The sequence below is a fragment of the Papaver somniferum genome, unplaced genomic scaffold (assembly GCF_003573695.1).
Source record: "Papaver somniferum cultivar HN1 unplaced genomic scaffold, ASM357369v1 unplaced-scaffold_117, whole genome shotgun sequence".
Lineage (NCBI taxonomy): Eukaryota > Viridiplantae > Streptophyta > Magnoliopsida > Ranunculales > Papaveraceae > Papaver > Papaver somniferum.
Window position 1 is genome coordinate 3,458,518 of NW_020620714.1, and position 142,935 is coordinate 3,601,452.

Below are 142,935 nucleotides of genomic sequence, written 5' to 3' on the forward strand. Positions count from 1 at the left end.
TACGACTATATAAAATGATAAACCTCTAACGATTATTGTGTATTATAAATATTTAATTTTTTTTCTCACAAACAACTATTTGTATGTGGTTGTTCCTAACCATAGAAGTGTTTAAGGTAGGAATTTGTATCCTCAAGCTAGTCGTAAGCAACCCTATAATTGCAAAAGAATTACAAGTATTTTCACGACAAACTCTTAATGTTAGAAACCTAACAGTATTATAACCTATAACTAAAGTATTATTTGTTATAACCTATATCTAGAGTGTTATTTATCATAACCTACAATTAGGAATGACCATTTAAAGGAGTTTCATCCAGCGAAATTTCTTCCCGGTGGTGATCAACGCTCGTGGAAGAATGTGGTATGTTGTTTCGTTTGCAACTAAAATTAATCATGCAAATTTCTACATAAACCTTCCTTACCCTTTTATTCATATTTTACCACCAAGTGAGGCGTTTTCATGTTGTTTTTTTCCCTGACTTGACCAAATATGATTTATCTGAGGTTGTATCACTACATTTAATTATGTCACACTAGATCTGAGAAAAATATTATTAAATAATGAAATTAACGAAAACTTTTGAGTCTAGTTAGATATAAATGCTCAAAGAGTAGGGAATAAAAAAATGTAAATGCATACGGCATGACATCTTCCATGAGTCTAATCGGTTATACTTCCAACTCAAGCATAGAAAAAAATAAAAAATGATTTGACATTTTCGTTTGCATATTGAAAAGATCAGAGCAGCGCTAAATAAAATGAAACAGTCTAGAATTACACCAGGACTGTAAATTGAGGGGAAAGAAGTGGTATGAACAACAAAACTATCTAGAGTTGCACTAAGGCTGTAGATTGAGGGGATTAAAGCATCACTATTTGCGGCAAAAAAATCTAGAGTCACATCACAGCAGGTTGAGGGAAAGGTAATGGAGTTTCAAAAACAATAAAATGAAACATGGAACTTGAAACCCCATTAGTAAATATAATTAGTCGTGCATCCGATGTGGTTATATTTTGGGAATTTTGATAAATTTTCCCCGTTTTGAATATAGCAAAAAAAAAACTGTCCCCGTTTTCTTCCAACTTTTCAAAAGTGCTCATTTTTTTTCAAAAAAGGGGTAACGACTAGTTATGGGGATTAAGCGCCAGCTGACACCCTACAAATGACATATACACCCCTCGCACGTGAATCTCACACACACAACAGTAACATGGGATGGAAATTCTTACTCGGCTGAGTGATCTAGGCCAGAACAGTTGCCAACGCCAAATCAATATTGAACCATGATGGCCCTGCAGAACCACAACTTCAACCATGCTAGCACTCTTCTGTAACCCTTTTTTCGTCTCAACTCCAAACACAACTGACTGCATAACACAACCGCAAGACATCGCAGCTGTTATCTGTTGGAAAAAATACAGTTTTATGTGAATAAAAATTACTAATAAAAAGGTTTTTCCAAAAAAATAAAAACACCTTCCAAATTTATCTCTTAGTTTTTTACCGGATAAGTTTACTATATATTTTTTGGATTTGGGTTAGGGTTTTATATATGAATAACCTCTTTTTATTGCTGTTATATATAGAAAAACCTCTCATATATCCCCGTGTGTTTTTGAGTACTTCTTCTTCGTTTTTCGATGTTTGATACGAGGGTTTTAAGTGCTAACGATTCGTGAGTTTTTCCGCTGCCAAGTTCTAGAAGGACAAGTTTGAATGTGCTATTCAAGCTTGTTAAGATTGTTGTATCTTGGAGGCAGATGTACCCGTAGAGCTATATCATCATCTTTTCAGAGTGTAGCCGGGCATTCTTGTCTTAAGGACAGTATGTTGAACATGCGCCTCAATCTACCATTACCGTTTCCTTGTTTCCATGGTGTTTAACAGGATGTTCAAGACATTAACAGTTGACTAAGGAGAACACACAAAAAACAGATAAGTGCCTCTTATATTATTAGTTGATTGATTAATTTTTAATTGTTATTAACTCAACAATCTTAAGACAAGAAATTTTTTTTTAATAACAATTTTTCTCTGTCAGTTTCAATATCTAAAGATCATCATGGCCCCTAACGAAGCAAAAAGTCCGAGAGTTTCAAAGTCGGAGATTTCTTCATCGCAGTTATTTTATGAGACTGTGCAAGGTTCTCATGAGTTTAAGATAAACGGATATTCTCATGCAAAGGAATGGGAGTTGGTAAATACAAGTCTAGTGGAAAATTCGCAGTTGGTGGTTATGATTGGAAGATACGTTTTTTTTTTTTTTCCAGACGGCTGTGATCATGCTAGCGAGGAGTACGTATCCTTTTTCATTGAGCTAGCTAGCCCTGGAGAAGTTAAGGGCATCAGTTGAAATCAAACTACTGGACCAACGCCAAGAAGACAATTTCATTCGGGCGCACTTAGACCGAGGCTTCAAAGCTATTATTCCCACCATTGTGATCCAATCTCTTACGCAATACGTGGGCAATGTCGTCAAACTTTTTATTTCTGAAGATGGTACAGCTGAGAACTTTAAGGCTGCAACAAGCTTGGATCTACTTGGTCCATCGGTTTTCCGTATTTGGAATCCGATTACAAACGAGCAAGTACTTCTTGCTCCTAGAAGATATACTCCTGTCCGTGTCTGTGGTTTTTACTTCCATCCGCTTAAGAAGGAATACGAAGTGGTTTGTGTACGTACGTCGCGTACTAAACCAAGATGGGACACTTTCAGATATATCAGTCGGTGCTTGAGAAAGAAAGGAGGGGAGATTATCTCGGAAAGACTGTTCATAAAACAAAGCCTACACAACATAGTGTACGAGAATTGCGAGCACTGGGATTGAAACTTTTTGAACTTTAAAGTGAAGCGTTGGTCTTGATTTTTCATGAGTTAAATTTTTTGAACCCTAATAAGAAAGGATCCTTACGGATGAATGTCAGTAATGGAGTCTTGGAAAGATCTCGAGTAAGAAAACAGAGAAGATGAAGAGTCGTTAGTTTGTGATGACACGGCAGGGTGGTGCTGCCAATACTGATGGCATATAATGAAACTCGAGAGAAAAGAGTCATGGTTTCTGTTTGATACTGGTTAGATTAAAGATGGAGATTGACCGGTGACTAATGAAGTAGAACATGGAGAAATAGGAGCTCGTGATGAAGAGCTATGCCAGTAATTGAGATGTTGGTTCATCAGGGATGCTGTTCATGATGGCAGTAATGTTGGTATACTTCCGGTGATTGCTGGAGTTGATCGTGGTGATGACGATATCGAGATGAAGTCAGGGAGGCCGAGTCACGATGGAAAGATGAGAATCCCTTGCTTTGTTCCCAGTTGGTGTTCGGTTCATTGATTATCAGAAAGCTACGACATGTCTGGTACCTTCAGAGGTGTATCAACATTTGAACTTGATATTTGGGCTACACCAATTGAGAAACTAAGAGTAGTTGCTGATGCTATGACTGCTGAGATGCACGCTGGTCTTGCTTCTGAAGGGAAATTTGGTTGAGCAGGCGGCTGCTTATACAGGAGAGGATTTTGTGCAGGGGAATTTGGCTGAGCAGGCGGCTGGTTGTACAGGAGAGGATTTAGATCGACACGATAATTTGCATTACTTAAGGAAGTCGATGTGGTTTGAGCTTACTTCTGGAGAGAGTTATTACCTCCTACCAAAATTCGAGACTTCTAGTAGAAGGTTCTTTGCTGTGGAGAAGCTCTACGCAATGACTGAAGACCTATTCGACGTCCGTTCCTATCCTTCTTAAAAATTGACTCTCCAGGCCTATATTGAATTGTTGAGGGTTCCGGACCTGCTGGTTGTACAAAAATATTATTGTAAAGCAATTGCCGGAGCCATCAGGTGCTATATAGCATTGGCAGGTAGGTTGAGAGAGGCCCAAGTCAGTAAAGCTGTTGGAGCATGTGTTTATTGTCTGTTTTGAAGCGTCCTCGGCTTACAGAATCATTTGATGGTCATGGACTGTCCTAGATGCAACCTTAAACACCGACTTGTATGAGAGTGATATACTGCCTTTTAGTGGGAATGCAATACGAGTTGAGGACGAAAAATTTTGTGAGGTTGAATGTACTTAAGGGGTACAATTCTGTTTCAGTTTCTCATAATTGAATACCTTGCGAATTTACTTCAAAGGAAAATTATAGTATTGCTGATTCTAGTCTCTCACGCAAATAAGTGAAATGTTGCTCCAATACATCGGAAATAGTATTCTCAATTTGGAAGGGGTAGGAGGGTGGAGAATGTATCTTCACCCATCACAGCAAACATATTCTCCAGACGGTGCAGCACCAGCTGTTTTTGATGATGAGTACACGCAGCAACCACCTCATGTTTACGCTCAGCAAGGCGCCCTGTCTGGTTATAGTCAACCTACTGCTCATGAAGCACCTGGATATGCTCAAGGTGGTCAGGTTGGTGGTCATGTGCCATATGGGACTACTCAAGCAGGTTACGGTGAGCATCCAGTTCCCAGTAGTAGTGCGGGCTACCGGTATCCTGGGACTGTTGAAGCTGGAAACAACAATTATCCTTATGAATTGTTTGATGATTTTTCAGCTTAATTAACAATTAATCTCTGTGTTGAATCCCTGACTTGTGCTTGTATAAGCTATGCTAGGTGCCACACAGGAAACCACATAAGATCTTGTTAGTCAGGTAAATAAATTGCGTGCAAAGATGAGGCGATGGATGCGGGAACTGGAACACTAGATTGTGTCAATGAAAGTGAGTCCTCCATCATGCAAAAACATACCTGGCAGAACGAGTAAGTTAATTTACAATGCATCTCCTCATGCAAAGGTGCTATGGAAATCACGTTAGGCTTAACAATCATGTGACTATCTTTAAGAAGTTACTTAAGTTTGTACACCTTTAAAGTGATGTTTTGTGCTGAGAATTTCAACGAAAAGAGATGAGGATCATTTTGTGATGATTAGTTGTTGTACCCATTGCTGCTATGCACTAGCTCAAAGCAAGAGGTAAGCCTTAACTAATTTTAAATCATCTAAATGTGGGGGGCTGTCTGTCATAGGAATGCTTAACGTGTTCAAGGCCTTTTGGCCAGTTTGTTTGCAAACGCACATATAAAATTTGCTGGATATTAATGCATATATTTCGGTATTCCATTGTTATATATTTTACAACCACTAACAAATCTTAGATGTTGAAGATTTGGCAGGAAACTAATGTGTTTTAACGTGGTCTAAAGGATCAGTAAGTAATCAAAAGAAATTTTGAGGACATAGTTTCTGTCTAACGTGTTTATGTGTTGTAAAACAGATGTGCATATCCGCGTTTACCCTGGGAAATCACCAGGATGCTCTGATTAGAGGTCGAGAGATTGGAATGCATGAGGTACATGTTTAATTACAAATATGTGATATATATTGCACTAACCTTAATTTTGAGGTAGCTATAAAGAATGTACTAGTGAATAGTACATATGATATTTACGATTTGACTGAAAGACCAAGTTGATTGATATGATCTAAAGGATCTAAGTGAACCAGAAGATATTCTGAAGGAAATTAGTCTTTGTCAAACTCGATGCGGTTAATGTGTGTTGTAAATGTGCAGTATAGCAGGTGTATACAAACACACTAGTATCTCAAAAGAATTACTGGGATAATCTGATCAGAGACTTGTGATATGACTTGTCATACTTGAGGTACATCTTAAATTGTGTATGTAATACATATTGTACTGACCTTAAGAGATGTTGTTGTTTCAGGCGATGAAAAAATCTTAGCCTATGTGTGTATCCTCTTAAGGAGTGTTTGTCTAAGGAAGTCCTTAAAACAGACAAGATGAACTTGTATATTGAAGAAATCAAAGTTCGTGTGCTTTAATTCAAGCATAAGAGGAAGACGAATGATTACTAAGATGCTTCTTAGAAGATATTCCTCTGTGACCGAAGCCTGTGGCCATCATTGCAGAAAATCAATTGACTATGTGAATCTAAAGTAAATGAGCAATGACAAAGTCTAGACATACTTGAAGAAGGCTAATTCGGTAAGACAACTATACTCTTTAATGAAGTAATTTTAGTTGATTCGTGAAGTCAAAAAGAGGTCTCAGTAGACATGTAAAGTCAAAAGAGAACCTCACAGACTTAGGGAAGTCAACAGAAAAATTAGTGGTCCTTTGACGAAAGGATTTTCTAAAGAGATAGTTCGTAATTATACATCGAGGGGGAATGGGACTTAAGCTCATATAAAATAAACTTGCCATGAAGGATACTCAACCTTGCTGACTGGAGATCCCAAGATCAAGGTTTCGAATGAGACAACTAATTTATGGTAGGTAAAGGTAAACACTATCAGAGAATTATATTCTCTCTGTCCCTTCCCTATGGTGTAGATGTGATAGTGTGACTGCATGTGAAGGGTGACTTATAATAAGTCTTAATGAGTTCCATAGTTTCAATTTAAGATTGAAGTGGGGTGTAGCAGTGAACACTCTTAATGGAACTCACCTATCTGAATGAGGAAGTGGGTCGCTTTCTATGAGAATATGAGCTGATTATCTAGAGCATTCTGAGAAACAAGACGTCCAGGGCCAAAATGGACACAACGGCGGAGCTTGGCAGAAACCTTGGAGATATCATGTGTGGTTGTTATCGCGAGTTACACCAAATGTTAGACAGTTCAAGACCTAATGGACACTGGCTAATAAGTAGTTCAGGTAACCTCTCACTAAGCAAAGGTTCAAGACCTTATGGACATCTATGCCTATTCGTGATATTTCTTGTTTTCCGTGTTTTATCGTATTTTTATTCATGTGGGGGATTGTTGGAAAAAATACAGTTTTATGTGAATAAAAATTACTAATAAAAAGGTTTTTCCAAAAAAAATAAAAACACCTTCCAAATTTATCTCTTAGTTTTTTACCGGATAAGTTTACTATATATTTTTTGGATTTGGGTTAGGGTTTTATATATGAATAACCTCTTTTTATTGCTGTTATATATAGAAAAACCTCTCATATATCCCCGTGTGTTTTTGAGTACTTCTTCTTCGTTTTTCGATGTTTGATACGAGGGTTTTAAGTGCTAACGATTCGTGAGTTTTTCCGCTGCCAAGTTCTAGAAGGACAAGTTTGAATGTGTGATGAGTGCCAAATAATGTATATATCTATCCCTTTTTGTTGGCATTTAACTCATCTTTTGTGCAGTAATTCTACATTTTATCCCATATTCTGTATTTTCATTGTTTTCAAGAATAAATATTTTTCTTACTTAATTTTGCATTTTTAGGTAATAAATAAAGTCTGGATGACTTGCGGAGCGGAAAAGAGCTGAAGAGTAGTGAAAAGCCGGGAGGAATTACGCAAGGAAGCCGCGAAGAATGGTGCGCATAAGCCCAAAAGACTAGATATGGGCTCAAGAAGGAAGAATTGCTCTTAAAGAAGATATGGACTTGGCATACCCAAGGCCCAAAACCTACCCAAACCCATTTTCTATAACCAAAACCGCCTCCATCTTCAGCCGTCGGATTGGATCCATCTCATCATCCGATGGTCGCTCCTTCATCGCGCATCAAAATCTGAAGATCCTATCAAACACCATAGTGCCTAAATTCCAAGCCATCAGATTAGATTGCAGTTGAATCCTACGGTCGCTTCTTTGCCAGATCATCAAACTCGATACGCCCGCTTAACACCATAGTACCAGAAACATATAACCCAAAAAAACTACCCCTTCTTCTTTCTTCCATCGAGCTCTCCTTCACCACCATACCCTGTTTGCAGAACCACCACCACCTACTCTGCCGTACCAGTTCCATCGCCACTTCCTTCTCCATCAACAACTCCCCATAACAACCACAATCCATCATATCCCTCAATACCCCCATCACCTATTAATCTATTTCAACAACTCCACCATCCTCATCACTGTTAGGGTTGGATTTGGTGAATTAGGTTGATAGATGAAGCAATTGGCGCGTGGGAATGGAGCAGGAAGAGATTACAAGGTATGGGTCGACATCAATTGGAAGAAATTGCATCAATTTAGGTGAGGTTCAACAACCCTAATTTCAACTGTCCAAATTAGGTTTTTGGGGATTTTTATAGAAAACCCTAATTTCTGTTAGGGAAAGCCTGGAGACGAATAGAGAGAAACATGGGTTCAAATTGTACTATCAAATTAGGTAGAATCAAATACCTAATTTCTGTGTTGTTTGATTTTGGGATTTAGGTGAAGAACCCTAATTTTGTATTTTGGGGAAATGGGGTCTGTGGGTATAAATTGGGACTGTGGGTGTGATGTAAAGACTCATGCTGGAATAGCCAGTGTCCAGAACTTGGTTCTGTTAAATGTTCATTTTGCTGTTCACTGTTTATCCATTTTAATGTTTTGATTTTCTCCATTTTATGTCACTGTGATGTTGTTATGTGTTGTTCCTGTTATGAACTCCACTGTTGTGTTATGTTTGTTCTTTGCTGTCACTCCCATATTCCTGTTATGTTATGTTTCTGTAATGTTTGTATCATGTTCTGTAATGTTCTTGTTATGTATGTTCTAAACCTCAAATGCTAGGACTAGATGAAACCATGAATCAATAAGATAGTCTTCATCATGTGCAGCTCATGTCCAATGTTGTTAAGCCCTTAGACTAGTTGTACTTTAATCAGACAATTAGTACTTTGGTAACTGTTTTAGCTGTGAGTAGAATATCCCCTAGGTTAATGGTGGATTCAACATCCTAGTGTTCTTTCATCACTCATGTTTACTGTTTTGTGTGAATGTTAGGCTAAAGCCTTTAGAGCATTGTGTTGATTGAGCAGTGGGGAGAAACTAGTGCTCACTAGTGACTGTGAGCAAACTAGTTCTCTTCCCACTCTAGTAGTATGCCTAGAGCCACTGCCTTGGCCTTGCATTGTCACCACTGTTAGCTTCTCATCTTCACTGCCCTTGGCTTAGGTATGTAACTGTTTCCAGTCACTGTCATCACCTAGTAGTTTCTTTGATATTTTTTTAGTTTACTTGTTCATTGTCTCACATTTTGTCACTTTCATTGTCACCTTAACTTTTACTTTGTTCCACTCTGTTTTGCTTTTGTTTTCTGTTTAGTCTCATTGTTTAGTTTCACTTCCATTCTGTTTAGTTTCATTGTTTTGCTTTTGTTTAATTTCACTTTGTTCCATTCTGTTTAGTTTCATTGATCTGTTTACTTTTGTTCTGTTTAGTTCATTTTGTTCATAGTTACTGTTTACTTTTGATTCTGTTCACTGTCCAAATTCAATTCTATTTTCTGTCACAAAAGCCCACTGTAAATTCTTAAGGTTATAGCCAAAGGCTAAAAGCCCAAGTCACTTCAGGCCCAGTCCAGTTCATTGTTTGAGCCTGAGCCCAAGTTCACAGTTAACCAAAGCCCATAGCCCATTGTTATCACCTTAACTCAAAAGCCCAATAGCAATTTAGAACCCAAAAATAGCTAGAAAACTCCAAAACACACCCAGTCTCTGTGGATCGACCCGTACTTGCACGAGCTACAACTGACGACCGTGCACTTGCGGTATTACTGTAGGCCCGCGTTTCATTTCGCTTCAAATTTATACGCTTCCCCGGGCCCATCAAGTTTTTGGGTTGATCCTCAACTCTTTAGACTTTTGGTGTATGGTGAATTTTTTGTATATAATCCAGTAAAATTTCTTAAAAACCCTTTTGTTCCTTTTGTATATATTTTGCTAAATCCAATATGATCTCGGCTGACATATGTTGGATTCTTGCCGTGAATAACGGAGTTTTAATTCTGCTTTCGCCGAAATCGGGTATTCTCTCTCCTTTTACTCTACTCAGCATGTTCCTCTTCATATATTGTTTTATAATTCTTTCCATATTTTGAAACATTGAGGACAATGTTTAGTTTAGGTTTGGGGGTATAGAGTAGATACTTTGATAATTTGCCATAATTGAAAACGAACTCCTCCTTCTTTTTGAAAAAAATTGAAAAATCAAAATTGAAAAAAAAAAAAAAAAAAAAAAATGAAAAATCATAAAAATGGAGCTCATTTACCTTGAAATGTTGACTCTTGTGCAAATATGTATTTTTATTAGGAGTCTTAGTCTAGATATTTAGGCACCCTGATTCTAGCACAATTCACATAGTGATAAGAAATTTGCACGCGCACGATCTACCAATACATGTATGTCCTCGATCTTCAAGGTGTTTGATAGGAAGTTACGATTGCCAATCACTTTAGAATACTGAACGAAACTTGACTAGCTTGTTCTTTGGTTGGTTGGGAAAGAAGGTGGAGGTTACATTAAGAAAGACAACCATCGAATTTAACTGGGTGCATCAAAAAGGGCTACCTCTTGCAAAGTGTCATGTAATTTTTGTTTCCTTTTGTATATGTATCAAAAGTGTTTCTTTGTTAAAAAAAAAAAAAAAAAAAAAAAAAAGAGAGAAAAAGAGAGAAAAAAAATATCAGAAAAATACAAAAAATCAAGTATTTATCAATTCCATCATCTCTTGTTCCAAAAATAAAAGAGAGTAGTCAATGTAAATAAGAGTCATGTAAATAGTCATCTTTTGTGTTTTATTGTAATAAGCAAGAAGGGTGTATGCCATTGATGTACAACGCGAGTAATTGTGAAATACCTCCAACTCATTCACAATTCTCGTAAAGTCCGGACAGCTAGCTAGATTTCGACCTCAGTTCTTAGCCTGAGAAACTATCTCTTGGTGATTAGTAGTCATAACTTCAGATCTTTCTTTACACATGTGTAGATACACTTTACACTCTTATCACATGTCTTTTTTTGTTATCAGTGCTAGGATTGTGCCTTCGATAGCTAGACTGACATCTCCATTTTGCTGTGAGCTTAACTGTTTTGCACATGTCACATTTGATGGAATCTGAGCTTATATTTTGACCTAGAACTTTGTAGGTACGTTCTAAGCAAACCTTCACGAGACTTCAACTCGTCCACTAGGGACACTTAGTGGTTTAAAAGGCTTAGTGCATACGCTAAATGCATTCGAGAGACCAGCGACAGTGGTATAGTTAGGATTTCCTTAGCTTTGTTTTACTTGAGGACAAGTAAAATTCAGGTTTGGGGGTATTTGATGAGTGCCAAATAATGTATATATCTATCCCTTTTTGTTGGCATTTAACTCATTTTTTGTGCAGTAATTCTACATTTTATCCCATATTCTGTATTTTCATTGTTTTCAAGAATAAATATTTTTCTTACTTAATTTTGCATTTTTAGGTAATAAAAAAAGTCTGGATGACTTGCGGAGCGGAAAAGAGCTGAAGAGTAGTGAAAAGCCGGGAGGAATTACGCAAGGAAGCCGCGAAAAATGGTGCGCATAAGCCCAAAAGACTAGATATGGGCTCAAGAAGGAAGAATTGCTCTTAAAGAAGATATGGGCTTGGCATACCCAAGGCCCAAAACCCATACCCAAACCCATTTTCTATAACCAAAACCGCCTCCATCTTCAGCCGTCGGATTGGATCCATCTCATCATCCGATGGTCGCTCCTTCATCGCGCATCAAAATCTGAAGATCCTATCAAACACCATAGTGCCTAAATTCCAAGCCATCAGATTAGATTGCAGTTGAATCCTACGGTCGCTTCTTTGCCAGATCATCAAACTCGATACGCCCGCTTAACACCATAGTACCAGAAACATATAACCCAAACAAACTACCCCTTCTTCTTTCTTCCATCGAGCTCTCCTTCACCACCATACCCTGTTTGCAGAACCACCACCACCTACTCTGCCGTACCAGTTCCATCGCCACTTCCTTCTCCATCAACAACTCCCCATAACAACCACAATCCATCATATCCCTCAATACCCCCATCACCTATTAATCTATTTCAACAACTCCACCATCCTCATCACTGTTAGGGTTGGATTTGGTGAATTAGGTTGATAGATGAAGCAATTGGCGCGTGGGAATGGAGCAGGAAGAGATTACAAGGTATGGGTCGACATCAATTGGAAGAAATTGCATCAATTTAGGTGAGGTTCAACAACCCTAATTTCAACTGTCCAAATTAGGTTTTTGGGGATTTTTATAGAAAACCCTAATTTCTGTTAGGGAAAGCCTGGAGACGAATAGAGAGAAACATGGGTTCAAATTGTACTATCAAATTAGGTAGAATCAAATACCTAATTTCTGTGTTGTTTGATTTTGGGATTTAGGTGAAGAACCCTAATTTTGTATTTTGGGGAAATGGGGTCTGTGGGTATAAATTGGGACTGTGGGTGTGATGTAAAGACTCATGCTGGAATAGCCAGTGTCCAGAACTTGGTTCTGTTAAATGTTCATTTTGCTGTTCACTGTTTATCCATTTTAATGTTTTGATTTTCTCCATTTTATGTCACTGTGATGTTGTTATGTGTTGTTCCTGTTATGAACTCCACTGTTGTGTTATTTTGTTTGCTGTCACTCCCATATTCCTGTTATGTTATGTTTCTGTAATGTTTGTATCATGTTCTGTAATGTTCTTGTTATGTATGTTCTAAACCTCAAATGCTAGGACTAGATGAAACCATGAATCAATAAGATAGTCTTCATCATGTGCAGCTCATGTCCAATGTTGTTAAGCCCTTAGACTAGTTGTACTTTAATCAGACAATTAGTACTTTGGTAACTGTTTTAGCTGTGAGTAGAATATCCCCTAGGTTAATGGTGGATTCAACATCCTAGTGTTCTTTCATCACTCATGTTTACTGTTTTGTGTGAATGTTAGGCTAAAGCCTTTAGAGCATTGTGTTGATTGAGCAGTGGGGAGAAACTAGTGCTCACTAGTGACTGTGAGCAAACTAGTTCTCTTCCCACTCTAGTAGTATGCCTAGAGCCACTGCCTTGGCCTTGCATTGTCACCACTGTTAGCTTCTCATCTTCACTGCCCTTGGCTTAGGTATGTAACTGTTTCCAGTCACTGTCATCACCTAGTAGTTTCTTTGATATTTTTTTAGTTTACTTGTTCATTGTCTCACATTTTGTCACTTTCATTGTCACCTTAACTTTTACTTTGTTCCACTCTGTTTTGCTTTTGTTTTCTGTTTAGTCTCATTGTTTAGTTTCACTTCCATTCTGTTTAGTTTCATTGTTTTGCTTTTGTTTAATTTCACTTTGTTCCATTCTGTTTAGTTTCATTGATCTGTTTACTTTTGTTCTGTTTAGTTCATTTTGTTCATAGTTACTGTTTACTTTTGATTCTGTTCACTGTCCAAATTCAATTCTATTTTCTGTCACAAAAGCCCACTGTAAATTCTTAAGGTTATAGCCAAAGGCTAAAAGCCCAAGTCACTTCAGGCCCATTCCAGTTCATTGTTTGAGCCTGAGCCCAAGTTCACAGTTAACCAAAGCCCATAGCCCATTGTTATCACCTTAACTCAAAATCCCAATAGCAATTTAGAACCCAAAAATAGCTAGAAAACTCCAAAACACACCCAGTCTCTGTGGATCGACCCGTACTTGCACGAGCTACAACTGACGACCGTGCACTTGCGGTATTACTGTAGACCCGCGTTTCATTTCGTTTCACTTGCGGTATTACTGTAGACCCGCCTTTTGGCTTTCGCCATTTTCTTCTCCTCTTTCACCAGTTCACAACCTAACTTGTTTTGCGCTGCACCTAAGCTCCCCTCATCCAGTTTACCTTCAGTTTTCTGCCAAGAGTTAACACATGGCTATCCAAGGTTTCTACAAGGGTTAGGAGTCAGGATTATTTAGTGTTTCTGATGATCTGGACTACTTTTTGAAAAACGGTCAATATTACATCTTAAAATCTTACTGTTGAAAACTAAGTAGATCTATTTTATTATTCAGTGTGTTTGCATCTGTACAGTATGAGTGCAAGTCTGCAACCTAACCACATTGGTCGTATACCTCAAAGTTCATGTAATGTTTCTATTATTTCTTCGTAGTTATGTCTTTTCTCATAATTTAGAGGGAAATGTGGCGGAGTAATCAGTTTGTGGTGGAACTATCCTAGGTAATTTGAACTCTATGTATACCACTGTTGGCGGAATGATGTCCACAAATGATTAGTCTCTTTTGCTTGTGCAGCTCCTTTGTCATTCTTTGATGTCACAAGAATCAGAAAACTAGAAGCACCGCATAAGACTTGTTGAAGAAAATCTTATCTGCATTTGTAGAAACTTGAAGTTTGATCTTGCATCAAGTCAGCAACGTAATACTCAAAGCTGAACTTAGGAAGTTTATTCATCTCTATAGACTCTCACACAAAATAACCTGCATCAAAAAATATGATGCAACTGTTTTACATTTTTGCAATGCATTTTTGTTTTACATCAAAAAATATGATAACTCTAACCAGTGAAATTATTTTTTATTTTTTTGAAGCAGTCGCAGGAGGCATTAGGGGCAAAACAATCCACGGTTACACCAGGGTTCAAGATTGATATGAAAGGATTTGAGTCTTAGAAGCACAGTATGGACCATGGAACTGGAAGCTTTATCAGTAAATATTATTAGTCATGCAGCCAATGTGGTTAAATTTTGGAACAAATCAACCAACCTGATTAGCTGGTCTGGCTGTAGCGTTCTACGCAAGATCCTTTTATCTGCTTTTGCTTTTTAGTCTTTATACTCGTGCCAGAAGAACTAAAGACAACACGGTTATTGTAAATTGCTAAGCTTGCTAGGTTATCTAAAAGTAGTGAATTATGATTTAATGGTCATTCTGACTTTCATTAACTCTAAGTGCTATCAATATATTGTTGGCTTTGTCGGTAATTAAGGATTGTTAGGATGATGTTTATGTTAAAAAAAGTTCAAGTCTAGATGTAGTATATAGTGTGAAATGCCATGATGGATGGTGGGGTTCGCAAGCGATAACATACGACTGTTAGACTGAGCTAATTATCCGCGGTCCAATATTCTGTTTAAGCCCACTAATAGGACGTGCCAAGAGGTAGCTTCATTTTGTTGCATTGGCATAGAACAGAATCACGTTCGCTCATGCAATATGTTGAGGCCATTCCATTCTTTACAGTTTCGAAGTTATTAACCGCCAAAATACTCATAAGATTGGGGCACTATCGTCGATGCTGAAGACGTAAGCAACCCACATACCTCGATTTATTAGGTAATCCGTTATAGGGCGGCATTTTAGAGTGGCGGCATTCTAATAGGACAAAAAGGGTCATTACATGATCATTCAAGGTATCCCTTATCAAAAAAATACTAAAAATAACAAATTAACCCTCATTATTGATAACCTAGTTTAGTGATGATAATCAAGTTTCGCGTTCTTGATTAATTTCACTTATATTAATTCTAAATCAAAACCAAAATCAGATTTTAGAGTTAAAAAACAAAAAAAGTTTAGGGCAAAAGAAAAAGAAAAACTTATGTGATATTTGTGAAACTTGTGAAACCCTAGATTTTGATTCACTCAACCAAAATGAGTGATTCCAGTTGCAAATTTGAGATGGGTGAATCTCTATATGATAGAGAAAACAAGTACTACATACCTCTTGATGGAGATCCTGATATAGAGTATTTGTTAGATGGTAGAGATGTTTTAACCCAAGATGAAGGTCAATCTCAACCAATTGAAGAAATTAACCAAGAAAGTGAAGAACCCATCACTGAAAATGATCAGGTATACTTCTAAACTAGTTCCCATTAGCTTTTTGTTGCTCAAAATTATCTAAAGTACTAAAAGAATCAAATTTTTAAAAATTTCAGAAGAACATACGGTTGGAATTGAGCTCGGGACCAATCGTAAGTGCAGGTTACGGTTCGTAATGTATCGATTACCAACCGTAATTGGTTCAATTTTGGGGGAAACCCAGAAATAAACCAATTACGGTTGGTAAAAAAAATTTCTTTACGAACCGTATGTAGCTTACGGTTGATAATTGAGTGCTATGGTTACCAACCGTAACTCTTCATGTGCGTGGCAGTATTTACTGAACATTCTACGGTTCATAAGTTGTAAAAAGATACCAACCGTATGTATGTTACGTTTTGTTAAGGACTTTTCGTGTCCAACCGTAAGATATCATGTGTGTTGAAATTTTATTTTGTTAGATATACGGTTTGTAAGAATAAAGAATTACCAACCGTATGATACATACGGTTGGTATATGATTACAGTTAAGAACCATAATTGTGTTACGGTTTGTGTTTACTCTTTCTTTACCAACTGTATTTGTGTATTTGTTTTCGTTTTGTTGCTTCGTTTAGGCTAATGTTGGTATATTTTTGTCCAGGTCGTTGTTGTACCTCCCCTAATGGATGAAAAACCTTTAGCAAATGAAATTCTCACCCAAGATTCTAGCTGTCATTATTTAACCGAGGAGACATGGGGTGACAAAGAAGATGCAAATAAGTGGGATAGAGAACGAGGCAAGTTGATTAAGTGTATCATAGTTTGTAATAGTACCACTAATGATATTGCCTTTCAAATGGTTTGCGAGTGTGGTGGAAAACATAAAAGTCACGCAAAAAAGGTACGGTGCACCAATCAAAGACAAAGAGGAAGATGACTACTTTTTCTAAGAAGACCGGATGCCTCTTCAAGCTTCAATTTAAAAGGAACGCGGCTAAAAAGTTCTTCTTGGAGAAAGTTGTATGCGGTAGTCATAACCACCCTATACCGGATAGTTTTCTAACACACGCTTATGTTGTACGCCTTACCGAAGAAGAAGAGAAGATCGTAGAGTCATTGACACAAATTCGTATGAAGCCCATTGATATACTCGCTCACTTAAAGGAAAGAAACCCCCAAAATGCTTCTACAACGCAAGAACAAAATTGAAGAATAAGAAATGGAAACAAAGGAACGAAATGCAACAATTAAGACATTTGGGGGAGACGCATAATTACACGGTTTTCCACGATGAAGATGAGAAAGGACATATAAAACATCTTTTATTGGCTCATCGCGATTTTGTAACGTTGGCACGGTGCTCTTATCAAGTGCTTATAATGGATTGCACATACAAAACCAACAAGTTTGAGATGTCGTTGTTCAACATTGTCAGGCAAACTTCTACAAATGCTCCTTTTAGTGTTGGTTTTTGCTTCTTGAAAAATGAGCTCGAAGAGAGCTATGTGTGGGCACTAAACCAAGTGAAGCTATTCTACGTAGAGGGATACACTCCAAAGGTGATTATTACCGACAAAGAACAAGATTTGTTGAATGCAATAAATAGGGTTTTCCCCCGAAGCTCACAACCTTCTTTACACGTTCCACTTGTGGATAGTATTGAAAATAAGTGCATGCGCATTATCCGTCCAACCAAAAAAGGCGAAATGGATAGAATAAAGAAACTACTGGTAGATCAACAAAAGGAAGCCAAAGAGAAATTTAAGAAGGATGACAAGTTGGCGGAACTAAAATGGGAGAGTTTCAAATCGGAGTGGAGAGCCTTGACACATTCTATCACCGTGGATGAATATGAGGATAGACTTCGTATGTTAATGGCTCATTGGAAAAGAAGTTATCCAAGTTTGGTGAAGTATTTGTTGGATAAGTGGTTGGATCCGCATAAAGAGAAGTTTGTAGCAGCGTTCACTAACCAATATAGGCACTTTGACAACCAAGCTACAAGCACGGCGTAGTCATCTCACAACCGGTTGAAGAAGAAATTCATAGTAATAATGGTGGGTTAGTTACGGTATTCGAAGCTATGGATGCGTATTTCCTTCGTGATCACGATCGAGTTACGGAGTCTTTTGAAAAAAGCAAAAGTGAACTACACACCAAATGGTTAGACAATTCGTGGCTAAGAGGAATTACATTTCAAGTTTCGCACCGCGCAATTGATAGGATAATGTATGAAGTACAACATTTTGAATCGGGGGATTATGAAGAAGAGTGTGTTTGTCCAAACATGACAAATTTGGGACTCCCATGTCGGCATGTTATAGCCACATACTAAGACAAAGTGATTCCGCTTCGAGATGTTGATCCCATTTGGAAACAATTATCATTCCGTCAAACAATAATTGATCGAGATTTTGAAGGAACGTTTGGCGATACCGAGATTGGAAAATCTCTAGCCGAGAAATATGTTACACTAAGCCTGGGCCAAAGGAAAATATGGTTGAGTAACTTGAGAGATTTCGTGTATCCACAATTTAGGTTTAACCTCTACGAACCACCAAATGGGAAGGGTAAAGGGAGGCCTCCTACCAAAAGAAAGAGGTACATAGGAAATAAAAAAGCAAGGGAATTGGCAGAAGAATCGAAGAAAAGAGATCCTTCGGGTTATGAACGGTTGAGAAAGGAATATGAAGCGGAGGATGAGATGGAAGAGGATGATCTTCAAGGTAGAAACAAACGAAAAACATGTCAAGTGGATAAAGGAGAACCAAGCCGTAGAAATATACAACAAAAATGTATCGAGATTCCTACTCAAGAAAGTGCAACAAGCAAAGTTGATTTTAAAGGAAAAGGTTCGGGATTTCGCTACAAACAAGAACAAAGAAGTATAGTTGTTGCTAAAGGAAAAGGTTGCAAATAAAGTGGAGAAAAAGATGACGGCGTCAAAGGAAAAGGTTTATATGAATCCGGACCAAACCATAAAGAAGTCAAAGTTGTCGGTTCCACGGTTTCCTCCCAAGCAAGTTCGGTAAAAAGAGTTGGAGTTGGTCGTAACGTCGGTGTTAAACAATTGGCAAGGAAGATTGGAAAGAGTCCGATGGTTGAAAACATTCCATCAAGTGGTGAGAAGGAGACGCTTCGTTTAAAACGAGTGCCTAAATCACCACCTAGAGATGAGAATGGTCGATATATCCGGAACTATCACATTCTCTATGAAAGTTACCTTCTATTTTCCCCCGACTATATTCGTGATTATATCAAGGCCACAGATGATGTTCATGGTGATGGGAATTGTGGTTACCACGTCTTCGTGGATCAACTTGAACCTTTTGAAGACGCGAAAGAGTGGGATTGTGACCAAGTTACTTACATAAGGCAAAAATGCTTAATTGAACTACGTGGTCACCGCAACTTCTATAAGCAAATGATGAGAGTTGAAAGAGATGAAACTGATGAAGTGTTAAATGAGAGATTTGCGGAATGGGAAAGGCGATTAATCGGAAATGTATGTTTGACAAGCGAATATTGGATACGCATGCCTATATGTGGCAAACTCCTCGCGAACGCATTTAATTGCGTCACTCATTTAATCTCCAGAGACATGAACTATACATTTGCACCAACAAGAATATCGTTTGACGAAGATTTGTCAACAACAAAAACAGTTGTCATGGGGCACGTGCATGGAAATCATTATATCGGTCTCCAATTGCAAGAAGGAATCCCATTACCTCCTTTGAGGATGGAATTTGGTTGTGACGGTGAACTCTCCAAGTCTTGGTGCAATCAATTTGAGACTAGGATTGAATTATGGAAGGCCATAATACATTCCTTGCCATCCCAATTCATAGTTATGACCGAGGATGAAGATGCGTAAATGTTGTGAAGGGTGGTGAAAAACATGTTACATTTTGTGTTTTGGTATTTTGACTAAATTTGATGTGATTAAAAGTGACAATATCATATCTATTTGATTCACGTTATGAGTGAAGTATTTTGTTAAATTAAATTTGGGTAGAGTTCAAGTTTCAGTGTAATATACGGTTTGTAAAACAGTTAAGTTACAAACCGTATCTACATAAAGTTGGTAACTATAAGATTGTTACCAACCGTAACTACCTTCTCAAACCTTTTATAACTGCCATTGTAAGTTACGGTTGGTCACGATAATGTATTTACCAACCGTAACTACCTTCACAAACCAATTATAGCTGTCATTGTCATTTAAAATCATTAAACCATCTTCATTACTAAATAAACATTACAACCATTGAACCATTACAAATATAAATGATATTACAACTCATTCATGCGTGCGACTTAAGGATACTAATATCCCGGTCTACGAGTGCGATATAAGTCTTTAAGGATGTGAAAATGAGGTAAGTATTGAAAACTCGACCTTTTCCATCGTCTCCATTCTTGAATAGAGCTCTCTAAAACTTCAGCGTCAGTTTCACCCCTTAATCGTATTTGACACATAATACGAACTAATTCCATAAATTCTTGAATGTTATCCCGAATAGTTGCATATCGAGCATACAACATAATTCCATCGCGGTGATTAGGGTTACCTGTTCCGGAACAAAAGTTTTCAAAAAGAGTTCTCAAATAACTTGTACTCACAAAACCACATTGACGTCGTTCTTATCCTCTTTTTGGATAGCAAAGAACATAGTTGCGGCAAATACATAAATCTTCTTCCAATGTAAATTCAGGGTTTGGAGCCATAATATAGTTTAAGGTAGGAGATGATTCATGTGGAGGTGTAACTTCTAGTAAGGAGGATAAGCATATATATATATATATATATTCTATTTTTATTTTTTTTATGATGTAACGGATCTATATTTTGAAAATAGAGTCGTTGAAGGCTTCAACGGCTATATTTTCAAATGTGACAAAGACAACTCAGTAGATAAGGTAGAGAATATCCATAAAATATATAGTTGTGGTTGGTAGCTAAAATACAATTACAAACCATAAATCTGATCAAAAACCAGTTACAGGTCTACGGGTCACTGTTCAGTTACAATTACCAACCGTAACTCTGCAAAAAAAATTATACCAGAGTTACGGTTGATGATTTTATTCTTTACCAACCATATGTGTGTCCTCTCAAAAACTCAAAAGTTCCAGAATGTTATACGGTTGATAAAGTAAAACAATTACAAACTGTAGGTATTCTACGGTTTGTAAGCTAAAAGAATTAGCAACCGTAAGTTTCATATGTCCAACTTCACCATATTTCAAAAGTTTCAGGGTAATATACGGTTGGTAATGAGTTTCCATTACACACCGTAGGTAACCTACGGTTTGTAATTCAAACAAAATACACACCGTAGGTATTGTACGGTTTGTAATGGTAACTCATTACCAACCTTATATTACCCTGAAACTTGACATTTTCTTTGTAAATCAAGTAGTAACTAAGCACACAGTTCATAAGTAATTCATAAGCTAAAATCCATAACCACACAATTCATAACATGTTTGTGATAATATCCATAAGCTAAAAACTTACAAAAACAAACCACACAAAGCTAAGAAATAAAAATTTGTCTTGCTATCAAATGTCACACAACCATAATTAAGCATTGCGACCACGACCTCTTTTGTTGGTGGTACCACCACCACGAGTGCGAGGACCACCACTACGACCACCACCACTACGACCACTGCCCCTACGACCACCGCGACCACCACTTTGGCTAGTACCCACATCATGCAAATCCTCTTCGCTGCTAGATGACGGCTGATTATGGCTAGTACTCGCACCTCTAGTGGACTTTATGCTCCTCTTCAATCCTCTTTCTTCCGTGAGCAACCCCTCGTACAATTCCTTCCGGTTTGGATCATGCATGTACCTTATTTACTCTTGTAAGGTCCTTTGTTGAGGAGGTTCAATCACACCTCCAGTACGGATGCATGAAGTCAATCTATTAGCCAACTTTTGTCCTCGCTCTTTCTATTCACACATAAAAAAGAGTCTTAAGAGATTATTCCATAGTACATAATATAAATTAGAACAAAATTCCAAGTCATGAGGATAACAAATTTACGTACCGACACGAAATATAGTTTCTTCCAAGTCATACAATATAGTCAATTTGTCTCTTTGCTCGCCTCGGCAGCCAACCTTTTTTCTATTGCCTTTTGAATAAGTGGTTGGGCCTCCAAATCATTATTAATCACATGTGTATGACCAAAATGATAATACCAATTTGTGTAATCATCAACGGCTTCCTTCGTGTTGTTACAAGCCGTTGCCTCTCCAAGTGCGAGTTGGTATTCTTCTTTATGGCGGTTGTTCCAAACATCAACTGTCGGAGTTTGGAGGTAGTTGAGTACAATAGTGGGGACTTTTGTCTCGGATCCCTCCTGACATAATTTGAAGTTTTCCTTAACGACAATTCCTTGAATATGAGCAATTTGACGTAGAGTTCGACGAGGATTGGTCATAACATAACCGGTGGCATGATACAATGGTCCATTGTAGCTTGCGGTCGGTGTGAATTGACGAACATCAACTCCATTTTGAATCCTCAAATAGGGGTCAAAGATAACATCTTCAACGGTGAAAGCGTCTATTTCCTCCCTCCTTTGAATGAGCTTCGCCTATTTGTTCCTCAATTGTCTACAAGTGAACATAAACTTCTTTCCTGTAGGTCCATGATCATTTTCTCCCCATTCAGTAGGAGGTCTCAGGCTCGGAAAGTGGTCATACACCCATGCCTAGAAAAATATAAAACAATTTAACCAATTGAGACATGACTACAGAAGATAAATATAACAAGCAATCATAAAATGATAAAATGTAACCGAAGTTACCATTAGAAGCGCAACATTCCCAGCAATTTCAGTAGCTCCAACCCTCGAGGCCTTTCTTAGACTTTGAAGTAAATATGCAAGCGTGGCGGTGCCCCACGAATAATCTCTGGTCTTGTTCAAATCCTTCAACAACTGTAGGTAATGAACATTCACCCTATTTCCCGAGTTATCGGACATGAATACGGTCCCAATAGAATACAACAAATACGCTGTGACGGTACGTCTATATCTTGTTTCATCTATCACCTCACCTTTCTCTTGCTTTTTGAGGGTGTCTCCAAACTTCGTCCTCAAATTATTCAACAACAGCTTCTTTACCTTGTTAACCTTGTTTGGTTCTGAGGGGTCATAACCACCAGCAAACATAAACTCCATCTCGGTCTCGTCTCTACCCCACCCAAGTGTTTCTTCAACAAGGATATAAAGATCATTCCAAGACATGTTGTTATCGAAATCTTCATATAAACATTTTCCTTCAACTTCCAAGTTAAGAATTTGCTTCACATCGTCTGGTATTATTGTCATCTCACCAAATAGGAGATGAAACATATCGGTTTCTGGCCAAAATCGTTCCCTGAAGGCAGAGACTATAACACTATCATACTCCGATTGGTTATGCTCAATTCCAAGCCCTAATCCTGAAGCTGCCACTAGAGTACGAACATCACCACATTCTTCACCTATTGGCCAATAACCAGTCCTTTGACGCTTGAGCAATTTGTTCGCCCTTGTATGATCCTTAAAAAATACAAACATATTTTGTTAAACTAAGATTAATGAAATATACATAAATACAAACAAAAAAAAATAGAAATAAATTATAACAATGTGTTAAGAGAAACATACCCTAGTCGAACAGACTTTTGCGGCCCAGGAATTGGTATAACCAAATAAGATTGAGGACTTATCTGGTGCCTCGCCCCAGGGACATCTATTCTTCTTCTGTGGCAACATCATATCTTTTCCTGTAGGAATATGTAACCCTTTTGGTGCGGGTTCCTTCTTGTTCCTCCTCTTCACTGGATTCATGAGGAATTACTTCCTCTTCTTCAATTTGTTGATCATTATGCTCACCTCCTTCTAATTCAACCCCAGAGTTACTTACAGATGGTTCTCTTAACCTAATCTCAAACTGATTCTTCTTCTTCACATGGTCACCTCTATGATCTACCCCTAAATGCTTGTCACCGCGAGGGGTGGGTGTATGATCAATCAGAGTTAAGTTATTCCCTCTCTTATTCTTAACCCCATCAGGATTCCTACACAAGCAATACATTTGTAGGATTTATTAAAGGTTGAACAAACAAGATACAAACAAAGAAACTCAAAATATATTGAAACACAAAACATACGGTTGGTAATGAGATGTCCAGAACAATCGTATAAAATATACGGTTCATAATTGTTCAAAGTTACAAACCGTGTAAAAGAAACGGTTAGTAACTTTGGTTTCGTCTCCAACCGTATAACAACTTTGAAATTGGTTTTAGCATCAGGACGACATACAGTTGGATACTAATGATACTTACGTGCCGTAACTATTTTACGGTTCATAATTTATTGTACCGTAGAATGAAATTCCATAGGTCATACAACTCAAAAGTACGGTTGATAATCAACAAACATTAAGTACCGTATAACACATACGGTTGGTTACGAACTCACAGTTACGAACCGACTAGAAAAAATTAACATGCAGGAAGGAATACGGCTCGTAATAGGGTGTCCCATACCAACCGTATCTTCACAAAAAACTCAAACCCTAGAACATACGTTTCGTTATTTTTGATGATTTCAATTGTTACGAACCGTATATGCATCAAACAGTTCAGATACGGTTGGTAATTGAAACAATACCAACCGTAGAAACCTCATTTCCAGAATTCAAATTCTAATTTTGAACCTAAAACCCTAATTTTTGATATAGAATACACTTAAATTGAACAAAATACACAAAATAATAACTGGGTTTTTGATTACATACCTCATATAAGTCATTAATCCTGATTTCTCAACTTGAGGAGTTTGGAATTGGGGTTCTTCACCGGTTGAAGGATTTTGTTGATTTGAAGTCGTTGAATCTTTGTCATTCTTCTTCGTCGTCATTCTCTATTATATACTTCAATCAACGATTAGTACTGTTGGGAATCGCCGATTAATCGAAAAAAATCGATCAAGTTTAATGGTGGAGGTGGTGCTTACAGTTACAATGGAGGAGTAGAGAAGATGAAAGAAAAAAAAATTGATTTTGATTTTTCTCTAACCAGTTATAATCAGGTTTAAATAGTATTGGATGAAGGATAATTTTGTCTTTTCAATTTAAAAAGGAGGGATAAATTAGTCCATTTAAAGAAAAAAGGGTAATCTGGTCAATATACATCTCCTTTTGGACATCCCCTAACCAACTAGAGGGACATTGCTATCACACTGCCGCCCCTCTAATAAACCATGCCGCCCCTATAACAAGATACTTTATTAATTCAATCTAAAGACTTAAAGGCCTAGACAAAGAAAACTCTCACGTTGAAAGGTGAGGAAACCCTCACTCCCTATTGACCAAAATAGGTTTTTTTTGAGTTTTGTGAAACGAGAGTTTTGGTGAGGACACTTGGCAACATATAATTGGTTTAAACCTTGGCTTTGCCCGGCAACTAAGTTTAGAACTCTCTCCCGACAACTAAGTTTGGAAACAATCTACATTTCCTTACGTGACTAAGTTTTGGCGCAAAGAATTTTCGTTTTCTTATGTGATCTAACCGGGTTTCCTATCATGAAATAAATACCAAAGTTAACCGGATTTCTGAATGCAGTTTCGTGCATGTCTATATAAAAGAAATCTTTAAGAGATCCTTTTCCCCTGTGAAGGAATGGTGCTCAAATCTTATCTTGAACCGTGCTCAGTTTCAAAGGTATTTCTAATCTTTTTCAAATTTGGTCTTTTGGAATTTAATTGTTCCTGGTAATAATTTTAGACATTATTTGATGTTTGTGTGGATATTTACAGACAAACTCGCCCCAAATATTGAAAATTCTCATTTTACGATGACTATGCAACCATATCTCTAGGATCAGGCTGAATGTTCGGTGGAGAAACATTTGTCTGAGCATCTGTATTTGGCACGACATGAATGCAGTTACACTTGCACAAACAAGAATATATTGGTGATCGATGAATTCACAGAGAGGCTTAAATATGTTAGTACAACAATGGGCATGATTCAGCAGACGCTACAGCCTACAGCAATCACTTATCTTTGAAGGTTATTAAGACTGAGCAGCCTTAGGTCGCAGTCTTTTCTGACCTTGAATTCCCCACTTTCGAGGTGGAGATAGAAATCAATGGTCATGCTGGAAAGTGGTGGAGACAAAACAGCAAAAAGAGGTAGACCTTACAAAGGGACTACTAAAAACTTAAGACGTTGCAGTAATAATAAGAAAATATTAATTAAATTTCACCTTTGTTTAATATAATTGTTCGATTTCTTTTTTGGCTTAATTATGGTTTCTCTCACTTTCAAGGTTCCAATGGTTCATCTCTATTTCCTCCGCGGTTCAGATGTAATAACCTCTCACTAAAACAAGCTCCCACTGCAGCACACCGATAAACAAGGTTCCAATGGGTGCTACAGGTCCACTGAATGTTCACAAGAGTCAATTTTTGAGGAGAATGTAGACAGGGAAGAAGAAGATGATGATGCCGTTCTTTGATCAAAAGAGGTAATCAGTGTTAGCGCATGTTTTTCATTTTTAGTAATATTCTTACTAAACGCGGGAATGTGCTAAGGATCCGTAGACATAAAGAAAATGGTCGTTTAGGCATTCATAAAAACTTTGGAACGTATTAATTAATGGCCACGTGAATATGACGGCTTTTTGCTATAAAGTCATGGCGGAAAGACAAAGACACACTCAAGTTATATTGTACCTACCAATCAAAAACGGAAAACTTATATTATATATATGGTAGGGGCGTAAGGCTATTATGGTTCTAAACAATTGGAGGAGCATCAGATTTTGGAGAGATCGGAGGGTATAACACATATGATCAAAGGAAAAATATCCAAGATTGTTTAGTTTGAGTTTGAATAAGGATGCTACTGTTGGTGATTTTCGCAATTCTAATAGTTGGCAGCTGCAATTTAGACGAGCACTTGATCCAGTGGAAAACAATGATTTGAGTTGAGACAAAACTTGCAAAGCATTTAGTTTAAACTTCGAGGCTGAAGACGTGTCGGAGGGGTAAGCGTTTAGTCAGGTGTCCTTTAACTAAGGACCTATGTGACAGTAACTTGGATGATGTTTTTAAACAACTCCCTCCTAAAGATTAATGCAAAGAAACTTCTTTCCTCTTTCGACATCAAGTCACAGATTTGTTTCCAAAAAGGTCCATAGGCAATAATATAGCAATTGTGGAAGTATCAACATATATAGTCTGAATTACTGAGTTAGATAGAAACTCGGCGAAGAGGAGTTGATAGTTTTGGTTAAACAAACTCTACTTACTCATATATAGTTTAACCCAAATAGCTTACCCAAACGTCGGGTCAATCTTCTAGACTAGAGTTTTCCGGATCTAACATAATTTTCTAATTAAAAATGTCGGGTCAATCTTCTAGACTAGAGTTTTCCGGATCTAACATAATTTTCTAATTAAAATGTCGGGTCAATCTTCTAGACTAGAGTTTTCCGGGACTAACATAATTTTCTAATTAAAAATGGCTAACTTTAATGCCATTAACGGGCCATGACCGGGGCTGTAAGGCCCCGACCAATTTTGCTCAACCAGCAAAACACCGAGGTTACAGGTGTTAGCAAACTTATAGGTTTAATGTGGGGATTACAATTGTGCCACCGCTATGAACAGGAAAGGGAAATAAAAAAAAACAAATCAAATTCAATTTGGAATTCATGACGTGACAATATTTATGATTGCTTTAAAGATTACAAACTCAAAAGAAAACCCCGTGTTTGGATTTTTATGGAAGTCCAAATTCAATTTGGAAATCGAGTATCTACCATATTAGGACTATTTTTTCCAAATTAATGTAAAGGTGAAAACAATCCACATATTTACACATATTTTCTGCAAAAATAAAAGGAAAAAATAAATAAATATGCACATATTCTCCTCATATTTAATGTATTTTCCACGCCACACCAAATCAAAAATACCACGGGGAGGGGCGAAGCCCCGTGCACACCAAATCAAAAATGCACCATCACGGAGCCTGCGCATACCAAATTGCATGGCCACGGGATGGGGTGAAGCCCCGAGTACACCAAATCAAAAATGCATCGCCACTGAACGGGACACAAAATAAAAAATGCATCGCCACGGGACGGGACAAACCCCGCACGCACCAAATTTAAAAAGAAAGGAAAATACCCGATGCGTAGCACGGGCACAAATCTAGTGCAAATTAAGGTAGAGCAGTTATCTGTCACCCCATCATTATTAGTTCAATGCAAATTGAAAAGTTGTAAGGCTTTAGTCTGGGCCCTGGAAGCTAGAAAAGTTGTAGTCGGTTCGATCAGACATGCAATAGATTCCGAGCCCACCGTCCCTAAGTGGTAGTGTAGCCGTGTAGCCAGACGTTGCTGCAGAGGCTCAAAGCCTGGTTCATTACCTGTGATGAGTTGCTGGCTTGCTGCAGATATAGAAATAAATATCAAAAGTAGCTTGCACTTGCTAGACTGCTACTGGAGAAGTTGTGCGCATGGAGAAATATAGGTGAGATGCGCCAGTGCAACTGCGGAGGAGTGGTAGCTCGCTCTATGGAGTACAAGAGTTGTTGATTTTCTTCACGAGAGGGTGAAGAGCTAAAGCGAAAAGCAATGGTCATAGAGGTCCCCTTGCTGTACCATTTGAGCTGAAGAATGGATAATGTCATTGTAATACAAACGCCAAGGTTTGGCGTAGCAGAATTCCATCACCTGGATATTGTCATTTTTAATTTTTAATTTTAACATTTTTTACTTAGTTTTTTTTTTGTATTTTTTTTTAATATATATAAAGGTCAGAAGAACAGAAGAGTCTTATAAGAAACTGTTGGGAGCCTAGCAACCAGCTAAGCTCCAACACCTTCCGTTTTTAGTTATATATAGAGAGTTTTAACGTTTTAATTTTTTAATTCTTTTATTAGGTGCGGCCCAATTAGGCATTTTCGTTTTCTCCTAACCAAACCTCAATTTGTTATTCGAATGCGAGCTTTTATATATAACACCGATTGTTGTGTTCGGCTAAGTAGAAATTTTTTTCTCTTAACAATACTTTAGTTTGTAAGAAAAAAATGTTGAGTTTGGTCAAGTAGGTTTTTTTTTCTCCTAACTGATATTTCTCTGAAAACCTATGGGTTGGATTCGGTTACTTCGTAAATTTTTTTTCCTAACCGACCTTTTCTACGGAAACATATATATTGAGTTTGGTTACGTCGCAATTTTTTTCCTAACCGAAATTTTCTCTGAAAACCTATATATTGAGTTCGATTACATCGCATTTTTTTTCCTAATCGATCTTTTTTCTAAAAACCTATATATTTAGTTCGGCTACGTCGCAATTTTTTCTCCCAACTGAATTTTTTTCAAATTGCTTTCATTAATCAGTTATAGTCATATATCTTTCAAATTACTCGGCTAAATTTTTTTATTTTCTGGCCTTACCAATTCCAACAATTATCCAGAGATCGATACTCAGATTTTGCTTCACTGTCATGTTTTTGTAATTTTCTAGCTTTCTGTTTCTGAATTTTCCGGTGTTGCATACTCTCTTGTAACAACCCTTTAGTATATTAATAAATATCATACTTAAAAAACATAGTATTAAGAAAATATAGTATTTTTTTGTGAAACAAAAAAGGAGTTGAGACATAGCTCATCATGGCTATATAACAATTGTGTATGAGACAAACTCTTTCTGTTTATTTCTCGATGGGCAAAAGCACCTACTTATAAAGGAGTACAACAGATAAAAGGAAGGAAAATATACAAAGATATATGACTATAACTGATCATACAACACCTAGATAACAAGAATATGTACTCTATAACCGCATATATACACACCAAAGCACATCTTGGCTAAGAATATACTCACCCACCCACCCACCCCCTCCCCCCACCCCTCTGGAAACCAAGAATTGTAGACGAGGTGCAAGATGAACCTTGGTGAAAAGATCAGCAAATTGAAACTCAGACTTCACATGAGGAAGAGTAATTGTGCCATTCTTGAAGTGATGCCTTGTGAAGTGACAGTCAATCTCTGTATGCTAAGTTCTTTCGTGAAAAACATCATTGTCAGTGATCTGTATAGAAGCCTTGTTATCACAAAACATAGGTGTATGGTTATGAAGATGAATTCCCATGTCACTAAGAAGCCACAGTAACCATATGATTTCTGAAGTGGTATGAGCAAGAACTCGATATTCTGCTTCAGCACTAGAACGAGAAACGATAGTTTGTTTCTTACTTCTCCAAGATATAAGAGAATCTCCCAAAAACACAAAATATCCTGTAATTGATTGTCGATTAGTGACATCTCCTGCCCAGTCCGAATCTGAATAAGCTTTTAGGGTGAGATCATACTTAGATGAAAACTGAAGGCCTTGATATAAAGTCCATGTTAGCGTAGAATTCGTAGAACAACATCAAAATGAGTAGAGCGAGGAGCAGACATAAATTGACTTACTACGTACCGCATGACTAATATCATGCCTAGTAATAGTCAAGTAGTTGAGACTTCCTACCAGTTTCCGATAAAATGTTGGATTGGATAGAGTTCCATATGTTGGACTATGTCTCATATTGACTTCAAGAGGAGTATCCACAATATTAGTATCACTGATGCCAGCACGTTGAATAATTTCAGATGCGTACTTAACCTGAGATACAAAGTATCCATTGTTGGATTTGCCTACTTCAATGCCCAGAAAATAACTAAAGGAACCAAGGTCTTTCATCTGAAAATAAGAAATGAGATATATTTTGAGATTATCAATTCCTTCAATATCACTACCAGTAATAACCATGTCATCCACATACAGGGGAGAAGAACTACAATCCCTTTGGTTGATGATCGAGTAAACATTGCAGAGTAGTAAAAGCTTTGTGTAAAACGATATTCAAGAATCGCATTGCTAAACTTCTCAAACCAGGCACGAGGTGCTTGTGAAGTCCATAAAGAGCTTTACGAATTTTACACTTCTGATTTGGAGCGTGAGGTAAACCTGGAGGAGGTTGCATATATACCTGTTCTTGTAATTCTCCAAGAGGAAATGAATTTTTTACGTCCATCTGATGAAGGTTCCACTTTCGAACAGCAGCAACAACAATAAGCGTACGAACAATGACCATACGAGCAACATGATCAAATGTCTCCTCATAGTCAATCCCATATTCCTGAGTATAACCTTGAGCAACCATGAGATTTGCGCCTGTCTATATTGCCATCTGATTTGGTTTTAACTTTGAAAACCCATCTACTGCCTATAAATGATTTTCCAGGTGGGAGATCTACCATGTCCCATATACCAGCTTTATGTGATGTCAATTCCTCTTTCATTGAATCTTGCCATTCAGGTATAGCCGCAACTTCTCTGTAAGTTCTTGGTTCATAAAATAACATAATAGATGACAAAGAACAATGATAATTTAAGTACTTAGCTGATGGTATTTGATTTCTAGGTGGCAAAATATCACCCTCAGGATCTTTTGTCAGGTCTGCGCTGTTGGGCTGAGTCATAGAGTGGTCTTGATCATCAGTATTTGGTGGATCAACAACTAGAGGAGACGGGCTCTCAGGAGTAGATATAGAGGAAGTGTTAGGATTGGGTTCACTAGGAAATGGATCAGAGTAAGTGAAATACTCAAAGGATGATGATTTGCTGCTTGGAAGTGACAAAAATGGGACTTTCTCCCAGAATATGACATGACGAGAAACACGAAGCTTTATATTAACTGGATCATAACAACGATACCCTTTTTGTTCGATACCATAACCAAGAAAGACGCACAAGACATTCATTTGACCAAGTTTATGACGATCACGTTATGGAAGGAGCATAAAACAAGTTGAACCGAAGACTCGAAGCTCGGAATAGTTTGGTTTCTCACCATAGAGACGCTCTTAAGGGAATATACCTCCAATAACGGTAGTTGGGACTCTATTGATAGTGTAGACTGCGGTAAGGACTGACTCTCCCCAAAAATTGAAAGGGACTGAACCAGATATTAACTGAGTTCCAGATATTTCTATAATATGACGGTGTTTACGTTCTGCAACTCCATTTTTTTCTGAAGTTTCAGTACATGAAATTGGAGAATGGTGCCTTAAGTTTTAAGAAATTTTTTGAATGGATTGGAAATGTATTCCCCACCCTGATCAGTATCAAATACTTTGATCACTTTACCAAACTGAGTTTTTATCATGGTTGATAAATCAACATACAACTTAAGAACATCTTCTCTAGAGATGAATAGATATATCCATGTATAATGTGAATAATCATCAATAAAACTGACATAATATAAACCATCTCCCTTTGACATAATTGGAGGTTTACCCAGACATCAGAATGCATAAGAGCAAATGGTTCAATTGAGGTAAAAGTACTAATATTAAAAGAAAGAGCTGGTTGTTTTTCCAGTTTACAAGAGATGTAAGTTGGTTGTTTATCTAACTAAGTACTTCCTAGTAACCCTTATTGATCAAATATGAAAGACGAGAAAAGGAAACATGACCTAATATAGAATGCCAATACATGAACTGAGATGTGGTGGTGTGAGATAAAGTAGTAGTTGCATCAATGACATGGTTTTGGACCTTTGAGGGAATGATTAGAGAGCGGAGTATACATAATCGACCAACTCTACGGCCTATCCCAACTAGCTTCCCTTTTTTGAGATCCTAGATAGCACAACCAATAGGACAGAAAATGATGTTAAATCCTTGATCATATAGTTTTCCAATGGAAATAAGATTCATTGTCATCTTAGGAACAAGTAAAACATCTGGCACACATATGTTATTCGATACTTTTTATCACACCAATATTACTTTCCATAACAACTAACCCATCAACAGTATGTATCTTAGGAGCTATAATAAGATGAAAATTATCAAAGACTTTTTAGTCATAAGTCATGTGATTTGATGCTCCAGATTCTAGATAACAACCAGTTGAGAAAATACCTGATGGAGCTGAGAAAACAAATGCAGCAGCAGAATTGTTACAAATTGAGAGTGCATGATTGATCATTTCCTGTATCTCAACAAGATTTGGAACTAGAGTTGGTGAATCACAGTTTGTATTCGATGTTGGTTGTGTAGTTTGAGTTGATATAGATGGAGCTGGTGTAACATATGAGGCTGGTGCATCAATGAATCTGGTTTGCCCACTAAATCTGTTTGTCCACCATCTGAATTCTGCCTTCTCATGTTCCTTGATGATGGAGAGGTACAATTCCTTATGGAATGTCATAGTTCTTTACAGTAGTTGCATTGAGTTGTAGGTGTATCTTGTGGCACTGCAAATGGTGGAGAAGTACAATTTCTTGCTATGTGACCAAACTTCTTGCAGTTATTATATTGAACCCGTGACAAGTCACGTTGTGTTGGATTATTTGTTGGATTACTTCTCTGGAAGTTAAAAGTTGGTCGGGAAGAAGGCATGGCAAACAATCCTGAAGGCTCTGGCTTGATACGTGTTCGCGTTTCCTCAGCAATAATCTCTGACAATACAGACTCAACAGATGGAATAGGTGAAGGATGAAGAATAGCACCCCTGAATGACTCATAGTCATCTTGTATTGCCATCAAAAGTTGCACCACTCATGTTTCTTCTCTATACTTTTCCCAATTTTAGATCAGTTGTCCATTTTGGCTCCATAAGAGCCAGTTGATTCCAGATTACAAACATTTCAGAATGAAAATGAGAGATAAACTGATCATGTGATTGTTTCATGGAACGAATATCTTGTACAAGTTTATATATTTGAGCAAAGTTTATTTGTGTGTACCTTTTTGAAAGAAAATTCCATGTATCTTTTGCAACTTCAAAACTGGTAAGCTGCATACTGATTGAGGTGATTACAGTGTTGCCGATCCAAGTTAAAATCTTGTGATTGTTGATCTCCTAGGATTCATTGGGATCAACTGTTGATTCCTTTTCTTCATCTTTGCCGGTGGAGTTGCTTGCTTTAGGACATTTTTTTGTACCATCAATGTATTTCCACATACTTTGCCTTTGAGAAAACTCTTCATAAGAAAAGACCAATTAGTATAGTTTGTTCCATCTAATCTCGAAGTGATAGGTTGGAAATATTCTCGAGACATGTAAATAGGTTTGAAGGAGTTGATTTTCTGATTTCAGGGTTTTAGAACTGAAAAGAGGAAAAGACTGAGAACCATATGGATTGGAAGATATCTTTCTCTGAATAACTAAGACAAGGGTTGCTTTAAAGGTTATGCAACAGAAGAATGAATTTTCAGATCGTTGCGCTGGCTCTGATGCCATGATAAACATGAGCATAGAGGCAGATAACAAATGTGTATGAGATAACCTTTTTCTGTGTATTTATCGATGGGAAAAAGCATCCTACTTATAAAGGAGTATAACAGATAAAAGGAAGGCAAATATACAAAGATATATGACCATAACTGATCATAAAAAACCTAGATAACAAGAATATATACTCTATAACTGCATATACACACCAAAGCTGTCAAGATATTATAATATCTTAACCTTGAGAACAACTCCTGCACTTTAAATGAATTCCTTAAAAAGGCAACATCATTCCTACCTCTAGTTGACAAACAAGCTAGTTAAAATCAAATCGAAGATTCAGATTTTGGATCGAGAACAAAAATTCAAAAATAATTCTTTTTTTTTTTTAAAAAGTATCTTTTTGTGAGGTTTTCCCTATTTCCCATCCCATTTATCCTATTTCCTATCCACATAAAAGTCCATTTTCAATAACCCAATGTACCACCCATATAAATTTTTATATATCTTAAATACCATCTCTTGACTTTTCATAGACACCCAACCACTAAAAAAAGAAAATATAATTTACAAGTTATTTCTCCATCTCCACCACCGACCACTACATCTTCTTCTCTACCTCAACCCAATCCCCGCCTTCAATCAACTTTCCTTTTATTTTTGAAAGTTTTTGTATCAACATATGCTTCCAAAACCACCAAACAAAGTAGGGAATAGCAAAATCAAAATTATACAACGTGCATTTATTGAATATAATCATGTTATTTTATGCACATATCTTTAAAAATCTTAATGGGTTTAAATACATGCCATCCAGAATGATGTTGGTATGTACACGACATCCAAAATGACTTCATCTTCTTTCTCTTGACCAAAAATAGTTTCAGTCGATTCAATTTGTTGATGATCGATGGATAATTGTACTAGGAAAAAAAAACCTGACCAATTCTTAAGAAATAAAACAATTACGAAAAAAAATACCTATTGATAAGTGGTTGTTGATCGCATAGCTAAAATAACTTCTTCTTGGGTTTCAATAGAATTACCATTATCTTCTTGGATGCTTGATTCATCTGGGGTTTGGTTTTTTTTTCTCTCTAGAGTTTATTAATGAAATCTTCCATAATAATGATTTACTACCAATTAATCACTGATTAATTCGTATAGTTTATAATGATTGAATAAAAATCTGACCTCAAGTTTCTAACCTGATGGTTTTTTAATAGTTTCGTTTGATAGAAATGGGAGACCAACAAGGAAGAAGAAGACAAATAAAAACGATAATAGTCAATTTGAATTTTGTAGGTGCTACACAAGAAAAATCATAATTGAAAAGCAATTTGATTTTGAGAATTCTGATGGGATGGACAATAGAAAAAATGAGGATAGGAAATAGGGAAACCTTTTATAAAATAATATTTTTCTTTAAAAAATAGCTCATGGCTTTTGAGGATTTCTGCCTGTTAAGAAGTAGATGTACCATTAACTCCTGCTTCTGGTCGCCAAACAGGCTCCTCCAAGAAACAAAGCCAACAGTTGCCCCTGGTGAGCCGATAGTCCACAGGACCACAGCACACACTTGACCCCAAAAAGTAAACAAGCACTAAGATTTACCAACAGAGCCAACTATGGCACGACACGTGAACCCCCGAAAAAAAGTAGAGCTCAGCAACAACAACACTAGAAATGATCAAAACGACAGCGACAGAGAGAGAATTATCATACCATAGTCAATTCTCTTGAATAGTCATGATTTTGTCCGTCTCCTCTACGAAAATTAGGGTTTTAGTTAGTCAATTAGGGTTTCTCATCATCAATTAGGTCTTTAAGCTTCTTTGATTCCATGGAAAATCTCTACAATTATTGAATCAGGAGATACAGCAATGTTGCTCAAGTAGTCTAGATTTTAGGGATTCATTTATTTTCCGAGTCATTTCAAGTGTCTATGGCGTCGGTTTCTTCATCATCTTCTTCGCCATCTGTACGATTTGGTGGTAGTGGTGGTGGTGGTGTTACTACTTCCGCTGTTACTGGTGGTTCTACTACTAGTGGAGAAGCTCTTAGTAAAATACTTGCTAATCTTTCTACCAGAGGAAACCCTAAGGTATCATTTCTTACTTTTTCTTCTTCAATGTTGTAGATTTTAACTTTGGAAAATGTAGTTGGTGTTTAGGTTAATTTGGAAAAGGAAGAACTCAAAATTAACTGATGAAAAAACTCAAAATTAACTGACAATTTTGGATTTAAGAGTTCTGAATTTACTACTGAAACCTCAGAAATGGCAATTTGATACTCTAATGTTCAATACCATCACTTATCTATTAAAAGTGAATTTGGAGTTTATGACCTAGTTTGGGACAGAGTTATGATATTTTGAGGATTGTTGTGTCTGTTCACCATGTTGTATTATTGGATAGTTTGTTACGAATTGAGTTAGTTAACTGAGGTTATATGTGATTATGATGTTTTTGATAGGAAGTCTTTATGGTAAGCAATGCTTGGTATGAATGAATTGAATTATTCGTGAGAAACATATCTCAGGCATTGCCATAATAAGTAAAGTTTTTTTATATGTATCAACTTTATGTTCATGTGTTTTCACGTGTCATTTTGGGTTCTGCTTTCTGATCTATTTAGTAATTTTGTTTCATGGAGCGATAAATTGGCAGGGTCACATCTTTTTAGAGCCAGAGGAGGTTTGGTAGTCAACTTCTAGTAAGTAACATCTAGTTAGTTGGTCTCCCGATCTTCCGGTTTTACTGTGGCTTGGGTGCCTTTATTTTATTTTGATTTTCATTCCAGATGTTTGTTTGGGCTCGATGCTTCTTCTTTTTTGTACCTGTGCTTATCAGATATGAATAAGTAAACAAATAAGTGGGCTCTACCTGCTGTATCCTTCACTTGCCGCTAAAGCACCTTTCGTGTTTGAACTTTTTCAAAGGATGAGTGCATTAACCTTTTGTTAATCATTATTGGCACAGGACGGTGCTGCATTAGCTTTGCGAAAACATGTTGAGGAAGTGGCTCGGGACCTTAGTGGGGAGGCTTTTTCTCGTTTCATGGATCAGTTGTATGATCGTTTCACCAGGTTATTGGAAAGTACTGAGGCTGCTGAGAATTTGGGAGCTTTGAGAGCCATTGATGAATTAATCGATGTGACACTTGGAGAGAGTGCTTCCAAGGTGTCAAAGTTCTCTAACTATATGCGCACCATTCTAGAGGTTAAGCGTGATCCTGAAGTTCTAATCCTCGCCAGTAGGGTGCTTGGCCATCTAGCTAGAGCCGGGGGAGCAATGACTGCAGATGAAGTGGAGTGTCAGGTTAGTTCTTATTTGTCCATTTTTTTGTGGTGTTTTGTTAGCGACAGAACTGTTAATATATTTGCTTCGCCAGGTTAAAATTGCAATGGGTTGGCTTCACAGCGATAGAGTAGAGTATCGTCGATTTGCTGCTGTCTTGATTCTGAAAGTAAGATCCTCTTACTGTTGACGTCAGTAAATTGTATACTTGGTTATTGTACTTTCAACTCCATAAGTTCGGTTCATTAGTTTATTTGGCTTAAACTGTCCTCATTGACCAAGTATTCACATAACCTAGATGTACTGTTGAAGTTGTTGTTAATTGGTTAACTGATTATTGGTCTCATGAAATCCGGTTACTGTTTTACAGACCGTTCTGTACGGCAATTAAAGATTCTCTCTTATGAAGATACTTTTAAATTTCGACATCAGGATACCTTCTGAAACATTTTTACTTCTGTTGTCAGGAAATGGCAGAAAATGCACCGACAGTTTTCAATGTCTATGTGCCCGAGTTTGTAGATGCCATATGGGTTGCCCTCAGGGATCCAACTTTGGCTGTTCGTGAACGGGCAGTTGAAGCCCTACGTGCTTGCCTTCGTGTGATTGAGAAGCGTGAGACTCGTTGGCGTGTGCAATGGTACGTGAGAACCACCAGACATTGTAACTTAAAAATTACATCTTTGAAGCATATATTAACTTATGCCATTTAATGTGTTTGACTGCAGCACGTTAAAATAATTTTCACTCTCTTATCTTTTCATAGGTATTACCGCATGTTCGAAGCTACCCAAGCTGGATTGGGAAAGAATGCTCCAGTTCATAGCATACATGGTTCACTGCTTTCAGTTGGGGAACTTTTAAGGTTGGGGACTCTCCCGCCCTCCCTCCCTCTCTTCCTTCTTTTTCTTCTGCATGTGCATATTGGATCGTTTCTAGTAGTGTATGAGGTGTACCCCAAATCCAAATTCATGCTGCTCTTTTATGAAGTGGATAAATATCTTATGTGGTGCCTTATCAAATAGCATAGTAGTGTTATATTATTAGATCATCAGGCACATTGAAGCTTACTTAAGCTTGATGATTTTTCAGGAATTCTGGTGAATTTATGATGTCAAGGTACAGAGAAGTAGCTGATATTGTTCTTGTATACCTGGAGCACAAGGATAGGCTTGTTCGTCTAAGCATAACATCCTTGCTGCCTCGTATAGCTCACTTCCTACGTGACCGTTTTGTTGCAAACTATTTAAAGGTTTGTACACTTACTTCCTTCCCGCAATGTTATAACTGATCTAATATACAGTGGTTGATATTTTGGCGTATAATCTTCTGTAACAGATTTGCATGGATCATATTCTTGCTGTTCTACGGTTACCAGCTGAACGCGCTAGTGGGTTCATTGCTCTAGGAGAGATGGCTGGTGCTTTAGATGGTGAACTTGTCCACTATTTGCCGACAATAATGTCTCACTTGCGAGATGCAGTATGTGTCGAGCCCTTAACTATTTTTACACTTTAATATCCCTTCTGTTGCTTGTAGTAATGTGACAACTAATGGTCTGTATACTGTATAAATGTTTAGATTTCTCCTCGTAGAGGTAGACCCTTGCTCGAGGCTTTGGCTTGTGTTGGAAACTTTGCAAAGGCCATGGGGCCTGACATGGAACCCCATGTTCGAAGTCTTCTGGATGCAATGTTTTCTACTGGTCTTTCTTCCACCTTGGCTGAAGCTCTTGAGCAAATAATTGTTGGGTATACAGTCAATTACCAATTCATTTCTCCTGCCAAAATGAGTTTATAGTTGTTTATTCATATCTAAGAACTTGTTTTTTTTTACATTGCGTTGGAACATTCCAGCATCCCGTCTCTGTTGCCTACTATCCAAGAGCGCTTGCTTGACAGCATTTCTCTAGCTCTTTCAAGGGCTCCTTTTCCTCATTCAAGGGCAGGTTTTGTAGTCGCTCGTCCAAATGTGATGAATAACCCTCGGCAAGTACCAGAGCTTAGTGGTTCGGCTCTCGTGCAGCTTGCTTTGCAAACACTTGGTCGTTTCAATTTCAAGGTAGGTTCAGTCATTTATTTGTTTATGTACCATGGTGTTAATATTATCCGCTGTGAACCCTCAACCATGAGCTTATTGAGTTTGCGTCTAAATCTGTTTCTTTATTGTCTCAAAAATAAATATACTGCTATAGCAGGAGATCCTGCCCTATGTTTTTTCTCAGTCTTTCCAGTAGATTCACTGTGAAGCTATTTATTGTTGTAGGGTCATGAACTTCTCGAGTTCACTAGAGAATCTGTTGTTATATACCTCGAAGATGAGGATGGAGCTACCAGGAGAGATGCTGCCTTATGCTGTTGCAAGTTAGTTGCTAATTTCTTTTCTGGAGTAGCATGTGCACTGTTTAGTTCAAGTAGGTTGAGTCGAACTGGAGGAAGACGACGACGTCTTGTTGAGGAGGTCAGTGTCACCACTAATTGTTCCTTTTATGCTTCCCTCTGTTGTATTTGATCATTTATGTTCAACTGTCCCTTGCAGCTAGAGCAGTTCCATTATTCATATATTTTTCTTTTTCCTTTTTTACTATACATGCTTCCATTTTGATGCATATTTTGTTCGACATGTAAATGTCATTGTAGTACCAATATAGAGATATGATCTATAGGACCATATGATTCTTCTTACTTATTTCAACTGGTACCTGTTTATGCTACTTCATTACGATGGAGAACCTTGTTGGTCTGTAGTACAACAGTAGCAACATTGTAACAACATATCATATTTCTTCTGGATTTCTTTGACTCTTCCACCTAATCTCTATTGAAATATTAAATCTTTTTATTAAGTGTATTTTGGATTATTATTATATGCTGCTAGCTGTTCATAGGTATTATTTTTTGGTAACAGTTCTACATGGTAGTTTTTAACTTTATAAGTTGCCGATTTATTTTTTTACTAAAACAGTTGGTACGTATTCCCTGCTCCTGTCAATTTAATACATATTACTTGATGCAACTAGTACGTTTATACCTCGGTTTCCTTAGAAAACATCTCTGTCTGTAGTATAAAGGATCTACATGTTTAAACTTATAAGCATGTTTGAAGCTTGGTTTTGTTAATGTTTTCTGCTCAAGAGTTAGTACCTCCTTATTATGTATCAGTTCATGACTTCATGTATTTTTTTGACGGTGTGATAAGAGTTTTAGAACGGGATCATTTTTTTGTTTATGATGTGAATTAAACGTGGTTACATGGGCTGTTCATGCTATATATGCCTGCAGACCTAACTTGTCCTTATTGTAGATTGTCGAAAAGCTCCTGGTTGCAGCTGTTGCAGATGCTGATGTCAATGTCCGGCTGTCGGTCTTCTCTTCTCTACATGGAAATGGTGGGTTCGACGAATTTTTGGCACAGGCCGATAGTTTGACAGCTGTTTTTGTTGCTTTAAATGATGAGGTAAGGTCAAGTTCTATATTTGAATTGATGAAGTGAAAATCTGCATCTGTTAGCATACGGTAGCTAGTGAAAATATGTCATTTTCGTTTCTCTTCATGATAACTCAAGCTTACATGATCTGCCGATTTCATAATCGTCTCAATTCTATGTTTTACCTTGGTATTGCCATTTTCTATTGTTATCAGCATGTTTACTAATGAATTTCTGCTTATTGGACTCAGTTAATTTTCTTGTCAGCTTTTCTGCTTTATTATTTTTATCTACTAATTTATTCCGATCCCGGTTTGGTTTCATATGTAAAGAGATTATTACATCCTCAAACTTACGCACTTGCATTTTAGGCCTGACGATGTGTCAGTTAGAGGTTCCGTGATGCCTATAGTTCCTGATGTTAAATAGGATCCAGACCTCCCACCAGACAGCGGTCCAAAATATGTGTACTCTTTAAATTAGATAAATTTGGACCAATTCGCATGTGTCCCATGTGTGGTTTTTTTTTTTTTTTGCAATTGTCTTCTTCTATTGAATATGTTCTGCTTTAATATTAGGAAGTTGGATTTGTCAGTTTGTCAAATTTCTGTAATGAAGATTTTCGTATGCCACCCAAGCCGCATCGTGGCACCATACAAACATTAAACACCCAAGCGCGTCTCCACAGTAGCATTAACTGCAGTTACTACTGAGGAGGACGGATTGGAAAATCTTAGCACTGCAGTGACCCTCCTTTGTGGGCCAGCACTTCAATTCAGCATGTTCTTTGTCTCGCTTTTTAATAGTGAAGATATCAGTTAAAATATTAAAATGAAATACAAGGAATTTTTAAATGATACCAGTTACCATTTTTTGGATATAGTTGAAGTATCTGTAGTCTGTCCTAAACCTTAAGTCAGTAAATTTCTTTGTATGGAAATCTGTTTCCTTGCATATGTTAATTATAATACAAAAAAGTGTTTGTTTTATGCTGTCTTTCCTCCCCTCCCAAAATTCGAAAAATTTAATGACTGCTTCCCAATAATTGTTGCTATTGTTTATTGAGTTTTCTCATTCTTTTTGTATTTTTTCCTACTACTACAGGATTTTGTTGTTCGAGAGTACGCAATCTCATTGGCTGGGAGGTTATCAGAAAGAAATCCAGCATATGTTCTTCCAGCACTTCGTCGCCATCTCATACAACTATTGAAGTATCTAGAACAAAGGTCGGATGACTACTAATAATTTCTAATTCCTACCAAATAGTGAAAAAGGAAGACATCATTTGTAGTAGTTGTTTTCATGCATGCAGAAAATCTATAATTCTTTGTTTTATAGTTTGGCCTTAAATCTGCAGATGTTGACATTTCTTGTTTGTCAGCAGTGCCGATAGCAAATGCAGAGAAGAAAGTGCAAAACTATTGGGCTGCCTGATTCGAAGTTGTGAACGACTCATACTTCCATATATCGCTCCAGTACACAAGGTTTGTTTGTTTAGTGTTATTGTTTTACATTTAACTCATCTAAATGAAATGTCTCATGCGGTCTGACCTTTATTTTCTTCAGGCACTTGTGGCAAAGCTTTGTGAAGCCCCTGGGGTGAATTCTAACAATGGTGTGGTCAATGGTGTTCTTGTTACTGTTGGGGAGCTTGCAAGAGTGGTGGGTGAATATTTTTCTCTACTGTTGCTTGTAGAATATTCCTTATGCTCTCGAGCTCTACGTTTTAAATCATGGAACAGACCGAAGAACTAAAGCTACACGCCTAGGACTGTCAGTCTGCGGTGAACTAGATGCTCACAGCTTAATATTTTGAGTTTCATAAGCTGTACTATTGCATCTTAGATACTTCACCTCTCCAGGGATGTGCTAGCAAAAAAGCTTCTAGGTTAGCGACTATGATAATTCTCTTCCTTTCTTTGGTATACCTGGACTCCTGGTCCTTTGGAATGTCAACTCCACCAAAAACTGTAAAGAGGCTGGGGGAAGTGAGGTCGATGGTAACTTTTTATTCAGGTTGCTGATACCTTTGCAGCCTTGAGATAAAAAGGATTACCTTCCTTATTACTTATATTACAGGTCAACAAATTTAACCTGTTGGTTATCTGGAGTGACTGCCTCCACTTGCTTTGGTACTTCAGTTTCCAAAGTGATGGGGCCGCATAGTTGATAGAAGATATGGATGCTTTTAAGATTATATATGTTAAAACAGAGAAGAGCACTGAGCTGTTAATTCTGCTTTTTTATAATCAATACTTCTTTCTTTATGATTTCATTAGACTATTATCTCTGCAGTACTCTTTGAGTACAAAACTCTTATCATTGTTGCTGTGCTTTCTGGTGCAGGGTGGTTTTGCAATGAGGCAATATCTTCCTGAACTGATGCCACTAATTGTTGATGCCTTAATCGATGTTTCATCTGTCCTAAAGCGTGAAGTGGCTGTTGCAACGCTTGGTCAACTTGTGCAGAGCACTGGGTATGCACCTTGTTTGAAATCACTGGCGATTTTGCTAATGCAATTGTTTTAGTTAGCCCAACTAATTAATTGGGTCAATTTTGTCTCTCCAGACGATATTTCTTCTTGAGTTAGGTGCACTTTTTTTTGAATCTTCTCCAATTATATCAAACGTTTAGGTCACACTTGGCTTTACTCTTTCTAAGTTGATTTGAGAAGGCCATGACTGGGTTTGATTGTAAAATTTTATCAAAATAGGCTTATTATAACATTAGTGTTTCTTGGAGGAATCTTGATAGGGGTTGTCTGGTCTAATACTCTTAGTTCTGGTGGTTGGCTTTGTTGGATATACGAACAGCATCTTAAATGAACTTGTTTGATTTGATGGTTTCAAGAATATTGAATTATTTATAGGTTGCCTGTTCAAAATAAATCTGTCCTTAATCGTTTCATATTTAAGTTGAGATTCACATCGGATACCTTAGTTTAAGATTAATGCCACTGCAGTGTACCCTTGCATTTTGTATACTTTTTTTTTTACATTTTTTTTCCCTTCACGGGTTCCAACAGGAAGCAGCGGATTTTTTGACGAAGTGTGATGATTGTCTTGCATTGGTGTTTGATGATTTCTAAAATTATTATATTAGATGATGACTTCTTTGTCTTGTTGTGGTAGGTATGTGATTGCTCCATATAACGAGTATCCACTATTGCTTGGTTTGCTATTGAAGTTGTTGAATGGTGAGCTGGCTTGGTCAACCAGACGAGATGTATTGAAGGTACTTGTCATTGGAATTCTGACAGGCTTTCTGAAACATTTTCTGATAACCTACATGTATTTTGTTTTTTGTTTTGATACAATCAGCTGGAACCTTCATGTAGTGTCACTTATAGCTATAGGGTTTTTGCCTCCGATTTTTTTTTATATGCAGGAATCTAGAAGAGTGTCTTAGTCATAGCCATGCATCATCTAACTAATCCATCATGAGTTATGTGAACACCAATACACCACCTTACGGCAACCTAGTATTACTTAAGCTTAATCCGGCATTAAACTTAATTACACGATCACTCCTAAATCACACCTTAATCCGGATTAGATTAAACGAATCAATAAATAAACTAATCAGATGATTTGTTGCGTAAACCATAAAAACCCAACATGTATACCAGCATAAATTCAGCTAGAAGTTTTTACGCAACAGCTCAGCAAATCCACCAACAAAAATCCGACAGTTAATACTGAACTTTGCTCCGCTACCAGCATCTCCAGTGTTAGCAAATGAACAACCAGTTGTGCCTGCTTTGATCCAACGGAAACCAAGTAACGTGAGTAATCTTTAGGAGCTTTAGAATCTCTAGGTTCAAACCAAAAGAACAGTTTTGCCATATTCAGCTAATATTCTAGTTGACATGCACGTAACATAGTTAGAATGGACTTAATATTCTGGTCATATAGTTAGTTACTTCTTTGCTGAATAGGTTCTTGTCTTTCTTCATCAGGTTTTAGGGATTATTGGTGCTTTGGATCCTCATGTTCATAAACGCAATCAGCGAAGCTTGCCAGGGTCTCATGGAGAAGTTATCCGTGCAGCTTGTGATACAAGCCAACACATTCGATCAATGGATGAGCTACCCATGGACCTTTGGCCATCTTTTGCCACATCAGAAGAGGATTATTATCCTACGGTAAATATCTAACACAGAGTTTAGCATATCTTAGGTTCACGTTTTTTTAATGTTAGTTTCTATAAACAGGTTGCAATCAGTTCACTCATGCGGATTCTTCGGGATCCCTCTCTTGTAAGCTATCATCAAAAGGTGGTTGGTTCTCTTATGTTTATATTCAAGGTACAGTATCTTTTCCTGTACTTAGCATTTCGTCTCTGAAGTCTGTACTTGCGAGTTACTTTCTTTTTGTTGTTCTGCGTAGTTCGTTGTACAATAATGCTCTCTAACCAGTTATGGTTTTGTTTTCTTGTGAGATTAGTCCATGGGCCTTGGTTGCGTTCCTTATTTACCGAAGGTCAGTTCATATTTGAGCTTAACTTTGTGTTTAGTGCATTTCAGTTTCAGTTTTTGTTTTGTTCTTTTAAGAAAAATGCCTTTTGTGAGTCAGTCGTTTCCTTTTGGAATGCAAATGTTATGTGTCTTACGTGATTTGCTACATCATTTTTCTAATAATGAAGTGTGATGTCTTATTGAGGGTTTGAACCTTGAAATTGAGAATACAAAGGAAGATATTAAGCAAAGACTGATGACCTATTTTCCCTTTACCACTCGAAACTGTTAAACCGAGTCAGGGTTTTGTCCCAAATCTTTTAAGTAGATGCGATCACTATTGAATTTATTACATAATAGTTATCGATTTCTTTGTGTAGGTGTTGCCTGATCTTTTCCACACCGTTCGCACATGTGAAGATGGACTGAAGGAGTTTATAACATGGAAGCTTGGGACATTGGTATCTATTGTGCGCCAGGTAAAACTGAACCATTGAAGGCACCATGATCTCATGCCAATTTGCAGGCAAGCTATTTTCTGATTGTTCTGTGATTTTTATGGAAATCTGATTACTTTTTGTATTATGTTTGTGCAGCATATACGCAAGTATTTGCCAGAATTGCTGTCTCTTATATCTGAATTATGGTCATCTTTCAGTTCGTCAACATCTAATCGTCCTCTGCATGGCTCACCTGTAAGTGTCGAAACTTCTTGATATTAAGCAGGTTGACAAATATTGCAAATTTGTAATATTCTTGTGGGTTATACTAATTGAGGAATTCTCTCTTCCTTCTCACAGGTTCTGCACCTGGTAGAGCAGCTTTGCTTATCGCTGAATGATGAATTTAGGACATATCTACCTGTTATTCTTCCTCGATGTATTCAAGTACTCAGTGATGCTGAGCGGTTTAATGACTACTCCCATGTTCTTGATATTCTGCATACCCTTGAAGTGTTTGGCGGTTCGTAGTGTTTAACTCTATTGCTGTTTATTATGTTTGTCTCAGTCGTTCACTTTTAGTTTTATCTCTTTACAAGTCGTCAATTTGGTTGTTGGGTTACAGGGACTTTGGATGAGCACATGCATTTACTTCTTCCTGCACTCATTCGATTGTTTAAAGTCGATGCTTTGATGGATATTCGGCGTGCTGCTATTAAGACTCTTACAAGGTTGATCCCTTGTGTGCAGGTAGTTCACTACTTCTTTTTGGTTTTTGCATAGTTTTTGAGCATGTATCTGGTGATCCATGTGGTAGTTGTGTTCTTACATATGTATTTTTTCACACATCTATTCCTTTTCCAGGTAGCTGGACACGTATCATCCCTAGTGCATCATTTGAAGCTTGTCTTGGATGGGTAAGTTAAAAAATAGTGTGTTTACCAATTCACATATCTGCTTAGAATTAGAGTTCTTCTCGGTTGGGGTGTGTCATATTGTACAAACAATGACAAACTTGATTGTAAAATTTAAAACAACCCTTTACTGTTCATGGGTTATGTTTACCAAGAAGCACTCAGTTATTCATGCATGCTGAGACTTACAAGTCTTGAAAGGACAGTTAGATTTGATTTCCTGCACCCTTTTGGTCTTCAAAATCTGTTGCGGCTTATTTTTTCTGCAGTTACTTAAGTTTTTCATTTGCAGAAAAAATGATGAACTTAGGAAGGATGCTGTTGATGCCCTTTGCTGCTTGGCGCATGCTCTTGGGGAGGACTTCACTAATTTCGTGCCATCAATCCATAAACTTCTACTGAAACACCGTTTACGGGTCTTCTTCTAAACCAGAGTTTCAAAGAACTTATTTAATCGGTCTTTTCTTCTAACTGTTTCTCATAAGAAGTTTTTGATACTATGAGTTATATTTTCAGCATAAAGACTTTGAGGAAATGGAAGGGCATCGGTGTAGACGTGAGCCATTAATATTAGGGAATTCTGCTGATAGATTGACTCGAGCAAATCCTGTTGAGGTCATAAGTGACCCTTTGAATGATGTTGAGAACTTTGAGGAGGGACCTGAGATGCACAATCAACTGAGAAGCCATCAGGTAATTTCTTTTATATATCAGTGCTGGATGACATGTCTGTATATGATTGTTTGTCGTATGGCTGTCTTGGATATCAATTGCATGTCTGTCAGATTTTAGTCTTAGAAACTTAATCAAATTACTCCTGGTACTTTACCGCAGCCTTCTTATATATTGGATATTACTCTCCGGGGCTTTGTTGACTTACATATTAGGAAAACTTTATTTCTCTGATTCGGTATTTCCCGCAGCTTAGTAGAAAAACATGTTATTAGTACGCCCTTTTAGTCTTGACTTCATCTAACATGAAATGTGCCGCATTTCACAGTAGGGATTCCTTAAGGTTTGACTTGCACTTAGATCTTCACTCTCTTAAAACCTTTTGGGAATTGGTACGGAGGTGTGGGTTTGTGACACTAAATATTTTGCCCTTCTCGTCGCTGTTTTAGCTCGTATATTTTTCTTTTGTCAGTTGAATTCTTACATTTATTAGTTCCTTAGGTTAACGACGGTCGATTAAGGACAGCTGGTGAAGCTTCTCAACGGAGTACTAAGGAAGATTGGGCAGAGTGGATGAGACATTTTAGTATCGAACTTCTCAAAGAATCTCCATCTCCTGCTTTACGAACCTGTGCAAGGCTTGCACAATCGCAGGTGGTGCATGAACAAATTTAATGTTTTTCCATTATCTGTACTTGGATTTTTGTTTCTGACTTGGATAATGCAGCCTTTTGTTGGACGGGAGCTGTTTGCAGCTGGTTTTGTGAGTTGCTGGGCTCAACTGAATGAAACTTGTCAGCAACAGTTAGTTCGTAGTTTAGAGATGGCATTTTCATCTCCAAATATTCCTCCAGAAATTCTGGCAACACTCCTTAACTTGGTAAGTATTTTCTGATGTTTACTTGTGGTTGTCACGTTTTACTATTTCAAATGCTGAACGTAGCTAAAAAACTTAGTACTCCTGAACTTTGCAGGCTGAGTTTATGGAGCATGATGAAAAACCTCTCCCGATAGATATTCGACTCCTTGGTGCTCTTGCAGAAAAGGTAATGTTATTTTATGGTTGGACAGGAATTTTATCAGTGTGCTAGCTAACATACCTGGCATATTTCCCCTTTCCATTGTATTATTGATGCCTCTACTGAAGCCAAATTTCTTCTCAGTGTCGAGCATTTGCGAAGGCTCTGCATTACAAGGAGATGGAATTTGAAGGTGCCCGCTCCAAGAAGATGGATGCTAACCCAGTCGCTGTTGTTGAAGCTCTTATACATATAAATAACCAGTTGCACCAGCATGAGGTCTATTTATCCTCTATGTTACGGACTTCAAATGAGTTTTATACTCCCTCCGCTTCTGGAAAAGAGTTACTATCACCTTTTCAATTTGGCCTATTTTTAGGCTAAAATGAAAAAGTGATAGTACCTCTTTTCCGGAAACGGATGTAGTATATTTTATGCATGGTGTTCTAGATAATTTCCCATGAGACTTCCCCTTCTAATCAAGGTTTTTATCTCCAGGCTGCCGTTGGAATACTGACTTATGCTCAGCAGGATTTGGACGTTCAACTGAAGGAATCCTGGTAATTCAAGCCTTGATGTTTATGTGACAATTTCCTTAGTTATCCTTTCTATGTAATGACCGGACCTCTGTTGCCCTGCTAAAGCCTAGAGTTTTAGGACTTGCCGACGTTAAACATTCTCTATGCATTTTAATTTATTGGAGTAATTTGTTTATCACTTTATCTTGTTCTATGGTTCTTAGGTATGAAAAACTGCAGCGGTGGGACGATGCTCTCAAGGCGTACACTGTCAAAGCATCTCAGGCAGCTAGCCCCCATGTTATTTTGGATGCTACATTAGGTTTGTATTTATTGCATGTTGTCTTGTTTGCATCTTTCTTTTCCTAGTGTTGGAGTTTTCTTCGAAAGCAATTCTAGAAATTAGCAACAAATGAGCATCAGTTGTTCTTAACTTAAGAGAAGCCAGTAAGCATCAGATATTCAATGTGCAATTTTCAGCCTTTTAGATGGGCCCTTGTCTTCCTTTTTTTTTTCTTAAATAATAATAATAATAAGTTCTCTAATTATTTATCACATATGCTGACTTTCTGTTGTGAATACGGTGCTTAGCTTCTTTTTTTGTATATATGTTACAGGTAAAATGCGATGCCTAGCTGCACTAGCTCGATGGGAAGAGCTTAATAACCTCTGCAAGGAGTTTTGGACCCCTGCGGAGCCTGCAGCTCGATTGGAAATGGCACCTATGGTTTGTGTTTAATAATTTTGCTTAACTTGTATGAGTGTATTTTAAAGGCTTAGTTGCTGGGTTGTTAACTTGTATGGGTGTGTTTCTATCTTCCACTTACATATATGATGTATTTGTCCAGGCTGCTAGTGCTGCTTGGAACATGGGGGAGTGGGATCAAATGTCAGAATATGTTTCTCGTTTGGATGATGGGGATGAAACCAAACTTCGGATTCTAGGGAACACTGCTGCAACTGGTGATGGAAGTAGTAATGGTACTTTCTTTAGGGCCGTTCTGTTAGTTCGTCGTGGGAAGGTGAGAATCTTTGTTACGGCTGATCATCCTTCCTGTTTTTTATCTTATGATTTTTATCTGTGTAAGGTGCTAATATTCCTTTCTTACAGTATGACGAGGCACGTGAATTTGTAGATAGAGCAAGGAAATGCTTGGCAACAGAGCTCGCAGCACTGGTAAATTTCTTTATATTGCCTAACCTGTGCTTTGCAACTGGCTCTTTTGTTAGTTAGGGCTGGATTTGTAGGGTTCTTCTTGAAAAGAATATTAGCAGGTTGAACTTGAAAAGTTCAGGGAATGTACAGTTATCTTATTACAGGGTTAAGCACATGAGTCAGTATGTCATTAGCTTTCTCGTTTAGTAGGATTGCAACTTTTAAGTGGTTTCAACTTAATCTTTGTGCATCCTCAAAGTCATCCGTAAAAATTTCAGTTTATATATGTTTTCCTTGTTTTTCGCTTTTAGATACCTGGATGTCAAATTTTTTGTTGGCAATAATCAACACCAAACTGTAATTGTTTTTGTTCACTCACATGGTATCGGATTTATGGTATGTATCTAAGAAGTTTCACCTCCTTTAGGTCCTTGAGAGTTATGATCGTGCATACAGCAACATGGTACGAGTTCAGCAGTTGTCTGAGTTAGAGGAGGTATTCTCCATCTTTCAACTTGTGGGCATTGGTGTTGAGTTGGATTTCATTCCTAGAAACATGCCATACACTGTTCTTACAGCTAATTTTCTATGTTAATTGTGACAGGTCATTGATTACTGTACTCTACCTCTGGAAAACCCAGTTGCTGAAGGACGGCGTGCCCTTATTCGTAATATGTGGACTGAACGTATACAAGGAACAAAGCAGAATGTAGAGGTGGATAAGCTTTTATTTTCCTCTCTGTTTTATGATTATCTTTTCTCCATTTCAAAGATTTAGTATTCTGAAGATTGTGAAGTTGTTAACCTTCATGATTTGAAGGCAGTCCTTTTGTCTATGCATGTTTTACTGTTGGTGCTTAGCTTCTTCGTCATCAACTGTTTTTTTTGTTTTTTTGTTTATGCACCATTATTTTTGTACCTTAAGTTGATGTTTCTCCTTCTGGCTATTCTTAAATTGTACAGGTATGGCAAGCGCTTCTCTCCGTCCGAGCACTTGTGCTACCCCCGACAGAAGACATAGACTCTTGGGTTAAATTCGCTTCTCTTTGCCGAAAAAGTGGTAGGATTAGTCAGGCACGATCTACTTTAGTCAACCTGTTACAGGTTAGTGGTGCACGTTGGATGTGGGAAAAATTATGGTGCGAGTTGTTATTATTTTATTGTTCGTAAGGTATCTCATTTATCGTCATATAATGTATTCACTAAACAGTACGACCCAGAAACTACTCTGGGAGATTTACCATATCATGGACCTCCACAAGTGATTCTGGCCTACTTAAAGTATCAATGGTCTCTTGGGGAAGATCTGAAACGATATGAATCATTTGCAAGGTTGCAGGTACCAGAAATACCTTGTTTTTCGAATCCTTTAAATGAACAATTCGTTTACTCGGGGACTACTTTAGGTATAGTTTTTGCGTAGCCTTTATTTAATTGTCAGTTGTTTGTCTCTTTTAGGATCTTGCTTTAGAGCTTTCTGGAGCAATGAACAGTTCGCCAAGGCTGCCAGTTGGCTCAGTTAGTTCATCAAGTTTTCGAATCCCCCTTATGGCCCGTGTTTATTTGAAACTCGGGACTTGGCAGTGGGCACTTTCTCCAGTGTTAGATGATGACACCATACAAGGTTGTTAATATTTCATATGACTTATTTTCTTTTTCTTTTCTTATGACTGTAATTTATATGTATGCTAATTGACTGTTGTGGTCAGCAGAAATCCTTGTTGCATTTCGATGTGCCACTGAATGTGCAACTGATTGGTCGAAAGCATGGCACAAATGGGCACTATTCAATACTGCAGTTATGTCTCATTACACCATAAGAGGCTTCTCTGATTTAGCTGGGCAGTATGTTGTAGAGGCTGTTACTGGTTATTTCCACTCAATTGCATTTGCAGCAACAGCGAAAGGAGTGGATGATAGTTTACAGGTAAAATAGTTCATCTGGTGGGCGTGTTTCATATCTGCAGCTCATACTAGGGTTTAACCAAAAAAAATCAGTATACTACATCTAAACTGTTTCGTTGCGGAATTTCTTTTTTCTTATTATACTTACTCTGATTTGCTTAAAATGGTCTTTACTGCGCCGATAATTTTCCTCCAGGATATTCTTCGTCTTCTCACGTTGTGGTTTAGCCATGGAGCTACAGAGGAGGTTCAATTGGCACTGCAGAAAGGATTTGATCATGTTAATATCGACACATGGCTTGTTGTGTTGCCTCAAATAATTGCTAGAATACATTCAAATAACGATGCTGTGAGAGAACTCATACAATCACTTCTGGTGCGGATAGGTCGGGGACATCCACAGGTTTGCCTTCAGTTGTTCCAGAATCTTTTTCTTTGGACTTGGGTAAAATGCGGAACATGGGTTTATTTGTCCTCTGACACATCAGACCATTAACTGTTGACTAGATTATGGGTTTATTTGTCCTCCATTTCTCCATTAAATAGGTTTCCCATTTTAGGGGAAAGTATAAATAAGCAACTCAAGCAAAACCTTTATACTTCTGTCACATGGGTCTTCTCAGTTTGACTTCGTAAAATGCTTAGATTCTGTTGACTGCATCTCGGGTCTATATTTAAGTGTTTTGGATTTTTCTGGATTTAGCAGATGCTACAATGACCCTTACTATTAGTTATACCAGAACGTTATTTCTGGAAATAATTGATGTCTAGTCTTATAGCGCATTGACCGTTTGTCTACTAGTGTCTGTCATCTCTTTTTGGAAACCCTGAAAAATGATGCACCTTTTGGGTTACACATTTAGAAATGTAAATGGATTCCCGTGACAGGCTCTGATGTACCCCCTTCTCGTCGCATGTAAATCGATAAGCAATTCACGCCGAGCTGCAGCACAAGAAGTGGTTGATATAGTTAGGCAGCATAGCGGTGTACTTGTGGATCAGGTGACAGTAAATTCTGCGTTTTCTACATATTTGAACTCCTACATGCTACTGCTTGTTTTCTTACCATGAGATGCTATTAATGCAGGCACAACTTGTCTCCAAAGAGTTAATTAGGGTTGCAATACTTTGGCACGAAACGTGGCATGAAGCTCTCGAAGAAGCCAGCAGGCTCTACTTTGGTGAACACAACATCGAAGGGATGTTGAATGTTCTGGAGCCACTGCACGAAAGGCTCAAGGAGGGGGCAAGCACTATTAAAGAACAGACCTTCATTCAGGTAGTTGTCTAATTCCCTAGATTTGGATTTTCCAAAAACTGTTGCTTGGTGTTGTAGCTTAGAGCTAGGTGAACTGAATCGTTATTGATTGATTTGGTAACGTGCTATTACGTCCCAAATCCCAATCATAAATCGTGTTTCAAATTTAATGTATTTTCAGCTCAAACTGTGCCTGCTGTTGGTGTGAGCGAATGAGTTTTTAAGTAGAAACCTGGTGTGTTGGTTGAATTTATTGATAGCTCAAAGAGTAAGGATTTTTAGATTGTACGTTTATGACCTCAAAATATTAACAATACTTCTAGGATTTTTAGACTCTGAATACTGATTCCCTCCAAGATGGCTACTCGTGTTTCGTACCCCAGTGAGGGTTGAGGTCTGCTTTGCTAGATGTCTTATTGGCCATGTTGCTCATACCGTACATCTCTTGAAGGTTAAGTTCTTCCTGTTATAAACTGTATTGTTACTGCATTTGCAGCTTATGGTGAGTTGGAGTTTTGGTAAAGAATAGTTTATTGTAGTCTTTGAGCATATGTGCAAGTTTTTGTTTGACGCGTTGTAGAAGCATAAGCAATTCATACAAAAGTTTTAAATATTATATTTTTGTCTATTGTTTGACCTTCATTTATTTTGGATGCAGGCATATGGTCATGAACTACAGGAGGCCTATGAATGTTGCATGAAATATAAAAAGACTGGGAAGGATGCTGAACTTACTCAGGTATCATGGCTCATCCATAAATTCGGCATGCACCTTTTCGTGTACTTGTGTTTCGTCTGGGGTTGATTTGTTTCTCCGTTAGTGTAGAAATTTGATGCTTCTTGTTTTATCACCGGTTTCTTTAGTTAATTGTTTTAACACAACAAAGGGTGTGCCTGTACATGCTGTCTTCGTTATATTTTTGGGTCATGTTGCTTCTCGAGTGTATTAAAGAAGTGTTATTGCTATGCCTTATGGTGATCCTGGTCACTTCTTTATGTTGATAAGTCATTAATGATTTATTAAATTGTTTCTTGAATCCAACTTTCCAATTAGTGTATTCAATGGTTTATTTTGTTATTTTTTGCAACTTAATCGGCAGCAATTATATTTTTGAAACTGCTATTGAGCATTAAATATCTATTTGACAGGCTTGGGACTTGTATTATCATGTATTCAGACGTATTGACAAGCAGCTTCCCAGTCTTACAACCTTAGATTTACAGGCAAGTAACTCATGTAATTCTTGCATTTCCGTTGTTTCTTAATGATCTTACTCTGGTTATCTCAACTGCTCCGTATACTGCAGTCTGTTTCACCAGAGTTGCTTGAATGCCGCAACCTAGAGCTCGCCGTGCCAGGAACATACCGTGCAGGTGATTGGACATATCTGTTGGACTTGTATCCTTGTATCCTTTATAGTTAACTGAATTTAGTGTTGACTTTCGTATTTCAGGGTCACCTGTTGTTACCATTGCTTCGTTTGCGCCACAGCTTGTTGTGATAACATCTAAACAGCGTCCCCGCAAGTTGACAATTCATGGGAATGATGGTGAAGATTATGCTTTTCTGTTGAAGGGGCATGAAGATTTGCGTCAAGATGAGCGTGTCATGCAGGTAATTCTTTCATATAGACTTTGCCTCACCATATGTTCCCTTAGAAATTAAGATGAAATTCAAGGTTTTTTCGTTCTTTCTGTTCTTTTCATTTTTTGTAATTAATTGTTATAACGCTGTACCTACTAATATTGTTTCTTTTTTAGCTTTTCGGTCTGGTTAATACCTTGTTGGAGAACTCAAGAAAAACTCAAGATAAGGATCTTTCTATTCAGCGTTATGATGTCATCCCATTATCCCCAAACAGTGGGTTGATTGGATGGGTTCCACACTGTGATACTTTTCACCATTTGATTCGAGAATACAGGGACGCCAGAAAGGTTAGTCCACATTTTCTTCATTTTTTTCATTGAATTAATAAACTCAGCAAGATCTTATTTGATGAGTTTTTATCACAGATCACCTTAAATCAAGAGCATAAGCTTATGTTGGCTTTTTCTTCGGATTATGATCATTTGCCACTCATCGGTAAAGTCGAAGTGTTTCAGCATGCCTTAGAAAATACTGAAGGCAACGACTTGTCACGGGTATGGTACCACCTTACTCTGTAAAACTTAAGTCGTGGTATGGATGCTCTGTTTTTCCGTGTTATTCGAGGAATCTTCCTGGTTTGGTTTCTCTTTTGTGTATGTAAGAATTTGAATGTCATGTTTTCTGAATTCTTGTGTTGAGTGTTGTAGGTTCTGTGGTTAAAGAGTCGCACTTCCGAGGTTTGGTTAGACCGTAGGACAAATTACACTAGAAGCTTGGCTGTCATGAGCATGGTATTTATTCCTCATGTCTGATTTATGAACCGTCATCTGATCCTTTATGTGAAGCTTACAAATTGGTTTATTCATTGATACAGGTAGGTTATCTCCTTGGATTAGGAGACAGACATCCAAGTAATCTTATGCTACATCGTTATAGGTACTTCTTGAAATCTGCATTTTCTTCTCAAAGATGTGGACAATCTAAGATAGTTTTTCGGACATAAACTCGAGATATAGACTTGCAATTTTTACACAATCGTGATTCTTTTGTAGTGGAAAAATCTTGCATATTGATTTTGGGGATTGCTTCGAAGCTTCAATGAACAGAGAAAAGTTCCCAGAGAAGGTGCGCTGTCCGGCCGTTCCAATGATAATGCATACCTGTTTTCCATTTTAAGTTTTTCACTTTTTTAACGGATTTAGAACATTGATGTACGATGAAACAGGTTCCATTCCGTTTGACAAGAATGCTAGTGAAAGCAATGGAGGTTAGTGGGATTGAGGGTAACTTCAGATCGACTTGTGAGAATGTGATGCAAGTGCTGCGAACAAATAAGGATAGTGTCATGGCGATGATGGAGGTATATAAACAAAGGTTTCTTTTGATCTGTTAGTAAATCACTTTGTTCAAGTATGATAACCTCATGTCAGTCTCAACGGTTCAGGTAACTGGAAAACAGTGACAATCTGACCACTGAAACATTCGAAAGACAAATAAAGGGAGAGTGTTAATATGATCAAGATGATTACGAAGAAGCTAAATGAGACATTTAAATATTTCATATATTGTTTTGGTAGTGCCTGCAAAGCAACTGCCTTAGTTGAAAAGCATATCCATGAACAGTTAGATTTATCTCGCAATAAACCCCTTCCCTTGATAGTGATTAACTAATAACTTGATCTCCTTGACTTTTATTAACTTTAGTGGTTGGATCATAAAAGCTATAATACTCTGGGTATATTGCACTAGGTTAATATTGGTCTGTTTGTTCATAACTGTGACACGTTTAATCACATATTGACCCTGTGTTGTGGCCTTTTATGGTATATCTAAAGTTGGTTTATCCTTCTATTTGTTTGCAGGCTTTTGTACATGACCCTCTCATAAATTGGAGACTTTTCAATTTTAACGAAGTTCCTCAAACATCAAACCCCACAAGTACTCATGTCCAGCCAGCTGTAAATACCGAGGAACCTGTGCCGGATAGGGAGCCGGCTCAACCTCAAAGGGGTGTTAGGGAAAAGGAACTTCTTCAGGTAATTACCTTCTTCCTTGTTAGTTTATGGCATTCTAAAGATTGCATTAAGCCATTGATTCTTTTCCTATTTTGGCTCATTGTTGTATAGGCTGTTCACCAACTAGACGATGCAAATGGAGTTTTAATTGAGCGCGCTAAGGTTGTGATGAGTCGAATGAGTAATAAGCTTACAGGGCGTGACTTTTCCACGGGTGCCACAATGACCCCTGGAGATGCTGGTGAGGTAGAACATGGGCTGTCTGTTAAACTCCAAGTTCAGAAATTAATCATTCAAGCTACATCACATGAGAATTTGTGTCAAAACTATGTCGGGTACGTACTTCATATTTATTTATTTTAATTTTCGGTTCTTTACAGCTAAATCAGAAATTCGACTACATAATAGCATTTTGTTCTTCTTCTTATTTACAAATTAACCGGACTAAAATCTAACTGTGTAAGGTTATATATAAGTTTTGCATATTTCGGGTTATACTTAATACTTGGTGGTCCAATACCTTCCCATCTAAGTTAATAATCTTTGAAAATGTAAATATGGTTTAATACTTCAGTGGCATATATATTCCAGTTGCAAGTGTTGTGATATACCCCAAATTTTGTGTGCTTCTCGGTTTTTATGCTGCTGTTACAGAAACCCTTGTTCGCTTTATTTTTCTTGTTCTTCTAACTTGCATCCCTAATTGTGTTGTCTTCTATCGTTCAGGTGGTGTCCGTTCTGGTGAACAGATGCTCTAGCATGCATGTGTTTGTAAATTTTTGGTGTAAATAGTTACGATGGGCTTGAGCTCAGGAGGACTTCTTGTCATGGAATTATGTTTTTTGTAATCATGTAAATATGATGTATATATTTGATGAGAAAGACGGGTCATTCTGTAAATTTATTGTTGAAAGGGAACCTGGAGCATACTGATGTAGTACTAACCATTTAAGGCAGATATATCGGCGCTGTTGGCCGTTGGGGGATTGTTCAGGGTGTACATAGCCGGTCTTTGTTATTTGTTGTGAGGTTCAGATGTACATATGACCTCGTAATTTTTCTATGCCACTTAAAAAAATGTAGCTAGCTTACAGTATTTCTAATTAAAATCAAGAGTTTATTCATCTGAATTCACAATTGAAGTGCATAAATTCCAAAAAGAAAAACAATTTAAGCATTTTTACTCATAACTTGGCCTGAAAGAAGTAAACTATGACAACAAGTAAACTTTAAATGGGGCTTCAGTTTCTTAATAAATATCTTGGTGCCCCTTTTAGCTTTCACCCAGAGTGATCCCATGGACTCTTTTCAGGCCATAGCTCTTCTTTTCTTGTTTCCTCTTTCCTTCTGCTGTTTTTTCTTTCCACCTGTATCCTCCATGTCCACTGTCAACGAAACAAGGCTATTGACGTGACGGGTTGCTCGAGTGGTGGAATATTCTGTCAGCATGGAATCATCCATGAGTTTCTTCAAAGTCTCATCAAGCTTTTTCAAAGTTTTTGTTACAGGGTCATAGCAGGAGAGAACAACATTGTACCACAACAAACCTTTGTTGAGCCCGAATGGCTCAAACCAGCTGTAGTCTTCCCATTCTAGTCTAAAAATCGTACGCCAAGTGGAAACAAACCTGCGACGCGTCTCCCTAAAACTCGACTCCCATATCGTGACATGCTTGCTGGGAAACACTTCTAGAACACCCAAATTCCCTCCCAATTCCATGAGTTCAACATGGTTAGTATCACAGAGTTCTGAAGGTATTCCTGAGAGCAACTCAAACCTCTCATTTTCCAAATCAAAAGTTACAATCATAGATTCTACACTCTCTATCCAGTGAAGAGCTCCTCTTGCAAAAACACCCACTGACGGTAAAACATTACTAGGGCGGAACAAGGCTTGGTTTCCTATACTAAAGTTGTGTTTCGACAGAACACCACCCCGGAGTGTATACACGTACACCATTCGGCTCACAATTCTAACAACCTTGTACTCCTTGCTTGAAGGATGGTAACCGAATCCAATCCCCTGCTCTGCATCAGGATTTTCATCCCATTTGCTAATAACCGGAAGTTGAATTTGCTCTCCAGTGACAGGATTGCAAATATAGACTTTTCTTTCAGATGTCCTTTTAGGGATGTGACTGGCATAACAAACTAAACCCTTACAAGAACCAACAATGAAAGTTCTCAAGTAGCATGTCGATGGCATGATTATACGTTGATCTAACTTTGTAAGTGTTCCGAGACAGCTTATTCGCTCATCCTCATCGATATGATTACTGCTACTAAACTTATCATCATCATTTTGTTCCGAAAAGTAGAATTCTGCCTCCAGTTTATTACTCGCCATTTTGTGTGAAACCATGTAAAGTAAACCCATCTTGGGTTTAGGTAACAAATTTCGCAAAGTTGTGCATACTTCTCTACACTGTAATTTTGAGACCACAGGCAATCTAGTAAGTACGTTTTCTGTGATTTCTAAAGGTAATTTCTCCATTGATTTCTTTCCTTTTTAGAAACAAATGAAAAATTACCCACAATTTTTCTGCAGAAATCCACTACGAAAACCCTAATTACACTATAAATATAAACTGATTACCCAAAATCGCCAAACCATAATATCAGTTCAAATTCAACAGATAACAAGAACCCTAACACTGATTCAACTACTGCATCACTAATAACATCATAAAGGGAATAAAAATCGAGTGCCCTAATTAAACCAATCCAAAGATTAAATCACTTACTTGTTTTTCGTCATGATATCTTCTTCGATTATCTTCAGAATTGAACGAATCTTGCCACAAATTTTTTTTCCCACAAAATAGATTCGTTTCTTCCAGCAAGTGGAGAAAAATTTCCTTCTCTTTCACATTTCGGAACATGATCTGTAAAGGGAACATCAGTTCTACTAAAGTGCTGATACCTTTTGATATAGGACAAAAACATCCCACCGATTCTGACCGATCGATGAAATAGTATCACCACTTAGTAGGACTGGTATTCCCTTTATATATCAAGGTTCATAACGGTCAAATTTCTCACCTTAATTCACCTAGCCCTTTTAGTCAAACTTTCTAACGGCTCTAACTGAGTGGCGAACATGTTAATATTTTGGGAAATGGACGAATGACACGGTTAACCTAGTTGAGTAACAGGTCCAAACACTAAATTGAGTATACCGCCAAAAATACCATACTAAAACAACAGTCTTACACAAGAGTGGTGCCCCATGGCATGAGAACTAGCAGGGTGTCAGGTTTGCTGGCTCCTAATTAGCAATTCGGGATTCGGTAAATGTACGGAACGGTAAATGTACGAGTATTATACGGTTTTGTAAAATTCAGATTCGATCCAAAATTCGGTCAACGAGACGTAATTCGTTAGTAATTCGGAACGACATACGTACGTGTATAATTCGATTTATAAATATGAGTTCGGCTCTGAAAATTCGGTATCTATATATAACAAATAATTTGTATTTATAAGGTCATAGACCAATTTTTATGCATATGTGTGAGTTATTTAAAGAAAAAATAAACTTAATATGATGATATTAATAAAATATACAACATTAGTTATCCAAGAGGACGTCGTATAGTGGTTTAGATGCTTGGTTAGTGAGTTTGAGATCTCTCTCACCTTCACCTTCAAATCTCTTCAGTCGTTTTTGTTTCATAAAAATTACAACACGTCTAATATTCGGTTGTGTATGCCCGGGAGGCAGTAAAGCCCAAAAAATGGGGTCTTTGAAAAGTAAAAGCTAAAGAATTTATGGCGAATTAAGCGGACGTAGTATTCGGGATACGTAAAATTCATGAACGATTCGCGAATAATTCGGGAATGCCACATAATACGCGACTTGGGTTCGGAGTTGCAAACGTACGCGAATAAGACGGTAAAATTTGTGATACGGAAAAATTCGCGAATCATTCGCGAACTTACTGACTAGGATCACACTACGAGGGGTCGTTTTTAAAGTGTCCAAACAGGCGGTACACCCAGAATTCTTAAAATTGATTGAGGTGTGGTGGGGGAAGACCATCCCTTGACCCAGTAATATGGTGACACATGGACGTTTCTAAAAAATTAGATATATTCTTAGAAAATGCTACTTTTACCGATAATTTCTCCCAATAAATGACCCCTAACAAGAGATCAATGAGATCTTTCATAACACCATTTATAATCCCAACGTAGTGAGGCATTCCTAGGACCACAATATCCCTTATCGGGATTTTACTCGGGACAAATGTCGATGGGTATATCATTTTCGTATATTCTTTCCATTTGATGATTATTTTTCTTTCAAATTTAAAAACTTTGAATATTCCTTTTGGTTTTGAAAAAGTGATAGTATCTTTTACCAGAATTAGAGGGCGTATATATTACCTGCTATCCAAAAACTTAATTGAGATTCGTTACTTAGTTTGATTATTATTTTGTTGATTTCGAAATCAGATTTTTGGGTCGACAGTTTGTTAGTTAAGAAATTTTTACTATGAGAAGCAATATTTTTATTCAAACCACAGCAGGAGTACACGAATAAACTATAGGATCTAACTATTTGTAGTCTACCTACAATCACAATACACACTTACAGAGTATAAAGAGGAGGAAGATATACGAAAAAAAAAAACCCAATTCAATATAGAATGAACGGGATCACCACCTTATATAAGTGTTAGAAAACTAGCCAGTAGAGAAACCATAAATCAAACTGATTGCTAATAACATTCCTAAAAACCATGATCAACTTAAACAGTAAAATTAGTTGTTTGAGTTTTACTTCCAACAACCTCCTTAAAAATCAAGCACATGTTTCCTCATAACTACAAAAACCCAACAACTGCTTGAGTTTGTAGAAAATCTTTCTCTTCAATAGCTTGGTAAAGATATCGGCAATCTGCTTCCATGACTTAAAATTTCAGTACAATTTCACCATTCTTGACAAGATCACGAATTTTTTGAAACTTAATGTTAATATGTGAAGCTCTACCATGAAATATTGGAGTTTTTATTAAGGCTATAGATGACTGATTATCACAATAGATCAATGTTGGAGATGCTTGATTCATTTTCAAAGTTACAAGCAAACCTCTTAACCATATAACTTGACAAGAAGTCTTAGCAGATGCCATGTACCCAGCTTCAACAATAGAAAGAGAAACCACTTGTTGCTTTTTTGAAGACCATGATACTACTCCAGAACCTATATAGAATACAAAGCCATAAGTACTATTACGATCTATATTACCTGCCCAATCGTTGTTGGTGTAACTAACAAGTTCATTATTATTAGATGATGAATAATGAATACCTTGATCTTGGGTAACTTTTGTGTAAATTGCAAGATTTTTTTTGCATCTTGAAGATGTACTTGACTTGGTGTTTCCATAAAACGATAAATCAAACCAACTCTATTTACAATATCAGATCTGGTGGCGGTTATGTAACGTAGACTCCCAGCTAGTTTGATTACAAACTCATCTTTACTAGTCTGATCCCATTTTACTCACGCTTCCGTCAACGTCTTTATAGGTATGAAAGAGTCAATCTTAAACCTCTTCAAAATGTCAGAAATATACTTCTACTGAGATATAAATATTCCATCATCTCTTTGTTCAATATCAAGTCCAAGAAAGTATGCCATAAGACCCATGTCAGTCATCTAAAAATGACTAACCATTGCCTCCTTGAATCCAGTAATCATGTCTGGATTAGTCCAGTAAATATAAAATCATCCACGTACAAACAAACCGTAAGAATCTGTCCATATGTAGTAGTCTTTATATGTAAAGTAGGCTCATATATATTGGTAATTCTGAAAACCATGTTCAAGAAAATAAGAACCGGTATGAGCATACCAGGCTCGCAGTGCTTGTTTAAGCCCATAAAGAGCTTTCTTCAACCTGAATACTTTATCTTCTTCACCTTACTTTGCATACCCAACTGGTTGGTCTACATGCACTTCCTCTTCAAGTACCCCATTATGAAACACATATTTAACATCTATTTGATGAATTTTCCATTTCTTTTGAGCATCCAAAGAAATAACAAGACAGGTAGTCTCCATTCTATCTACTGGTGCGAACACTTCAAAGCAGTCGATGCCATCCTTTTTCTTATAAACTTTCATAACAAGTCGTTCCTTAAGTCTGTCCAAACTTCCATTAGGCTTGTATTTGATCTTGTAAACCAATTTATCTCCAATTGATTTATTTTATGGGAAAGTGTAGTCAACTTACATATGTCATTCTTATCATAGCAGGAAGTTCATCGTCCATTGCACGAACCCAACCACCTGTAGAATTCAGCAGATATTTCCTTTAAGATGGAAACATTACTACACGTTCGTCTCGAGTAAGATGTTCTAACGATTAAACACAATATAGAGAACTAGGAAGAAACAAGAAACAATTCGACAAACAAAAGACTTCAGTAATTCTTTGGAAAAAACTCTTACAATAGTGTTTACCTCACAATAACTAGTCACTCAAAGATCTCTAACAATAAGAACCCTAGCTTATCTTTATTCTCTCACAAACAAATGTTTGTAGACTCTCTAAGAAGAAGATATCTATAACTCTAACCATACGGGTCCTTTTATAGATCATACAAACTTGTTCCACAAGAACTTCCTAGGTTAGTTTTCTACCTAAAATAGATAACCGACTCAACTAGGAAACCACATAACTTGGGAAACACCCAAGTAATGTTTCTGACCCGCTCTGGAATATTTCATAACTTAACGGAACAAAACCTAACAATCACCACCTTTTGTGACGTGAATAAAACCAACAACTTTCTTCTTACTTTTTCACTTTGACGTATGAATCTTCTTTTGTCTCACCCTTATTCAGGGCCGCCCTCCCTTAAGGTCCCTCAATTATCTAGGTTGATAATTAAGCCATGTCCAATACAGAAATAGTCACTGACACCTTTCGTCTAGTTGTCTTGAACCTGCTTCTAGAAGCACCACCTAAGCCTAACCACATCCTTGTTGCATCAGCACCACCAGAACAAATATTTCTTAAACTTCTAGCACCACCACAAACAGCTCTTCCATGTAATCTATACAAGTTCTTGCACGGTCTTGCCATCAAGACTACATTGTTGCCATGATATACACTCATTACTCCATCTTTAGTAGAGTATCTCATTCCAAGTGATTCGAATATAGATAAACTACTTAGATTCCACTTCATCTCTGGCACATGTCTAACATTTGTGATTGTTTGAACTGAGCCATCAAACAATTCCAGGATAACTTCACCGACTCCATGAACCAGCAATCTAGAGCCATTCCCCATGTAGACAAACCCGCTGTAATCTTCATAATTGTTGTATAATGACCGTTTGTTGCAAACATGCACAACGGAACCACAGTCTAATACCCATCCTCCCTGACTTTTAAGATTTGCAGGCGTTAGTAGGACCTCATCACGATCACCATCTTCCGATAGCATCGCTAAGGATGCAGTATCTTTAGGAAAGTTAGACGAAGCTTTCCCAAAACCTTCCTTCTTCCTAGGACAATCTCTAGCACAATGCCCTGGATGACCACACTTGTAACAATCACCTTTGAAAACAGTTCGTTTTCCTTTGTTTTTACCAACTTTCTTCCCATCAGCTACAAACGCAGCTTCAGAAATATTACTAACCCGATCTCTTTTTCGCATCATCTCCTCCGCAGCTAAAGTGTTGCAGACTTCTAATGTAGTAAACGACGATCGACTCATAAAATTCCTTGATAACGTCTTGTACGATTCTGGAAGCGTCCAACTTAGTTGTACGGCTTTATCTTGATCATTCAAGTTGTCACTGTTAGAGCATAGCTCGATTGAACCCACCAAGCGTTGGTATGTCAAGTTTGGTTGTCATATTTTAGTGAATCCAAACTCATTTAAAGAGCCATTTGATTATGTACTAGATGCAACTTCGTATATGTTAGCTTGAAAGCATTAGGATATGAGACATTATAAGTAATGCGAAGACTTAAAGATGTGAAGAAGCAAGGAGCTACAACGACAGCATCATCCTTCCACTTGAGGTTAGTGATATTTGACTTGAACTGTTTCATTCCCTAACATATCTTTCAAGTCGTGCATATTGAAAACAAAACTGCGAAGCATGAATAACACTCTAATTAGACATAGTATTAGGGAAAATAATACGAGGTTTATTCCTTAACCATTAAACTTTGTAGATAAGACATCGACATAATCGTTTGAATGTTATTGTGATTATGTATGGGTATAAGGTGAAGATTTCATCTCAGGAAACAATGTTTTACATGTGTTTTAAGGAAGTAAATTCATGAACTTTTTTTGTGAATCGAAAAGGAAATCACCAGGCATTATTGGTATTGTTATTCATTGCATATCTTTTGAAAAACTAATATGTGTGATTAGTATAACCTCTTATGAATTGTTTATGTTCTTGGTAAAACTATTCACAAAGGCCTAACTTTTGTATTGGTATGACTTTTATTAGTGAAATCGATCTTAAGTAATCACCCGAGATGGTCTGATCGAGTTTGTGATTTTGTGTATGACCGACTCTGGGTAAAGGGGATCCGATACTAGTAAGAGGTGTAACACATCACAAAGGGGAACTTATCCTTGTATGAGGTGCAACAAGTTTATAGCAGAAAGGGGAACCGATCCTATGGACATGTGCACACGTTTTTAGGAAAAATGGAACCGATCCTATGAACATATGGGACAAGTAAAAGTTAGATACCATATGTATGTGGGGAAACGATCCTAGTACCTAGTCAACCGAATTTTGGAAAGCTAGTGTGACTATGCACAGTACTCACATGGAGGGCCATAAACATTTCTTATCCATGAAATCAGAAGAGCCGAGCTATTTATGTATTTTTAGCACCCCTGACCTACCAAAGCTTGTTATGTAATCTGGCTTCGAACGGGTAGGACTGGGAGGGTATTGAAATGGGAAAATTAGGTGCAAGCCCAAAATAAATAATATTCTCATTGTAAGGCCATAATTAATTTTAAGTACTCTGACACCCATAATTATTTCTATGACACCCATAATTATATGAAATTTTGAAAAACGTCTGCATAACAGGTTATGCATCAGGGGTATAATTGACAACGCAACTTAGATATAACATATCAAATTTTCGTTTTTCACGAAAAAATCCGAGGTGATCATCATTTTAGGAAAAAATTTCGAAAACTTCATACATAACCATTATGCAGCCACCAAAAAGGATGCATAACGCATTATGCAGACGTATAACGAATTATGCAACCATTTTCTCCACTGCATAACAAATTATGCATCTGTATAACCAGGGGCGTAGCCAGGATTCGAAAAATGGGTGGGCAAGTTACCAATCCACACATATTTAAGGGAGTGCAAAAGGATTAGAATGACCAAAAATGGCTAAAAATGGGATAAATTAGGTATAATTGGGCTTAGGAGCTCACATTTGAGGGGGTGCAATTGCCCACCCACCTCTCCATGTGGCTCCGCCCCTGTGTATAACAAAGTTATGCATCTGTAACAAGTTATGTAGCCATTGTATTAGTGCGTACATAAAAAATAGATGCATAATGCATTATGCATCTATTTTCTCGATGCATAAAAGATTGTGCAACAATTTTCTTTATGCAGCCGTATTTTCGGATGCATAACAGGTTCTGCTTCTATTTTCGCGACTGCAGATATTATTATAGGTGCATGACAAGTTATGCAGTCTTTGTTTTTGTTGGTTTTAGTAGTGACAAAAAAGTTGCTGCATAACGTGTTATGCAACCGTTTTTTGGACTGCATAACAAGTTATTCAACAAATTTTGTAGATGCATAATAGGTTATACATCCATTTTTATAAATGCATAACATATTATATAACTATTTTTATAAATGCATAACATATTAGTAGGATTAACAGGACAAGACAATTTTGTCATTAGTAGTTCACTATCACTAAATTTTAGTAATAATCTAAACATTTAACTAGGATTTATGTAATCTAATGGGAGACCGAATCAAATTTGACACATAGCATTTTGGAGACAAATCTTCCCGACCCTAGACTTGACTTGCATAGTGGAGAGCTGGTCCTGTATGGCATTTGTCCACCAAAGGAATGAAGTCAAATATCAAGTGGATCTATGGATGGACCCAAAAAGAGTTTCTGTACGTTGCATTCCAGGTCCCCAGTTTTGCATCTCCTCCTCCTCCATAAACATAGTTACTGGGGGTTTAGAATATGTGAACTCAAAACAAAGAGAAATTATGATGATGATGATTCAACCCCGTTTCTTCCTCACCTTTTTATACATACCCGGCTATCAATGCTTCCACGAAACTATATTTCGAGAAGAATTTTTGTCCAACATACTGCGGGCAGTTTCTAAATCTCCAGATTTTTGAATAAAGTACTAATAATTTTGTCTGTAGAAACTCATCAGGTGTTAGCCCAAGAACAATCGTATTTCCATGAAGTCTTTTCCTTTTTTTTTGTATTCTCTCCTGTATATACACTATTTTAATAGAAGAGAGTACGTATGTGGCTCTAACTGTAACCTTGAACTGCATACGAGATTAATTGCTTCCGTTAATCTTTCGGAAAAACACAAGCCCCTTAATACTGATTCTAGTTCTTTTGATTTATTATGGATTTGTCGCGATAAGTGGAAATGTCTCACTGGTGGTAATCGTATGTTGAGATGATGGAGATTGTACAGTTCAAAACCCGTTACTTAGCGCCGTTTTTTACCCATTAATCAAACCCTAGAAACATCACCCTTCAATTCCATCTCGTCCATTATCTTCTCTTCAAACTTTAATTTTCGATCTTGAAATCGAGCTCAGCTTCACCATCTCTGCCTAACCCATCAAAACAACACCGATGTACACAACATGTTCCCTTCTTCTTATCGAAATTCATCTTCATCCATTCACCACCGTCTTCACAATTCCATCAGCAGTCACAGAGAAATTGGGGATAAAACTGAGAGTAAAGAGGGATGAATAATGGGTGGAGTTAGAAGTTGGAGTTGGAAATGGAAGCCGCACAATTTCTGAAAACATGGGTTTGGGACTAATTTTTTTTCAAGAAATGGGTGCGCGCCCGTAACTTTTTGACTGTGGGTTTTTTAGTGGAAAAAAATTAAAAAATGGGTTTAGTAATAGTTTTCACTATTGAAATTACAAAATTAAAAATAAAATGAAAGTATTGCAATAAGATTTACTTAAAATTAAAAAAAAAAAAAAAAAAAACCATGGCCAATTCAATCGTGTTCAAAACGTTAATTAAATTAGATCATTTAGAGTCAAATAAATATGACTACAACACAAACTCTTCCCCGGGCTTAACTGTTATTTTGCTTAATGAATTGCTTATTAACAAACAAAGAATAAACAAACACTTTGATAAGGTGGGTAAGGACCTGTGTCGTGAACGAATCAACACTAGCGCTGAAGTTCTGTGCAAATGGGAAGCTGTTGCCTAGAACTTTTGGATTCAGTTCTACAGAGACAAATACGTACGGTATCCAGCATCCCAGTCAAGTGCAAATTGCACTTCGCCAGAACTTTCAAAACGGTGTTGCAGAAAGTCGTCATGAACCCTCAATCTTGCCTCCTGCCTTCAGACTTTTGCCTTGCGGAAATCCATTTTGCGTCATTCAGGTATTGACCCTGTTGGTTCTTGTTTTACTACTGCCTTACATGACTTTAACACAGTGTGTAGTGTCACCCAATGTAGTCAATATCGGCCGTATCGGCCGATATATCGGGGATATTTCGGATATCGGCCCAGAACGATACGATAAGAAGGATATCGGGGATACGATATCCGCCCGATAATATCGACCGTATCGGTCGAATATCGGCCGTTTCGGTCAAATATCGGCCGTATCGATCGATACGAAATTTTCCTATATTTCCCGATATGAGACGGTATTGGTCGTTTTCTATAAAGTTTAAGGGTAATTTTGGCGAAGAAAGTCTTCCAGGTGGTAGTAGAGGTGCATGTAGCTCTCGAAGCAAGTTACTAAAGTTACTCTTTTGTTTTTTTGATAAAATTGATGTTATCTATTATATCTTATCCGAAAATGTGTGGAGAAAATGTTTAATATAAAATTATAGTCTCTAAATTTAGAACCGATATTATACCGATATTTCAACGATAATATCCCCGATATAAAATCGTACCAGTGTATCGGTCCCGGCCGAGATGAACCGATATCCGATATTAACTACATTGGTGTCACCTTACCTCTTCCCGGTTTAGAAGAAGTTGCACCCGTCCACTCTATGAGTTCCCTCGCAACTATTTACTTTGACACCGTGGTTAAATCGGCGCCTACCAGCTTCCCCATGACAGAGCGTGATAAGATTTTATGGCAGGGTAATCGGGTACAACATGCTCAAGACTCCTCATTGAAGACCTGGGCCAGAAGATCGGTCCACGACACTTCAGTGCAATTCTCAAATATATGTTGGGAACTCCTTTTTTTTGAAGAGGATGGGATTTGTCCTAGTTGCTCGGCCAAGATGGACAAATTGGGAGACCATGATGTGCATTGCAGAAATGACCTTGGTCTGAAGTTCAGACAGGACCTAATTCGTGATACTTTTGCTGATATATGTTATCGAGTGGGTGTTCCGGCAAGGAAAGAAGTGGATCTTGGTTTTATCTCAGACAATGACACTAGTCTAAAACCGGCGGACGTTTTGGTTTTAAACTGGGACAGTAGCCGTGATGTTTGCTTTGATGTCACAGTTGTTTCACCTTTCACAGGGAATGGAGTTCGTTTCTTTGTCCCCGGTCAAGCCATTGACAAAGCTGTCTCGCGCAAACGTAAGAAGTATCTGGAAAAGTGTAATGCTCAAGGGTTCGGTTATGGAACCTTAGCCTTCACCACTCTCGGTGGGCTTGGGGATGAAACCATCGACTTTCTTAAGATATTACGTAATTTCTCGGCTAGTCATGATGTCAATGTTAGAGTTCGAAATTTTTTTTCCCATAGTATAGGGGTGGTCCTTCAGAAAGGAATTGGCACACAACTTATTTCCAGTGTGCCAACTAATTTCTTGAAAGAGCCAGACTCACATTTGTAAATTATTTTTTACCTTAAAAAAATTTTACCTAATTAAAAAAAATAAAAAAAATAAATATCAGTTTCATCTTTAAAATCTAGTCATTCATTCGCTTCAAAATCAAAATGTTGAAAAAAAGTCGTGATGTAATTACTTTTTTATCCTTTATGAGTTTTCACATCAATGATGATGTCAACTACCCAGGGCTGACATGACCGTACTCTGACCCTTTGAGAAAAACCCCGCTTTCTTCCTCGTTCCCGATGTCGCTTTTCTCGACATTCCCACTATAACCCCCACTCTCACTCGGCTGAGCATCTTTGTCTTCCTCCCACCACCGCCGTAAATGAAACTACATCGGGAATAGGGATCTTCATCACCGGAGGACAGACAAATCCAAGTTATGCCTAACCCATTGAGAAAATCTACTTCTAGTTCTAAAAACTCCTCCTCCGCTTCAGAGAAGGGTTCAAGTTGTTTAGACAACAAAAATGAAGAAGATGACGAGAAGAAGAGGAAGAAGAAGAAGAAATTGAGTGCAGCTAAGTACAGAGCAATTTTACTCAAGACCCAAGGAAAGGGGGAGGAGGATGAGAAATCAGGTTAGTACTATTTTGATTTTTTTTTTTTTTTGTTGGATGAAATTCAATACTTTTGTAGATTGTTTCAATGTTTAGTGCAAATGGTGCAATGGGGGTTTATCTGATTTTGTATCTATTGGTTGATTTTTGTTAGATGAGAAGAAGAAGAAGAAGCTGATAATACGTTTTAAAGTGGGGAATAATGTATTGACTCAATTTGGGGTTAAGGAGGAGAAAGTAGTAGCTGGTGATTCTAATGAAGTTGAGCAGGGAGGCCTAAATTGCACTATTGGAAGAAGCAAAAGCCCTAATCTTGGTAATGTTTGTGTCATCTGCAAGCTTGGTGGAAGTGGAATCGGAATGCTCTTGTAGGTTACCGACTCTTACTGCGTATTTTCCCTTCATTTCATATGTAGTTGATTCATTATCAAATGTGAAATCAGACACTTGTTACTAGCACTTCAATGCATTTCAGTTTGAAGTTCATCAATTACTACTATGTTGGATCAACTTTCGGGCAAAACACTGCTCAATGCACATCATTTGCAGAATTTTAGTAGACTTTAAACCACTGCTTAGAATTAGAGCTAATGGGCAAAATCTAGTCGAGCACTTGAATGCTTTCAGTGATGTCCAGAACTTTTAGTAGACTTTAAACCACTGCTTTGTACAAGCAAACATTTCCGGTAAGCCCTGAAAAGGCAATCAAATACTTAGTTGACCTCATATTCTTGTTGAGTTACACGATTTAGCTAGTGTTCTGTTAATCAATTCCTGATTTTAGATATCATTTATGAAATGCTTCTACATGTATTGTATTAGCTAGGGGAACCATGTCCACAGCTTTCTGCTAGGCTAGTAATGTTAAGTTAATTATTGTTCTTTTGGTGAGACATACTTATTAAGTAAACCACGACTTGAATTGTTTTTGTCATGTTGAATTGCAGAGAATGCAGCAGCAAGGGTTGCAAAAAGAACTATCATCTCAAATGTGTTGATTCACCCCTGAAGGATGTGCCACCTGGTGATTGGCATTGTGCCTGTTGTGAGCATTCTTTGCCTGGAGCAGTAGAATCCAATTTGGATGCCTTAGAAACGGAATTGGCAGATTCTGAAGGGGTGGATGCAACTAAAAATAATTTATGCAATAAGAATGATTCTAATGATGGCGTTGAGAAGCTGAAGGAGAAGCCTACACGTGTTGTTACGTCTTCCAAGTTTGTAGAATATTGGGTTCCTGTCAAACTTTCCAATGTTCAGCTTGAGCAGTATTGCAACATCTTACTTTCTAATTCAGCATTGCTTTATTCATGCTCAAAAAAAGATACCGTGGAGGCTCTTCGTGATGTTCTTATTTCTACCAGGAAGGTGAGACCTGCTTTTGTAGCTGCAAGTGGTTGGGGTTTATATCAAATATTTTCTTATATGGGATGTGTTTTTGCAGTGTTGCGACCATCCGTATTTTGTGAATCCTTCTTTGCAGAAAATTCTCACGAAAGGTCTGTCAGAAGCCGAGTACTTGAAGTTTGGAATAAAAGCAAGTGGCAAACTACAAGTACTTGATAAGATTCTTTCAGTGACAAAAAAACAAGGCTTAAGAGTAGTAATTATTTTTCAGGTATAGGATTTGTAGAAAATGATTATTACGAGCTGATTTTTATTGTGCTCTCATTAAGTATCCTGGGTATAATGATTCTTATTGTCTTTTCATTGAGTATATTTGGTATATTGATCACATTATGTTTTCGTTCTAATGTCTATGATATGGCAGTCAAATGTTGGCTCTAGTGGATTCACTTTGGGGGACGTCTTAGATGATGTTGTGCATCGAAGATGTGGTGTAGATTCCTACGTACGTGTTGATCGTGGATTGATCGTGTCAGATGAGCAATTTACCAAGACGAAGCAAACTGCCATGAACAGGTTCAATAATAAGGATACAGGGAGAATTGTGTTTTTACTAGATCGCCGTGCTTGCCACCCAAGCGTTAAGCTATCATCAGTAGATATTGTAATTCTATATGACAGCGATTTGAACCCGTACAATGATCTAAAAGTTCTGCAGAAGATCTCAATTCACTCACAGCATGAACAGTTGAAACTGTTCCGTTTATATTCAATATGCACCTTGGAAGAAATGGTTCTAGTTAATGCTAAGCAAAATGTGACTGTTGATGCACAGAATTTAAGCCGTTCCACAATTCATCAAATGCTTAGATGGGGTGCTTCGTATATATTCAGACAATTGGTTGAGTTCCATCGTTCCTCTTCATCCTCTGGTTCAATCTTTTCTTTTAAGCGTTTGGTGAAAGAATTATTTGGTCCGCTGCCTCAGGAAGGTGGAAGCCCTGGTACAAACAGTTCCTCGATTGTGGTGAAAGTTAGTCAAACTCGAGGGACATATTCTAGTGATGCTTCTCTACCTGGTGAGCTGGAGATGCAGTCAGTTGACGAAGAGCTCCCTCATGTCTTTTGGGAAAAACTACTGAATAGGACGACACCGAAGTGGAGATACTTACCTGATGCATCCTTATCCCAGAGGACCCGAAAACGAGTTCAATATTTTGAAGGCTCATTAGAAGAGACAGACTTTGACTATGCTAATGTTCCGAAGAAGAGAAGGACGACGGTTCTCCCTGGTACTATTGATGCTGGAGCTCAAAAACCAGTGGTAGAAGATAAAAGGATAGTTGATATTGATGCTTCTGCAGCTGATTATATCGAGTGCTCTGAAATAAATGAAATTTATTTCTCTGCAGGAGCATCTGGAACTTCAGGTGGTGTTTGCTCTCAATTTCTTCCAAGCCCTAAAGTTCCAACTGGTGCTGCTCGTTTTCGTAAAGCTACAACCTCTAGCGTACCTGCAACCTTTATATGTGAGTCTGATGAAATACCTGTTCAGCAAGAGTTGGAAGGAGAAATCAAAGAAAGCCAGCAAAGCTGTCAAACGGTTCTTCCACTTCCCTCTGAGCCTCCTAAAGCAAGCAGCGAAATCCCAGAGTGGGCTAAAGTCTTGGAACCTGTAAGAAAGCTACCCACAAATGTCGGAGCCAGGATTAGGGAGTGTGTCCACAAGGCGTTGGATAAAGGTCCCCCGGAATGGGCGAAGAAAATATTGCAGCACTGTATCAGTAGGGAAGTGTATAAGGGCAATGCATCAGGGCCTACAAAGGTGCTTTTCTTGTCGAGTGTATTTAGCAAACTTTTCTTCTTTTGATTGTTTTTTAATCTACGTTGATCTTGTGTATTGGATACGCAGAAAGCTGTTGTATCCGTGCTTACACGTGTGGCTTACAAAGTTTCACACAGGAAACCTGTGGTAGTCATCAAAAAGAAAAAGCTACAGAATGGCTCCCAATCTGGGAATATCACTTCCCAACAAGCTGAACATCCAAGGCAACTACCAGCCACTGATAAGCATGCTGAGTTAGATTCTCATGATGTTGTTGAGCCACTGGAAGCGATTCTTCAACTACCCATTATGTCGATGGACAAATCTCGAAGTGAAAGTGGTAGATGTGTATCAGATTCCAGAAGCATGGGAGGTGTTCCAGATTCCATTAATCATCCTCGGCAAAGTGCTCCTGTTACTTCTTCTAGGACTTCACAGTCTCTGCTCCATCATGACCCTTTTTTAAATGAATCTGCACGAATCCGTAAGGACCAAGTTGGGTTAGTAATTAACTCAGCTCCGCAGCCTACTTACAATGATGCTTTGCAAGACGCAATGCATCAGCAACCAATGATTATAGACACATGTGTAGGTGGAAGTGTTACACGTGTATCAGATTTCGGAAGCTTGGGAGTTATTCCAGACTGCGTTAGTCATCCTTTACCAATTGCTCCTATGACTTCTTCTCAGACTCTTCCGCAGGATGACCCTCTTTTACATGAATTGGCAAGACTTTGCCAAGAAGGAGAGCAAGTTGTGAAATTCCACGAAGATTTGGTTAGTGTATACATTACATTTTCAGTAGTCATAATTCTCTTAGGTACACTCCTGATTTTTTTTTTTTTTAAAATCTGTTTTGTGTGTGCAGAAAACGCAAATCAGATCTGATTTTTTCAGGGAGGTGCAAGAGACTAATAAAAAATACAGCAAGCTTCATCTTGATAATGATACTGCATTTGCTCAGACGATGAATACACTTCACACATATCATAACATATTCCTCATGAATGAGATGTTAGCCAAGTGTTTTAGGGACAAAACGCTCTAAGGATACCATAGCTGCTGGGGTCACTGGATGCACAACAAGGTATAAATCATAACCCCCCCTACCCTACTAGATAAGTGGAATACGTTCTTATTTACTTGGGAAAGGACTAGATCTCATTCTCATTTTTTTCTTAAGACGCGATGATTGGTGACATGCAGTTAGTTAGCTGCTCTCCAAATTTCGCAAGTCTGTGTAAAGAGTCATATGTAGAGAACTGAGTAATAAAAAAATCCTCAACTCGGGTGCAGATTATAGGTATACCATGTATAAACTAATTATGAAATGATTATCGGCTAATTTATTTATTTTCTTTTGACTTCTGGGGTTGGGGGTTGGCTTCTGGAGAAAACCAGTAACGCTTGATTGATTGTTGTTAGTATCAGGGTAGTCAAAAGACACAAAACCAGTAATGTTCTGTACTCAACGCCATAGAGTACAATTCTGGAAACCATGAAGTAGAAAGAACATGAAGAAGTGCAGATATAGGGCCATCAAAATCAAAACCGCATACAAAATAAACACAAAATTTCAGCTTTATTGTTTTAGGTGTAATGTTTCAGAATACAAAAATTTGCTCGAGGATCTAGCAGCTAGTTTCATTAAAATTACATGCCTAATGCTCACCGAACCCAAAGTAATAACTTGTATTTCTTCAGAATCATCTGTTATGGTTGAAAATGATGGTCATCTGGATTTTTTGATACCTACAGTATCAAATCAATGAAATATTGAAGCATAATAACCTTCACAGCACAATTTAGCTCAGATATCTTCACGTATAAACAACAATTGATGATTTATACAAGCTAGCTAGAAGCAGTAAGTGTTTGTTATTCAGTTTGCTCTTAGAATACACCCAAATCTGAATATGTTGGGTTACATTTGAACTTCAAGTGCTACTTCGAAAATAAAAAAGAAAAATAACAGTAGAAGATAATTTGATTTTACCAACTCTCAAAATGCAGTATGCGTCTCTTTTTGTGTTTCAATACTTTATTTTTTCTCGTTTCTTTTTTTCGATCTGCATGAGCTTTTGTTTTGTTTCCAACTCTTTCCTCCATAATGGCTTTCAACGAAACAACGCTATTCATGTGAAGAACAGCATGAGTGGTGGTATATATTGAAGGCGTAGTACTACAATCATCCATGAGTGTCTTCAATGTCTCACCGAGCTTTCTCAAAGTTTTTGTTTCAACGTCATAACAAGTGAGAACAGCATTGTGCCACAACAAAAAACACCTGTAGTTATTTCTAAACATATCTGGTTTCAACCAGCTGTAGTCTTCCCATGCTATCCTAAACTTCTTAACCCAAGTGTACCATGTACGGCTCGATATCGCAACATATTTAAAAAATACAATTTCCAAAGAAATAAAATAATTATTTACTAAACCTTAACATGCATACGGGTATACAAGTTAACAAAAGCCATATTGTTTCATTTTCAGAGACCTTATTATGCTCATCGAAATGAATACCCAAAGGAAAGAGTAGTAAACATACAACATATATAGATCTTATTAGATCTAAAAGATCTGCTACAATAACAGCTATATTATATAGCCATATAACCTTCCAACTCAAGAGAAATACCAAGGCATTAGAGCCCTCTTCCTTGAGTACTTATAAGATGTGGAAACTCAAGGTATCCAGTAAGGAAGGACCGTTTAGCCAGTGGCTTTCAAGCACCAATAACTTCGCCGGAAGACAGATTTGGGAATATGATCCTGATGCTGGCATACTTGAAGACAGAGCTGAAATTGACAAGGCTCGTCAATTGTATTTCAATAATCGACTCAAAGTTCCAACCCATGGGGATGCCATATTGCGATTACAGGTACATGTACAATAGTGATATGGGAGTACCAGCAACTTATTTTGATTTATTCAAGGATTATATGCAGGAATAGGCCTGTTCTGGACCCTTACGTTCGTTTCTAGGCCTGTTTTTTATTTATTGCAAATCTAAGCCTATCGAACGGATTCCATCCAAATCCGTTATCTCAGTCAATATCTCTTGTTGACTTGTCAATATATCGCCAAAATCTCGTATCGAGAGATCCCGTGCAGGTGTTAAGATTACTAAATTGCCTTTTCTGTACGTGTGTCAGTAGATAGTTAATCTCACCCACGTGTGTCGATCTGAAAGCCTAATCTAAGAGTGCTGAAATCTCGAAGATAATTGAACGACTACGATGAAGTCCATAGGAATTAACGTCACACGTGTCGGTCTCAGAATGAGTAATCTGACATATCCAGATCTCAGAGAAATTGGACGGTCTAGATGCTAGGATAACAAGATGATACGGGGAAAACCCATCTAATTGCAGAAAATAGAGAGATCGATTTTGATTTTCTTCTTCCTGGTTCTCTCTGGTTACGAACTGAGAATGCCATGACTTGCAGTTGATTTGAGAGATGGTAATGAAACACAAGTAGTTTATGGTGGATTTGAGTTGGGTTTCGATCGAATTTGCAATCTGACTCTAGTTGGAGATGTTACAAAGAAATTAGGGTTGTGTGGTTGTCTGAAATCGAGATGAAATTCATGAGGAATTGAAATGATTTTCAGAGATTCGACGGTTTTATTGTGATGAGAAGATGGAGATGTTGATGTCGATCGATTAGATAAATTTAATCTCCTTCTGTACTTTCATCTCATTCTTGAGTTCAGAAGAATCAATATATCAAGGATTAGGGTTTGCTGCAAAATCTGGAAAAGAAGTCTAGTAACTTGATTCAAAGATGGAGAAGAGAGATTTCAGGAATATAACAGATGGGTTGTTCTCAATTCAAAGTTCCACATGAATCTGGGAAGGAATTTGTGGATTTTTGAAGAGATGGGTTTAAATAAGAAAAGATGATGAGCTGCTGTTGTTGGTGACCCTTTCTGAGTTCAACAGGATTGAGTTGAAGTTGTTGTTCAAAAAGAACTCACGAAGAAGATAAATTAGGAATTAAGGTTCTTTAATCGTGTTTGAATCTGAAATTGAGAAGGGGGATTTTCAACTGAAGGATTTTGCAGATTGAAGCAGATGAAGAGTTGAAAGGTTTCTGAAGCTGAATTAGGTTATGAAGATTATGAAGTTGTTGTTGCTGTTGCAGTGGCTGTTGGTGGTTTTGAGTTGGTTCTGCAACTGGAACAAGGAATTGGCCTGAGTTATGAAGAATGAGTTAGATGGATGGTTATGAATTGCAGGTCATAATACCAATTTGTTGATGCTGCTGCAATAGATTGCACAACTACAGATGGTGCAGTTTGCAATGACTGGAGATGCAGAAAGAGATGGGGTTGTTCTGAATCAGGTAATTATGGAAAAACGAAGAAGAATTGCAGAAACAAGGTTCTGGTGCTGCTGCAATTGGCAGATGATTGTGCCGGAATGAGAAGAAATCTGTGTATTTATATCAGTTTACATGGCTTGACATACATGAAAATATACACCTTCCGTAGACTTCACGTACAAGACATAACCAATATACGGCCCAAACTATAAACAGAAAAGTACATGTTTAATAGGAAATAAAGACTACGTTTCCTACTCTAACACCCTCCCTCGATCTAAGCGGGAGGTTAGAAACAGTAAGCTTAGAGCGTAGAAAGGAGAAACGATCTCTTGAAAGTCGTTTAGTAAAGACATCAGCAATCTGATCCTTAGATCAAACAAAGTGAACAATAAATTGACCATGTTGAACCCTTTCACGAACAAAACGATAATCGATTTCAATGTGTTTAGTGCGACCATGGAAGATGGGATTCATAGTAAGATAGGTAGAACCAAGATTATCACACCACAAAACAGGAGGAGTGCAAAACGGTACTTGAAGTTCTTTAAGTAAAGACTCAATCCAGATGAGCTCAGCAGTAGCAATAGCAATAGCAAGTCCACGATACTCAGCTTCGGTACTGGATTTTGAGACTGTTTTTTGTTTTCTAACACTACAAGAAATAATATTCGATCCTAAGTAGACAAAATAACCACTAGGGGAACGTCTATCAGTTGGATTACCGGCCCAATCAGAATCCGTATAGGCTTGAAAATTTAATTGCAAAGAAAAAGAGGGCCGGAGAGTAAGACCATAAGAAGAAGTACCTTGTAAATAACGCAGTATTCGCTTAACAAGAAGAAGATGCTTATAAGTAGGATGTTGCATAAATTGACAAAATTTATTAACTGAGAAAGCAAGTTCAGGGCATGTGGTCAACAAGTATTGAAGACCTCCAACAAGACTTCGATATTCAGTAGGATTTTTCAAAGGAACTCCACCTTGCGGATTTAACTCAGTAGAAGTAGTAAAAGGAGTACTCACAGGCTTAGCCCCTTGCATGCGTTCCAATAAATCTTCAATATACCGACGCTGAGAGATAAACAAACCATCAGCTGTTCGAGTAACTTCAACACCGAGAAAAAAAGACAACTCACCTAGATCTTTGAGTGCAAATTCCTTGCGGAGTGTGTTAATAAGGTATTGCAAATAAGTAGAAGAGGAGCCTGTTAAGATAATCTCGTCAACATACACCAGAAGATAAGTAACATCACATATTGTTTTATAAAACTGTAGAATGAAGATATAGGTTTCGGGTTTCATATGGAGGGACACAGTACCATGTTTGGGACGACCCTGAACTACATTTGTATGAGAATATTAGGAGAAGGACCCGATGGTGGTTAGGCGGATGCTTATAGGAGAGCACGAAAATGGATACTTGATCACGGTGGTGCAACGTTGATTCCGTCCTAGGGAAAAACTTGGCTTTCAGTACGTATGAAAGAAAGTGCTAATTTCGCTACATTCTCCTGGCCTACCAACAAATATGGTTATCGCGTCAATAAAACTACAAAGTGCTAATTTCGCTCGTATAAAAGAAAGCTAAAACGCAGACTCATGGTTATGCAGGTACTTGGAGTATATGATTGGTCAGGATGCAATCCTCTGCCCCCTGAATTTTGGCTTCTTCCTCCAATGCTACCGATGCATCCAGGTTGGCGCACCAAATATCAATTGTCTTTCTGTAAGAGATGTTAACGGGGTACCTAATTACCCGAAACTAAAAAAGAAAAATAATTGTTGCCTTAATCAGTACTAACCCCGAAACAAATAGGATTTAAGTTCTAGATCTCTAAGTCGACTATCAAGCTACACTTGCTGAAAGAAATGGATCCACGTAGATAACATGTACTGATTTAATTGGTTTCCACGTTTCTGTGTGTGCGTCTCCTGCTTGAATCAGTGCTTCCGATGAGTCAACCAGTTGGTTGTAGTCATTCATATGACCACTGGTTTATTGTAGTCATTAAATTAATTCCTCAAAAGATACAAGGAGAATTAGTGTAGCGCTTATAGAGCTTACAACAAAACCTACTCTCTGAACAAACTTGCCCAATCACAAACAAAATCAGATGTTTCTAAAAGAATCACCATCAACGGACCAACTAAGAAGCAACAATTTGAGGTCTATAATTATAGAGTTTAAAGGCTTTCTCACTTTTTTCTTAGCAATCAAAATATCATTCATTTCCAACCACACAACGTACCATATAGCAAATGGCAGCCAACCACTAAAACTGAAAAACTTAGTACCCAAACACAAAGACATACCAAAATCTACGATCCAAACACTAATTAACTCTACAGATAACTATAATCGGATAAAGAGATGCCTATTTTCCGTTTGTTATGAAAATGCAGGGAAGATGTGGGTCTACTGTCGATCAGTTTACATGCCAGTGTCGTATTTATATGGAAAATGATTTGTTGCGACGATCACAGATCTTATTTTGTCATTAAGAAACGAAATCCATATTCAACCATACTGTGAAATTAACTGGAATAAGGCTCGCCATGCCTGTGCTAAGGTATTTCAATTGCTTCACTTCACTTTACTTTGTTACGTACCATGTTCGCAACTTATATAGAAACAGTTGCAATTAGTTTCTTACAAAGATGCAAATTTGTTACTTTGGTGAAGTGCTTTATAATCAATTTAAATCGTGATTTGATTATATTATTTACTAATGCAGGAAGATCTCTACTTCTCCCATACATTAGCCCAGAATTTGTTGTGGGACTCCATCCACAATAGTGCCGAGCCACTTTTAACACGATGGCCATTTTCAAAAGTAAGAGAGAAGGCTTTATAGAAACTTCGAAAAATCTTCATTACTTAAATGAGACAACTAGCTACATTACCACCGGTTGCGTAGAAAAGTTACGATAATTTTTGTACGTTTCTGAAGAAACTATATATGATCACTATACTTACCAAGTAAAATTTTGACGCCTGTATGTGTGCAGTCATTGTGTATGCTAGCTTCTTGGATGGAAGATCCAAATTCAGACGCATTCAAAAAGCATCTGGCAAGGGTCCCAGATCACTTATGGCTTGCTGAAGAAGGACTCAGAATGCACGTATGTATATCGATTTTGACAAGTGTAGTATACTATATTCCTTTTCTTCTCCACGCGAGAAAAAGGATGAGACTTGAGAGTTTATCCAATGACTATATTGTTCTGAATAATGTTGATGATTTAAATGACTATTCTCATTTGTTAGTTGTAGAGCATAGGTAGCCAAACTTGGGACACTGCTCTTAGCCTACAAGCATTACTAGCAAGTGATGCTCTTATTGACGAACTAGGTCCGGCTGGAATTCTTCGGAAAGGATACGAATTTATGAAATCTTCTCAGGTTCTATACATTTTCTATGATATTTACATTTATCTTAAATATTTTTATTAATATTATGTTAAATTTTATGTAGTATTCTTATTAATCATATATTAAGATTTCATGAAAATCACAGATTAAAGATAACCGGCAAGGGGATTTTCGGAAAATGTATAATCACGTTTCAAAAGGAGCATGGGCTTTTTCTGACCGTGATCATGGCTTGCAAGTTTCTGATTGTACTGCAGAAGCTCTCATGGTAACAAAACCTATATATAACTATGAAAAATGGTGTTATTTGATTTGCTTTATCAAATCTGAAATCTCTCAGTCTTTACATTGAACAGTGTTGTCTCTTATTCTCACAAATGGGGATTGAAATTGATGGCAACAAAATTCCCGTGGAGAGTTTGTACGACTCTGTTGAGTTCCTATTTTCCCTGCAAGTAACATAATTACTGCATTCCTTTATGCAAAAGCGCCACGATTCACAATTTTATGTAATAACTGGAGTTACATTTGTATTTTCAGAGTCCAAATGGTGGATTGGCAGTATGGGAGCCTGCAAGATCACCAGAATGGTTGGAGGTAATTTGACTTGATTAATTAACATCTTAAGACCCATCTGGGTTTAGAAGATTTTGTGTTATCTTTTATTGTGTGTAACAATTCTAGTTATACTAACAAGTTAGAACTATATCTTCTGTAGTTTCTCAATCCATCTTCTTTCGGTTACTTCACTAGTTTAAGGGGTGTCAGACAAGGTTGTCCTTTGTCTCCACTATTGTTTAATATTGCGATGGAAAGTTTCTCAAGATTCATGGATAGGGCTGCTAATCAAGGATTGTTCAGTGGGTTCTCGGTTTCTCCCAATAGTATCACGGTTAATCACCTACATTATGCAGATGATACTATTTTCTTTGTAGACAACAAAACGGAGGAATTACATAATCTGTTTTCAGCCTTACATTGTTTCGAGTTCATTGCTGATTTGAAAGTCAATACTTCTAAAACTAGACTCATTGATGTTGGAGAGGTGCCAGCTTTATCAACTTGTGCAGAAGAACTTGGCTGGGCAACAGATTGCCTACCTTTTTTGTACCTGGGAATGCCTTTGGGAGCTAAGTATGGCTCTAAAAGTATTTGGGTTCCAATCATAGAAAAGTTTGACGCAAGATTATCCATGTGGAGAAGGATATCTTTATCAAAAGGAGATAAACTTGCTCTTTTGAAATGCATTTTATCTTCTTTACCCACTTATTTCTTCTCATTATTCAAAGCACCTATGTCTGTGATTAAAATCCTTGAGAAGAAAATGCGAAACTTTCTGTGGGAATACAAAGATGGAGCAAAGCTATCCCATTTAGTTAATTGGGATATGGTTCGTGCTACTAAAGAACGAGGTGGGTTGGGAGTTTGCAACCTTAAGTTTATGAACTTGGCGTTGCTTGCCAATTGGTGTTAGAGATTTGGTGTTGAAAAGAATAAATTGTGGTTCAAGATTATAGCTGACAAATATGGAACGGAGTTCTCTTATTGGATACCGGGTTCAGTTTCGCAAATCTATGGGGTATCTTGTTGGCGGGAAATTGCAGACACCGCGACTTTCATCAATAATAATTCTAATCTTAACTTGCACTCGGGAACAGGAATTTCGTTTTGGAATGACTTATGGTGTGGCCAATTATTGCTTGCTTGTGCATCTCCTTCACTTTACAAATTTTCCAGGGACAGAAACATTAAGGTAGCAGAAATGATTACAACAGAAGTAAATTGGAGATTCGATTTCAAGAGGGTACTAAATAATTCAGAAGTTAATGAACTCGCCTCTCTTTTTTCGATTATTGGAAATATTCCACTTGTTTTAGATGGAATGCAAGATACTCGTCGCTGGTCTTTGCACAACTCAGGTATATTCTCGGTGAAAACTTTGTATGCAAAGCTAATAGCACCTAATTGAATGAACAATTTTCCATTTCAGTTCATCTGAAAGACAGCAATTCCACCCAAGATAAATTTGTTTGTTTGGAGTTTGGTTCATGGTAAGCTAAACAGCAAGGATGTTCTACAGCACAAAGGAATAGGGGTTGATAATTCATGTGTAATGTGTGGGAACGGCCTGGAAACACAAGACCATCTATTCTTGCATTGTAAGGTTGCTCACAGAGTTTGGTCAATGCTATTGCCTAGCAATTGCTGCGCTTGGGTCGTTCCTAGTTCTGTGATGGCATTGTCACTTTGCTGGCACACTACAACGTTCTCAAGTAATGGCAACTTCATCTGGAGTTTAATTCCAGCAGCTATATTCTGGACTTTGCGGAAGGAACGAAATAGCCGAACCTTTGACGGGAAGCAATTCATATGTTGCGCGCCATTTAGAGTTTTCAATCTATTTTATATAAATATCGTTTTTTAGTGTCTCCAATATCAGATATTGATACAACTATATAGAAAGTGTGATGTTTCAGTTAACTACCAATAGTACTGATACATGTAATGTAATGAACTACTTATTGATTTTAAAGGTCGGTATAATTTTTCAAAAGTATTTTATTTAAGAGGATTTCTTAATTTCCAGCACTTTAAAAAATATACAATTGGTGAATAATTTGGTTCTGATTGTTAATCTACTAAATGATTGCTTCAAAAATAAATAAATGATAATTGGTGTTTTCATGGTACACTGCAATTGAGATCACTTCTTGGGCTGGTGCGAGGCTTCGCCCAACTGAGGATCGATTCCGTCGTACCCGGTTCGAAGCACGGTTTAAATACTGATTTTTTTTAATGTATTTATAGCTTTAAATATTTTAATTTATTTGTAGTTGATTATTATTTGATTATATTGCATGAAATTAGTTTTCAAATCCATGTTAGATTTTCAAATCATAATAATATTATATATTTAATTATTATAAAGTTTTAACTGTTAATTGTCAAACTATTGGATTGTAATTCCATAAGCTTATTAGAACTCTTATTAGGACGGGTAAGAAATTTCAGCAGTAAGAAATTTCAGCTTATTAAAACTCTTGTTAGTAAACATGAACTGACGATGTAAGAAATTTCAGCAGTCCCAGTGCGTAGCAGGGTTTCAAGCGAATCATCCTTGAAAAGTGAATCACTTCATTTACATAGGTGAACTATTTAAAGGCAATTCTTATGGCAATCAACAAAAAAATCATTTATTGAGCCAGGTGGATGGTCAAATGTGAATTTGTACTATCGGAAAGCAGTGAGAGGGGATGATCAAACGCGTGGACGATCAAAACCCTCAGGCGGGTGATCAAGATCCGCGGGCGGGTGCTGAGAACCCGCGTGCGGTTGATAATAATCCTCCGACAGTTAAAAAGCTAACGACTCTATTTGCAATGGCTACATTTTTGAAATCCATAAATTCCTGATTTTGAAACTCTTTTTTACTCATACCACTCTACTCTATTCTTCCTCATTCTTATAAAATAAAATCTTGCTACAAAATGAGCAATCTAGTACGAATAGTCGCAAACAATTTTAAGGAAAAAAAGAGATCGCTAATATTAGCCTATACCGAGGCCTCCCACAAATAAGAATCGTGAGAAGAGTTTGCTTCGCCGAGTATAGTTGTTGCACCATCATTAGTTGAAGGTCGTCTATAGGGGAATCAAGTGTGGTCTCATAATTATTATAATAATATGAGAGGTGGATTTAAAGACTTAAAACTGATTGACTATTAGGATCAATGTCAAGTAATTCGTATTAATGTACAATGTATTATTTACTTAATTATACTAAAATAATTTTAATGCCGATTAAAGTAATAACACGACCACAAGAATTTTTTTAACGAAGAAACTGCAAATACAGAAAAATTTCGTGACTTAGTCCAGTTTGAACACTCTCAAAATGAAGTTTCTATACAAAATCCAAAACCAACTTCATATAGTTGAGACTAAATAGACTACCCCTGACTACTTAGTTTCCTCAGTATCCCTGCGCCTTCGACTTCAAAAGTCACGCACGTGAACTGGTACTCCTCTGGATCGTTTTCCAAACAGCAAAGGAGTGAATCTATATATATTTTTTTTTTAATTTGAAGCATGAATGAATCTTTTTTGTTAGTCTCTCTAATCAACCTTTGACAAAAAAAATATGTATTGAGTTGTTGACAAAAGCTCTTCATTTAAATGAATAAACTCCTTTATCTGATTGGATCAATCTAAATATTGATTGCTGAAATAACCAATTTCTAAATTCGCAATCAATTAATATAACTCAAAGAGTAATTATATAGCGATGTCGATGTTTCACAACTAAATAATCAAGTTTATCCAAGATAGACACGATTCTAGTTGGATCTTAGCCGATCAAGGTTTGTGTACTATATTCACAAGATACGAAAACTAATAAGATAATCTTCTTTGTCTTCAAATCTTCAGTTGCCTTCAATAACCTGCACAACACAACTTGAATCCTTATGATCAATCGCACACATAATGGAATCTGTTAACAACGGATTATCACCAGATGTCTTTAGATACGCAAATTGTTCTAAAGATCTCGTCGATACTTTGGTCTAGTTTGAGTGAGCCTTATATCAGAATAGAAGGTCCTCAAGAATAAATAAACTAGGTGCAATCAAAATTCAACAACCGTTAGTTAATAAATCAATAATCAAAAACTAAAATATGAATGCAATTATATAGTTTCCCAACACGCATAGAAGGATCCACCAGAAACAACAAGAATGGAGTTTTCCTGACTCTTAGAATAGTTTTCAAAAAAATGAAAACTCAAGAATTTATACACCAAGGTTATTTGGACAACAAGGAAATTCTATAATCGAAAATATTCTCAAGATATTAATATTAAAGTACTTAATTACGGTTTTCCTATGTCCAATTAAATGTCAAAAAATAATTCTGAAATCTCTCATAGAAAAGTTATATTATTTATGTAGCACATGAACTAATAATATTTTCCGGAGGATATATTATGAAAATCATAATCAAATGCTTTGCAAATTTCCATATTACGGGGATCACCTTGAACATCAAAGAATATCTTTGAACAATTAATGATAAGAGTTATGTACATGTAAAAATTATGTCGACATATAGAAGATTCTCCCCGAAAACCCTAATTCCAAAATCACACACAAAACATGAAGAGATATGTGAATATTGGAAACTCGGTTTTGCTCCTTGAGATCAGTTATACCAAGACTCACAATTTAGGTTGTGACCGGTTATACCATGCTTCCGAAAATAGGTTGTGACTGTTTACACGATGCTTCCCAAAGTTAGCTTGTGATCGGTTACACCTTGCTTCTATAAGTAGATTGTTACCGATTACAACTAACTTCACAATGTTGTTTGTGACCGGTTACGACTTGATTCATAAAGTAGCTTGTGAATGATTGCAACATGCCACATATATTATAGGTTATAACCGTCTATACCTCAATTTTCAACATAAGTTAAGATAGGTTCAACCTTGTAATGTTGCATTAGTTATCAAAAGATAGTCAATAAAGTACCGGACCAATCATGATTTCCCTTTCGATTATGAAACAAGTTCATACATATATTTTCTAAACTAATGTAATAGTACATCGTTTTCTAGGATGAAATCACACCTATATTTTACACATAATCAAGTAACTAAATAAAAAAATTATGTTGATTTCGTATTTACGATGTTCCAAAAGATAAGCGTTTATACTTCTTAATTATATTCAATAAATTCCTTGACACTTTGATCATAATGATATGTCCTAGTCTAATCGCTAGGGTATTATATATATACATCTTCACATGTTATGATTTCAATATAATACGACTTAAAAGATACGTTAGGAATGGATAAAAATCAAGTCAGTATTATTAATCTCAAGTGGAAGGATGATGTCTTCATTGTAGTCGTTACTTCTTCTCATTCTTCATGTCTTCGGAGTAATACTTGTACATCTCAACATTGCTAGCCTTTCTATTCCATCCTAATGAAGTTGACTTTAATATTTAATCAAGCGACTCTAGATGATTTTTGATACTAAAATATGATAACCTAACTTGACATAACAATACTTGGTGGGTTCAACCGAGCTATGCTCTAACAATGACGGGTCGATTTCCAGTTTTGTTCAGAGGTATCAACAGATGACTCGGGACCACAAGCCCACAGGCCCACAACAATGTTGTTGTTCACCCTTAAGATAATTTTACTAAATTTGCAAATCAAAATGTACAAGTTATTCTTGATTTTTATCTCCGAATATTTGTTCTTTACATTCCAGAAATGGAAAGAGGGGTTTGGTACCTGGGAGAAAGACTGTTGTACCAGTTAAGTGTGATATTTGCAATTGCAATTAACCCGCCATGACAAATGCAAACTTCCACATAAGATTTCGATCGGTTGAGACGAACATCATGAAAGAGGTATAACTAAACACACAGGTGGATATTAATGAAGCACATTGTGTGAAATACTACAATTCGATTGCAAAGCTTGTAATTGGTACACACAACATGCACATATATGGGTTTGATTTCCCAGGGTTATCACGCCTGGATCTTGGTACAAACATCGTTCCTCGCTATCCGCCTCAGAAAGATCCATGCTTTATGACTTACCCCACCATGGGTGCAAGTTCTTCATCATCTTCGTCAAATTTTTAGGAAATCCGTTGGGAGATGCCAAGCATTTCTTCAAAAGATGAGTCAACCATGATCCCCATTGTTTCCAAAGATAACATGATTATCCTTATTTCAATATAGATGATAGTAAAGATGAGTTAAATAGACAACTTACTATGTATTGGCTCAATGTGTGTCGGAAATAACAAGGGACACAATGTTTGGATTCTTTTCAACTGTAAATGATGACGGGCGTTCACAGTCCTCCGATTCTACCAAGAGAAACAAATCATGGCACGAGAATGATACAATGGTGGGAGAAACAAAAGTAATGCACAATACTTCACCACAAGTTGTGCTTATATCTCAACCTCAAGTATATTACCCAGATGCTAGGCGCATTTCATCATTATTCTCGCCTTCAACCCAAATGACCCTTACTACACTGTTACGCTACCAGCACAACAACAAACCGGTTATAGGTTTGGAGGACTGAATTCCTTCCAATCGCATAATGGTGTTCAAGCATCTCCTTCTCCTTATTCAAATCTAGAAAAAAATTTGACAGGTAGGGAAATCCAGGGTTCAGAGAATGGGCTCCAGGCCAAGAAAATAACAATGGACGACGTTGGGGAAATTATAACTTTTAATTCTACTACCTATGTAATTACAATTTTAATCAATTAATACTACGAATTTTCGTTGAAATCAAATTACATATATCTAAAATTAAGTTTTATATTAGCATCACTGAGAAGTACTAGTTGGAACAACAAAGAAGAGGTTGAAATTGTTCAATGCCTTAAGGATTTCGAAACAATTTCCGAAACGAAAAACCATTTTTTTTCCATCTTCACCGTTCCTCTTTTGATCTTGTTACCAACTCATTATTTGTTTCACCCCGGAGTCTAAAATGATTTTCTTGCATGGTTAAATCTACAAATTCATCTACTTCTTTCTTAATCGATTTAAAACGATTTTCTATGTTGCATATAACATGATGACTCGGGTTATGGGTGTCGCTGCAGAACCTCTCATGAATAACCGCCCAGAAATTCACCCATGGATAGTGTATTGTAGCAAGCTGGGTTAATAAGAAAACATAGTTTCTAAAAATCGCTTCATCTTCTTCTAAACCAACTGACATGTCCAGTTGGCCAGGAGTTGGACTCCCAACCTATAGGTTGCGGGTTCAATTCCCACTGCTGATCAATCAAAAAATAAAAAGCTTCATTTTCTTCTGCAGTATTCGGAACTCGCTGAACTAACAAGAGGTCGAGACATCTTTTGACAACTTGTTGAAGTAAAATTTTTTTTAAGCTCAAATAAGAGAGTAAAGAGACTAGAGGTGTAAATTATGTGAATTTGGAGTTGAAATGAGGAGTGTTTTAAAGAGTTGAAAATTCTATCCATTGAATGATCAGAGTTTGTAGACGTTGAGCATCTTAACCAGTTCAGTAAGAGCTAGCTCATCAGGTGGATTCTAAGATACTACCGACCTCGAGGGGACCATGAAAATTCTAGATTGCCAATAACAATAAGCGCAAAAAACTTGTGTAAGATATACTAACCCATGCTCAACCCGAAGATCCAGAAATTTAACTGTACGAAAGTTCAACAGTCACAAAAATTGGCTTTCAATTTGCGATCGGATCAAACAGCAAAGTCAAATTCAAGGTGAGAATGGTCAAGGTCATGCGAATTTTCATACATTCTGCATTTTTTTTTTGAGTAGAAAGGTTAAGAAAAATAAAAAAAAAACATACAAAGAAAAAAGCTCATAACAGAGTAGACAAGAACCTAGCAGGAGCTTAGCTCATACAAGAAAAGAGCAAAAAAGAACAACAAGCAAGCCATAAAACAAACAATCTAACCATACAAACTGCAGCGAGATAAAAGGCACCTTCAATATTTCTTCTTTGCTGATTTCCTTTGTCCTTTGCCTAGCAAATCATTGCTCAGCTCACTCTTCAAACCTAATTTTTCAAGCTCCCTTTTCTTTCTAATTTTCTGGTGCTTATCCGTTATTTAATTGAAGATGTTCCTTTTTTCCTCTTTTGTAGCCTCACTAGGTGCTCCTAACGGTTCCGGTGCATCTACACCAAACTTCTTCTACACCACTACACCCGCCAATAAATAGCTGCCACGTGTTCTCTTTCAACATACCAAACTCAGATTTTTTTGAGGTGATTAAATTGAAAGATTTTCGTAGAGATAAAAAAGGAAAACGTTTAATGCGTAATAGCTCACTGATCGAGCGCTCTTGCGCCTCCCTTAATTATCTCTTCCCACTCAAACCATATTCATGTACTGTACCGTAGTTTTTGCACTAATTTTTTTCCTTCATTATATCTTAAAGGATGTTTTGAACTTTCGGCTTTTGTGAAGTTGTGACGACTAACATAGAGCAACTGTCGACCTATCAGTAAAAGTTTGAAGCTAAACACTTAACACCAATTTCCCACCATAATATGAAATGATTATTTGTGATTAACAACTGTTTAATGGATTTGTGATACATTTATATCATGATCTACCATGAAAAAGACGCTGAGATCAACTATTTTATGCTTGACTATCGATCTCTATAGATGTAGAAATCCTTGATATTCATAGTAGCCGATTTCTATCAGGGAAGCATCTAATTTGTATGCGAAGTCGTTGACATAATTTCCATTACTAATACAGCATTCATAGTTCATGCAACAAAAGAGAGATTTATACCATGCAAGCATTCAGTATGCAAGGTTATTAAAATAATTTTCATTACTAATAAAGCATCCAAAGCTCACGCCACCATTAGAAGAGAGATTTGAAGGTGTTCGACAATAGCGTATACCTTAATAATGGTACAGTATAGGTAATATTGTGTTGAGTGGGAAGAGATAATTAAGGGAGGAAAACGCTTTCCATTTTTATCTCTTTGAATATCTTTCAAATTTAAATACCTTTAAAATGCTCAAAAAATCTGATTTTGGTATGTTAAAAGCCAACATGTGGCAGCTATTTATTGGCGGGTGTAGAGGTGTAGAGGATTTTGGTGTAGACGATCCCCAGCCGCTCCTAACAATGCAGAGAACTTAAAAAGTGCATCTAACTGTTTAGAACTAGTCTCCTTGCTCCTTTCTTCTCTTGAAGAGTTTATAGCGTTTTCCGCATCAGATATTTTCTTTTCTACTCCTGCAAAACGGACCTCCCCTGGTTCACTAGCATTTCCAATGGAAATTTCTTCCTCCACAATTTCTTCCTCACTTATGTTAGCAAAAGGCAATTCAGAATCAAGAATGTTGTAAGGGTTCTGAAGAACTGTAGATTCCTGCATTACCTTGTCTTCTTTTTTTCCAGATTTCTTCTTCCTCTTTGGGTTTATCCAATTTCCTTCAGCTGGTTTAGGAGCTAAATCCAAAGCATCGTCCCTTTTAGCACTTTCTATTCTTTCTAGAGTAGAGTTCGAAGAATTGTTGATTTCAACCACTCCCATTTGCTGCCCAAAACCATCCCCTTGTTCAATTGTGACATTCTCTTTCCTTGTTCCTACATCTGCAGTCTCAATTGGGATACTAGGGGTTCTCTTTGGAATCCAAATGGTTTTAGTCTTCGGTGCAAGTTTACACTTACAACTAGGATGACCAAAACTCTTACAGTGAGTACAAGATAGGGGTTTCCATGGATACTCTGCCCTAACCACAAGCTTTTCATTATCGATTCTGTAAGGAATCTCAACTGGATAAGTACAATCAGTATCGACTTCAACACATATTCTCGCAAAATTCATCCTAGTTTCCAAAGTAATTGGATTTTGTTTGACAAAGTAAACTCTCAATGTGGATTCTGCTTCTTATAAATATATCTTGGGTTACAATTAAACTCAAAATGCTAACTTAAAAAGAAAAATAAATAAAAAATATAGTTGTAGACAACTTGATAATTACCTAGTCGTACCAGTATGTTTTTCTTTTTCTATCTCGATCCTCATGAGCTTTTCTTTTCATTCCAACTCTTTCCTCCATAATCACTTTCAATGAAGCAATAATATTCACGTGATGAGTTGCCCGAGTGGTGGTATATACGGAAGGCGTAGAATCATCCATGAGTTTCTTCAAAGTCTCATCTAGCTTTCTCAAAGTTTTAGTATCAGGGTCATAACAAGAGAGGACAACATTGTACCACAATAAACATTTGTCGTCGCTCTTTGTTAGAGCAAATGGCTCAAACCAGCTGTAGTCTTGCAATGCTATCTTAAATTTCGTAACCCAATTAGGGTAAACGAACCCGTGTTGCTCCTTACTATACCCTGACTCCCATACCGTGACATGTTTACTTGGAACTACTTCTAAAACACACAAATTCCCTCCCAATACCATGAGGTCGACATATTTAGCACCACGGCCTCCTGGTATTGATAGGAGGAATTTAAACTTGTCATCTTCCAAATCGAAAGCTATAATAATACTCTTATTGATCTGATCTATCCAGTGAAGAAATCCATTCGCAAAAATACCCGCTGATACCGATGATCCACGAAAAACTTCGAAGCCGGACAAAAGTTGTTTTTCAAACATACAACTTCTGTTTCTCCACCTAGTATCGCCTTGGAGGGTATGCACCACAATCATTCCACTTCCATACCCAAAAACAATTCCAACAACTTTGTACTCGTTATTAGAACGATTGTAACCGAATCCAATCACTTGTTCGTCGTAATTATCATAAGTAACAGTCGAAATTTGAATTTGCTCTCCTGTGACAGGATTGCAAATATAGACTTTTTTTTTCAGTGTAGTTGAATTTTCATAAGGATTATATGCAGAAGTAGGCCTGGTCTGGACCCTCACTTTCATTTCTAGGCCACTTTTTTTATTTCTTGCAAAACTAGGCAAGTTAAACGGATTCCATCCACTTTAACCATCTCGGTCAATTTATCGCGTTGACTTGTCAATATCTCGCCAAAATATCATATAGGGATATCTCATACATGTGGTAAGATTACTGAAATGTCCTTCACACGTGTGTGTCAGTCACACTAGATAAGATGTCCACGTATTGCTATCTGAGAGCCTAATCTAACTAAGACGACATCTCGAGGATTAATTGAACGACCATGATAGTGAAGACATGAGTATCTGAAACCAGTCGAGATAAACTCGATCTCATTTATTCTTCTTCTTCTTATCTTCTTCTTCTTTGTTTTCTTCTCCTTCCGTTTTCTTTCTTCTGCTCAAATTAATGAAGAGAGGATTTGGAATTAAATTAGGGTTTCACTGAAAATATTTGTAGGAAGAAATTGATGATGGTTCTGAAATTGATTGAACATGGGACTTCGAGAAAAAGGGTTTGATAGAAATTGAGAAGCAAAGTAGACTAAGGTTCAGTTTGTGAAGAAAGTATTGATGGTGTTTGGATCTAATCTGAGGAGAATCTGAGACGGGTTTCTTCTATAATTGAGTATTATATCGATGCGATTGAAGAGAGAAACCAACATGAACTGATGGAGATGCCATTGGTCGGAGACGTGATTTGCTGTTGTGCTCGAATTATCAAGAAGAAGAGGTTTTGAAGATGGGTACTGGTAGAGATTATGAGATGGTAATGGTGGTGAATTGAGCAGGTTGAACTGTGAACAAGAGATGCGAACAGAAATAGAAGAAATGATTAAGATGTGGTGATTCAGAGTTAGGGTTTCCGTTGGTTTTGCTGCTGCTGGGTGAGAAATCGAAGCTTTGTAATGAAGCAATCATCAGTTGTGTTGATGAATAGAGATGGGTATGACTCATCTGGTGAATGGGTTTGAGCTCGATGGGAATTCAGGTGGGGTTCTTGTTGGATTAATTACAGCATCATAAGAAGAAGATGGTGGTGCTACTAATTCACAGTTCGTGATGGCCTGGATGGAGAGATGGGTGTTGTGTATAATTTCACAGAAGATTGAAACCGAAAATTGCATGAATTAAGAAGATTGGGTTGCTCCTAGATTTGATTTTGGTTTGTGTGTGACTGAGTTCTGATGGTAATTGGTGCTGGTAGTTGCATTTGAGCAAGAACAGCACAGGGTATGAGTTGTTGCTGTCGAGATATGCAGGGGTTGCACTGCAAGAATGGTTGCAGTCTCAGATGGTGCTGGTACTTAGAATTACAGGTGGTATTGAGCTTTTGTTGGTGGTTGTAGCTCATGACAGTGAGGCATGAGGTGAGTAACAGAGCAAAATGTGCAATTGGTATTGAATGAGCAGATGGGTTCTTGAGTTGGTAGGTGGTTTGCAGCGGAGTGATGCCGTGGTGAGATGAACTAACAAGAGCTGAGGGCAAGCTGTAATTGCAGGGTTGTAACTGAAGTTGAAGGCGGGAAATGATGAGATTACAAGGCTGTAGAAGGTAGTGAAGGCTGTTGAAGGTAGTGAATTTGATGTGGTGATAGTTGGTTGAGGTGTTGTAGCTGGTAGAGATTGAAGACTGTATGTGTTTTCCATTCTAGGAGTTGCTTCTCTTGAGCTTTGTTCGGGCGCAATACAAGGATGATATGTATCCCACTTGAAGTGTCCAAGGTAAAGAAATACTAAAACTGTGTTGATACTTTTCTTTTCAAAGTCTGTCTTCATGACCAGTCAACTAGTGAAAAACAACGATTATATTTTGTTGTAGTTGAAATTTTGTTGTTAGACTATATGGCTTGTGCAAGAATAACAATACTGTTTTAGAGGAGATTTCTAAATAAATAAGATATAACATTTCAGACACTAAGTGTGAATTGTTGTAAATTCACATTAGACATTTGATGCCAAACTGACTAGAAAGGACACCTTTGTCTTGTGCTTGCTTAATTGGAATGTCTGGAGATCAGGCTGGTAGATTAATAAGATTTCATTGGTGTCTAGGATACAGGGCTGGTACAGCAGGTGTTTTTGTTGAAGCTGGTCTGCAGTGGAGATTATGTTATTGTTGAAGCTGGTTTGCAGGTGTTTTTGTGGCTGTGGCAGAGTGCAGTTGGCAATGGCTGTGAAAGAAGTACAGTTAAGAGCATGACAAGGAGTTGTTGCTGCTAAAGTTGGCAGCTTTGTGCGATTAACTGGTGGTAATGAGAGGGATCTCAACTGTAGAATCAGGTGGAGAGCAGGAGCAGTTGGTGGCAGCTGAGCTGCAAATGGTTTATGGAAATCTAAAATGGCAGCTCAGCTTAGTTGAATTTCTGGTGTAAATCTGAAATTGGGTTTTACATGGATTGATTTTGAATTGAAGGAGATTGGGCCAACTAACGGAACTGTGAATGGTGATATGCACAAATTTTTCCCGTGACATGATTCCCACGTAATCAGTCCACATGGCATATCCGAGCCCACGTAAGCAATCCACATGGCATATCCGAGCCCACGTGTACAGTTTTCATGTTGATTTAACTGAGTTAAATCAATGATATAACATTAAATCAGTGATACAAAGGACTTTTAGGTCTTTTTAGTTACACCTAACGGTGCTAACTTTCCATCCATCACTTTTGGTTAAAACTTGCCTAGTCTAGCAATAAATAAAAAAAGTAGCCTAGATTTGAAAAGCACCAAAAAAAAAAAAAAAGGCCTATTTTTGTAAAAAGCCCTTTTCATAACCTGAACAACAAACTAAACCGTTACAAGAACCAAGCATGAAAGTTTTGTAACCAACCATGAATTTGGTGGGGATGGATGATGATGGCATCATTAAACTGTGGTCTAACTTTGTAAGTGTTCCTAAACAGCGGCTTTGTTCATCTTCGACATGATTAATACCAACCTTACGATTATTTTTTTCTGAAAAGCAGAATTCTGCTTCAACTTCAGTGTCCTTATGGTATAACACGTCGTAAATTAAACCCTTCTCTGGTTTAGGTACCAAAGTTCCCCATGTTTTGCATACTTCTCTGCATTGCAATTGTGAAATCAAAGGTAAGCTCGAAACTATGTTTGCTGTGATGTCTAAAGGTAACTTCTCCATTGAAAATTTTCTTTTTTTTTTCTTCTGAATTCTTGCCGCATGCACGAGTGTCGAACTATATAACGAAGGTTTAGTATAACCTAGTTTTTAGGTTTAAGCGTTTGACCAACAAACCTAGCTAACTGAAGTTTAGAGAACCGTGGGTTTCCTATTTTTGGTCCGTTTGTACATTGAGATGGCTCAGATGGGTTTCTTAATTCAATTAGCAAAGACTTAATGACTTACTCAAGTATTAGAATTAGCCTCTTGATATCGCCAACTAGGTTGCTTGGTTAAATACAGCTGTTCTTGCTTAATCGTTTTACATTCTACATGATCTGCTCGGTTCGAATTTGCACGGTGCCATTGCCAGCTTCCACTAGGTTTAAACTATCAGCAAATTAATTTGGCAGGTATCAATAAATTTGCAAAACTTAGCTTTTTGCTATATGTAGACAGCCATAATTTAATTAATTGGTCATCGACCATAACAGTCATTGATGTTAATTATTCCTTCATCGCATTAACTGTCTTGTGATTCTTCTAATAAATATATAGATTCTGTATTCATCATACTGTAGTAGGTAGGATATTTGTTTCCTTTTACGTTAAGTTTGATGACAATTGTTGTTATCTCATTATGCAATTATCCTCTTTGTTCATTGAGAAAGCAGGAATGGCAAGCGAAGAGCAAAAATATGGGTATTATGAGTTGATCGGAGATAATACAAACTCTGAGATAATCGAGGAACTGAAGAAGCAGTTGTGGTTGTCTGGACCTCTTATAGTAAATAATGTCTTGCAGTTCTGTTTGCAGTTGATCTCATTCATGTTTGTGGGTCATCTTGGTGAACTTACTCTATCCAGTTTCTCAATGGCTTCTTGTTTTGCAGTAGTTACCGGTTTCAGCGTGTTGGTACGTGAATTGCCTTGTATCTTTCTTGTATTGATATATATACATATATATACTTAACATTGTTATAATTTTGTTGTCTTGTTGTTTTTACTTGCTAACTTGCAGATTGGATTGTCGAGTGCATTAGATACATTATGTGGGCAATCCTATGGAGCCAAAAAAAATCACATGCTAGGCATACATATGCAGAGGGCCATGTTTGTTCTACTCCTTGTTTGTGTTCCCATTTCCTTCATATGGGCTAACACAAGTAACATTCTATTGGCTTTCGGACAACAACCGGATATAGCAGCAGAAGCTGGAATATATACTCGTTTCTTTATTCCATCGCTTTTTGCCGTTGCTGTTCTTCAGTGCCAATTCAGGTTTTTGCAAACCCAAAATATTGTCTTCCCGGTGATGATCATATTTGGAGCTACAACCTTACCACACATTCTTGTGTGTTGGATACTGGTTTTTAAAACTAGCCTCGGTAGTAAAGGTGTTGTGATAGCTTATGGCATCACTTGTTGGATCCAAACCTTACTATTGGCACTATATATTAAGTTCTCTAAAGCCTGCGAAACGACTTGGACTGGTTTCTCAATTGATGCATTTCATGATATCCCCAACTTTCTACGGCTTGCTATTCCTTCAGCTTTTATGGCATGGTTAGTGATTGTCTGGATCATTTTGAGTTTTGAATTATTGTTTATACTAGTTGAAACTGAGCTGATTTATCATTTGGAACAGCTTGCAGATATGGTCATCTCAAATAATAATTTTGCTATCGAGTTTTCTTCCTAATCCAAAGCTAGAAACATCAGTCTTATCAATCTGGTAAACTTTTGCTCGCAGCTGTTACAATTACCCATGCTATTTTGAATTGTACTAACTGGATGTATATTTCCCAGCGTCAACACAGCTCAAATCGTCTTTATGATCCCATTGGGGCTTAGTGCGGCAGTAAGGCAAGTTATATATGCTCAATGGACAAGATCTCTTACTAAATATTTATGTTCATCGATCATCATATACACATATTGCTAAGAATTCTTATGGTTTGTTATTACAGCACTAGAGTCTCAAATGAGCTAGGAGCAAATCACCCTCAAGCTGCACGTCTAGCAACACAGAATATGCTTTACATGGTCATCCTGCAGGGCTTCTTATTAGGCATATCAATGATATTGATGCGTCATATCTGGGGCTATGCTTTTAGTAATGAACAAGAGGTTGTAACCTATGTAGCAGCAATGATGCCAGTGCTTGCTGTCTCTAACTTTTTTGATGGAATTGAATTTGTTCTTTCAGGTTTGAGTGCCACATTCTAAACGTATTTTCAATGTGGATAACCCTTTTTTTTTATTATTTTAATGTCGATAACCTTAAAAGGTGGACATATAAGCTAATAATCACTGAGCATATATCTTAGGCACGGCTAGAGGATGTGGTTGGCAGAAGATAGGTGCTTTTGTTAATCTGGGAGCTTATTACCTTGTCGGGATTCCTTCTTCTCTCTTGTTTGCTTTTGTACTACACATGGGAGGAAAGGTACGTAGTGCATCTTTCTCAGTTTCCAGTTATGCTTCTTTAGCTTATACTCCCTCCGTTTCTGGAGAAGAGTTACTATCACTTTAGCATTCTTGTTAGACTGATAACTTGGAAAATTTGATGAACTAGGGACTTTTGCTTGGGCTTATATGCGCAATGCTTGTTCAAGGATCCATTTTTATGATCATGACTCTGTATACTAATTGGGAGGAAGAAGTAAGTGTGCATACCCTAGTGATTGTGTTCATTCCTGTTACCTTTTGTTCATTACATGTAGTTGACTCCGTTTTCATGCGTGTATTTTGTAAATTTCGTACTTGTTTAGGCCAAAAGTGCAAGAGAACGAGTTTACTGCTCCAGTATTCCAGTGGATTTTGTAGATCCCAAATTATGCACAAGGATTATCAAGATGGAAGCATGATGGAATTTTATTTTGCAGTGTCATACAACTGAATATGAGGAACTCTTATGTTGCCTTGTTCCCTCAAATTATTTGTATCCGGAAAAGATATAATAAAAAATCAGTCGAATTTAATCATCTGTGTTTGGTCTTGGAGTTCACTAAATTTCACTGTATTCAACTGGTGGCAATGGTACGAACGGAGTCAGGATTTAAAACATGGCTAGTTTGGGCGTAGTCCACTAATTTGGGGCCTGTTACTAGATGACAAAAAAGATCATTAGAAATAAATTTCACACAACCCCTTATCCAAATATTATCTAAGTATCTATTTTATCCCTGATTAATTAGTGTTAATTAATCGTATTAGGTGTTAATTATGTTTTAAATGTGAGATCAACTCATGTTAAATCGATCTTAAAAACATCAAACAACTTAAAATTTTTGATTTTTTTTTCGTAAATAGTATCCAGAATCGGTTTACGTTCATGCACTCGTAAACCGATTCTGGGTTGGTGTTTTCGAAATTAACATAAGACTTCCAAAATCGGTTAAAGTATGTACGGATAAAATCCGATTCCTATGATCGGGGTTTTGTGGGACAACAAAACCCATTGTTATCTTTCACAAAACAATCGATCTTCATCGGAGAAATCCGAGTCCGATTCACCCGCCATGAAGTCCAGGGCAATACTCCGGAATTTTGGATATCATGAAGTGATAACTTGTATCAAATGTGAATGCTTCCCTCTTTTCTTCGAAGTAGTGCGCTTTCACGACTTGGTGCTACAAAAACACGACATAAACTTACTTTGTTAGTGGTGTTTAATTGGAAGATCAAACCACATGGATTACGTAAAATAAACCACGAAAACACTTACAAATTGTTCAATGGACAAGTTAAAGTGGATAGCATTCAAAATCCGATGTTAGATAGATAAATAAGCAAGTATCGCACTTTCGATGACTTGGTGCTTATCATGGATTTTTCGAACACTTCTTCCATTCAGACTCCCAAAATCTTGCCTATATTTGTTATGTACCTTTGTCCAAAAGGTTTTGGCATCTACCCTTATGGAAGACTGATTTTTAATTCGAGTTTCGGCCTACCATGCTTTGGTGATTACCAAATCTTCGGCAGAGTCAAACGATATCATTTCTTGTATGTGGAGGTATGAAATGAGTAGTTATGGAGTGATATGGAATATAATGAGCAATTTTTGGGCAAACGGGGTCCAATGATGAAGTCTCTATGTATATAGAAAGACCCCAACGACTACTTTTTTTCTAGAAAAACGAAATAATTTGGCACAATCGGTCTCCTCGAAGATCCATATAATCCGATTATGTTTTTATGCCACCAAGAATCGGTCTTTATCTTAGCCGATATAAATCGATTAAAGACAAGTAAGAAAATTGAATTTTCACCGGCAATAATCGGTTTATATAGCTTCACATGTGATCTGATTCTAACTGCTAAAAGATACAAAAAAAAACACAGTGTTTCTAAGGTATGAAGAATCGGATTATAACAACCCCACACATAAACCGATTTCGTTATGGACCCTAGACAATCGGTTTATGTTGACATATCGAGTAGCCCGATTGTTGGCATGTGTTTGGTTAACCGAATTATTGAGCATGCATAAACTTGTTTTACGATACACATAATTGTAATTAAAACTATAAATGCAGTAAGTTCAAACCAGGATCATCCAAAATATAAACCTTAAACATCCCAAAAGAGTGTTAAAAACTTAAAACTTAAACAACTGAGTCTTAAAAACTTAAACGTTTAATATCTAAAACTTAAACTTATAAATCATGGAGTACCAGCATCAGGAGCAGCAACACCAGGAGCATTTGTAGCAGTAGCAGCAACTTCTGCATCAGCCATTTCTTCAAACTTACCTTCCATATTTCTGTGGCTATCCCTCTCAGCTGAAATCCCTCCTTCTCCTCGCGAACCTGGTGACCTCAACGAGCTCTTCCAGTTCAAGCTTGTCTATCTACCAGTGTGAGGGTTTCCTCTAGTCGGGTCTCACACCCATATGCAAACTTGTACATGCTTCTTTGTGGCACGGGTTGTGGTGCCATGTGAATATCTTCATGGGAGAGCTCTCGAGAGTAAAATGCTAGGTGGCCGAAGACCATATTTACAAAAAAAAAAAAAAAAATCTAGTTCACTATCGGTACATAATTAAACATATGTAATTCGATTCTCAACACCACATCAAACAGGAATTTCAAATGTTAACAATCGTTTTATTGGTACATATATAAAAACCGATTGTGAAATGGAATCTGAAGAGACGATTCACAATCATTACATTAACAAGCAAATAAAATCCGATTAAGGAAACCTAGAGTTCAAAAGAATTTAGTACCCAGCGTCGGATTATGCTAATGCACTTATAAACCGATTCTGATGATGTCTGTTCGTATTCTGATTCAGGATTCAGAATCGATTTATGTTAATCATCATATAACCGATTACTCTGCATGCTCTTCATGGCCGAAGAACAAAATTAAGAATCGATTTATACGATATGTCAACATAGAACGATTATGGGCAAGATCGGAGATTTTGATTTTCCAAAATCATAGATTTAAACATGTAAATCAATAAAGAAATGCGAATACTAGAAAGGTTGATGGAGATTTACCTTTCTCTTTATTGGATTAAGATCGTTGGAGAAGCAGATGAATTTTTTTTCTTTTTCTTGATTAGGGTTTTGAGAATCCTGAAAGATTAAGATGAAAAAAGAAAGTTTTTTTAATTTAGATTTTTATGTTTTTTGGATTTTTACTGAAAACGGTAATGAATTGGTATTTATACGAGTTAGTTTTAGGAATTAATTTGGGATAAATTATACTTTTTGTGAAATTTTGCACCCACAGCCATTTGATAGAGTTGGGAGAAAAATTTAATAGGCCTCAAATAAATGGATTAAGCCCCAAACTAGTCAGGATTTAAAATAGGAAGATGCCAAATAATATGAGAACGTGTAAGGTCTAAAAACAGTTCTTATATTTAAAAAAATATATATACTTTGGGAAGAATTTTGAGAAAATTTACATAAATAGGCTTTGGGAGCATACTTAAATAACAGTCTTTGCCTCTTTGGGGGCAGTTGTCCCGATATATCTATACAAGTCCTTTTATGCCCGCGCAATGCTCGGGCTAGTTCACCAGTAGACGCAAGGAAGATTTTGTATCATGGCCTTATTTTTATTTTGGTTAAACATATGTTACCGCGCGCTGCTAGTTGTAGTTGTACTCATTGGTAGACTAAACACATTGGTAGACTAAAGATTGTTAAAAGTTGCCGTTCCACTTTTTAGTTCGCTGAAGCTTATTCTTTTTCGGATACAGTTAACTCTAATCCCATATATCCTGACCTTGCAAGATGTTGATCGAATCACACTGAGAAATGCATGTTTTGATGCTCTTGTGTACCCTGCTGGTAAAAACCCACACTGAGTTACTGTATAAACAATTGATTGTGCTAACAGAGCACGAGCTGCTTGTTTTATCATCCATTGATGCACTACCACGGACATTAACATCCAGTGTTGTCTCCAAATCAAGAAGATGATCCAAAGATACTGGTATTGCTAAACACGATGTCAACGGTACCATACGTTTCTAACGCGCGCGTAAGCCGCAACGTATTGCACTTGCTTTTTTCATCAGTAACATCAGAGTGTTTGCAACTACATCTCTCTGGTCCAATTGATGCTACAAAATGATCACCTAATTCACCTTGAACGTCTGCAACCACAACAAATGCTCCCTTTTCGCCACTGCTTCGCCAATTTCACCAGCCACCCTGGTTATTACGGCCACTCTACCCTCTTAATCTATATCCAATTCGTATATTAATGTATATCAAAGTTATAAAACTTAGCATTTGAAACATTACCGAATCAAAAAGAGAAATTTGTAGCTATGCATAGACTCAGCTTCCCAAAACTGGCAATTCCCTGTTGGAAGACTCATTTTCCAAATTCACACCACAAACAACTTATTTTTTCTTCTCTGGAATGGAAATTGTTCCCTTCCCTTCATGTTCTTGACATCTTTCTCTACCTCGAACAGGTATCACACCTTATGATTTCTTGCGATTCGATTCATTGTAGTAAAACCGAGGGGAAACCTAAAGTACTAAGAACATACCTCTTTTCATCATTCCCATCAGCACTGCCGCATAATCTCCTTCATGTCATATAAAGTGTCATCCTCATCTCCATTTTCCAATTCTATGACAATAATAGACCCAACAATACTTAGGGGCCAAGGAAAAATTGGAGAACATAGAGAAGCACAGTTGTGTCCGCAAATCTCAACAGCAATCAAAGCAGGATATGCTCAAAATTCAAGGACAGACTATACAATGGCAAGAATGATCAGATCTGAAATTCACGTGGCAGACTTGGCTGTTGATGAAAGGACCATATGGAATTCAGAACTAATATTTCACCGAGAGACTTCAAACCGAACTGCTATGGACAAGGGTAAACAAAGTGCAATGGTTGTCTCTTACCCTACAAAAAAGACGGTTGCTAGACCATCTGCTTCTGGTGCAAGACTACAAATAGGAAAGAATCAAACTCCTGAAATAGAGGAGTACATGGAAAACAGATCCCAGAAAAGAATGCAAGAAGAATCTTACATCATCAACAATTCTCCACGTCCAAAATATGCTAAGAGGAATGGCTCTGGTTCATCCTATGGTAAGGCGGCAAGTCCTCAACAGCCGCATGATAAATGTTAGTTCTTGCATGGAATTGTTGGGGTTTGGGGAATCCCCCAACAATTAGAGCTTTGAAGACATTCCTCAAGGGAACTGATCCATCAATCTTATTTCTCTCAGAAACAAAAATGTCTGAATCTAATTCATTACAGAGCATACGTCAGTTTGGATACCAGAATCATTGTATCGTTCCATCTATTGGAAGAAGTGGAGGTCTATGGCTGTTATGGAAAGAAGAGATGAACTTGGAAATCATACTCAGTCTCCAAATCTTATTCATGCAGTTGTTCATGAAGATGGCATGGGAAGATTGTGGCATCTTTTCTGTATTTATGGACCGCCTGTCACTTCTCAAAGATCATTATTTTGGCAAAATATGACAAGTTATGCAGTAAACTTCAATGGACGCAAGTGTTTCATAGGGTATTTTAATGCTATTACCTCAGGTACTGAAAAATTTGGTGGTTTGCCGGTATTGAATTCTAATATTTCGGATTTTAATGAATTCATACAGAATATTCATCTCATCGACCTGGGATATAAAGGGCCGGCTTACACATGGACCAACGGAAGAGATATTGAAGGTTTAATCCGACAGCGTTTAGATAGGGTTCTAGCAAACCCTGAATGGTGTATTGCCTTTCATAACGCTGCAGTTCTGCATCTGCCAAGGATAGCTAGTGATCATGCTCCGATTCTTCTCAACACAAGTAGGAATATTGCCAGAGCACCACCAAATTACAAATTTGAAGCACACTGGTTATCTCATCCAGAATTCTTGGAGAAAGTTGGAGAATGCTGGTCTCTTGATGATGAAGATGACATTCACACAAAGCTTCGAAAACTGGGATCTTTTCTTACAGAGTGGAGTCGCCATAGAATTGGCTGTGTAAAACATAGAATTGCAATTCTGAAAGCAAAACTTCTAAGAATCCAATCGTGGAGACCATCTGCTTGAAATATTCGAAAAGAAAAAGCTGTTGCGGCAGAATTGAATGATTATTTGGTAATGGAAGCAACATATTGGGATCAGAGAATGAAACAGCAGTGGGCAAAGTGTGGAGATAAGAATACTAGGCATGTTCACCTATCAGTTCAACAGCGGCGCAGGAAAAAAAATATCAGTCATCTGCAAAAAGACGATCAAAGCTGGACATCCGATCAAGGTGAAATTTCTAGAGAACTTATGATCATCATTTTCAATCTCTATTTCAAGAGCAAAATCTTCAAGACATTCCACAGCTAACGATCCAAGGGCAAGCGGCATCAAATATTGATAATGCTGAAATTTGTAGAGCGCCATCAATGGAAGAAATTTGGTCTGTTGTAAGAAAAATGGGTTCTTTTACATCTTCAGGACCGGATGGATACTCACCGGTGTTCTATAAAAAGTGTTGGAATATTGTTTGTACTGATGTTTTCAAATTAATGGAAAAAATCGTTCAGTATGTTGACTTTCCTGAATTATTGAATCATACAAACATCACTTTGATTCCAAAAATTAAGAACCCTGCTACTCCAGCGGATTACAGACCCATATCATTATGTAATGTGTTGTACAAGGATGTGGCGAAGATCTTATCCAACAGAATTAAGCCATTTTTGGAAGAATTCATCTCTTGGTCTCAAAATGCCTTTGTTCCGGGGAGGCAAATTTTGGATAACATCATTATAGCGAAAGAGTTACTTCATTCAATGAATAATTCTAGAGCTACAAATGGTCATTTTGCTCTCAAAGTCAACATGGTTAAAGCATATGATCGTGTCAGTTGGAAATTTCTTGGAGATATGTTACATATTATGTGTATTCATGATAAAGCTCATTCTCTTATTATGACCTGTGTGATGACAGCATCCTTTTCAATCAACATTAATGGATCACCACAAGGTTTTTTCAAGAGTGGAAGGGGTATCAGACATGGTTTTCCCCTATCGCCAACATTATTCATCATTTGTTCACAAGGGATTTCTTATCTAATGCAACAAGCAGAAAATCAGGGGCTTTCCCAAGGATATAAACTTAACAGATGAGCACCTACAATATCACATATGATGTTTGCAGACGATTTGTTTTTCTTTGGGGAACACTCCAGAGTCAATGTAAACAATATGAAGAAATTACTTCACCAATATGCTATGTTGTCTGGACAACTAACAAACTACAACAAGTCTGTAATTTACTTCAGTAATGGAATTTCCGATCTGAGAAAACAAACTACAATCAATGATCTGGGGGTAAGGGAGATGACGACTGAAGATAAATATTTAGGCATATATCCGTTGAAGTCAGATTTCAGAATATCAAGTTTTGATTTTCTGACTGAGAAGGTCTCTTCGAAACTACCAGGATGGAGATTCCACTATACAAACATGGAAGGTAGAACAGTTATCCTGAAAACAGCTTTACCTTCTATCCCAATTTTCTTCATGGGAGTTTGTCTTCTTCCAAAAGGAGTCACTCAAGAAATCGATAAAATCCAAAGATGTTTCTGGTGGGGGCACACCATAGAATAAAGAAAGATGCATTTTATCAATTGGTCCAAGACTTTTTTAAGCAAAGAAGAGGGTGGTCTTGGCGTGAGAAATATTGAACTTGGCTCTAATATGTAAACTGGCATGGAGATTTTTGGAAAATGAAGATGTTGTGTGGGTTAAACTCTTGGCTGCAAAGTATATCCAAGAACAATCTTTTTGGACTGCTGTAAAACCGGAAAAATGCTCTGCCATCTGGTGTAGTTTGTTGGAGGTTAGGAAAATCTTCGAGAACAGGATATTCTGGCAAATATCGAATGGAGAAAAAGTAAATATTTGGGATAATCCGTGGTTATCTCAAAATATTGAGCATATCATCAGCAAACCGGATTCTCTTGGTGTCAACATAACAAAAGTTTCCGAGTTGATCTTACCTAACTCAAGAGATTGGAACATCGAGTTGTTGAATCATATTTTTCCACTGGAGACGGTTACAAATATCACTTCAATTTATTTGAGTGAAGAGGATACCATGGAGGATAAATTAATATGGGCAGGTTCGCAATCAGGTAAATTCTCCGTCAAGTCATGTTATAAAGTTCTCTTAAATAATATTCCATCCACTTCAGTTTTAGGAGAATTTCCGTGGAAGAAATTATGGTCTTACACACATATTCTACCAAAAATCCTAATATTTGTATGGAAGTTACTGCACAATGGGATAGCTGTTAAAATGAATATAGGAAGATTTGTAAATGGCATTCAGACTATCTTCTCTCTTTGTGGGCAAGAAGATGAAACGGTATTTCATCTCTTCTTTGAATGTGCTTACTCTAGATTAGTGTTGGAAGCAGCAGGTTTCGGGTTTGAGATAATTTATGAAGGAAACTCATATCAAATTATTAAGAATTGGATAGAAAATGACATGGAGAATAAATTTGTAATGAAAGTTTGCATTTTGTGGAACATTTGGAAATCCAGGAAGGACATTACATTTTCCCAGGGAACATTCTCAGTGCAGTTGATATTAAAGAAAGCTTCTCATGACTTTGATCTTTGTATGGAAAATCTTCCGAAAAGCAATGGAAATTCAAGTACTATAATTCAAGCCTGAAATCCGCCGGAAGAACCTTTTATCAAAATTAATGTGAATGCGGCTTTTATTCCTAACAATGGCGCAGCTGGTGCAGTGGCTCGTGACGTAAATGGAAGGTTCCTAGGATGTGCTTTTATCACGTTCATGGAAACTTCTCCACTCCTGGCAAAATCGGTGGCATGTAGACTGGGAATGGAGTTAGGAAAAGACCTAAACTATGACAAAGTGATCATAGAAGGTGATGCATTGAATATTACAACTGCAGTAAATGGAGATGTTCAAGAGATTCCTTGGAGTATTCGATCTGAAATTTTTAAGATTAAGGATTTAGCTTCTTTATTTACTGTTGTAAATTTCCAACATGTTAGGAAAAGTGCAAACTCTATGGCTCATGATCCTTGCCAATTTGCTTTTCATAACAAGTAAATAGGAGGTGGAATGCAGATTCTCCACCTCATTGTATTTCCTCAAACCTCAACTATTGAGGTTGTTCAACAAAGTTGGCCTCTGCAGAGGCCTTATTCCTTAAATAAAATAAAATAATAAATAAATAAAAAATTTAAGGGCCAAAGAGAGCACCAAGCCAAAAATTGAATGGGCATTAAACTCCCATTATTCCATAAAATGAGAACTGATGAAAGAAAATCATCACATATCTCTAATTTGAAGTCTTTAAGGAATTGTTTCTTTCCATCCCACAAAATGTAGACATCCTCCCTGTTAAACACTCCAGAGTCAATGTAAACAATATGAAGAAATTACTTCACCAATATGCTCTGTTGTCTGGACAACTAACAAACTACAACAAGTCTGTAATTTACTTCAGTAATGGAATTTCCGATCTGAGAAAACAAACTACAATCAATGATCTGGGGGTAAGGGAGATGACGACTGAAGATAAATATTTAGGCATATATCCGTTGAAATCAGATTTCAGAATATCAAGTTTTGATTTTCTGACTGAGAAGGTCTCTTCGAAACTACCAGGATGGAGATTCCACTATACAAACATGGAAGGTAGAACAGTTATCCTGAAAACAGCTTTATCTTCTATCCCAATTTTCTTCATGGGAGTTTGTCTTCTTCCAAAAGGAGTCACTCAAGAAATCGATAAAATCCAAAGATGTTTCTGGTGGGGGCACACCATCGAATAAAGAAAGATGCATTTTATCAATTGGTCCAAGACTTTTTTAAGCAAAGAAGAGGGTGGTCTTGGCGTGAGAAATATTGAACTTGGCTCTAATATGTAAACTGGCATGGAGATTTTTGGAAAATGAAGATGTTGTGTGGGTTAAACTCTTGGCTGCAAAGTATATCCAAGAACAATCTTTTTGGACTGCTGTAAAACCGGAAAAATGCTCTGCCATCTGGTGTAGTTTGTTGGAGGTTAGGAAAATCATCGAGAACAGGATATTCTGGCAAATATCGAATGGAGAAAAAGTAAATATTTGGGATAATCCGTGGTTATCTCAAAATATTGAGCATATCATCAGCAAACCGGATTCTCTTGGTGTCAACATAACAAAAGTTTCCGAGTTGATCTTACCTAACTCAAGAGATTGGAACATCGAGTTGTTGAATCATATTTTTCCACCGGAGACGGTTACAAATATCACTTCAATTTATTTGAGTGAAGAGGATACCATGGAGGATAAATTAATATGGGCAGGTTCGCAATCAGGTAAATTCTCCGTCAAGTCATGTTATAAAGTTCTCTTAAATAATATTCCATCCACTTCAGTTTTAGGAGAATTTCCGTGGAAGAAATTATGGTCTTACACACATATTCTACCAAAAATCCTAATATTTGTATGGAAGTTACTGCACAACGGGATAGCTGTTAAAATGAATATAGGAAGATTTGTAAATGGCATTCAGACTATCTGCTCTCTTTGTGGGCAAGAAGATGAAACGGTATTTCATCTCTTCTTTGAATGTGCTTACTCTATATTGGTGTTTGAAGCAGCAGGTTTCGGGTTTGAGATAATTTATGAAGGAAACTCATATCAAATTATTAAGAATTGGATAGAAAATGACATGGAGAATAAATTTGTAATGAAAGTTTGCATTTTGTGGAACATTTGGAAATCCAGGAAGGACATTACATTTTCCCAGGGAACATTCTCAGTGCAGTTGATATTAAAGAAAGCTTCTCATGACTTTGATCTTTGTATGGAAAATCTTCCGAAAAGCAATGGAAATTCAAGTACTATAATTCAAGCCTGAAATCCGCCGGAAGAACCTTTTATCAAAATTAATGTGGATGCGGCTTTTATTCCTAACAATGACGCAGATGGTGCAGTGGCTCGTGACGCAAATGGAAGGTTCCTAGGATGTGCTTTTATCACGTTCATGGAAACTTCTCCACTCCTGGCAAAATCGGTGGCATGTAGACTGGGAATGGAGTTAGGAAAAGACCTAAACTATGACAAAGTGATCATAGAAGGTGATGCGTTGAATATTACAACTGCAGTAAATGGAGATGTTCAAGAGATTCCTTGGAGTATTCGATCTGAAATTTTTAAGATTAAGGATTTAGCTTCTTTATTTACTGTTGTAAATTTCCAACATGTTAGGAAAAGTGCAAACTCTATGGCTCATGATCCTTGCCAATTTGCTTTTCATAACAAGTAAATAGGAGGTGGAATGCAGATTCTCCACCTCATTGTATTTCCTCAAACCTCAACTATTGAGGTAGTTCAACAAAGTTGGCCTCTGCAGAGGCCTTATTCCTTAAATAAAATAAAATAATAAATAAATAAAAAATTTAAGGGCCAAAGAGAGCACCAAGCCAAAAATTGAATGGGCATTAAACTCCCATTATTCCATAAAATGAGAACTGATGAAAGAAAATCATCACATACCTCTAATTTGAAGTCTTTAAGGAATTGTTTCTTTCCATCCCACAAAATGTAGACATCCTCCCTGTTAAACATTAAAAGTTTTGATCGAACAAATGACATGTTAAACATAAACCTGAAGAGCATTTCCACACATACTCATACTAGATGTTGACCCGTGCCGTAACGACACGGTTTCAAAAATAAGTAAGAGTATTTATATCAATTTTGTTGTTACTCTATAAAATCATAATTATTCTTCATACTCTTTTATTATTATTTTTATTTCTATAATAACCGACCTTATTTTAACACTAAAAAATTCAAGCACAACTTTCATAATATAGTGTTGTTTGTATCATAGCGACACCAAATAAACATTGCACACTACTACATTGACCAACTGTATTACGACTACCAGAACCAGCCATTGCCACTACATTTTCCACCAGTATCATTATTGCCACTGGATTCATGCACCACCACTCACAAATACCACACTAACCATCTCTAATATCTATCGATGTAATTATTAACAAAGTTGTTTTGTGGGAGTATATATTTATTATGGTAATTAATAAAACATTTATTATGAGGTGAATTTCTAACTTTCAATCATATAATCACTTATAAACACTTATGTAAATACGCATTGACTTATCTTCTTCCTAAATAAATCTTGAGGACAGTACCAAAAATAATTGATAAAGTAAGATAAACATCAAATATTTCGAGAATGATACCAAAACATCACGGAAAGAAGGTTGAGCGGAAGTATATTTTGGATCTATGTAAATAACCGATTTATGGCGACATATAATTAATAGAATATATTACTACTCATCATCACCTGCCACTACCACAAAATCACCGGATACTACTTCTTTCTCCAACCGCCAACGCTACCATTCCCCTGCAGTTGGGCGTGCTTTTAATTTTAATCACAAACGTAATGTATAAAGTTTAGACCGGACAAAAGTCGTCAATTAATTTATTCTATTATTTATTTTTTTGTCACGTTTTCTTTTATATTGTAGCTATTTTTTTTAACGCTAAAAACCATGATTTATTCGATCGGGTACCATATATAGTAGGGATACCATTTGGGTGATCCAACGATCATGATCATATTGTCTTATATATCTAGTACCATCATCGAAAGATTTGGTTTTTGTCCTTACCAATCGCGCTAAAAACAACCAAATATATCTTTCAAAATACAATATTAATTACATGTTTTGTAAAGACACAAAACTATTATTGTCCATCACTATTGACCAACTACCACCACCATAAACTATTTCTTTCACCACCAGTAATGTTACCGCCTCCACCACTCACAAACACCCGCCACCATTTCTACCACTCATTACTTCTTCCACCACTACCATTTAGTAATACTATGATTTTTAGTAAAATTAATTACTAATAAAAATATTTATTTATTTATGAGATTAATTAAGAGGATATTTATAATAAAACATCAGTTTATCATTCATTATAAGAAATTAATGATACATTAATTAATAATAAACTTATAATTTTTAAGTTGAACAGACAACAATCATAGATTTATCTTCGTCCTAGATAAATCTCAGCCATTCTTTACCTGGGCTAAGTTATCCAAACTATGTTTTGTATTCTAGATAGATACCATTATTTCACATGTATCATATATATCGTCGTCTTAATGGATGCATTCAAGAACTATATACATCACCTTGAACGCGGCAATGAATTACTACCCACAACGTTTTCCTTTCCATAAAATCACAAAATGCCATCTACATTATCACTGATTGAATGTCTGGTTAAACAACAACAACCAACCCATTATTCTGCTCTCTTATATCGCTATGTGCAACACTGAAATTGGGACAGTTAGATTCTTACCTTTTCGATTGAATAGAGATAGACGAAGAAAACGGGTTTGCTGCATGGTATTCATTTGATCAGAGTGCTCTCTATTCATCATATAAATGCAAGAGTCACGTTGATTGAAACTGAAAAGTCAAGCCTATTATGCAAACGAAAATGATTGATACACAACGAAAAATGTACCGAGTGAGAGGGGGTGAGGCCTACTCATGCCCCACCCCTATCCCAATACAAAGAGGGTGACATTTAGGCCCTCAGATCCCTTCTCGGTGCACATCACGGAATATTTTTCGTTGTGTGTATCATTACTCTTATGCAAACACCTATTTGCTTGAATCTTTTCGTACCAAAAGCAGGAAAAGTAACTAATCCGTTTAGGTTTTTCTCCACGTGGCTTACCTGTATTGGACAAAAAATCAGGGCTACTGCCATGTCAGCAAAATTGTTCTCCTTTACATAAAGAAGACTCAAAACAGGAGCCAAACAAAAGACTCAAAACAGGAGCCATCTCACTCATGACTTTACCAAACCTTAATAATGATGCACTAGTATATTCCCACTAAACCACACTAACTATTCAATTCTAGTGATCTTCTTAATATACTGTATTCTTTATTGCTTGACTTTTACTTTACTTTGATATTCTGAGCCTGCAACTACAATGGATTCTCAAGAAATGATGAAAACAATAAAACCTCAAGAAATCCATTTAGTATCAACCACAACAGATGATTGTGAAGAATACAATTTATTACTCTGGGCATTAAATCATTCATCTATAGTTGGTTTAGATGCTGAATGGGCATGTTCTAATGAGATTAGAATATACACTTTCCCAACTGTTGCTCTTCTTCAAATAGCTTGTAGAATCAATGATGAACACTTAGAGGATAGAGATTCACAGAACAAAATCTTGGTTTTCTTAGTTGATCTTCAAGAGATTGTTAGACTTTCCTCTACCCTTACTTCAATTTATCAACTTCTTAAGGATTTGTTTGCATCACCTCATATATTGAAACTTGGGTTTTCATTTAAGCAAGATTTTACTTACTTGTCGTCTACTTTTGCATCTCATGGTTTCCCTCCTGGATTTGATAAGGTACACGTCTCTTTACCTTTTGGAATTGGGAATTTAGTGATTCTTCTTTGAAATACTATGTATGGTGTTTGAAGAAATGCCTAATTGAGCATATTTTGTACACATTTGGTAATGTTGTCACTCTAGTTACAGTGCAGTAAGATGGCACAGGACCTAGTACAGTTATGACTAAAGAATGTATTGGAAACCATGTATTGTAAAATGTATGGCACTGGAAGGAGTTTGAGTTTCGCTGAGGTTTGATTGTTGCTGTGCTAGCATTATAAGACACCAAATTGTTTGTTGCTATTACCATAGCGTGATATGATCTTACCAAACTCTGTTGAAGCCGTGTATTATAGGAAGTTGTGCTTACCACATGCTTGCGGCTAAACCTTTAAATATAAAGATCTAAACCAAATCATTAGGTTCTATCCACCTCATTAGTAGCTGAATTGCGTAAAGTTTGTTTGTTTGATTGGGTATCAACTTGTGTAAAGCTTGTTTGTTTGATTGGGATATCAACATGTGGTTCAGCTAGCACCATTCGTAGATATTTCAACTCTATATCATGAAGGCCAGCTACAACAGAAGCAACCGGGAGAAGAAATTTCTAAGAATTTGAAAGGCTTGGCAACTGTATGCAAAGAAGTGATTGGTGTTACACTTTCCAAGGTTTGGTTTTGGTGTAGGTACTTTTTTCTCTTTTTGTGTGTGTGCTAATTTCTTTCTAATTAAAAAATGATTAACCCACGAAAAGAAATCTCTAAACTTTCCCATGGATAAATCTGGTTGTTGACTGTGAAAGCCGAGACCCAATGGGACATGGTTTTCACAGTTAACTTAGAGTCACATCTTCAAGGGGTTCCCACCGAAAAAATCTCAGAGTTTCTTTTGTTGGACATAGAAAGACTCCTTTTCATATGTTGTGCCAAAGTGGTTAAATGCTTGTTATTCTTAGTTGTGATCCCAACCTCTGGATGAATACCTACACCAGGAACTTCAATGTAGCGACTGGTCATTCCGCCCTCTAACAGAAGATCAAAAAACATATGCTACTGTGGATGCACAGTGCTTACTGGAAATCTTTGATGTTTTTGAGGAGAAGGTTCTTATAGAAGGTATTTGTTGTTTCATGTTGTATTTAATATCCGTTTAGCTATATACAGTAGTATATTATCTATTATGCGTCAAATTATAAGAACTGTCAAATGCATCATGGAGTGAAATTTTATGCAGCTGAATGAACTCCTTTTGCTGCAGAAGCCTCTAATTTCAACGCCTCACGCGTAAAGACTGCTCCACCAAGAATTTCTCTATTGAACATTATTGGAAGATACGGCGAAAAAAATTTTCTGAAGCATTTCGATAGAAAACCGAAAACTCCTAAACAACCACCGCAACCATTTAGTAAGAAAACAAGGAAGAAAATGCAAAAGTTAGCTGCACCGCTTAAGATTCGCAAATCTTCCACCTCAGCAGATACAACTAAGGAAGCTAAATTCAATGAAGGTTGTGGTAATTTGCAAGAAGCTAAACTCATTGAAAGTCGTGGTGATCTGCAAGAGCCTCCACCAGGAGATTCTTCGTTAGTTATTCTTGCTCCACCAGGTGAGATTCTCAGACTACCACCTCAGCCTATGCAGTTAAGGAAACTAAACTGATTGAAGATTTTGGTGATTTGCAAGGTCCACCAGAGGATTCGTCGTTGATTACTCTTAGTACTCCACCTCAGCAGTTGAGTAAGAAATCAAGGAGGACGAAGAAGAAGATGCAAAGCTTAGCTTTACCGGTATAAAATTGTCAGACCTACGACATCAGCGAATTTAACCGAGGATGCTAAACTGATTGAAGGTTTCGGTGACTCACAAGGGCCTGCACCAGGGGACTCGTCTTCTTGTGGTGATGTAGGGGGTGATGGGTGCGCAAAACCTGTGGGTGCTGTCATGGTAAGCCATTCCTTGACTATAGTTGGTGCATAATTATTCTTGCTGCCCCTTTCTCTCCTTCTCTTACTATAAAAGATTTTGTGTGTTTCCCAGCCTCAAGCTAAAGTTGCTAAAAGTATTCCAAATCGTGGTGGTCACAACTCCACCGAGGACTCTGTAGTCTGCCAACTTTGTGGTAAGCCTTCTCATACCGCTTCTGATTGCTACAAACGCTTTGATAAGGGTTTCAAACCGCGATGGATAAAGAAAGGGAGGACACAGCCTGCATCTTCTCAACCTCCCAGTTGTGTCTGTCACACATCCTTCCTCTACTGTTTTTGAGTGTGTGATTTGACTAGTCGTCTACCCAAAATGTACCAAGTTATATTTGGTGGTTATATCCAAAATTATACTGTTTGTAAATTTGGATAGTGTAATCAACTTTGTTACTGAATCATCGTTAGAGTGTGTGCACAGGATCAGACTTTAGACAGGTCGGACACATCACTTGGCCCTAATTTCCAAATGGATTTTAACAAACTGCCACACTTGCGAATCCCGATTCAAGAAAATGCCACCGTTTTTTTCAGAGTTTATTAAATGCCACAACCGTTAGATATTCCGTCAGGGCCCACTAACTCGGTCTATAATCATTGAAAAAGTCAATACAACGTGTCAACATTACCAAACTACCCTTGAATTCGTGTTGGTCCAAACTCGACAATGACTCATACTATTAGGTCGATTTGAATCAGTCTTACTTAGACGACTCACCACTATAAATCGTTATTATATAATCAAGTCAATCCACCAGAATCATTCAACGACATATCTTGTACTTTCTCGCTGAAACTTGCCACCCGCTTTTGTTATCACTACTCTCTGTCTGTCAAATCAGCCATTTCTACGACGACCTTCTCTTTAATTTCTTCGTCACATCGTGAGAAGATTTCTTCTCTGCTAAGGAAGTCTTGGATCAAGAATCTTCAAAACTCCTGATGATTTTGAATCTGTCGTATCCCAATGAACAATACCAACTCCATCTCCAAAATCACCAACTGGTTTTCTACCACTCAGTAGTTCTAAATACCAAAATCTGATAAAATAGAAATCTCATTTTCAGAATTATAGACCCTGCACAAGTATGATGTTTGAAATCTCAAGACCCATCTACTAACAAATCTACAAAATGCATGTACTGAATTCATTAATCTTACCTGGTGCAATATACCCATAAGAGCCGGCAATAGCAGACATGTATTCAGAAGTACCAGAATCTTGAAGAAATTTAGCAAGTCCAAAATCAGCGACTCGAGCATCAAAGTTGGAATCTAGAAGAATATTGTTCGATTTCACATCCCGGTGAAGAATCAGAGGAGAACAGTCATGGTGCAGATAACACAACCCTCTTGCAGCTTCAACTGCAATTTTATACCTAGTATCCCAATGCAAATCACCTCCTTTTTCTCCATGAAGAACTTCACCTAAACTTCCATTAGGCATGTACTCATAAACCAAAAGATTGGTCTCATGGTTGGAACAAAATCCTAATAACCTCACGATATTGCGATGTCTAATCCTACCCAAAATCTGAATCTCTGCATTAAACCCGTGAACGAGATTCCCTTGCTTTCTTCAAAGACCTGGCTTTAATAATAGCAATCAAACAAAGAAGCAACCCCGTCACAAGAAACAATTTCATAGTAACCGAAAGTGGAACTTTCGAATTCCCTCGGTAGAGTACGTTGTGGTCGATCACGAAATTGTAGCAGTAAGTACACACTTTAGATGATTTGGGGACTTAAATGTCTTTTACTGTGACCGATTTACTGCCATGTAGGCACTAACAACAGATAACCGTTTTCTCAAAAAAATTGGATGGAAAAGATCAAATGTATGACATTTAATAAACTCTGAAAAAAACGGTGGCATTTTCTTGAATCGGGATTTACAAGTGTGGCAGTTTGTTAAAAATCCCTTTCCAAATTTAATTGGCATTAACTGTTTCATAAAATCGCATTTAATCCAACGGTTGTTACAACCCATTTTCCGGTCAAAATATCATAACTGGGAGGTGCTGTCATGTCATTTCATAGTCAGCACAAAGAGAGTATATACCCATTATAATACTAAATTCAACACGTTCTGGATTTATCATTAAACAATCTTCCTCTGATTTCAGTCATTAATACACCATCGAGACGATGAAGATTGTTGTTAGAAATCCTTAACCTTTAAAACCCCTTCTCTCTTACCTCTTCTTCTTCACTGTTGTAGACGAAGGAGAAGAGAAAGAGAGGAGAAGAGCTATCTACTTCCATTAATGGATAGTAAGAGGTTCTAAATAACGAAATTGAGTCTGGGTTTTGTTTAATTTTGTTTGGGGTTGTGTTTAATTTTATTTTCGTCAAGTAATTTAGTGTAAAGATTGAATTTTTGTTGTTGAGAGATGATGAGTAAGGAGAGATTGGAAGATTGGGATGAATTGGAAAGTGAGTTGAATGGTTTGGAACAAGATTGGGAAGATTTAGATGATGATTGTAGTGAGGATGAGAGTGGGATTGGAAGAAAGGGAGTGAGTTTATGTGATGTTACTGATTCAAAAGATTGTGATGCTAAGAGGGTTTTAGTTGGTGCTGGTGCTAGGATTTTGTTCTATCCAACTCTGATGTATAATGTTGTCAGGAATAAGATTCAACCTGATGAGTTTCATTGGTGGGATCAAATTGATCAGGTATAATTCCTAATTCATTAAAGGGACCCTTTGATTACTTTTTGTTTTTGATTCAATTTAGTGGTTTTATGATTTTACTGTTTGTTTGGTTGAAATGTTATTGGTTTGTTGTAAGGTGAATGAATGAGAATAGGATTCAATTTTGAGAACCCACTTGATAATTTTTCTAGTGTGATTTCTTGGGCTGCATTGCTGCAACATCTCAATTTTGTGTAGATGGTGTGCTTTTAAGAATTTGACCATGCTTGGAAAGAGATTGTTTTGTTTTGGGGGTAATTGGGCATGGTTTTACTTAGTTTGTATAGACCTTTCTTTGTCAAAATGCCCTCATTCGATTATCCATGCCTTTACTGTTGATATTGGTTAGAGATTCTAGGATGCAAACATCTGACTTGCGTTGCACTTATCAGGATGATGGATCTAGTGTGAATATTCTGTTGATATTGGATTTACATGTCTGTTGATAAGAAGACTTGTAGGGTTTAAAGCTAGATTGTTTATATGCGCTATTAATGATTTTCTGCCATCAGTTTGTATTGCTAGGTGCTGTGCCCTTCACTACTGATGTTCCTCGCCTGAAGGAATTAGGTGTTCAAGGAGTTGTTACTCTGAATGAGCCTTATGAGACTCTGGTTCCGTCATCACTTTATCATGTAAGTGTTGCATTTATAGAAAATTTGTTCTCTTTTAGTATTCGGTACACTTTTCTTTCATCTTCAAAGACAGAATTATCAATAACTCATTGAGGAAAGTCTTTGTTTCTTGTTCCAGAAAATATGACAAAAGTCTTCTTTTCCTTTTTTTTTTTTCATTTTTTTTTTGTTCTTTTTTCTTTAATGCGAGTGTTATACCATCCATTTAGTTTTTCTTTGTAATCTACTTGAATGTAGGATCATGGCATTGATCATTTGGTGATTCCGACAAGAGACTACCTTTTTGCTCCATCGCATGAAGATTTATGTCAAGCTGTAGACTTCATTCACAGTAAGTGTATTGAAGCATATTCTGTTTACTCCGCAGTTTTATCTGGCATGCATTCCCTATAGAATATGTAAGATCAATGCTGACTTTCTTCTCTTCTAATGCTTCTCTTGTGTAGAGAATGTCTCAAGTGGGAAAAAGACCTATGTTCACTGCAAAGCTGGTAGGGGTCGTAGCACTACTGTTGTTCTCTGCTACCTGGTACAATACAAGCAGATGACACCTGTTGCTGCATTTGAGTACGTAAGATCGATCAGGCATAGGGTTCTCCTAGCTTCTTCCCAGTGGCAGGTATCTTCCAAAAGAACCCCTAATTGAGCTATTAGTGTTATTTCATATCTATAGATAACCTTATTTAAGAAGTCGTAGGGAAAGTGTAAAGTATGTTTTTCATGTGCACGCGCTTGCACGAAGACTAATTAGGTATGACAAGTTGACAACTATACTATGGTAGAAATAAGTATTAACTATTAAGGTGTTTCCAGTTATTTCCGTTACTTGAATGAATTTCGGAGGACAAAAGAAATCTATAACGCAAACAGTAATAAATATTAAAGTGTTTCCAGTTATCTCCGTTACTTGAATGAATTTCGAAGGACAAAACAAATCTATAACGCAAACAGTTATAAGTATTAAAGCGTTTCCAGTTATTTCCGTTATTTGATAGAATTCCGGTGGACAAAACAAATCTATAACGCAAACATTAATAAGTATTTAAGTGTTTCCAGTTATTTCCGTTACTTGAATGTATTTCGGAGAACAAAAAAAATCTATTACGCAAACAGTTTATCTGTCGTATACAATTTTATTTGGATTCATAAATGAGTGATTTCTAAAAGCAACCTCTTTTTTTCAATGTCAGGCTGTTCAGGACTTCTATAATGTAAGAGGGGCAAAAGATACCAAACCAGGCAACCACTTCAACAGCCAAGATTTGAACCCTATAGATTTCCCAGCGGCTATCAAAAACATTGAGGGATCGGCAATTGTTGATGGCTCAGTCATATTGATAACTGACTCAGATCTTGATGGCTATGACAGCACCTGTGAAAACTTTGATAGAGTGAACAATGCCATGTCAAAACTTTCAAAACCATGGTTGAGAAAGAAACCTGGTAAGGAGGATAAGTGCTCTGTAGAGGCTGATAAGTCAGGAGTTGTTGTTGCAGGCATCCAAGCCCGTTAGGAGGATTTTGTCAGTTATTCAAGAGTAGAGAGAGTAAATGAGGCGGACATAAAAGGATTGTTTGTCATTATGTTCTGCGTGCAGTTTTTCTATCTGCAGGAGGATTTTTATTTTACTTTCACCAATTTTTCATTGTTGTTGTTGCGGCTGTTGGTGTTGTTGTTGTCCTTGGGTCAGTGCGTGGTATTGTAGGTGGGTAGCCGGATATTGCCAAATCGGTGATACGGGCTGAGTTGGCTGTGTATTTGTTTCCATTCTTTTCTTGTAGAAAAGTATACTATTCTTTCTTTCCATTTTCAATCAAAAGGAAAGAAATAATAATGTTGTAATCTGAAACATTACACCCAAGTTAATAAAGCTGAAGTTTTTTGTGTTTCCATTCAGATTTCATATTCGACTTTAATCAGTTCAATTTTGCTGGCCCTATTTCTGCACATTTTCATGTTCTTTCTACTTCATGGTTTTCGGAATCGTTCTCTGCAGCTTTGAAGGAAAACCATAACTGGTTTTGACTACCCTGGCTGATACTGACAGTGACAACATTTATGCTATCAGGGTGCAGCCTGCTTGTTGTCTTGCTCTACTCTGATCTTTCATATACTGGAAAGTCTGGAATATAGGAACTGCACCCTTGTACAGCAGCCATTCTGCAGTTTAAGAAGTGCTCAAAATTGCTCAATTTTTCCAAATTTAATGACAACCATACCCCGCCACTGACAAAAGGTCTCGACTGTAACACCAAATCCACATAAAAGAAGAAACTTAATGCAAATTGCCATACATGACGACAATTTAAGGCTAAGGAGGCTTAAGAAATCTCCCAGGACAGGCGCAAAAGAGAGTTCAAGTTTCATCACTGGAAAAGTTACCATTTTACCGCAATATGTGAAAAGTGAAAACAACGGTGGTGTAAAAGAGGTGTAAGTATGTAAAATAGGTTTTTCACATTCCACCTTATAAACAAATACTCCTCTGATTGATTTACGGTTTTCCATCTCTGCTCAAGAGTTGATCAATCCAGATGAAATGGGGTGTTTTCAGCACTTCTCTGTTAGTCCACTGTGGTTTCCTGGTTGGTTTTCCTAGTCCATTTTGGTGTATGTCTTTCCATCATCAATTTTGGTTTTGAACAATACATTTGTGATTTTTCATAAAATCATTAAAAACTTGTAGAAGCTTAATTGAGTGAAACCCATCTCAGATTAGAAACTATATGTTGTGATCAGAAGGAAAGATTGGGATTTTAGGGGTTTTTTTCACTTCAGTACTTCAGCATTGGATTTTAGGGTTCAAGCATTGCACTTGAAGATCAACCATTTCTACAAACAATAGGTACTTCCTTTCCAGTTTTTCACTTATGGGTTTCTGAATTCCAAATTTTCGGGGTTTTCTTTTCTGAGATTTATTGTTCAGTTTAGGATAAACAATGGAAGGAACAAGTGACCAACCAGATTGTAATGGTGAAGATAGATTCAGTAGGTTACATGATAGCGTAATCCATCATATCATGTCTTTTAATGATACTAAATGTGCAGTACAGACTTGTGTTCTGTCCAAAAGGTGGATTCATGTTTGGAAATCTCTACCATTTCTCAATTTCAGTAGGAGTTCATTTCCAAACGACAAAAAGCATCGTTTCATAAATTTTGTAGACATGGTATTCCTTTGTCGCCGCCAAGACTTTGATATTCAGAGGGTTAATGTGTGTTGGGAGAACTCTGGATATGATGATTTATGTCAAAAATTCCTAGGGATAGAAAGATCATATGTACAGTTCCACATTCATGAGTTCGGGGTTCATAATTTTTTTCTTAGAAATTGTGAAGCATATCAAAAGACAGGGGATTTCAAAAAGCAAAAATGTTTGAGGTGATAATCATAAAGTGTTTATACACAATTAGATCTATCTCGGTGGATGTATGACCAAAACAAATGCCATAATCTGCATCTGAGTTGAGGATTTGTCAGTACTCAATTCTCTACCTAAGAATCTTATACAGGCTTACAAAACTTGGGAGATCAGAAATTCTTGCATGTTCATGTAAAAGTATCAAGTTGAATTCCATTTCCCAGTTAATTTCTTGCACAGCGAGTCCCTTGATCAGTGTAAGTGTAATTGAAAGTACTAGTCTTATAAGTGGAGATCAGAATGCTGGAGTCTAAAAAGTTGCTGCGGAGGTTTGATAAACTGCTCAGGATTCCACATCATCATGTAAACATGCTTCCATCACTTCCAACAGTTGCCTTGGTGAGTTGGTGTAACGTACTCACTCAAGGATCTGCAATTCAAACGATTTCCTTATAATGTTAAACGTACTCACTCAAGGATCTGCAATTCAAACGATTTCCTTATAATGTTAAGACTTATTTTATCAAGGAGAATAGACTAATCAAAATAACACATGCTTCAGCAATAATTCTTCACAGTCTGAATTACAGAACAATGATGCTAAAAGAAAGAAAAAAAAAACATTGTTTCTTAAAGTATAAAGGCAGACAATCATGATCACATTATCATAACAAACTAAATAACTTAAACATATCAGCATCCAATTTCATGAATGTGACCAGAACATGGCTGGTACCACTCTTCTTAATTCTATTTCCTGTTCCAAACGAAGGACTTCTAAATTACATACGCAATTCTTATTAACTAAGATTTTGTATCCGTGGATCATAACTTCAATACAGAAAAAAAAATACACACATCCACTATAATCTCAAAGCAACAAGCAAAAAAAAATAAATAATAACACCTTAAGTTGCTGCGGAGGTTTGATAAGAAAAAAAATAAAAACTTACTTCATTTTTATTCTTTGATCGGCATCGGTAGCTGCTTCCAAGTAAAACAGAAACCTGAACAATAAATAAAAAGAGGTGGAAATGATACGTTGACCGACAAAACATCCGGATATTTTATCCCGCGTGTAATACAGATGGGACCCACATATGCCCCTTTACTGATCCAAATGTACCGAAGCTTGGCCTTTACCGTTGATTTTCCTATCGGGTTTCTTTGCGGGATTTGAGGTCGGTGTGTCTAGTATTTCCCAAAAAAGAGAGCCTTTTTTTGATATACACCCATTTGATAATGTGTTTTCTAAAATATAATAGTGTAGAATTTTTAACATATAAGTCAAAATTTAATTAAAAACTATTCCATGTATTGGAAGCTAATTAAGTAGACTTGTTTTATTTCTGGGGAATTAAATTTTATTTATTAAAATAGAATCAAATTTTGGTTTTGAAAATCATACAGACTTTTGGTTGGTGACCTAGCAACAAGCTGGGCTCCAACTCCGCTTTGAATAGCAATGCCTAGTCTATAAAAAATAAACCTCCCCAAACCGCAACCAACATCATTACTGATAAGACAATTCTTCATACGCTGGAAGAATCTCAAAGTGTCCTCGTCAAGTTCTCCTAAAGTAGAGAAGGATGGGACTCCAAGGCCATACCCATATGAAACGCATTTTTCCAAATATTTAGCACGTTTCCGTGAAACAACACTAGAGATGGCTTTACCAGGGACAAAAGAGCGAACACCTTCACCATTAAAAGGCGAGACACCTGTAACATCCATACAAACATATACCCTTTTTTTTACAATATTTCTAAAGTACACCGGTGCTATATTTCCGTCCGTTTTTTGAATAAATCGGCGAACGGCTGTTACTTGTACAGCTAGCACACGACAAAACATGGTTTGAATCGAATGGTATTTTAGGGTTTGAATCGAATGGTATTTTAAAGCAGAGAAAGCAAATGGAGAAGGGATCTTGTGAATGGGTTTGTGAGATTTTGAATGATGGTTTGCTTGGAAATTAGAGCCGAGATGTAACTATTGGTGGTTAATAAGTAACTATATGGATCGATGGGTGTTTGCAGAGAGTTAAAGATGGACAGAAGCTAAGAAGAATCGGAAGAAATTGACGGATGACTGCAGAAATGGCATTGTTGTTGCAGTATGGATATAAATTTCCTAATCCTCTAATTTTTCTTGAGACGGGACCAACATAAAAAAAGAAAGAGAAGAATCAAAATCTCATCTTCTTCTTAGTATTCTGTTTTTCCTGATTTGTGAGTATCTGTAGTTCTGTACTAACGTTTTTATGGACAGTGGGTGTATTTGGAAATATCCAAAAAAAAACAGGTATAGTTTTGTAAACAAGTTTCAATGGGTATACGGTGGAAAAATATCCATAAAAAAACTTTTTATAAGCCTTAAAATCAAATACACGAGTAATGGAAACTAAAAAAACCCCAAAAAAATAATTAAATGAAGAGCTTATAGCTTACCTTCAACAACACTGTAGGATCGAGCAATAGAGAGGAGAGCACACGCAGAAGCAATAAAACGATTACATTGATAATCAAATTCGGTGTACAATTTTTATGGCTCAATAGCCTATTTATTGTCTCACAAACTTAACGATCACTCAAAGCAAACTTTCATAACAAAGATAAAACTCTAAAACAAAGACACTTTCCTAACATAAAGTAAACTCTAAATAGAACTCTTCTAGAACTCTCTAGTACTCAAAAACCTTGCTTCTCAAGTGAAGTCCAACTTCCAAATATCTCACAGTGTGTCAACAAAGTATGTTGATCCACCCTGACTGTGTCAACTATTCTTGTTGATCCACTAACCAAATCACCATATCTTGGTTTAACTTCGAACAAACACTAACCTAAACTTGAATTTTGAGAGAAGATATCCTTGTGCTAGGAATAAACAACATGTGTCGTCATCTTCATCTTCTTCTTTTAGCAGTTTCGGATGTTACGAATGGAGTTCAGATTAGTGAGATATGAATATGTTACTACTAAGAATTCACAGAATAGTAGCAGGGTCGGCCCTGAGATATTAATGCCCCGAAGCACATCTGCAAAATGATGCCCCTATACAGGTTATATTCTCTCCATTAGTCTCTCTACAAAAGATTTTGTTCATTTTTTTTTTTGCTGCCCTCACCGCTTGTAATGCGTCGAACAATCATCAGTTTACCTTGACTTTTTTGAACTGAAACGGGGCAAAAAAAAAATAATTTATGCCCCCAACATTTGCTGCCCGAAGCGCTGCTTCGGATGCTTCTAGTCAGGACCGGCCATGAATAGTAGTACAAAAATTCACAGAATAGTAGTGCAGAAAAATTCACAGAAATTTTTTCAGATCTAAAACGATAAGAAAAATAGATGCAAAGGAGCGGCAGAGGAAACATATATAGGAGACCTTTATATTTTAGGGTATCAGGGTAGAAAGATAAATAGATGGATGAATGATCGGATGGTTAAGAATATTTTGGGTGCACACAGCTGCCAAATCTCGAAATATCAATTCTTCTTAATATAAAGGACAATGAATTTGCTGACGCGGCAGAAGCACAATAATCCTCATAATTTGTCCAATACTAACACGCCATGTGGAAAATACTAAAAGGTTTGTTGCTTTTTCGAACATAAACGATTTCTCATGTTTTCTCCACGAGATAAGAAACACCGGAAATCAGGCGCATCGGTTCAAAACAAGAAACTATAAACGAAAGACTTGATGCCGCATCCAACAAGTGCGTCCTTTCATTGGTTTGGTTTATATATAAAGATTTCTAAAACCTTATGCCATGTTGCAGGCTTGCAGTTTTGAGATCTCTTAATTTCTGTCTGTATCACTAACAAAAGAAGATTAGAGTTTTGGTATGATTTATGAAATCCAGACATGGTAAGTAGAATTCGTGTTAGGAATTTGATATAACGAAGAGTTTGATTCGTGTTTAGATGTTTATGAAAAAATCGCCAATTACTTCGGTCCGTTCATTTAAGTAAGTTAGTCTTCATTTAGAATGGCTTTTCTTGAATTAAGTTTCTTAGTTCTGCATCTCTCCTTTCAGGTTGGCTTCCCAAGGGTGTTACAAGTGTGATTTACGGATTTGGTCCTACTGATGGTTAATGGTGCATTCACTTCCGATCATATTGATGTTGCCAATGTTTGTTTTCCTGCATCTGGCAATTAGTATATCGTATTTTAGATGATCGATATTCATACAAGGGCTGAAGTAAGTTCTCGCAATCCTTTTTATCTGACAGTTCAAAGTTATTTCGATATCTAGGAGATGTTTGTTTTTCTACATGTAGGACAACCAATTAACATACTGCAGTCTAGATGGGAATCGTTTTGTTTGTATTTTACAGTATCATTTTGTTGAAGGAAGATAGAATGTATCTTGAGTGTGCAGCGGAAAGGATTAGGAGAACTCTTAATGCAGTTGGTTGAGTGCCTTGGATATGAGAATAGGAAAGGTGCTGTTATATTATCTGGTCATAAAAGAAATGTGCTTTGCTATGGATTTTACATAAGTAAGTTATGGTATGTCATATTGTCCAACGTACCTTCTATGATCAGTTTGTAATCCGTGTAATGATGCTAGATGCGTGTGCCACTTATATGTTGGTGATCCTGCGCCACTCATATGTTGGGACGCATGGTTTATGAATGAAATGGTTAATTTATATTTTTTAAGCATAATATCAAGTTATGGCACTGAACCTTTTAGTTAGTTATCACAAATGAGAATAGTGAATCATACGTGGTGTCACATTTGATGCCTAATCAGCCAACTATAAATTGCAGTATATATATATATATATGAGTAACGAATTTATGCTCAATCCAAAAAGGAAAATTCATGGAACAATCAATCATAAATTGTGAGCGCAATCAAATTAGTACAATTCGAGTCGTGCAATTTGATTCCAAATTGACGGGTAAGTATAAATCCTTCACCAACTGCCGTGATAATATTTCTAATGTCGTTAATACGTCTATTGATTTATTCCAGCCATCAATATGTCTAACGGAAGGAGAATCAAGATTAAAAAATATCACAAAGAACGGAGATGCCGCATGCAGAAAGATATCTTTGCAAAACTTAATTCATTGTAGGGTAATGAATTTTTTAGTTTACAACAATCCTCAGTAACTAATCTTTACACATTAAAATCCTTTGAGTCTCCACGTGCAATGACCTAGGATATACTAAAGTTATAATACCGTCAGCAATTTGAGTTTCCACCACTAATTAATTAGCACCATCAAGTCTTATTCAAGCAATTTCAATAGAAGCATTAACTTTTACGAATGCCTGTGCAGGAATCGTAAGACTGTTTCAACGGATTTACAACAATAATGTCATTTTTCATATACGTCATTTTTATATAATGTCATGCAGGATGGTCTTTTTTTTTTTCTTTGATAATGGTTAAGATAGATTGATAAGTTGCCGAGGAATGCAGGATGGTCTTCAGGCAGACCATTTTGAAATGCTGTTGCAGCAGAATGCCATATATTGCTTGATTTTTTACTATCAAACAGGTCAGAGGGGCTCAGTCTTTGTATAGTAGGCAATTATAAAGATTAACAGAAGCACAAAAATTAATCCAACACGATTTAGTCCACTAAATTAGCTAAGTCCATCTTCATCATATTTAAACGCCAGATTTGAATTATGAGGTACAGTTTTTGATCTGTGGGTTACTACTAGTAGACCGATAAAATATTCAAAGAGATTCTAATGGTATACTTTCGTATAGTAGTTAAGAAACATTACACATGCATATGCGTTTTCGTTCTTAAGGTCATGCATGTCCGGCTTGAGTCGAGGTTTATCCAAATGAATGTACTTTGGTGATAGAGAAACCAATTGCTACAACATTATGAACTGCTGTGTCTCTAACAAGCTAATCATGAACCGGCATTTTGACTTTGCAGATTCGTCCGAACATGCCTTCCCGGCCACAATCCAAAGAATGTCAAGAAAATTTTGCGCGGGCATGAAATGATCTTGTTACTAATATATCCAAACATTACACCCGAGCAATTTAGTACCCCTTTATTACCAGCAGGGATAAGCCTTTTGAAGCAAGTATAGCAGCCCCTCCAGCTGCAGTTGATGCAAAATGTTGGATTCATTATTAATTACTACTATCACAATTTTTTTTGCTGGTTATTGCACGTCCCAAATCCAAATACCTGAATATCCTAACATTCACGACGTGTGAGCTTAGTGGCTCTTCATTGATCCTGAACCTGAAGCTTGTTAGATTTAATATTGGGGCTCATAATATTCCTCGTTAAGTGCTTGCTATACGCAATTTGCTGACTGATGTATCCTAAGATGCTGAAGTAACTACTCAGTTCACTAGTCTCTACAAGACTACAAAAAGACCTTTACACACTCACAAATTTTAGGAGAGAAGCTGGCTAACGCGCCCGTCTCTTACAGCGACCATTGCTTGTGAACAAAAAAAATGAGATCTATCCTTTGTTGGCGCAATGCATAAATGTGATGGGTTTATGGAAATGATTTTGGAAGAGAGGTTGGTTAATTGAAAAGTGAGGCTTATATTAATTTGGAAATGAAAATATTACAAAGGGAATATTTAGTGTAGCACTTTGGCTCACTATGTTTATGAACACTTTGGCTCTCTAGCTCTCACTCTCAACTCACTTCAGTTTGATGGTTATAAAAATGAACCCCATCGTTGCCTATTTATAGGCCAAGTTAACCGACCATGAGAACACTTTAGACACCGAAGGTTCTAGACTATATGTGGACCGACTTTACAAGAACTGTGTAGAAAGTGTTCTCTCTAGAAAACACGTGAGTAAAAGACTAATTAAGAATAGTCTAGATATTGAATACTCTAGATCATAGACGAAGATGCCAGAGAAAGAAGTGAAGTAAGGTAGCTCCCTTTTGGGACGCACTAATTTAGATTGTTCTGGGTTTTTATTCTTTAGGCCGTGTACACTCTTTAAGATCACAAATTAACTTATATTTTTAACACTCCCTCTTAATTTGTGATGTTAAGCTTGTCTCTAAAATGATTGAATTTATCCATCATGACTGCTTTTGTGGAAATGTTCGCATTTTGTTCTTGCGTCGGACAGAATTGGAGCTCGATTTCCTTGTTCTCTACCAACTCTCTGATGAAGTGATGTCGTAGCTCTATATGCTTCGTCCGTCCGTGGAACACTGTATTTTTTGTCATTGCAATTGTAGACATATTGTCACAGTAGATAGTCGTCGGCTGCTTTTGCCTTTGTTGTCGGTCGGTCATTATTCTTCTCAACCATACTGCCTCACATGCTGCACTTGTTGATGCTATGTACTCTGCTTCGGCTGACTATAGTGCCACCGTACTTTGTTTTTTAGAACTCCAAGAGATAACTTTTGTTCCAACATAGCCTGATGTGCTCTTTCGGTCTTCAATAGAACCTCCCCAATCGCAATCTGTGAAGCCAATTAAATCATTATCTTTTTCTCTTGTATATTTGATGCCAAAATCTTTTGTTCCCTTGATATATCGAAGAATTATTTTTTCGGCTGCATAGTGTAACTTGCTTGGCCCGCTCATAAACCGAGAAACAATACTGGTAGCATTGACGATGTCTGGCCTTGTATTTGTTAAGTAGATCAGTAAGCCGACTAGACTTTTGAATAAGGTTGGATCAACTTTTGTCGCTCCATCATTTTTTACCAATTTCTCATTGGTACCCATTGGAGTTGCAATTGGTTTGCAATCCATCATGTTGAACCTTTTCAGTAAGTCTTCTGCATATTTTTCTTGGGAAATGAATATTTCTTCTGGAGATTGTTTTACTTGAATCCCAAGAAAATATCGCATAAGTCCTAAGTCTGTCATCTCATATTCTTTCATCATCTCCTTCTTAAATTTTTCTGCCATCTCTTGTTTTGTACTGGCATAAATTAAATCATCGACGTAGAGACAGACGATTAGAAAATCTGTACCTTGTTTTTTGATGTAGAGTGATGGCTCACTTGAACTTTTCTCAAATCCATTATCTCGGAAATACTTGTCGATTTTGTTGTTCCATGCACGCAGTGCTTGCTTGAGACCATATAGTGCTTTGCGGAGACGATATACCATTTTTTCTTTTCCTTTGCAGACATATCCTTGAGGCTGTTCGACGTACACCTCTTCTTCAAGTTCTCCGTTTAGGAACGCCGACTTTACATCCAATTGGTAGACATTCATTTTTAGTTGAGCTGCCAAAGCTAACACCATTCGGATTGTTTCCATGCGAGCGACTGGGGCGAATGTCTCGTAGTAGTCAATTCCTGGTTGCTGGGAATATCCTTTTGCAACTAGCCTTGCCTTATGTTTTTGAATTGAACCGTTTTCATTATACTTTGTCTTGTAGACCCATTTCAGACCAATTATTTCTTTATCAATTGGCTGATTGATAAGCTCCCATGTCTTATTTTTCTCGATCACTCGCATTTCTTCGTCCATGGCATGTCTCCATTTTTCTTCTTTTGCCGCTTCCTCATATTTTTGAGGTTCTAGTGCTATAAAGCACAATTAGATGTATCATAAATATCTCTTAGGGAACGCACCTTTCTAGGTGGAGCACTTGCTTCTTGACGTGGTTGATCTGGCTCGTCTTCGATGAGTAGTGGCAACTCGTAGTTGTCTGCTTCATCATTCCAATCCCATGATTTGAATTCATCAAAAATAACATCTCTTGAAATTACCAGTTCATTTGTATCTGGCTTTAGAAGTCTATATGCTTTAGACTCTTCGCTGTATCCGATGAATATTAACTTTTCTCCTTTTTCATCGAACTTTTATCTATGTTGGGATGGAATATGTGAGTATGCTACGCAACCAAAAATTCTGAAATAAGATACCTCGGGCTTTTTCTTATGCCAAGCTTCATATGGAGTTTTGTTGAGAACTGCTTTTGTTGGCGAACGATTAAGGATGTAGACCGCCGTGTTGACTGCTTCTGCCCAGTAATTGTTGGGTAGCTTCCTTGCTTTCAACATGCTGTGAGCCATTTCCACGATCGTACGTCTTTCCGCGACGCCGTTTTGTTGTGGAGTGTATCGGACGGTAAGCTCCTTCTTAATACCGTTTTCTTTGCAGTAGTTGATGAACTCATTTGAAGTAAATTCTCCACCACGGTCTGTACGAAATACTTTTAATTGATGGCCACTTTGCTTCTCTGCCAACGCCTTGAACTCCAGGAATTTAGTGAATGCCTCAGATTTTTGCTCGAGAATATACACCCACATCATCCTAGTATAATCATTCACGAATAGGAGAAAATATCTTTTGTTGTTGAGTGAAGTTGTTCTTGTCGGACCGCAGATATCGGCGTGCACCAATTCGAGGGGCCTTCTTGCTCTCCACGATTTGTTTGTGAATGGAAGTCTATGGAACTTCCCAAGAATACAACCTTCACATATTTTATCTCCACCGTTGATATTAGGAAGACCAATTACCATGTTCTTTGATTTTAGAACCTTCAAGGATCTGTAGTTCAGATGCCCGTATCTCATATGCCATAGCTTACATTCATCTATATGATTGGTACTCATTGCACAATTTTCAATTGATGGCATATATAAAGGAAAGACAAAATTTCCTGACATTTTTACTTTTGCCACCAATTGTTTATTAATTTTATCATAAATTGTGCATTCTCCATCTTCGAAATGTAGTGAGTACCCTTTTCTTATAAGTTGTCCAACACTTAATAAATTTTGAGCTAGGCCAGGAACATAAAGAACATCAGATATGTATCGAGTTTTACCTGACCTTGTACGTACGGATATGAATCCTCTTACTTCAACATTCTGGAACTTTCCATCTCCGAGCTTGACCGGTGGAATCTCTTGCTCATCCAATTTTACGAAATATTCTTTGTTTCCTGTCATATGGCTGCTGCATCCGCTGTCGACATACCATATACCTTGCGCTTCTTGTTGCGAGGTGAGGCAGGAATAAAATACTTGATTTTGAGAATCATTTTTCTCGGAATAGTTGGCTTCATTATTTTTAAGCCAACAATCTTTTTCCATGTGATTTAAGTTATCACTTTTGGTGCACTTGTACTTGCAATTTTCAGTTGCATGGCCAAAATTTTTGTAAACACTGCATCGGAGATTTGAGGAGTAATTTTTTTCGTACCTTTGATTTGGGCCCTTGATTTGATGTCGACCCTTTCTCGTGAGGTGATGTTGATGACGATCCCCTCTGGAGCTTTCTTTTCTGGCTTCCGTATTTTTCTTTTCACTGAAATTTATTTTTGATTGAAACGCCTGCTCCAACGGTTGCTCCGCGAACCTATTTATCCTTTTCTCGTGCGCCTCGAGTGAACCCATTAATTCGTGTACCGAGAGAGTCGATAAATTTTTGGACTCTTCAATGGCAGCGACGATGTGATCGAATTTGAACCGTAAGCTCCTTAAAATCTTTTCTACAACTCTTTTATTTTCTATGGTATCTCCATAACTACTAATTTGATTTATTATACCAGTAACTCTTGAAAAGAAATTATGGATAGTTTCATTTTCTTTCATAAGTAGATTATCAAAATCTCGCCATAAGTTTTGTAGTTTAATGGAGATTACCTTTTCTGATCCTTGGAATGCTACTTTAAGAATATTCCAGGCCTCCTTCGAAGTTTTCGCCACCGAAATTCGAGGAAAAATATTTTTGCTTACCCTTTGTTGTAGAAATAGTAGTGCTTTAGCATCCTTCTTCTTGTTTTCCTTGTACTCCTTTTTCTCTGCATCCGTCCATGACGATAGAGCTTTTGCCGACTCGGGTACCTTATAACCATCTTCTACAAAATCCCATAAGTCTTGTGAAATGAATAATGTTTTCATTTGTAAACTCCAATAATCATAACTCTCACCATCAAAAATTGGAATTAGACTTTGGGCATAATTGAAACCTTGAATACTTTGGTTAATTGCCATGGGTAGAGTTTTAGGATTACTGGGTTAGGTTTGCTCTGATACCAAGTTTGTTGGCGCAATGCGGAAATGTGATGGGTTTATGAAAATGATTTTCGAAGAGAGGTTGGTTAATTGAAAAATGAGGCTTATATTAATTTGGAAATGAAAATATTACAAAGGGAATTTTTAGTGTAGCACTTTGGCTCACTATGTTTATGAACACTTTGGCTCTTACTACTCTAGCTCTCACTCTCACTCACTCTCAACTCACTTCAGTTTGATGGTTAGCAAAATGAACCCCATCGTTGCCTATTTATAGGCCAAGTTAACCGACCATGAGAACACTCTAGGCACCGAAGGTTCTAGACTATATGTGGACCGACTTTACAAGAACTGTGTAGAAAGTGTTCTCTCTAGAAAACACGTGAGTAAAAGACTAATTAAGAATAGTCTAGATACTGAATACTCTAGATCATAGACGAAGATGCCAGAGAAAGAAGTGAAGTAAGGTAGCTCCCTTTTGAGCCGGACTAATTTAGATTGTTCTGGGCTTTTCTTCTTTAGGCCGTGTACACTCTTTGAGATCACAAATTAATTTATATTTTTAACATCCTTTCCCAAGAAAAAAACAAACACAAGACCATTAACTGTTACATAGTAATTAATGGAGTCCAAAATTTGGATAGACACTAAAAACATTTCCTTTTCTATGACAAGTTTATATCTCATCAACCTAAATAATACGCAATTGCATGTTTCTTTCTTCTGATTTAGGTTGTTTTCAGAATCCAAAAATTAATCAAATTTGGACTGCAGTATCTCCCTCTCCAGCTTTACAATTCCCACACATATAAGTGTCTCATATGTAACAGCATCGATTTGAATTCCATTTCCCAGTAAAATTCTTGCTCGCGGCCACTTCATCGGTGTAATTCAAAATAATAGTCTCTTACGGGTCACGCTTATGCTACCCTATCTCTTTTTCTAGAATTTCTTAGAGCACCTTTAGCCGATGCTACCCTATCATCTTGTGGCAAGGAGTCAGATTTTGGGTTCCCTACTACGGAAAATATAAACCTGCACACAGAAAAACTTTTTATGAGCCTGAAATCAAACAATAGACAAGGAAAACTAAAACATCCCTAAAAAAAGATTAATTTAATGAAGAGCTTACATTGGACAACGTAACAGAAACACCCACACAGAAGTTACAACCTTGAGTTTTGAGAGGAGAAATCATTGTGCTAGGAATCAACAACAACAAACAAGTTTCATCATCATCTTCTTCTTCTCTGGCAGTTTCAGGGGTATAATAATGAGTAGAAAAGTAGTAAGAATGGTGTTCATCAAATCAGTAAGAGACAATGATAGTACCCAGTATTACCAGCCGGGATAAGCCTTTTTGAGTAAGTATGGCAGCCACTCCAACTGCAGTTGGTGCACATCACAAAACAAACCAAAGACTTGAGTAGCCTCGAAGTCATCGCGTATGAAGTTAGTGGCTCCTAATATTCACTACCTCCTGAACCTACAAGAATTAATGCTTTACGTGTACACATTGTTCCATGAGGCAGTTCAATTCTTGGATTAAGTCTTTCTTCGGGGAAAAATTCCTAGTGAAACTACATACAAGGGAAAATGATTTTCTCTTGATTTTCAGGACAAGAATTCTATCACCACATATTCGAAACCAATTCATTGCATTCATATTCCAAGAGACCTGCATCACAGAGACAAATCCACTTTGAATTGTCAACTACATAGATTGTTGATTGCTACCAGCTACTTATAATGCAATCTAAAGGTTTAAAGTCCTAGACAAAAAAAGCTCTCAGTTCAATGGTAAGAAAACCCTCACTTCTTATTAGCAGAGATAAGACTTTGTTAAGTTTTGTGAAATAAAAGTTTTGGCGAAGATATTTGGCAATATATGATTGGTTAGAGAAAATAGAGAAAAAATTAAAAATATTAAAAAGCGTGAAAAAAGAAAAAGAAAAAGAAAAAAGGAATCCAAGACATGACTATGTTATGAAACTCTGATTACGTTAGGAAACCAAATTTCTTTTTAATAAAAAATAAATAAATTAAGCTTAGCTGAAAGCGGAAATTAAGCTTTAAAAATATCTAAGAAACGTAAACACCTCCCGTTAGGGTTCTACACAAAAATCTCCGTCAAACTAACCGAGGTTGAATGTCTTTGGCGCTGTCTCTGACGCAGTAGAATTATGCAACTTGACACCCCCTGTTTAGAAGTGGTAGCGGTGATTCACCACCATAAGGACAGACCATTGGAATTCATCCCCATACGTTCACTTATTCGTTTCATACATCTCAACACCTGTCATACAACCTCGCCGCCACCTACCAAAAGAAATCAACTAATAATACTACTGTCACCTCTACGGGATCCACACGCTTACCCTTTCAGCCCACACGAAGCGAATTGAACTCAACCCATAAAAAACCACGGCACCATGAGACCAAATTATATGATTAGCCATATGGCCCTATCGCTTAGCCTCAGACAATGCAGCTAAAGTATCTCATCGACCAATTATTTGGTTATGATTGATTGATTGATATACCTACTCTGACAATCATGCCACCATATATAAGACGAACCCAGAAATTATATTAGGCTAGCTATGAAATATTTTTAGTTACCAATGCGGTCAAAAGGCGAGGCAATTTTTTTCAAACCAATTGCATAATATTTATCGATAACTAAAATATGCCTATATATTAAACGGTCCGCGAGTTATAACCCCAAAGGTGTCATTATCCATCCACAAAAAACCCATCAAAACAAAAGTAACACAAAAACCCAAAAAAAACAAAAGTAACACAAGAACCCCAAAGAATTTGATGAAACCAATTTCGAAATTTGAGGTTTTTGTACCAATTTTGAAAAATTTGGGGTTTTTGTATCAATTTTGTTTAAGATGGAGTTTTAATGGATCCCAACATTTGAACGGGGTTTTTGTACCACAAGTTTGGTCACTTTGGGTTTTTATGACTAGTTTTGTATATTAAGATATATTTGACATAAGGGCTTAAGACCCATATAGTCAATCTAGATATAGAGACCCATAGGGTCAGTCTACCGATAGAGACCCATAAGGTCAGTCTAGAGTTAGAGACCCATAAGGTCAGTTGCTAAATTGAGACTCTTATGGTCGATCTTAATGAGGTCGGTCTTAGGAAACCCGATAGGTTTACATGTCTTGAGTTCCAAGTATTATTCTTGTATAAATATGAGTATGATGAATGAGAAAGCTACGACAAATATTATACCAATTCTTAACATGGCATCAAGAGCCAGCGCACGTTGAAACCCTAGAAGATGGGAGGTGATATAAAATCATCTAAAGGAAAGACAGTGGAGTATGATACGCAGAATTAGAACCCAGTATACTATCTGGGATCTAGTGATGGACCGGGAATCATCATAACACCAATTGTTCTAAAAGGAACTAATTATGATGAATGGGCTAGAGCCATGAGGAGGTCGTTGATAGCCAAGAGAAAATTTGGATTCATTGATGGAACCATTAAAACACCTGTAGAATCGGATCAGTTAGAAGAGTGGATTGCGGTTCACTCAATGCTTGTGTCCTGGATCAGTAATACATTAGAACCGTCAGTTCGATCCACCTTGGGAGATTATGATGATGCGAGCTTGTTGTGGACACACTTGAAGAATATGTTATGTTTTGTGAGTGGAACAAGGATATGCCAGTTAAAAACGTCACTGAGTGATTGCAAACAAAGAAAATCGAAGGAGTTGCTGTGTATTATGGAAGATTGAATAAAATATGGGATGAGTTGGTGACTTATATGAAGATACCTAAGTGCGAGTGCGGGCAGTGCACTTGTAATATTACAACTCAGGTAAGTGTCTTAAGAGAAGAAGATTTCTTACACTATTTTTTGATTGGGCTGGATTATGTATATAGTTCCTTGCGTGAACAACTGCTGGCTAGGGATCCATTGCCGTCAATCGATGTGGCATATCAAACAATTGTCAACTGCGAGCGTTTGAAGGTTGGAGATGAAGGTGTTTCGGCGGTTGTACAAGAGAATATTATGGCGTTCAAAGTACAAGATGATCAACGTCTGAGTTCCTATGATCCTACTAAATACTGCAAAAATTTCAATAAACAAGGACATTCTGATGATGGATGTTTTAAAATTATTGGATACCCTGAATGGTGGGGGGATAGAACAAACGGAAGAGGCAATGGGTTTGGAAACGTAACTGGATATGAAAGAGGAGGCCGTACTGGTGCTGGGAGAGGGCGTACTGGCACTGGGTTTGCAAACGGAAGAGGCACTGGGTTTGCAAACGGAAGAGGAGGAAGAGGAAATCAGCAAGGTGGCGGCGTACGTGCACACAATTTGCATGTGTCAGCAGCAAATCAGCAAAGTGGACTGACTTCCGCGGATGGATCAGGTCTGGTGGGAGTTACGGCGGCACAGGTTCAGCAGGTGCTTGAGTTTTTGAATTCAAGAAAGTCCAGTTCACATCTACAAGGTAAGAAGAATAAAACAACTTGGATTGTAGACACAGGTGCAACCAATCATGTCACGTTGTACAATAATTGACATGATAAACGTGAGAGATATTAGGGCATGTTCGGTTGGACTACCAGATGGAAAATAGGCACTATTATTCTTCCTGGGGGTTTGAGACTTGATAACGTGCTTTATGTACCTCAAATAACTTGTAACTTAATCTCGGTTACACAACTTATTAATGATATGAGATGTAGTATTCAATGTACTAACAGTTTATGTCTTATACAGGACCGGTTGACGAGGAAGATGATTGGAGTGGCTGAGAGACAAGGTGGACTATATATTTTCTGTGGTGTGCCTCATGTTGAAGTTATGGCGGTTGGTGAAACCACATATGAGCTATGGCATCGACGTATGGGACATCCTTCAGAGAAAGTCTTACAAAAGCTACAAGGCGTGAGTAGCTTAATAAAGAAGAATAATGATGCGTGTGATGTTTGTCCACGAGCGAAACATCGTAGAAATAGTTTTGCTAATAGTTTGAGTAAATTTAGTTGTGTTTTTGAGTTAGTTCATATTGATTTATGGGGTCCCTATAAGATACCTTCGTCTTGTGGAGCCAAATATTTTCTGACAATAGTAGATGATTTTTCAAGAGGTGTATGGATTTATTTACTTCAAATCAAAACTGAAGTTGAATTGATATTTCGTAATTTTGTTGCTCTAGTGAAACGCCAGTTTAACAGAGAAATCAAAATTGTTAGAAGTGATAATGGAACTGAATTTACTGCTTTACGTGGCTATTTTAAGACTAATGGAATAGTCTTTGAGACATCGTGTGTAGGTACACCTCAACAGAATGGAAGAGTTGAGAGAAAACACCAACATATAATGAATGTGGCAAGAGCTTTGAGATTTCAAGCAAATTTTCCAATACGGTTTTGGGGAGAATGTGCATTGACTGCGGCATACCTGATTAATCGTACGCCTACACCAATTCTACTCAACAAGACTCCATATGAAATCTTATTTGGGAAGCTTCCTCCATATAATCAGTTAAAGGTATTTGGATGTTTATGCTATGTTCATAATCAAAATAGTAAAGGCGATAAGTTCGCAAGTCGAGGTAGGAGGTGTGTATTTCTTGGTTATCCTTTTGGTAAGAAGGCGTGGCAAGTATATGATTTAGACACAAAACAGTTTTTGGTGTCTAGGGATGTGGAATTTTATGAGCATCAGTTTCCATATAAACCCAGTAATATTCAACCCAGTAATGATGTGTGCTGGAGTGATGATGAAGAAATGGAAGGAAAAGAAGTAGTAATAAGGAATGATGAGTTGGTAGATACGGCTGGTGAGGTTGAAGAATTACCTGACGCCACTCAAGAACAGCCGGAGGATCATGTGGCTGTTAGTGATGAAGTTATGGCTGACAATAGATCGAAAAGTGAGATGGGTAAAGGAAAACGTCAGAAGATTCCTTCGAGCAGGCTCAAGGGTTTTGTGAGGCACACAGTAAGAGAAAATAGTCCACCCCACGCTCAATCTAAACAATCATCATCCTCAGGTACGCCTTATCCATTGACATATTATGTTAGTTGTGATAGATTTTCTACAATGTATAAAAATTATCTTGGGGCTATAACTGCGAAGTCTGAGCCTAAAAGTTTCAGAGAAGCAATGAAGCATCCAGGATGGAGGAAAGAAATGGCGGCAGAAATAAGAGCTCTGGAAGAACAGGGAACATGGGAACTGATGGAATTACCGCCGGGAAAGAAGGCACTGGGAAGTAAGTGGATTTACACAGAAAAGTATGATGAAAATGGACATCTGGTCAGATTAAAGGCAATACTGGTGATCTTTGGAAATCATCAAGTTGAAGGATTGGATTACAATGAGACGTTTGCTCCAGTGGCAAAGATGACAACTGTTCGTATGTTTCTGGCGGTTGCAGCAGCTAAAAAGTGTGAAGTGCATCAGATGGATGTACATAATGCTTTTCTTCATGGAGATTTGGAGGAAGAAGTGTATATGAAGATACCTCCGGGTTTTTCTAAAGGTAATCCTAATATGGTGTGTCGGATGAAGAAATCGTTATATGGTCTGAAACAAGCTCCACGGTGTTGGTTCGCAAAATTGTCAACAGCATTGAAGAATTATGGTTTTCGTCAATCATATTCAAATTATTCTCTTTTTACTATGATTAAGGGTAAGATGCAACTGAATGTGTTGGTGTATGTTGATGATTTGATTATTGCAGGTAATGATCTAGTTGCTCTTAAACAATTTAAGACATACTTGGGTCAATGCTTTAAGATGAAAGATTTGGGAAGATTAAAATACTTTCTTGGTTTGGAAGTAGCTCGTAGTAAACAAGGTTTCTACGTATGTCAGAGAAAGTATGCATTGGATATTATATTGGAAACGGGTTTATTAGGTGCAAAAGACCAAGAATGGAACATTGGGAGAAGTATAGGAGATTAGTTGTTCGACTGATTTATTTGTCAGTAACCCGACCGTATTTAGCATATTCAGTTCATACTTTGTCCCAGTTTATGCAAAGACCAAGAATGGAACATTGGGAGGCAGCACTGCGTGTGGTTCGGTATTTGAAGAAGAATCCTGGACAAGGAATTCTGTTGCGCTCTGATAGTAATCTAAATTTAAAAGGTTGGTGTGATTCGGATTGGGCAAGTTGTCCTTTAACTAGGCGTTCTTTGACAGGGTGGTTTGTTCTTCTTGGAGAATCGCCGGTGTCTTGGAAGACTAAGAAGCAACATACTGTTTCTCGTAGCTCAGCTGAAGCAGAGTATCGTTCCATGGCGGCAGCTACGTGTGAATTAAAATGGTTAAAGCAATTACTTGGAGATTTGGGAGTATTTCATACACACGGAATGAGACTTCTTTGTGATAGTCAATCAGCGTTATATATTGCTCAGAACCCAGTTTTTCACGAATGCACCAAGCATATAGAAGTGGACTGTCATCTGGTCAGGGATGCTATCATAAGGAATATTATATCACCCTCTTATACTCCAACAACGGTGCAATTGGCGGATATTTTTACTAAATCATTAGGGAAAGCTCAGTTTAATGGTCTTTTGTCCAAGATGGGCATTTGTGACCTGCATGCTCCGTCTTGAGGGAGGGTATTAAGATATATGTGACATATGGGCTTAAGACCCATATAGTCAGTCTAGAGATTAAGACCCATAGGGTCAGTTGCTAAATTGAGACTCTTATGGTCAATCTTAATGAGGTCGGTCTTAGGAAACCCGATAGGTTTACATGTCTTGAGTTCCAAGTATTATTCTTGTATAAATATGAGTATGATGAATGAGAAAGCTACGGCAAATATTATACCAATTCTTAACACTATAGAATGCTACATACATAGATACACGAAAGATTGAAAATCAATAAAACCTATGACAAAACGTGATCCGAGAAAGCAATATGTGATTTATGATTATGAAACAAAAACCAGAAGAGAAACATCCCTACCTAATGCAATATATTGGTTTTAACTTTCTCATGGCTTGGGCTAAATTTCTGTAGGTGGACTAGACACACATTAAAAAAAAAACAAGATCAATAACAAAAAATTGTTGGGGTTCCTCCCTGTGTTTAATGCATTTTCGGAGCTTAATATTTTCCGTATTCGGTTCCTTCAACATTCACCAACGAGTATCTTGATTATATTTTAGTCGATGGTGCACGGGTTGTTATTGTTCTGTTTAGGACAACGGAAGCTTTGGGAAATGGTAGAATTTCTCATAGTGAAATTAGAAGAGTTTGGTTACAGGATATAACAGAAAGGCACGTGCAACTATTAATTTTTATCATTAATTTTATTAGGAAAATAAAAACATCGCTATCATGCGATATAACAAAAATGTACGAGCAGTTATTAATATCCCAAAAAAAAGATACTTATTTTTTATTCGAGAAATGATGAGCACAATTAGAATGGTTATATGTACAAATCTATTTATGGATCTATATGGTTTGATAGGATCAGGAAGTTCCTGAACAACATCAACATTTTACTAGGAAGAAAATCTTTGAGACCATGTCTTTGATTGACTTTTGAGTTTTTTTTTTTTTGTAGAAATTTAGTGCAGAAGTTTTTAGAATAACATATTCCACGGGCAGATATTAATCTTTAAAAGTCTATGTCGTAGCTTTGGCTCAATTCTCTTACCAAAAGACTATATCGGACAAAGTTAACTTTACGGGCACGTCCAACTGATTGTCGTAAAAATTATTTCAATACGTTGTTAAAGAAAAAAAAAAGAGTTAATTACAAACCATAAGGAAAACTTAAAGGAAACTTAACTTATGGTGTTTGGAATTTCATGGAAATTCAAATACAATGCGAAAGTCAAGCACCTAGCTGCCATATGAGTGCTTTTTTTTCCAAATTAATACAACATGAAAAAAGCCACATGTTTCACACAAATTCTCTGTGTAAGTAAAAGAAAAAAATAAATAAAATAGGCACTCTCCGTCTAACTAATGTATTCGCTCCGCCACACCGAACCAAAAATGCGTCGCCACCGGGCAGGGCGAAGACCGGTGCACACTAAACCAAAAATACATCGCCAAGGATGGGGCGAAGCCCCGCGCTGACCAAGTTAAATGGGAAAAAATGCCCGGTGCATATCTAGTGCACAAATGTAGTGTTTATTAATTGGTAGATGTACTAATTTGTTGCCAACCCAACCAATGCCTCCAGATTCAGCTACCAGAAACCAACCACGTAGATCTCTCCCAATATAACATAGCCAACAATCTTAGGATTGCCCTTAAGAGGCTTTATCTGTCCATCAATAGTGAAATATCACATCAGGCAATCTGAACTCTGAAGTAACATTCAGAAACTCTCAAGATCGTTGCTCTTCTGCAAGCTATGTCAAAATGCCAATGGATAACAGTTCCTCTTGAAGTCTGACAGCGCATTCCTGGGTGAAGTAGTGCATAATTCTTTTCTTAGAACACTAGCATCAACACCGTCAAAGAAGGCTTTATTACTTCTTTACGGAAATTTCAATCTGCATTAGTCCAAACTTCTGGAATTACATAACTCTTACGCCTTACAAGATTTAAAGCATTTTTTAAAGACAAACGTTTAAGCTAATAATCATGTCATAATGTGTTTATACATTAGCAAACTAATGCCATAATCTGTACCTGAGTCGAGGATTTGTCACTACTTAGTTCTCTACCTAAGACTCTTACATAGACTTGGAAAATTTGAAAGAGCAGAAATTCTTGCTCGTTCAAGTTGAATTCCATTTCCCAGTTAAATTCTTGCACAATCAGTCCCTTGATCAGTGTAATTGAAAGAGCACCGGTCTTATGAGTGGAGATCAGAACGTTGAAGAGTAAAATTTGCTGAGGAGGTTTGATAAACTGCTCAGGATTCCACATCAATCTGTAAACATGCTTTGATAACTTGTCGTCACCCAAGGAAGGATCTGTCACTCTAGGATCTGCAATTCAATCGATTTCCTGAACTAATTAATCACGTAGAATAGACTAATCAAATACCACACAATTCAGCAATTATTCTAAACTAATCAGCGCACAGAAACAAAAACCATCAGCCTGAATTACACAACAATGATGCTAAAAGAAAGAAAATGAGACAACATTGTTTCTTAATCGAAAAGTATAAAGGCAGACAATCATGATCCCAATAATATAACAAACCAAATAACATAGTTCATATCTGTCTTCTTAATACTATATTCTTTTCCTAACCAACCTAATGCATGAGGTTCTACCTGCGGTCAAATGACATTTTCAAACTACATTACATATGCAATTCTTCTCAACTAAGATCTTGTATCCATAGGTCTTAACTTTACTTGATACACACGTCTACTAAACTAAAAGCTGCAAGCAATAAAAAAAAACTAATAACAACTTAAAACTAGAAAATGGAAACTAACAAAATTGAAAAAAACAATCAAAATCTACTTACTTGACCATTTTTATTTTAGGATCAGCATCAGTGCTACCCCATCTCCTTCAGGTATAAGGAGTAAGATTCTGAGTTGCTCTACCAAGGAATATAGAAAGCTGAACAGTAAAAACTTTTTTATGAGCTTAAAATCAAACAATAGACAAGTAACGAAAACTAAAAAAAAAGAACACCTAAAAAAGTTTTAGTTAAATGGA

The 142,935-nt window shown here is 37.1% G+C and overlaps 11 protein-coding genes and 1 pseudogene across 15 annotated transcripts; 8 read left to right on the forward strand and 4 right to left on the reverse strand.

The window, feature by feature from the left end:
- Positions 1-29,654: 29,654 nt before the first annotated feature.
- Positions 29,655-30,413, reverse strand: LOC113329636 (uncharacterized mitochondrial protein AtMg00810-like). Its single transcript, XM_026576490.1, has 2 exons — positions 30,074-30,413; positions 29,655-29,989 (listed from the first exon to the last, which is right to left on the reverse strand). Exons 1-2 carry the CDS (start codon positions 30,411-30,413, stop codon positions 29,655-29,657), a joined length of 675 nt encoding a protein of 224 aa, XP_026432275.1.
- A 5,183-nt stretch (positions 30,414-35,596) lies between these two features.
- Positions 35,597-57,681, forward strand: LOC113329939 (serine/threonine-protein kinase TOR-like). 3 transcript variants are annotated; one of them, XM_026576774.1, is made up of 58 exons: positions 35,865-35,994; positions 36,546-36,605; positions 36,872-37,210; positions 37,284-37,358; positions 37,657-37,829; positions 37,956-38,054; positions 38,282-38,441; positions 38,528-38,671; positions 38,771-38,940; positions 39,046-39,250; positions 39,455-39,649; positions 40,493-40,645; positions 41,720-41,841; positions 42,000-42,099; positions 42,182-42,277; positions 42,962-43,092; positions 43,748-43,850; positions 44,575-44,760; positions 44,830-44,922; positions 45,062-45,097; positions 45,453-45,551; positions 45,669-45,767; positions 45,873-46,035; positions 46,138-46,262; positions 46,377-46,429; positions 46,719-46,842; positions 46,943-47,119; positions 47,600-47,752; positions 47,826-47,978; positions 48,073-48,144; positions 48,262-48,396; positions 48,616-48,677; positions 48,860-48,957; positions 49,253-49,362; positions 49,484-49,657; positions 49,747-49,812; positions 50,219-50,287; positions 50,396-50,506; positions 50,755-50,895; positions 51,002-51,130; positions 51,250-51,415; positions 51,504-51,718; positions 51,893-52,099; positions 52,585-52,698; positions 52,784-52,975; positions 53,613-53,693; positions 54,104-54,178; positions 54,262-54,328; positions 54,409-54,569; positions 54,716-54,889; positions 54,968-55,096; positions 55,250-55,333; positions 55,417-55,478; positions 55,595-55,667; positions 55,768-55,902; positions 56,405-56,578; positions 56,669-56,892; positions 57,284-57,302. In XM_026576774.1, the coding sequence occupies exons 3-58, from the start codon at positions 36,950-36,952 to the stop codon at positions 57,300-57,302; spliced, it is 7,167 nt and encodes a 2,388-aa protein (XP_026432559.1). In that variant the 5' UTR covers positions 35,865-35,994; positions 36,546-36,605; positions 36,872-36,949. The 3 variants fall into 3 exon arrangements, with proteins under 3 accessions (XP_026432557.1, XP_026432559.1, XP_026432558.1); XM_026576773.1 differs by having other exon boundaries at positions 35,875-35,994; positions 36,560-36,605; XM_026576772.1 differs by lacking the exon at positions 36,546-36,605 and having other exon boundaries at positions 35,597-35,994; positions 57,284-57,681.
- On the reverse strand, positions 57,640-59,494 carry LOC113329941. The gene is made up of 2 exons (XM_026576775.1): positions 59,301-59,494; positions 57,640-58,981 (listed from the first exon to the last, which is right to left on the reverse strand). The coding sequence occupies exons 1-2, from the start codon at positions 59,454-59,456 to the stop codon at positions 57,866-57,868; spliced, it is 1,272 nt and encodes a 423-aa protein (XP_026432560.1). The 5' UTR covers positions 59,457-59,494; the 3' UTR covers positions 57,640-57,865.
- Positions 59,495-69,876: 10,382 nt separating this feature from the next.
- LOC113329558 lies at positions 69,877-74,725 on the forward strand. 2 transcript variants are annotated; one of them, XM_026576423.1, is made up of 8 exons: positions 69,877-70,238; positions 70,372-70,585; positions 71,165-71,585; positions 71,662-71,835; positions 71,989-72,856; positions 72,977-73,389; positions 73,477-74,166; positions 74,258-74,725. In XM_026576423.1, the coding sequence occupies exons 1-8, from the start codon at positions 70,040-70,042 to the stop codon at positions 74,435-74,437; spliced, it is 3,159 nt and encodes a 1,052-aa protein (XP_026432208.1). In that variant the 5' UTR covers positions 69,877-70,039; the 3' UTR covers positions 74,438-74,725. The 2 variants fall into 2 exon arrangements, with proteins under 2 accessions (XP_026432208.1, XP_026432207.1); XM_026576422.1 differs by having other exon boundaries at positions 71,989-73,389.
- A 1,342-nt stretch (positions 74,726-76,067) lies between these two features.
- On the forward strand, positions 76,068-83,067 carry LOC113329637 (annotated as a pseudogene).
- An 8,586-nt stretch (positions 83,068-91,653) lies between these two features.
- LOC113329638 lies at positions 91,654-93,222 on the reverse strand. Its single transcript, XM_026576492.1, has 2 exons — positions 93,198-93,222; positions 91,654-92,462 (listed from the first exon to the last, which is right to left on the reverse strand). The coding sequence occupies exons 1-2, from the start codon at positions 93,220-93,222 to the stop codon at positions 91,654-91,656; spliced, it is 834 nt and encodes a 277-aa protein (XP_026432277.1).
- A 224-nt stretch (positions 93,223-93,446) lies between these two features.
- On the forward strand, positions 93,447-98,649 carry LOC113329639 (protein DETOXIFICATION 16-like). Its single transcript, XM_026576493.1, has 10 exons — positions 93,447-93,506; positions 93,566-93,574; positions 96,402-96,578; positions 96,684-97,228; positions 97,311-97,397; positions 97,472-97,528; positions 97,633-97,871; positions 97,993-98,111; positions 98,241-98,327; positions 98,437-98,649. The coding sequence occupies exons 1-10, from the start codon at positions 93,447-93,449 to the stop codon at positions 98,530-98,532; spliced, it is 1,476 nt and encodes a 491-aa protein (XP_026432278.1). The 3' UTR covers positions 98,533-98,649.
- Positions 98,650-106,473: 7,824 nt separating this feature from the next.
- On the forward strand, positions 106,474-107,262 carry LOC113329640. Its single transcript, XM_026576494.1, has 2 exons — positions 106,474-106,834; positions 106,922-107,262. Exons 1-2 carry the CDS (start codon positions 106,474-106,476, stop codon positions 107,260-107,262), a joined length of 702 nt encoding a protein of 233 aa, XP_026432279.1.
- A 1,419-nt stretch (positions 107,263-108,681) lies between these two features.
- LOC113329641 lies at positions 108,682-109,470 on the forward strand. Its single transcript, XM_026576495.1, has 2 exons — positions 108,682-109,042; positions 109,130-109,470. Exons 1-2 carry the CDS (start codon positions 108,682-108,684, stop codon positions 109,468-109,470), a joined length of 702 nt encoding a protein of 233 aa, XP_026432280.1.
- Positions 109,471-112,009: 2,539 nt separating this feature from the next.
- LOC113330159 (exonuclease mut-7 homolog) lies at positions 112,010-115,116 on the forward strand. 2 transcript variants are annotated; one of them, XM_026577007.1, is made up of 6 exons: positions 112,010-112,653; positions 113,170-113,307; positions 113,630-113,753; positions 113,896-114,243; positions 114,330-114,581; positions 114,675-115,116. In XM_026577007.1, the coding sequence occupies exons 1-5, from the start codon at positions 112,216-112,218 to the stop codon at positions 114,428-114,430; spliced, it is 1,149 nt and encodes a 382-aa protein (XP_026432792.1). In that variant the 5' UTR covers positions 112,010-112,215; the 3' UTR covers positions 114,431-114,581; positions 114,675-115,116. The 2 variants fall into 2 exon arrangements, with proteins under 2 accessions (XP_026432792.1, XP_026432791.1); XM_026577006.1 differs by having other exon boundaries at positions 114,321-114,581; positions 114,675-115,114.
- A 404-nt stretch (positions 115,117-115,520) lies between these two features.
- On the reverse strand, positions 115,521-116,881 carry LOC113329642 (leucine-rich repeat receptor-like serine/threonine-protein kinase BAM1). The gene is made up of 3 exons (XM_026576496.1): positions 116,816-116,881; positions 115,747-116,189; positions 115,521-115,656 (listed from the first exon to the last, which is right to left on the reverse strand). The coding sequence occupies exons 1-3, from the start codon at positions 116,879-116,881 to the stop codon at positions 115,521-115,523; spliced, it is 645 nt and encodes a 214-aa protein (XP_026432281.1).
- LOC113330158 (putative dual specificity protein phosphatase DSP8) lies at positions 116,703-119,842 on the forward strand. Its single transcript, XM_026577005.1, has 5 exons — positions 116,703-117,294; positions 117,825-117,947; positions 118,185-118,278; positions 118,394-118,566; positions 119,138-119,842. Exons 1-5 carry the CDS (start codon positions 117,010-117,012, stop codon positions 119,459-119,461), a joined length of 999 nt encoding a protein of 332 aa, XP_026432790.1. The 5' UTR covers positions 116,703-117,009; the 3' UTR covers positions 119,462-119,842.
- The last annotated feature ends 23,093 nt before the right edge of the window (positions 119,843-142,935 follow it).

What these genes read in the sequence shown, in the direction of transcription:
- LOC113329636 (XM_026576490.1), bottom strand. Translation starts at nt 30,413, where the DNA reads ATGGTTATTACTGGTAGTGATATTGAAGGAATTGATAATCTCAAAATA. An exon ending in TATTAGTCATGCGGTACGTA is followed by an intron (nt 29,990 to 30,073) that starts GTAAGTCAATTT and finishes CTTTATATCAAG; the next exon opens with GCCTTCAGTTTTCATCTAAG.
- LOC113329939 (XM_026576772.1), top strand. Translation starts at nt 35,836, where the DNA reads ATGGCGTCGGTTTCTTCATCATCTTCTTCGCCATCTGTACGATTTGGT. An exon ending in TTGGTCGTTTCAATTTCAAG is followed by an intron (nt 39,251 to 39,454) that starts GTAGGTTCAGTC and finishes TTATTGTTGTAG; the next exon opens with GGTCATGAACTTCTCGAGTT. An exon ending in TTGTTGCTTTAAATGATGAG is followed by an intron (nt 40,646 to 41,719) that starts GTAAGGTCAAGT and finishes CTACTACTACAG; the next exon opens with GATTTTGTTGTTCGAGAGTA.
- LOC113329941 (XM_026576775.1), bottom strand. Translation starts at nt 59,456, where the DNA reads ATGTTCCCTTTACAGATCATGTTCCGAAATGTGAAAGAGAAGGAAATT. An exon ending in GATATCATGACGAAAAACAA is followed by an intron (nt 58,982 to 59,300) that starts GTAAGTGATTTA and finishes TCAAAATTACAG; the next exon opens with TGTAGAGAAGTATGCACAAC.
- LOC113329558 (XM_026576422.1), top strand. Translation starts at nt 70,040, where the DNA reads ATGCCTAACCCATTGAGAAAATCTACTTCTAGTTCTAAAAACTCCTCC. An exon ending in GGAGGAGGATGAGAAATCAG is followed by an intron (nt 70,239 to 70,371) that starts GTTAGTACTATT and finishes GATTTTTGTTAG; the next exon opens with ATGAGAAGAAGAAGAAGAAG. An exon ending in AGTGGAATCGGAATGCTCTT is followed by an intron (nt 70,586 to 71,164) that starts GTAGGTTACCGA and finishes GTTGAATTGCAG; the next exon opens with AGAATGCAGCAGCAAGGGTT.
- LOC113329638 (XM_026576492.1), bottom strand. Translation starts at nt 93,222, where the DNA reads ATGGCATCTCCATCAGTTCATGTTG. An exon ending in ATCTCCATCAGTTCATGTTG is followed by an intron (nt 92,463 to 93,197) that starts GTTTCTCTCTTC and finishes ATCCTGTCACAG; the next exon opens with GAGAGCAAATTCAAATTTCG.
- LOC113329639 (XM_026576493.1), top strand. Translation starts at nt 93,447, where the DNA reads ATGAAGCAATCATCAGTTGTGTTGATGAATAGAGATGGGTATGACTCA. An exon ending in CCTTCAGCTTTTATGGCATG is followed by an intron (nt 97,229 to 97,310) that starts GTTAGTGATTGT and finishes CATTTGGAACAG; the next exon opens with CTTGCAGATATGGTCATCTC. An exon ending in TACTACACATGGGAGGAAAG is followed by an intron (nt 98,112 to 98,240) that starts GTACGTAGTGCA and finishes TTGATGAACTAG; the next exon opens with GGACTTTTGCTTGGGCTTAT.
- LOC113329640 (XM_026576494.1), top strand. Translation starts at nt 106,474, where the DNA reads ATGAATATAGGAAGATTTGTAAATGGCATTCAGACTATCTTCTCTCTT. An exon ending in GAAAAGCAATGGAAATTCAA is followed by an intron (nt 106,835 to 106,921) that starts GTACTATAATTC and finishes ACAATGGCGCAG; the next exon opens with CTGGTGCAGTGGCTCGTGAC.
- LOC113329641 (XM_026576495.1), top strand. Translation starts at nt 108,682, where the DNA reads ATGAATATAGGAAGATTTGTAAATGGCATTCAGACTATCTGCTCTCTT. An exon ending in GAAAAGCAATGGAAATTCAA is followed by an intron (nt 109,043 to 109,129) that starts GTACTATAATTC and finishes ACAATGACGCAG; the next exon opens with ATGGTGCAGTGGCTCGTGAC.
- LOC113330159 (XM_026577006.1), top strand. Translation starts at nt 112,216, where the DNA reads ATGGATTCTCAAGAAATGATGAAAACAATAAAACCTCAAGAAATCCAT. An exon ending in TCCCTCCTGGATTTGATAAG is followed by an intron (nt 112,654 to 113,169) that starts GTACACGTCTCT and finishes CATGTGGTTCAG; the next exon opens with CTAGCACCATTCGTAGATAT. An exon ending in AGTTATTCTTGCTCCACCAG is followed by an intron (nt 114,244 to 114,320) that starts GTGAGATTCTCA and finishes GTGATTTGCAAG; the next exon opens with GTCCACCAGAGGATTCGTCG.
- LOC113329642 (XM_026576496.1), bottom strand. Translation starts at nt 116,881, where the DNA reads ATGGAAGTAGATAGCTCTTCTCCTCTCTTTCTCTTCTCCTTCGTCTAC. An exon ending in ACAACAGTGAAGAAGAAGAG is followed by an intron (nt 116,190 to 116,815) that starts GTAAGAGAGAAG and finishes CTTTGAAGAAAG; the next exon opens with CAAGGGAATCTCGTTCACGG. An exon ending in GAATTCAGTACATGCATTTT is followed by an intron (nt 115,657 to 115,746) that starts GTAGATTTGTTA and finishes CTATTTTATCAG; the next exon opens with ATTTTGGTATTTAGAACTAC.
- LOC113330158 (XM_026577005.1), top strand. Translation starts at nt 117,010, where the DNA reads ATGATGAGTAAGGAGAGATTGGAAGATTGGGATGAATTGGAAAGTGAG. An exon ending in TTCCGTCATCACTTTATCAT is followed by an intron (nt 117,948 to 118,184) that starts GTAAGTGTTGCA and finishes ACTTGAATGTAG; the next exon opens with GATCATGGCATTGATCATTT. An exon ending in AGCTGTAGACTTCATTCACA is followed by an intron (nt 118,279 to 118,393) that starts GTAAGTGTATTG and finishes TCTCTTGTGTAG; the next exon opens with AGAATGTCTCAAGTGGGAAA.